Source organism: Leptonotus elevatus, chromosome 14 (genome assembly GCF_054856555.1).
Source record: "Leptonotus elevatus isolate MCC_2025b chromosome 14, RoL_Lele_1.0, whole genome shotgun sequence".
Lineage (NCBI taxonomy): Eukaryota > Metazoa > Chordata > Actinopteri > Syngnathiformes > Syngnathidae > Leptonotus > Leptonotus elevatus.
The window spans coordinates 9,385,699-9,529,877 of NC_141252.1; the positions used below are offsets into that span (position 1 = coordinate 9,385,699).

Genomic DNA, 144,179 nt, shown 5'->3' on the forward strand with positions numbered 1-144,179 from the left:
AGATATAAAAAAATATATAGTTCAAAAATGTGTTCCCACGATTTTAACATCTCACACTGTGATTTATTTTTAAAGGCTATGTATCGATTCAGATTTCCAAAATTAATTTGATTCAATACAGAAGGGCTTGATTCGATTCACGATTCACATTGATTTTCAATTCAGTTAAGGATTTAATGCAGTCCCAATTTTACTTTTATTTGGAAGACTTGCAAATAGTAGAAACTTCTTTCTCTTGGTGCATTAGTGTTTATAATAGAATCCAATGCAGTTACATTAATCATTTAACATGACCTGATCAAAACAATAAATAATAATTGAAATAAATTCCAATTACAGTGCTATGTAAATAAAGTGGTAAAAACACTAACCTTAACCCAAATCACGACATTCCCATTCCTGTGATGGTTTTTATGCTAAGGTTCCAGTGGTTAATAAAAAAAATAATAATAATTGACATAAAAAACACAGTCATAGTGCATTATTATGCATCCACATTTGGTATTTTTATGTCCAATTTCTTACCTTACTTCTTTTGGGGGGTATTTGTGTTCAGTCTTTCGCTTTTTCTTTCATTTAATGTCTAATTACTGCCACATGCATGCACTCCGTTTAATAGGGGTGGCGGTAATGCACTAAACGCACATGCCAACCGCGATAAGAAAGAAGAAGAAGAAGTCATGCATTACCGCCATTGGCCTTCTTCATAGCCATAGGTTTCTATGCTAAAGAAGGGGGCGCTAGTGAACCAAACGTATTTGACAACCATTAAATGGAAGTAGGAGAAGTAGTCCGAAGTCTTGTGTAAGTTGTAGTGCAGTATGACTTATTTACTATTTAGAGTATCAAAATGCGCAGTAAACGATCAGGATTCTACTTTTGGCTCCAATGTGACGCAGAATTTCAGTTAAGGTAAGCCATTTAAAACTTCTTCTAAAAGAAAAGCTTTTCCTTAGTGCATCTGTCTAACCAGTGTGTGTTTGCATGTGTGTATTTTTTGTGAGAGAGACCCGCGATGCGATCCGCTTGCATTCAAACTCAGCCCATTTTTAAAGTTATATAGCAATCAGCAGCTCTGAGCAGCTCATGCTTGAGCTGTTTTCTTTCTTTGTAAGCACCTTTTGGGGTACTCTGGATGACAGAAGGGCTCATTTGAACAACGCTCACATCAGGTTTTGAAGTAGTACCCGCTCTCCTTAGGCACATTAATTGATCAGGAAAAAAAGCCCAATTAAAAGAAAAATACATGGTTTTATGAATCGATATTGGGCTATGAAAAGCAGTATCGATTCGATATCGATATATCGATATTTTAAACCCAGCCCTAGTGATTTTGTGTCCAGTGTGACCTTATGATATGCTCTCACGCGAAAAAAAAAAAAATGACCGCAATGCTGAGGGTCTCGCCACAGAAGCAGCCCCCACAAAATGAAACCAAGGCCGAACTTCTTCTTTGAAAGAATGAAGGCCGAATGTGTCTTGTCTGTGACTGACATATGCTCAGTGTGTGTGAGAGAAGAACTGAGATCAACACTCTGCACATAGGGAGAGGTACAGCTGCTCGCTAGCATTGCTTAGTTGCTGTGTGTGAAGTGAGCGAGAGTGCGCGTGCTTGCACACGCGCCTAAGAGGAGGCGATTGACTTCACGCAGGCGTAGCAGCAATGTGGCAAGTCGAGTGTCACCCTGGCGAAGAAGGACGGAGGAATCTGCAACATTTGGTTATGTCACATTCCCACCACATTTCATTTTAATCACCTTTTCGGTGCCAAAATGCTGAGAATGACAGCTCAATCTTTGTTTACAGAAACTGACCAACATGGCTGCTTTTAATATTTGGACAGCGGATGAGCAACTCTTAAAAGAACACTTGAATATTCAGATGCCCTCCCACACGTGTCGAGCACACTTTAAGTCCCACACGCAGTTCCATGCCACTGGCAACCACGTTATTCCCACCAGCTGTCTGAATGAATAAAACCCAGGCTTGTTGTTAAGTCCGGGGCTTAAAAGCGCTGCCAAAATGAAAGCTGGGCAGGAATAACGGCATTAATTCTGTGATTTGAGCCTCCGCTCCGACTCAGCATTTAAAAGTGCTTAAAAGTAGCAGCTGGTGTCAACAAGGTAATAAAAGCGAGACTCGAGGGATGACTCTGCCTGACTGGAGAGAGATGGTGATACCACAGTGCCAGGAAAACAGAGGGGAAGTTATAGCAGTGCACGGTGGTAGTTGTAGTTTATATAATGCCAAAGGACTACGTTTGGTTTTGGTCACACCCCGTCTATAAAGATTTGTAGCCAGGATTTCCAACGCTTAACTGGTCTTCAAACTTTCATGATTTGTTGTTAAACGTAATTTGTCTGAGGCTGTAGAAGTATGAAGTTAAATTTCAGGGGATTCCCATTTATAGTCTTCGAACTTCAAATGAACAAATATAGTCGATAGAATCTCCTTGCCGGCTCTACCTTGGGTGCAAAGCAAATTTCTCGATTGATGCTAGCTCATTTCATAGTTTTTTTTTTCTTTTTTTTTTGCTGCATTGTGCTTGTGATATCACTTTCACTGTAAAATCTTGTCCTTCCTTCTAATAAGAAATGTATCAATTGCCTTGGTGCAGCTACGTCAGTATATTCATTTATATTGGGGGTGTCAAAATTACTGTGTTAATTTTGAGTTAATTTAAAGTTCATTTAACGCTTCTAATTTTTAACCCATAATTAACTCATTCACTTCCATTGATGGCTAAAAACGTCAAAAATTCATTTAATTCATTCATTCATTCATTTATTTCTATTAGTCTAACATTTTCCCCCCTCTTTTGCCAAAAAGAGTATGAAAGCTAGAATTTTTTAATATTTTTTTTTAGTACATTTAGAACAGATATAAAATTTTATCATGTGATTAATTACGATTAAAATTTTAATCACCTGACGTCCCAAATTTTTAATCTTTTCTTATTTTTAAAATTATTTTACTGCTATTGACGGCTATAAACGTCGAAAATTCATTTGAACTATTTCTATTAGTTTAACATTTTTTTTCCACTTTTGTAAAAAATTTTCATTGTACATTTAGAACAGATATAAAATTTGCGATTAATCGTGAGTTAACTAGTGAAGTCATACGATTAATTACAATTAAAAGTTTTAATTGCCTGTCGCCCCTAATTTTGTATTTATTTTTAAATGAATTTATGGCAGTGAATGAGTTAATGACCACCCCTTACTTGGAAAGCCTTACTGGGGGAATTCCAGTCACAACGCAGCAGACACGTCCACGTCAAAATTGAGCAATAGTAAATTTAATAATAATGCATATATTTGTGGCGACTGCGGACAGGTTCTATTTTACAATTTTAAAAATGTGCAGAGTTTCACAAGTTAATTCATGTTAAAGATTAGATCGCTCTTAATATGAAAAGAAAAATGCACTGAGGTGTCAGCAATGTCTTACAAATGCAATTATGCCATCTCGTGGCAAAAAAATGACCGACACAAATCAATATCGCACTTGTTTTTTTACAGTACATTACATATTTTTAATTTTAACTCAATTTTATGAGTTATTATGTATCAATGACTAAAATATGCAGCCATATTTCTTAGGGGTGGGAATCTTTGAATGTCTCATGATTTGATTTGATTCAGATTTTTGGGCCTGCGATTCGATTTTCGATTAAGAAAATTTTTGATTTAAAATGATTTGATTGACAATGATTTTTGCTTCAATCTATAGACGTGCAAGGAATTGTAATGATCTACTCCAGTCTGACTCGCGGCACTTTTATCACTCAAAAGAACGGCTCCACGCTTGATTGTGACTTTTTCCTTCTACTCTCTAATGTGGCTACAACTTAACAGTGTATTAGACCGCGTGGAACCACACTGCCCCTCAGTGGCCAAACTGGGTACAACATGAACAGCGCTCCAAATAAAGGCACACACAGACAAAGGCAAAACAGTATAAAATAATTTAAATAAAATCGATTTTGGGACATTTGAAATCGATTCTGATTCATACTAAATGAGGATCGCAATTCTTATGAGAACCGATTTTTTTTGCCACACCCATAATATTTCTATTAGTTTAACATTTTTTTCCCACATTTGTTAACAAGAGTATTAAAACATTTTAGTGTACATTTAGAACAGATATAAAATGTGTGATTAATTGTGAACTATTGAAGTCATGCGCTTAATTCCGATAAAAAAATTTAATCGCCCGACACCCTTCATTTATATATTAATTTCCCTCTATCCGATGACAGTGCCAGAGAATGGAAGTTCATGTTTCATGCTTTAATACGAGTGTCGTTCCGCCGAGCTCCCTGCAACATTAGCAAGTCCCTAAACCTCTGCGTCATCGTTCTTGCAACCTTTTTTGCCAAGTCATTCCTTTTCCACTTTCCTGCCCTTGTTCTCTGTCCTCTCTGATGGTATCGTGATCATCTGACAACGTAAAACAGTCTGCTGGAGCCATGCCACCAAGTGCATTATGATCCGCCGCCTCTCTTCCAGCCATTAACTTGTCCTTCATGACGTAGCTTGTAAACGCTTCAGTACTCGCACTCCTCAACGCTTGAGTCCGCTGTAAAAACATTTTGACCGTCCTCACCATTTGCAGGGGATTGACAATTGTGTAGAATATCTCATTTGTGAACTTGAATTCCTTACCAAATAATTGTGTTTATTTTAGGATGTACAACGAAAAACGGAGAGAAAATATCAGATAGCCGTGTTTCAGAAAGTGGATGAAATCAACTCCGCTTGCTATGGTAAGGTTTGGACCAGAAACTCTGATTTTCGTTTTCTTCAAACTTAATGTGTGTAGGAGGATAGCCAGTATTTCAGGTTGTGTACTTTATGTCAGAAGTAGAGAAGCAAATGTTCTCTGTCGACCAATCGATGTTATCAATGTGTCTCACTTCTTAGGTACTGTACTGCTTGGTTTTGTTCGTCAATGGAATGCAGCCTAAAATTATTTTTAGTACTGTTAATTTTTTTTAAATTAATTAATGATTAATGTGACACATCTCCATCAAACTTCAGAGGTTGTGGATTCGAATTTGAATATAAGATAAACCAATTAAAAAGGAATTGAACTGTTAAGTTGCTTGCAGGCGTCTTTTCGTCACACCAGAAATACAACTACTTCCTGCTTCCGTAAGAATCATGGGAAACGTAGTCTTACTAGCCTAATTCTGCAGTCGCCAGTCAGACCTAAGGCAAGCTGAGTTTTTCTGGTGCCGTATTTCCAATGCTAGAATGTGAGGCAAGCCAATATCCGACCCAAAAAAGGTAGGAAAATGGCGAATGCATTGCATGTTCACGTCTGTTGAACTGCCTATAAAGATAGCATTTAGCATTAGCTAAAGTAATACATTGCAACCAGATCAAGAAACGATTTCATGGTGTATTTAATTTTCGGTGAAATTGTCTTATCCCGCTTTTTATTATTGAAAAACTTGCCACCCTACCTTTTTAAATAAACAACAATACAACTCTTGAGTCAAGTAACTGATGTCGATTCAGTGTCTACGTCTGTGTTTGCGCCAAAAAGTGTACCCAGTCCAGAGACAGTTTCATGATATCTAAGCAGAGCTGTCAGTCAAAGTGTAGGAACAGTACAAGGTGTCCTGAAGGTTAATGGCTCAGGAAAGGCTGAGCGATTTAAACACCATATGGATAGGCTCATCATCTACAAGCTGTTCAAGGTTGAACCCAGCCGCAACACTGTAGGATTGCGATAATAGCCTCCTTCACCCAAATGTTGTAAAGCTACCAATCTCTTGTCAGCTGCAGAGGAACTGATTAGGACCAAGACCTAATGCCTATGGAGCAACTTTCTCCCTCTCGTGGCTCAATCTTTGACTAATTCAGCCTCTTTTGTCAGTCTGTCAGGTGCACGGCGCCCGGGCGGCGATAACGCGTCTCCTCACCCTCAGACCGCACTTTTCTTCTTTTCTTCAACGTTCCAAATCCTCCTCCCACTCTACTATTTTACTCCCTAGCCTTACACATCCGTCGGAGAGAGCGGATCGTCCTCGCCGCCATCTGTTTCCAGGCAGCCTGTGAGCAGCGTTGAAATATGTAAGGCCTAATTAATTCAACCAAATTGTTTTAGAATAGATTAATACAATAATGGCAGCGCATGAAAGGTTATTTCAAGTACACCACTCAGCTAATCTCATCAAAAGTGTAGTCTTTGCTGCTTGGTACTCAACAAACACACCTAGAACTCAATATACAATCACACTGTGTTGGAAAGCAATTCATATTTCTAATAACAGACATTCAGGCTGTGGTAACATTACATGGTCGACGACACATGAAACTGGATAGCCTCTGAATAGTTCTGCCTATTTCGCTTTACAAAAGAAAATACAATTTCATCCGAGAACATGTTATGTGCCCCATCCATTCATATGTTAGTAGGGGTGTTGGAAAAAATCTATTTGGCAAAATATCGCGATATTACAGCGCGCAATTCTCGAATCAATTCGATATGCGGCCAAATTGATTTTTAAACATAATTTTTTTTTATGGGATTATTCAACAAAACATCTTACTTAGGGTTAGGATTCACACATTAAGCATGGAAGAATGTTATATTAATGGAACATTAAGCCGTAATATTTTATTTCAGTGCTGTTCAAACATGAAACAGACAAACTGTTTGTTAAATGCAGTGGCTCAGTTATAAGCCTGAATTTTCAGATAAATAAATACATTTTCATACAAATCTTACAGTGTACATGTACAAGTTTACTGATTTGTATTTTCTAAATGTGAGTTTTAATTTAATTAAAATTGCAAAAATCAATTTATAGATTCGTATCGGGATTAATCGGTTTAGAATCGAATTGTGACCTATGAATCGTGATACGAATCGAATCGCCAGGTACTAGGCAATTCACACCCCTACGAGTTAGGGTGACCAGATTTTCATTTCATTTAGCTGAGAATGAAATAGACAATAAATTTCACCAGAATTCCATCCGCCGGAAAAATACCGCTAGAAAGCTCAGCTTGCATTGTCTGACCGGCGAGTAGCGACTGTAGCGGACAGTAGGACTACATTTCCAATGATTCTTAGATGCGAAAGTAGGAAGTAGTTCAACGTCTGCTAACGATTAAATGTGGATCCGAATGAGAACAGAAACGGGAATTTGGAATTAAATCGGAAGGAATTAAACAGGTAAAGGCCCTTTTAATGGGTTTATCATATAAATCGCTATGACAACTGTGTGGTTGACATAAACATGTCAAAAAAAAAAAACGGACACCGGGATGGAACCTGCTTAAAATCGAGACTTAACTGAGCTTGGCCATATCCACCAGGATGCTTGACCCAAGGCTCAAACGGGATTGTCCCGGTCAAAACGAGACATCTGGTCACTGTATCCTAGCTGGCAGATAGCATAAAGCTAGCAGTGACTTATAGTTAACAAACCAACCAAGTGTGAGCTTGCTACCGTATACATTAAAGTTTTAAAGGGGAAGTCAACCCCCCAAAACATTCTTGACAATAATATGTTCTATGCAGCCCCACTAGTCTAAATAAGGTATTCTGGGTAATTAATATTGCGTTAGTGGAATATGAGTCAAGCAGCAAAATCCAGCAGTTTTTATCAATATTAGAAGGCGGCCATTTTGCCACTTGTTGTCAACTTGCTCATGTCTCAGGTAACAACCAATCACAGCTCAGCTTCAGAAAACAGGTGAGCTCTGATTGGTTGTTGCCTGAGCCCTGAGCAACTGTGATGTCATCTTAAATTGACAGCAAGTGGCAAAATGGCCGCCCCCTGGCTGGATTTTGCCGCATAGCTCATATTCCACAAATGTAATATTAATCAGAATGTCATGTTTAGACTAGTGCGGCCATATTATTGACATATTATTGTCAAGAAATGTTTACGGTTGACTTCTACTTTTAAAATTATTTATATTAACATATTGTAAAAGTTGCATTGATGATAATAAAGCCATCTTCTCAGTTGTATGCAGGAAACATGGATCTTAATAAAATATGAACCAGTCTCGGGCAAAGAGATTATTTTATGAATCAAAAAGTGCATCCTCATGAATTATGGATGCAGCGTTGCCTGGTCTAGACAGGCTGCTCTTGACCTCCACTCAGCGCGTGCATGCCTGTGCGCTGGTCTTTTCTTTTCTTTTTTTTTTGGTTTGGTTTGTCTCGAAACAAAATTATGCTGTAACTGTCATGACGAGAAAAACACATTTGATGATGAACTTTGATGTAGACGGGAATGTAGGATTTCTTGAAGAACAATGTTATTTGCAAAATTCTATGTCCGTTCATTGATTTTTATTAAAAACGAATGAATAAATAAATCGGCTTTTTGGGGATCATTTTAGAGCAACAGATTTAAGAATGCTTTCAAGGTTACTTTTAGCAACCAATTTCAACGGACAACACCGTCTCATGCTGCTTCACTGCCATTGTAGCTCAGACTTTAAATTATGAAGCAGGTATGGATGGTTTATTGATTCCATTCAAGAAAATGGTTGGTTTTGTACTCTACTATGCTTTAATTTCTTGACTCCATAATGCACACCATCCATCATTGCAAGTCTGCTTCAAAGTATTGTACAGCGTCGAGGTCGAAGCTTTTCGAGCAAGCGACTCTATTACTTTTAAATAGCTTCCCTGATCCTGCCAACCCTTCTGGCTGGTGCGTTTCAGAAGATGAATCTCCGATTATTGTTCGTCTTCTCGTCGCTGTTTAGTACAACAGCTGGCGTTGCTTTAAATCCCATGACCTCTAGGAACACAACAATAGTCACTTTAAGGCATTTTAAATGATGACAACAAATTAATTATGGAATCTTCAAGTACTTTGTATGCATACTGAGAGAGGCAATCTTTTGTTGATGATTGTTTTTATGGTATTGTATACTGATCCCTGAAGGAGAAAGCCGACCCTGTGGGTGACAAATGGCTTCTCATTTGCTACGCATCATATAGTGGAGATCTCTGTTTTTTCCCCAAAAAGTCTGCCAGCACTAAACTTTTTGTGTAGTGCTACCTCAAAACTCAAACACTCCTGAGGTTGTACGATTCTGAAATTGAACATAAATTTCAGGACGGGCAGCAACTCTCATGAAAGCTCAGAATAATTGAGCTTGCTTTAGATAGCGTCAGTTAACAAACACTTCACTTTGTGTTTTGCTGAATTTTTTTTTAGGCTTTTTGTCACACTTTTTACAGCAGGTTGAGATGGGATTGTAACGATATCCAAACATCACGATCCGATATTATCACGATATGAAGCTCACGATATGATAATTATCACGGTATTGTGAGGAGGTTGGTGATAGAAGGAAAAAAGCTCACGATAATATATAAAAACTAGAGCTGTCAAACGATTATTTTTTTTTAATCAGATTAATCACATTTTAGAATGTTGATTAATCACAATTAATCGCTTAATTAAATAGGCATTTTTTAATCAACATTTTTTGTCTGCCAAATTTAAAGAGCACCTGTTATGTGTTATTTTTTTCAACATTTAATATTATGAGGACGTCTTCAACATTTTTTATCCACTGCACACGCTCATCCTCTTCTTTTTCTAATCGGTTAATTACTTGCATAATTTAAAACGGGGTAAAATGAAGTGCTGTTTCCATGAGGGAAAATAGAATCCACGCTCCCTTGTAGCGGCTTGCTTGGGCTTCACAATTCAGTGTCATTGTTTTGGATTTGAGTCATCTGGAACCCATTGGTGGCTAGCTCATTTGCATGAGCAAGACAAAAATCGAGGTTTGTAATGTATGCTGTAATTCTTGATCCTTGGGGTATTTTGAGAAAAGCCCGTTGCCGACATGTTATCAAGATGCCTGGGAACTGCTTTAAATTGTGAAAAAGAGCTGGTGTCTGATTTCGTTCATGACATCATATTCCCATCTGAGTGAGGGTGTGCCATCAGTCACCTGAAAAACGTCAGCGAGGAATGACACCGACGGGGAGAAGTCACAGGGTTGCTGTTCATTGAGATCAAAGCCAGCTTCTCGTTCTCCCGAGAGAAACAAAGTAACACATCCATTCCTTGACTCTCAGACACCACTCTTATGGACCGCTGTGGTTCATTAATGCGAGTATAATAGCTCAACCACTTTGCAATTAGTAATGCGTTTAAGGCACGCATACACATCAGAGAGTGCAGGCTACACACTTACACCTATGCACACGCACACTGACACGCGCAGTCACAAAAGTGTCGGGTGCATTTTTTAAGAGGAGGAATATGATAATGAACCTGGCTTGATAGAGTAATTAACTGGGCTAAATGGAAATCCCATGAGGTTCAGTGATAGTTAGCAGATGTTCTCTGAAATACATTAAAGACCAGACATCTTGTGAAAGGAGAGGAAGTGAGGGGGAAAAAAGAAGCTGAAATAAGTTCGCTTTTCCTAATTGGAAGTGAATGGTCCTCTTCTGTTTGACCCGCTGAGGGAGGTACATCAGCTGACCAGTCATGTGCCTCATGAAATTAGGACAACCTTGAGCGATTTTTCTATGCAAATTGATTTTTATGAGCGTGACAAATTTCTAGCGACATGGTTTGTTAAATTTGCTTTTTGAGTGTGTCAGCAAAGCAGCAGGGACGGAACACGACTTTGATTGAGATTTCAGACTGGCAAATGGTGATTTTGTTTGTTTGTCAACATTACCTTGAATTATCCTGTACTGAATGTAATACGTGCAGTTTTTTTTTCACATAGCATATTTGTGGTCTTTTCTCCATACATTGACATCAGTGGCAACCACCGGAGGCGATAGTTAGATGCTAACGCTAACTAGCTTGCTGAGTCACACTGACAATTACCATCTGCTTCCCTGTCTGAACTTTAGAACAAAGACAGCAGGCTGTCAAAGTTTTCCATCCAATGCCCGACATTTGAGGTAAAAGAAGTTCAAACTCAACCACAAGATGACAAAAAGACGTCGATGAATACATAAATGCAAAACCGAACTCTAATCCTAATTTGGGATTTGAATTCAACTGAACCATCTCGTAGAGAGGAACTCATTTTAAACATTTCTTGACAATAATACATTATATGTGACCTCACTAGTCTACACATGACATTCTGGTTATTATTACATTTGTGGAATATGAGTTATACAGCAAAATCTAGCCGTTTTTATCCATCTCAGGGGGGCGGCCATTTTACCACTTGCTGTCGACTAAAGATGACATCACAGTTGCTCAGGCAACGGCCAATCACAGCTCACCTGTTTTCTGAAGCTGAGCTGTGATAGGTTATTAAAACTCATTCACTGCCATTGACAGCTATCGACGTAAAAAAAACATTTGAACATTTTTTTTCCATTTTTGTTAACAAGAGTATGAAAACCTAGAATTTTTAGAATGTAAATTTTTAACATAAAATTTGTGATTAATCGTGAGTTTACTAGTGAAGTCATGCGCGATTAATTATGATTGCAAATTTTAATCGCTTGATGCCCCTAATTTTTAATAAGCTTTTCTTTAAAAAATAACACATTTATTTACTTTTATTTTTTAATCATGTTTTTTTTTTTTAAGAAAAGGGGCGTCGGCCGATAATTTTTTTTTAAACGTAATTAACCGCATGACTTCACTACAACTCCCTCCAAATCTGTTCTAATACAAAAACAAATTCTATGTTTTCATACTTTTGTTAACAAAAGTGGGAATTTTTTTTAAACTAATAGTAATAGTTCAAATGATTTTTTTTTACGTCTATAGCCGTCAATGGCAGTGAATGAGTTAACTGAGACCTGAGCAACTCTGATGGCCGCCTTCTAAAATTGATAAAAACGGATGGATTTTGCTGCTTAACTCATATTTCACTAATGCAATATTAACTAGCAGAGATGGGGAAAGTACTGACATTCTCTACTTGAGTAAAAGTACAATTACTTGTGTAAAAAACAACTTTGGTAAAAGTACTCACTCAAATAATTACTCAAGTAAAAGTAAAAAAAAGTAGAGGCTCTGAAATGTACGTGACGAGTAGAAGTGAAAAGTATTTTTACCAGATGTTTCCTCCTACATCAATTTGAAAGATATTAGCTAATGGAGCAAAAAAGTGTATACATCGGCGAATTTAATATTGAGCTTCTTGGTGAGCAACTTTATGTCCTCGTTCCATGTGGTCATGTAGGTGTTAAAGCAGCTGCAGGAAGTTGGCTACAAAATGACTTCCTGTGTCCTCTGCCTCCTGCCTCCCACGCATCGGGTCAAAGCTGCCGTATATGTAGAGCAGCGTCGTCAAAAATAAAACATCCCAAATGCCACTAGGTCATAAGTAATCACACTTGCGTACAATCCCATCAAACGCGCTCCTCGTTCATCAAGATACTTTGCGTTCTGTAGCTTGAACTTTGGGCGACCTCGCCTTAAAATGTATTGATCACTCCCATTAACTCTCCCCGCCTCTTTAATCTAATCTTTTGTTTCTCTCCGCAACTCTTGCAGGCACATCCACACTATCGCGTATCCGCGCAGAGCAACTGCGCTGGAAAAGCCTTTTAGCGGGGCCTTATTTTGACATGCCTCATGTATTGCAGGAGTACACTTGGATCCTCTACCGAGCTAATCTGTTTACGTTAAGTGTGAAGAATGCCTGAGCATGAACTCTGTAATGAGAGGACAGCTGATATCAAGCCACAAGACAACGACGCGGGCTTTCACTTTGACACACAATGAGTTATTACTCCTGATACTCATGTTCATAACATGGAGATATATTGCTGACATGTTGATATTTGCTATTTATAACACCTCAGATGAGAACCAGAAGGCAATGAATTACAGCTGCAAAATATATAGCATCCTTGTATTGCCACTGTATAACTTTTTCACATGATGGGCTTGGTCTGTGTTCTTTGGCATGTCCAATATGTAGCCAAGCAACCCAAGAAAACACATTTTAAAATGCTGCTTACTTAAACAAACAAATACATATAAAACGATTTTGTCTCTTCAGACCGCATCTCCTCCTTTCAATTTGTATTGGAGATGAGCATCATTCAATTGGTGTCACTTAGATTTGATAAACCCTTGGATTAGGAATATAATATTGTGAGCATGTGATTTGCAATAATGATGTTATTTATGAATCCATCCCATATAGGACTGAACTGAACTTAGCAAATGCAGCGTTAAACGTCAACAATAACACAACTTAACAGCTCTTGTCATCTGGTCTTCCTCTTTGCAGATATAAGGGTTGATAGTCACTTGTGAGTTTGGCGTTTGCACCTCTATATTGTTGCTATTTAGGCCGTCACTGGAAAACAGAACTTGCTTAACCGGCGCTCGCTAAAAAAAAAAAAAAGGTTGAAAGGAAGTAAACACAGAAATCTATTACTGTTCATGAAAACCGGATAGACAATAGATGTCAACCAAAGAACATATACAAAGGTTCCCCTTATGTGAACTGATGCACTGCCAGTAGCCATGACCTTGACACAGAAGTCAAATTACATTTGCCCCCCCCCATCATTTGCAATAAAAAAAAAAAAAGAATATGTCCCAATAAAGTTTTTTCCCCTGATTTCTGTGAAGTTGTTAGCTTTTTCCTATTTAGCCTAACTGGCGAGCCGCCCCTGCCTTGATATACGTTAACATTTTATCTGCATCAATTCATTATTCTGAAATGGATTTGCCTTGACTTGGTGAGCAGGGTGACCAATCAGGTGTTAGGACCTGCCTACCAAACTACAGATACAATTAATTCATGAAACACCGCAACACAGTGACCATGAAATAATTAATTAAATAGAGAAATAATTATATATATATATGTAAATAATCATAGGTAATTTCATTCATTAATGACACATTTAAATAATTAATGACACATTTATTTAATTATTTAATGGTGTATTCATTTATTTAATTTTGGTTATTTTGATCCTCCATAGACGGATCCCTCTGCAGAGTTTGATTTTCAGTCGGGAAATACAAACCTAATATGTTGTTTCACTGTTAAGTGTATTATTTATGTTTCAAATGGCAGCTACTTTATATTTTATTATGCAGGTATTTATTTTCACTTGATTAAAATAAACCTAAAGTTAAAGCCAAAACTGAAACTGTAATATATATATATATATATATATATATATATATATATATATATATATATATATTTTTTTTTTATACTTATCTGTGTGCTGTATTTGTTTGAATAGGCAGCAACTTAAAAAAATATAATTAAAATAATTTTTACGTCTATAAGAATCACTGTCAAACCTTGTTTTTTGTTTTAGGGATGCAACATCTGAAACTGTTGCACCCCTATTCTGTTTGACACTTCCGAAAGCTTTTGTTGTTCACTCTTTGTAGCTCAGCCGTGATGTCACGTTATGGACAAATACGGCACCATCCAGCCGAGGCACCCTACAGTGAAAAAAACACAAACCAGACCAGGGTTTACTGACTCTCCACCTTTCACTGAGCACAAGGGTCAACTGAGTCAAGCACTTCTGTCAATCAGTGCAATCTTCCCAACAAGACCAAATCGCTCCATGCTGGTTAACCATTACAATGCTCAGTAAATCATTCCCTTGGCCTGTATCGGAATTTAATGACGCCTTAGGCGTACAATGAATGGTACCTTGAGTTTAATCGCACATATCTCAAATTACCTTTCCTCATATATTTTTTTTATTTTTTTATTTTTTTATTTTTATTTATTTTTTATTTTATTTATTTTTTAAGAAAAAAACAATCATATAAATATCATATAAATGAAGGTAGATGTGTACTTGAAAGACAAGGTATAAAAGTTCAAAAAATAAATAAAATAAAAAATAAATAAAAAAAAGTCTGCCATTTGGAAACGCTTGTGCCACCAGTCACCCGACTTTGTGGAAATTGGCAGCTCTATCAGGGTAGTATATCTGTGCTAGATTAGTAATAATCAGATTTTTGCTTTAAATGCATTTCCCTAGCACTTTAACCGCAAGCAAATCTGCGATGATGGTTTTAGCCTCCAACTCAAACAAGCCAACGTGTCTAATGGACTCATCAGGCCGTTCAGATAATCATCTTTTATTTTAGGCTAGCTACTTAAGTGCTACACTCTCGCGCTCTCGCTCTCTCTTTTTCTTTCTCTCTCTCTCTCTCTCTCTCTCTCTCTCTTGCTCCCATTTCTCTCAGATTCCCTACTACAAGGAGCAAAGAAGCGTCAGGAGATGTTTAATTAAGACAACAGATCAATTAACAGCTCAATTAGCCCGACTAATTAAGGGCTCAGTTGGAACCAAACCTCGCTCTCCTCCCTGCTCTCTGTGTTCGTCAATGTCTCTTGTCCCATCGCTTTCTTGCACCTCCCCCCCTCCCCTCTTGCCCTGTCTCCCTCACCGTAGCGTGGGACACGGTTGTCGCTCTAGACCATATTATAATCCTACTTAATCGTTAGTGCAGATTTGGGTGAAAATTGTGAAGGGAAGTCTGACTGTACATTTAAATTCTGATCACTCGTCATTTAAGGGCTAATTGCTGTTGCAGCAGCCGGGAGGTGAGAATATTTTTTTGTCAGTGGGCATTGCATCATTTGAAGTGCTGGGAATTTATTTGAATGAACAAAACCCAGCATCCTCTATATATTACCGTATAAGTTCCATGAATAACACACACTCCTCAAAACCACCCTTAAAATTATTTTTTTCCTGCTATACTTGCATATAATACGATCCCCTGAATTACTGGTATCCTTTATGATCAGAGTGGAAGACTAACGATTAGCAGTATGAACACTTCTAAATCCAGGTTTAAAACTATGCTCTTTGATTAAGGTCTTTAAAGCATTTTTAAAATCATGTTTTCGAAAATTTTGTTCTTGCACTGTATGCTCCTTTAGTCATTTTAGTCAGCTATTTTTTTTACATTTTTATTTGCTTTGCTTTTAAACCTCTTTAACTCTGTTCATAACTGCTTTCAAATGTATGCTTTAAAAAAAAAAACCCTAGGTCTGACCTAAATGTCTTTTTTTGTTGTTTCTTATTAAGCCCCCCTGTATAATTTGGGATCTTTTTTTGAATCTATAGTGTATTATATACTCCCATTTTCTGTATTACTGTTAACTTATTTTAGAGTTTTAAATATTTTAACGATTTCTTCACAGCGACTCTAGTGGTTACTCCTAGTGGTTAGAATGGCTGCCTCACGGCTCTGAGATTTTGGGTTCGAGTAAGCTCTGTGTGCAATTTGCATGTTCTCTTTGTGCTTTTGTGGGTTATGTCAAAGGACTTTGACTTCCTCCCAATTTCCAAAACATGCCTGGTTTATTGAATACTAAATTGTCTAAAGGTGTGAATGCAGAATGTGCTCTGCAATTGACTGGTGACCATGTCAGGGTGGTCCCCACCTTTTGCCTTAAGTCCGGTGGGATAGGTTCCAGTTCAAGACTCGACTTTTCATAGATGTTGCCATGGCGATACTGTCTACCTTCATACTTACCTTACTGTTTCATATTTTGAAAGGAATCAAACCAGGCCTGATTATATTTGTGATACTGGTCGAGCATTGAAATTATGAAGCGCTACCGTTTCCTCTTTGTGGCCTACAAGGCTGTCAAACGCAACACATTGTGCATTTGGAGAGTCTGAGCCAGTTGCCTTGTGTGAATCAAGACAAATTTTCATTGCGTATGATGAATTAAATTTGCCTCTGTGAGGACGCAAAGACGGAAACTTCTGGGAAACATACTCACCCGAGTAATTATGTCGTAATGATTGTTATTGATTGCCCATGGATGAGGCACAAGATGGTGGCGAGCTGTTTATTCTTTGGTTTACACACGCTGTGCAGTCTTTTAAGCTTTTTTTTTGTATTTTATAACATGACTTGGAATAGCTTGTTCGGACATGTAATTTGTGTTTTGTGGGTGTCAACAAGAGTTCAGTTGCTGGATTCTCACATAAATCTCAAAAGGAGTAGACCAGTCCGGGGTTCTGTTGCCCATTCACTGTCTGTTCTTATTACTGTGCAGGACCAGGAGCAGGTCCAGGCCACACACACATACACAACAAAACTACATACTCAAAGATGCTCGCATAAAAGGTCTTGCTCTGGGACAATCAGTTTCTATAGGAAAATCTGCCTCAAATGAAGTAAGTTTCTGGTTGATGCGCACACACACACACACACGTACAACCACAAAGGGACACACTGTGAAAGTCTTGTGACAGGATGAGTGACAGCGGGACAGGCTGTTGCCACATGACTTCCCCTCTCTCTCTGTGTTTCTCCACACACGCACACACGTTCCAGTGTTAATAAATTGTGTCCCAGCAGCTGTTTGCTTCGACTGCAGCCTCCGTCTGCCGTGTGATCTGATGCGACAATGACGTCCAGTAAGCCGTTGATTCTCCTCCTTCCTGTTTCTCTTCCACTTCCTGTCCATGTGCGAACCTGACATCCAAGTGACACTGCTCATGCTTAGTGTGCATGCCCTGTGATGTACCAACTGGTTACTGGAATAGAAGTCGAGAGATACAGTTTGCCATCCATTAGGGGTGTGCCAAAAATTCGATTCTCAAAATAATCGCGATTATCTTTCAGTATGATTCAGAATCGATTTTAAATGTCCCAAAATCGATTTTATTTAAATTATTTTATACTGTCTTGCCTTCGTTTGTGTGTGCCTTCACTGGGAGCGCTGTTCATGTTGTACCCGATTTGGCCACTTAGGGGCAGTGTGGTTCCACGTGGTCTGATACACTGTTAAGTTGTAGCTACATTAGAGAGTAGAAGGAAAAAGTCACAATCAAGTTATTCCAATAAAAGTTTTTTTTTTTCAGCGTGGAGCCGTTCGTTTGAGTGATAAAAGTGCCGTGAGTAGCGCGCTAATTAGCAGTAGCGAGTCAGGCTGGAGTAGATCATTACGATTCTTTGCACATCTATAAATTGAAGCAAAAATCGATTCCGAATCAAATCGCAGGCCCAAAAATCGGAATCGAACCATGAGACATTCAAAGATTCCCACCCATACCATACATTGTAACACTCCTGGTTGGATGTGCAGACTGAATATACATACAGCATATTCTATGTAATTAGTGTAAGGAGAATGGAAGTTCTAGCATGGTAAAAACTAAACCAACCGACCTCTATTATTATTATTCCCATTCTATTCCCATTTTAGCAAAAATACACTGTTTACACATGTGAGTGAAGTAACTAACTTCTGTGGAATAATGTGAAAACACATTGGAGAAATCATTGTATTCAGGCTCGTAACTCATACTATCATGTAAAAGAAAAAAAAAGAAAAAAAAGAAGGATATCATGGTAGTAAATAGAAATACTTTCGAACAACTATTGAATTGTTAAATGGATACTTGACTCATTGAGCCATTTTCAGCAGTAAAAAAGTAAATATTTTGTCCAGAATTAATTTGATAATATCATTATTTTTCATGAACAATTACTACCTTTTAAAGAGTAATTTTGCCACTTGATGTCGATTGATTATGACATCACCTGTGCTGAGAAAATAGGCAACGACCAATCAGGGCTCACCTGTTTTCTGGGTTTGGTCAGCAAGCTCAAGCCCTGATTAGTCGTTACCTGTTTCCTCAGCACAGGTGATGTCATAATCAATCAACAGCAAGTGGTAAAATTACTCTTTAAAGGTATTAATTTTTCATGAAAAATAATGAAGTTATTACATTAACATAAACAAAATATTATCTTCTCACTGCTGAAAATGGCGCAATCAGCCAAGTATCTCTTTAAACACTATTTCTTTGTTTGTTTAACACAAAGTAAAGATTTTCTTAGAGCAGGAATGCATTATTCATTATGGCAGACTTCTACTTTCCTCTCGTCCGTGTGTCCAGTTGGACTGAGAAAAATGATGATTAGAAGTTGCCGTCACCAGAAATGGGTGACTTATTAAGACCGAGAGGCTACCCTTCCAAACCGGTTAATAATTCATTACGTTTGATATTTTCCCCCCATTCTTTCCTTTTAATATATATGAATATTGACTGCAGAAAGGGAAGTGAGGCCAAGCAGCCAGCCAGAGGAAGATTCCAGTAGTGCGTAATTGGCCTTAAGCCATTCTTCTGGCCTGCTGCCCTTTGAATAATGCATGCTCTTTTTAATGAAGACCCCTTTATGTTGTCTTTTTTTCCCTACTTCTTCAGGATCTAGGGTGAAATTAGCATTCCGTGCCTGTTTGCATTTTAATGAGGTTTTGGCTAAGAACTCCAGATCACGCTTATTGTTTCGAATCTTGGTCCAAAGGTAAGATTTGGGTGAGCTTCAGAACATAGCATGGCTAAGAATGTGCTTTCCTTTTTGCAAATGCCATGTGTCTTTGTCTTGTGACACTTTAACATGACTATGATAGCAGTTACATGCTAAAGGTTCTAATTTAGTAGAGTGTGGGATTAGAGTCAAAACCAGATAAAAAAAAATAAAAATAAAATGTTATCACTTTTAACACCAGCATCACCTCTAAACGCTGCAGCATTAAGTTCCAAAGCACGTGAACATTTTTACATGCGGCTTAAAGTAACACCCTTGCAGTTGTTTCTGGACCTTTTTTTGGATTCTGGAGTGCATGAGCATGTCCTTGGTTGAGACAGGAGATCACTTCTAAATCCTGCTCTACACTCTTTTCATCATCAAACTAATTCCTTGTGAATCTTGATAAAGCTTGGTAAAATGGGAGTTGGTCCAATATGGAGGGGGCAGAAAGCTTGGGGATACATATGATACCAGACACCATGAAGATTAGTTTACGCATGCAAGCATGCATAAGCTAAAGAGAGTCCAATAAACAATGGACGATACAACAGCGGTTTGATGCCAGTGTGACGGGCAGCGTGGGATGGAGTCGGTTGCGAATAATGGAGCCATCAGAGCAGACTGTGTGTGGAAGTGGATTTATGACTCATAAAATGCTCATTTCTTGGGCTCTTCTGTTTGCAGTACTTTCTTTAAAAGGAAGATGACACATTGCATTATCCATGCAATCCATTTTTGGATGGATTGTCCCTTGTTTGATTGTTGGATTATAGTTTTATAAGATGCTGCTGATTGATTTTCACAATACAAATGAAGCATGTCTTTATTGACATTTGTCTGAGACAGAAAACTGAGAACATCTCTGACAAATTGCACTTGGCTCCAATTGTAATTTCTTCGAATGCAGTTACCTGGATAATTAACCTGTTCATTAACTTCTATGCTGATTGGAGACGGCTGGTGGACACGAGCATGCCGTGTTTCGTGAGGATTGATCTGAAGTTTGATGGGATGGCGGAAACGAGAAAATTCAATATTTGGCAGGCTCGGTCATATCTGTCAAGTCACACAACTTCTGTTCCGTGTTCTGGGTTGAGAGAGAGACTCATTTTCCAGTTTGGCTCAGGAGGGAATTTGGCAGTGGAACAGAATAAGAAGCAAAGGTACAAGATGCTACCTCTGTGGGACTATGTTACCTGCAGACTCTCTGACAGCTTGAGCAACTGATTGGTGCACTTGAATAGGCTGAAGTGGCTCGGATTTCACCTCGCAGCGCGGGTCATTATCATTATGCATTCACTGGCCACTTCATTTGACCTCCATTAAAGATATGTGTGAGAAATGTCATGGTTTTATTTTCAGTTGGTGTTTAGCTTCATGTGACTGTAAGGAGAAATTGATTTGGGCTGGTCTGGATCTGAGCATTGCTGATGCGCATTAGAATCGTTTTTTGAGAGGCCCCCTCCCAAAAGCACCTAAGCATAATTATTTAGTAATTTGTAACATTTTGAATTGTTGTTATTATATTATTTTTTTATTGTTTGTTTGTGTATAATCTGTAGAACTGTAAAGGTATTTTCTTATGCTCTCTTTCTTATCGTCTTATCTAAGAAACCCTGATTGAAAAGGTCCCTGATTTTTTTAGTAATTAGTAGAGTAATTGTATTTCTCTTATTTCACAAGTGCTAAACACGTGAAAAGTGTTGAAAGAAATATGCTCACACTCATGGAGGCGATGGGGTGACATTTGTATGTGAATGATGCATGTTAAGCCTAGAGTTGGGCAGTTTTCTGCCGTCAATCAAAATTAAACATGTCTTTAAATGTGTAGAATTATAAACTGAAGATATATCACCGTACTCTCTTAATTGAAAGTGTACAAAAGTATGTATTATTAAAGTAGTAGATATCATAAAAAAATGCCCGTGAAATCCTGGAGGGACTGGCTAGGACTGTCTATCAATTACCTATAGATGACGTGTGCCACAAATCACCATATATCCAGTATTTATTTTATTTTTTATTATTATTATTATTGCTGTAGTAACTGGTAAAATTTATTGAATGAATGATATTATTATTAGTAGTAGTATTATTATCATTTTTATTTTTATATGTATATGTCATATTATGGAGTGAGGCATTTGCGTGACATAAATACTCACAAAATTGAATGAAAACACCCTATATAGATAGCTTGGACGTAATTTGAATTCCTTGTATAATAATAATAATAATATATAAAAATCCAAATTGTTTGATATAAAAAAAAAAATTTTAAGTAGTGAAAATAGTTACTTTGCCTTGTAACGAGTTACTTTTATTATGAAATAATTCAATTACTAACTCAGTTACTTTTTTTTTTTTTTAAGCAAGTAATGAGTAACTATAACTAATTACTTTTTTTTAAAGTAATATTCCCAACACTGGTTATGTCACAAGAACTAGGAAGTGCCCAGCTGATGGAATGGATTTTTTTTGTTATTGTACATGCACAAGTAGAGAACAACGAAATTAACCATGGACAACAGGCTCAACCCATCCAAGAGGCGACAATCAGCTGAGGGAGACAGGATGGAAAAAGGGTTAGGGTTAGGGTTAGGGTACTCTCTTATCAGCGCCCCAGAGATCTTAGATAAGAAGGCAAGGTGCTAGAAAGAGGGAGGAAAAAAGGGGTGCATAATGTGGAAAAAAATAAATTTTAGAGTACCTTAACCAGGTCTAACTTGTGGTGTAAGGTGATTTTGGTGGATTTAAACGAGGTGCAGGCAGACAGAGTCTGAGCTTGTGTGTGGTGGATGTCATCATATTTCAATCACAAATAAACAGCATTATTATCTTAAAAAAATATTTAATAACCCCCTCATGCACTGACCTCATCAAGTCCATTTCTGCTTGTCAATCCCTAGCACTGTGTACGCCTCAAACGCCCTGATTTTAAAGCGAATGAGGGGAGCCACTTCCATTGGCCGAGAGTTGGCGGTGTTCCATCCTGCAACAGCTCACAATGGCGCAAACGAACCTCTTCTCTCTGCGCTAGTCTACGAAAATGCCAAAAGCAAGAAAACTTCACCCATGTGCACAGTTAGACTGCGCTTGGCGCTAGACTTCCACTGGGCACGAAAATAGGGCCCTACATTTTTAAACATTCACTGGCTGCTCATGAAGCAAGTACTGCATGATCAGCCCAGGTGTTCTGTCCAGCTTTTAACCAGTTCATTTAGTTTCCCTTGTTTGGTGAAGACCCGTTCGCCAATCGCTGCTGGCTGCAGCTGTGCACATCTCTGTTAATGTGAAGTTGATGACCACTTCATTCAGTTGATGGTGCACACCACCACACATCTTTAACCATTGGCTCAAACATTGCCGCTGTACTGGGCGGAAGCCTGCAGCGCTGCTGGGCTGGGCGCTGGGCAACCACTTATGTGCTTGTGGCAGCAGACACTGGGTGGTGTATTGGGACACAAAAGTGTAAGTCCAATCCAGACCACAATCAGGCCAAGTCGATGCAATCATTGGTGCGTGAGGTGATCTGGCACGGGATCTTGTGTCCTCACTGGTGAACTGCGGGGATGACAACCAGGATCAGCTTCTCTCTGTTTTGTCTCAATTAGGGCTGCTCTCTATGGGATTCCATAGAAAACGTTCAAGAATTGGCAGTGAAATTATAACGTTCTTGTTCTAACGTTCTTGTTATTCCGGTGTCACCTATCAATGACATCACGCTACAGGATAGGCGGCCAGATCGCATTGGAGTCGCCGACCGATGACGTCACGCTACAGGATTGGAAAGAAAATATTAAAGATGCCATTTAAATAACAAAATGTATGGACTGAAATTGTAAAAACTTAAATAAACCTAAGAATAATTAAATAATAAATGAGATTTAAAAAAAATAATATATATATATATATATATATATATATATATATATATATATATATATATATATAAAAGAATGGAGATAAAATGGCACATAATTATATCTTTAATATTTTCTTTCCAATGTTTCGACGTCAACGGGATAATGTCGAGCCAATCCTGTAGCGTGACGTCATCGGTAGGCAAACCCGATACAATCTGGCAGCCTGATCACATCTGGTACCGACACCGGTCCACATTATCCACTCAAATTAGAACAATTCTGAGTTATTTTGTATTATAACTCCATCATAATTGAGATTAGACTGAAACATCAACAATAATTTTTTGTCTTAAAAAAGAAAAACCACAGGAGGATATAGATTTGTAAACAAGATGAATTTGCGTACATTCTTGAACGATTTATTGAAGTAAAATCTTTAATGTTATACAAATTGATCGAAAGGGCTTCAAACGTCTCCAAACCCTGCAGACACCCCGCATGGACTATTGAAAGTCCGTCTATTGCTTGGTTGCATTTTTAAGTGCCCAGATGTGTTTTGATCTGATTTCAGATGCGTTGGGCAAATTTCACCACCATGTATTTTTAATAAGCACGGCCTGTACTACAGTGGCAATGGATAGGGCACCTCTGATTAGTCGGCGTGGCTTAGTGCCCGATGTTGAATTAACTATGGGAGGGCATCTGCTCTTTGAGCGCCAACATTTTTGTTGTTGTGTGAAAAGAATGAATAATTCTCTTTACACCCCACATGTGGGCGCTCAGTCGCTGGGCAGCGAGCTGCGCCCGTTCACCTGTGGCGAAGATCAAAAGCTAGGTGGGGAAAGTTTGGAAAGAACGGTCGGGGATGCTCTGGAACGTATGTGTGAAGAACAAAACCAAATTGTTTGTAGATTTATTAGACTGCTAGATTATTGTTGTAATCATATCGTTGAGATTTCCTCTAAAGGTTGGCTTAACAAAGGTAAACCAATGACACTCAATAGAGCACAATTCTGTGTAATTGTTAAAAAAAAAAGGATACAGTTTCTGTTCATTTGTCTGTATGCTACCATACTTCATGATGAAAGTCAACGATATATTTCAATTCTGGGCAAAACAGTTTCATCATCAGACAGAATTCATTTAGTGCAGCATTTTATGTTAGTTTTTTCGTTGTGTTCCGTGCTTTTATTTAGAAGGCAACCTTCTGATTGACAGAGAATGACGTAATCCTTAATTATCAGAGAGATGGAATTCTTTAACTTTCTAAGGAGCAAAGGTAATTCCATAGTGACTTAAAACCAATGGAGGGTAGTCTGTCAGTACCGGTGTGTTACTGACAGACTGCCGTTTCATTGGCGGACTGACAACTGACGGAAACTTTGAAACACTGACAGAATTAGCAATTTTCGAACATCATCGAACTGTCACCAACACCAAAAGCAAAGATGTGGGACAGTTTGTGAAGTAGAAGCAGGAGGAGGAGCAGTAATAGTATAATAATTTATATATTTTTTGTTTAAATTGGTCTAAAATGTTTCTAAATGAATTAAAAAGGTGTGCTATTTCCCTTGTAAACCGTTTATTTATTTATTTATTTATTACTGGTGATCCTAAAGCCGTTCATTGGCACCATCTTTGTAGTCTTCAGATTAGGCTGAGGATTGAACCCACAACCTCCCAGTCTCAGGGTGGACACGCCGCCTCCAGCCGCTGCCATATGAAGATCTGAGATACGAACCCCGAGTTATGTGCTCTACTGTGCTACAGTGTAGGAGTCTAGCAAAGTGAGCTCAGTGTCTTGGATTGAATCTTTTCGTTATTAAACATTCCAAAGTGACATATTAATCATACAGTGGAAATTATGTCATCAAACTACACCACAATTGGTGCCAGTTGGTTCAAATAATTAAATACAGGTGATTATTTGTCCTTTAGGCGGCAACCTGGAATGTGGCTTTGGATTCATTTCAGCAGTCTATTTGTACAGTGCCATAAATAAAAGCATCCAAAATGGATTTTTTTTTGCCCTGACAAGAAAAAAGTCAAACCGGAGGGAATGTTGTATCTCAGCAGCTTGTGGTAAAAGTAGCCTGCAAACGGTTCAGCGCGTAGCCACAACCTGGCCGTCTCCCTCAGATCTTTTCTGGGTTTTTTTTTCTTTCCCTTCAGCCAGTCTACCTGTGAAGCTCATGCCAATTCCAAAACACCTTCAGACAATACAGTCGGCCAGTTACCGCATTGTCTTCAGGGCATTCACCTGCTTGACGGCCACGCAGGGAGTGGAATGGTAACTGGGCGGGAGGAGCAATGGAGCTACTGATTCCTCAACATTGATCAAGGCAGTATACTGGGGGGGTTGAGCTGATCACAGCAGGACGATCGGCCACATAAGTCGGTCAGAAACCCCCTTAGACATGAGTTTATCATTCGCTAATAATTCCAGCAGCCACATTCAACATATATGTGAAAATATGGCACAATCATGCAGTGCGTGTTTACCATGGTTTGCTTTGAAGAAGGAATCCAATAAAGATGATGAAGAAGCCTTAGCGCGCCGCACCTCACAGGACTGGGTGGGGCCCCGCACAGTTATTGAGTGTGGTGTACGGGAAGTGATTACTGCCATTAAGTCAACAGGAAATGTTGCATCTCCTCCATCGCAGCAGCTGGGAACAATAACGCTCGCGACGTCGTGCCATTATTGACTGCACGAGTTGCATTGGATAAAAGTAATAACGCTCGCTATTCCCACAGTCACACTTTAACGTCTCACCGGCGAGCACAGGCAGCAAATGAGATTTAGAATGCAGGAAAAAAGCGTAGGCTTGTGATTGACTGGAGGATGACTTGATGGAGTCTGCATGATGTGGATCTCTCACCCTGTCAGATCTTCCATTTATTTTTACTCATCTTTTTTTTTCTGTAGGGTGAGGGACAGGACAGGGTAGGTATTTGAATTTAAATTAAATAAACTACTAACTTGTTTTTCCCATTTGGATAGCATTAAAAATCAATGGAGCAGGAGCCCAATTAATCTGACTATTTGAGCTGAGCTACCTCAAATAGTTTTGGGATTTAATTCCTACAAACAATGGGGGGTCTCCTTTTGGTGAAACACAACAATCTAGTGAACAACCTTGCATCCAATTGATAGAACACCTGGGTTTGCCTTACTTGTTGGCTTACTAGTATTTATTCCACAAATGACATTTTTTATTTAATCATTCAGTCATCAGAAGTGCAGTTCAACAATATGTCCGTCTTTCATATTTAATGAAGGGTTAAGGTTTGGCTGTTGGCTCGTTTTGACCTTCTAAATCAGTGGTGCCAATCCTACGGCCCGTGGGCTAGAACCGTACAATCCAGGGTCCAAACTGGCCCGTGAGGAAAGAACACAAACTGCAGTTTTTCACTCAAATTAATTGTTGTTGTTAATTTTGTTCACTGGACGGCTCAATGACAGCCACTTAAATTACATTCTAAAAATGCGGCAATTACTTTGGATTTGATGCAATAATTTAGTGCCTATTTTTGTTAAGCAATTTCAATTTACTCTGCAATAAGATAATAACAAATGGCAAGAGTTTCAAAATGTACTTGTAATTATTCACACCAACTTGAAACTTGAAATGGCCCCTTGATTAAAATGAGCGAGCCACTCCTAGTTTAGATGTTTATATGTTAGGAAATAAACAAATTCTAAAAAAAAATGAAGTAGGTTTGAATAATTCACTGATGAAATCTATACGATTCCTCCTAATGACGACCGCATTGTCCTTTGAAAAGATTCCACTGAACGTTTGAACTAAGAGGGACGTCTCTGAATTAATATTAATAAAATACATCCATACCAGACTTGCAATTTGTTGATCTTTGGAGGCTACAAGATTACTGTAAATTAAAGAAAATAAGTGAAAGAGATTACAGGATTCTTTATTTTCATTGTTTTGAGGAACTAGAACAATATTTCAGTGCTCTTCTTTTTTTAGACTCTGTTTTAAGAAAAAGTATGGACTGCCTGCTCGGTGTCTCTGCAGACCGGATGCTATTGGGATTCTTTTACCTTTTGTAGCATCTTGGAAGGGAGCCTTGAGCTTCACTTCTTTAGTGCCCTCTGTTTCTGCTCCTCTATGTAGGTAGCTTCCCTTAATTCTTTTCTGGCGCAATACCCTCACCCCAGGTAAAAACACACAAAAAAAACCCCACCCCTGATACATTTTTAGGATTACACCCTAGGTGAGTATCTTTTCCTAGGAAGTTGTTGCCTGAAGTCGGTGTTTGGCAGCAATGATGATGTTATTTAGATTACCTGCACCAAAAAGGTCAATGGTTGCTTGTGTGCAACTTCCTGCCTACACATTTTGATGCAGTATATCAATCTGGATTAAAAAAAAAAAAAAAAAAAGAAGATTCAAGGGTACACTTTAAGGGATTACAAAAAAATATATATAGTTTGATAAATCCAGGAAAATCCACACGTTTTTATCCATTTTAGGGGGCGGCCATTTTGTCACTTGCTCTCAGCAGAAATTGACATCACAGTTGGTCAGGGCTCAGATAACGACTAATCATGGCTCAGCTTGTGAACATCACATGACCATATACAGAAAACAGGTGAGCTGTGATTGGTCGTTATATGAGCTCTGAGCAAATGTCATTTCCAGTCAACAGCAAGTGGCAAAATGGCCGCCTCGTGAGATGGATAAAAAGAGGTGGATTTTGCTGCTAAATTAATTATTCCATAAATGCAATATTAATCAGAATGCCGTGTTTAGTGCAAAGAACACATTATTATAAATAATTTTTTTGGGCACTAAATGTAAAGACTCCCACAGAAAATTACTGTCATACACCGCAAAACTAATCAAGTCATAATATGACTGAATAAGAAGGTTTTTATAGGTCCCACTACTGTGGGAATCAAAATGACAGAAAATATAAGAAAATATATGTTGTTTTGTTGTGTGTAGGCAGAGACAAGTCACATGATGTGTGGTATGCAGTTTGACATTAATGAGCACGGTTATTTCTTCCAAAATATTTTAGACCCCGTCGTACTTGCTGTGTCGTGTTGATATGTAAAAGTGTTTGTGAGATGATTTCTTAACGCCATAAAGAGAAATGGCTTTCTTTTCCAGGCATACTTGTATGGTGTGATTCTGTTGTTTCAGGACAGATAATGCTGGTTCTGCATGATTGGGGAAAAGATGGCAAGATGTCAAGATGGCAAAATGCCACAGTTGTCTTATGAAAAAAAAACATACTAATCAGTATGGATCATTGTTTTTGCTTTGTGTTTTACCAGTCAGTCAGACACAAGCAAAGACGCTCTAGAAACTAAAAAAAAAAAAAAAAAAACATGTCTCGATGTCTGTTTGTCTCACCCCTCTCTTCCAAAGTTTTCCTCTCTCTGGCTGGGCGGGCACAGGTTTCCAAACAAACTCACTGAAACATGTTGTCTGTCAGTCCGTCCGTCCAGCCCTCCTGCTGGGCTCCAAAGCTGCCATCCACCATGGAAGCAGGTGGCGCCGGCGTCCCAGGGAGAGCGGGCCGAGCGCGTGGGCGTCACACAGGCGACGCCAATCCAAAATTCCCAGCTGACCTCCCCGAAACCAAGGCTACGGGCTGCGCTTGCCATCGCCTCTCTTTGGAAGTCCTATCTTGCTCTTTGTGTCGCCAGCTGCGCTTCCTTACCCTCTTAAATTCATTTTTTTGCTACCTTTTGTTTCTCGTCGGCATCTGTGTCTTTCTCCACGTGTTTGCTTTGTCCCGTTTATCCGAGTGGGACTGACGTTAGGCTGCGGGCCAGCCGGCCTTCGATTGGACGGGCCCATCTGATGGAGCTGGCGAGGCTATCGCCGGATTGTATCTCTTCGTGTATATGTGTGTGAGACAACAGGTGCAGTGGAAAAGCATAATGTCTCCTGTGCCATCACAGGTGATTTTCCACACTGCACACAGAAATGACACTATGATGACATCGATCAAAATCCATCCTCGCTTACTGACTGGTCACCCTCAATGTTAAGATAGTAAAACGTCGTTTCGTAAATCGTACGTACGTAAAACCAGTCCGAGAGGCAAACAAGGAAACACCTGTGTCATACAGCCCTCAGTCAAACGACACACACTCTCAGTGGAAGTGCCTAACGACAACATCCTGTTCTTTGCTGCCTGTCAACAGACCCTGAGCAACTGTAGTAAGGTCTGAGAACACTTTCATGAGGTTCGAATGGACTCTGTTTTGGAGTGTCTATCCACCTGGATTTTACGCAGAAATCGTTTTTTTCTTTAAAAATATGAATACAATATGATCCAAAACAAACATTGTGATATTCTTATACATTTCCATATTTACCTCAACAATAAAAGTTGTGGGAAGGATTATGCAAAAAAATACTCAACTGATAACCACCAAACCTCATCGAGTGGTGTGGCATTGGCTAATGAAGGACCTATTTTGGTGTGGATCTGGGATTTCCATCCTTCCATTTTCTGTAGCGTACCTCATTGCAGGTAAACTGGAACCTTTCCCATCTGACATGCTGACGAGTGACAGGGTACACCGAGGACTACCATTCACACTCACACTCACATTCACACCTACGGACAATTCACTATAGGTCTTAAATTAACCTAACATGCATGATTTTGAAATGTGGGAGGAAACTGGAGTACCTGGGGAAAAGCAATGCAAGCGCAGGGGAGGACATGGCATGGCCGCCAGAGATATTCAAACCAAGTCACTGTTGAAGGTGAGGCAGATGTGCGAGTCACTAGTCACCGAGCTGTAAGGTCTGCGATTTCAATGCAGCTGTTTCAAAATAGCTGTTTAGAATGGCCTTTGTAGTGGTTAGCGCTAACGTTAACGCTAACAGACAATTCGATAAGAGATGCAAAAACATGTAAATCCCAGCTACCGGTTATGTCGCTTTGAACTGCAATAGTAAAATAAAATCCTGAATCCCGATGAACCATATTGCAATGGCACTGGCAAATGTCACACCTATGTGACTTATTTATTTACTACTTTATTACTGCGAAGTTGTCTAAGCGTTTTGATACAGTCGTTTGGACGTGCAACAAAGTCATTGGAACATATTGATAAAGTGGTTCGTATGTTTTGATGAATTTGTTCAATGTATTGGTGAAACGTTGGCTAAATGCTAAAAACATGACATTTTTTGCCATAACGCCACACGTGCCACCATTAGTGAAAATTATGTTTGTAAACATTGTTTATAGAAAATAAGGTTTAAGCTTTCAGAAATTCTGAACCAAATGTTTACTTTACGTACTTCATCAGTATGTTCGAATCACTTTAACAACAGTATGTAGTACGGCACTGCGCCACACGGTGGCGCCTCATTGTTTTGTTGTTCCGATTCGTCACTTCTTCTCAGTAAGCCTCTCGTCATGGACTTGAACAGTCATGTGTGCAAGACCGCTCCACTTTCTCATCGATTTAATAAAGTGAGTACAAGTGGAACTTCACATGTCCTTGCTCTCTGCTTTGGGGATCCAGCAACACCCTGTCCATAGTTGTCCTTTGCTGAAAATGGCCACGCGTTACAGTTTGAACGACTTTGCAGCACATTTGACTGTTTCCTCCCCATTTTGGCAGTTCTATGCTTCAAATACGACTCGCAGTGTAACATCAAGGTATCCTACTATCAACTCGACTCCACTGCTGTCTGCCATTATTACTCAGCCTTGGTGGAGGTTTTGGCTCTCCTGAGTGCCGTTCTACTTGTGAAATGCAATATTCTGCATGGACTGAGTACATTTTTGGGTCCAAAAATAACCAAAAGAACAAAGGCAGATAAACAAGGGAGGTTTCCAGCGCAGGCGAGTGGGCTTTGGCAGGACCAAATATGTGAGGAAGGGGGTAGAGTAGATAGTGGTCCGTCCACACATCTGTCCACACAGCACGGGGCGGGTTCCAGTGACACCCACAGAAACAGGCTTAACCTTCTCTTCCTTCCACCACCTGTTCATTACTATGCCCCCCCCCCACTGAGATTCCCCCCACCATCCTCATCAGAGCTAGTCTCGTCCTCACTCTGTCTGTCTCCGCTCGTTCCAGTTCTGTCTTTGTTACGCTGGCATTACAGCCCTCATCTCGCTCTTCCTCTTACTTTTGATTTTTTGAGCTGTGCAGTGAAAACTCACTCATCTTTTTTAGTTGTGCCTTTTTATTGAAAAGTCGATAAAACAGTTAATGTTAATTCATGTGAAGAGATATAAGTCGGTAGTCGTAATGGGCACAACAATCGTTTACATTGTGTCAATTGCATGGAACGGATCGATATAATTGTAGCCATTTCTCAGTTTCTTACGTCTTTGTGACCTCATGAAACATCATCAGCCGTGGCACAGGTACTGTTCCAAATAAAAGTACCAATAAACCAAGGATGCATCAGTTGGTTACTTGCCAAGGTTCGGCTAGGAAAATAACCTAAAATGCGAGACAGTCCTCCAATAAACACGACCACATAGGTCGTTTTGAAAAAGTGCCATATTACGACTAGGTGTTAGGCTACATATTTTAGTTTAGCGACCTCTAGCGGCCATGTTAAATAGCACAACAATCCAAAAGCAAGTCTCGAACCCGGTACGTCTGGTCGGAAAACAAGAGCTTATCTGACTGTTTTAGTGTTGACTCCATATTTTGTAACCTCACTTTGCCTTTTCCTAATCTCAAACATTAGTGTCCCATGTAAAGACGTAAAGTGTACAACCTCACTGAAAGCCTCATTCTAACCCCAACCGGTAGTCCATGACGGCGAATTGACATACATGTCAACATTAAGATTATTACTGGACTGTTAGCGCAGTAAGATAGATGTTAGTCTTTTGACCAGACGATCTGGATTCAAGTCTCAGTTTTCGATTATTTTCTCAATTTTACATGGCCGATTAGAGATCGCTAAACTACAATATGTAACACTTGTATTTTGTTGTATGGTAAAACGACCAATATGGTCGTAATTGTTGGAGGACTTGCTGACAAATGCATTTCGTGCTGCTATCACAGAAACACGTCGTTCCAATTTACAAAGAGGTTTGCGTTCTTGCATACGTTCTTGGAGTACTTGGAGAGTTCTTCTTTAACTTTGCCATCACTCTGAAAATAGTTTTTTCAAGCCTCACACAGCCTCTTGTCTGAATTCCCACTTCACGTTGTCAGTAATGTGATTGTTCTCGCCTATGGGATCAATTGTAGTTGTACCATTCGAATCCCATTAGAAATTCAATTAGGAGAAAAGGCATAAAGGGAAAAAAGTGATCTTATAAAAGCATGGCTTCTCTTTGTTGCCAACAAGAGCTGAGTAATCCCTGCTAGAACTTGATCATTTGTTTAGCCAATTTGAAACATGATCTACAACATCCAGGCACTTTCTATGTGGCCGTTACCTTGGTATACGCTGTCATTGTATACTTAACAAAAATATAAACGCAACACTTTTGTTTTTGCTCCCACAAACCAGTCTAAGTTTGTGATAGTGAGCACTTCTCCTTTGCCGAGATATTCCATCCCACCTCACGGGTGTGCCATATCAAGATGCTGATTAGACACCATGATGAGTGCACAGGCGTGCCTTAGACTGCCCGCAATAAAAGGCCACTCAGAAAAGTACAGTTTTGTTTTATTGGGGGGGTTTGGGGACCCAGAAAACCAATACGTTTGGTTTTCTGAGTCCCCACCACACCCCCGTTTAGAGTGGCCTTTTATTGTGGCCAGTCTAAGGCACACCTGTGCACTAATCATGGTGCCTAATCAGCATCTTGATATTGCACACCTATGAGGTGTGATGTATTAGCTCGGCAAAGGAGAAGTGCTCACTATCAAACATTTAGACAGGTTTGTGAACAACATTTGAGAGATATTGTGTACGTGGAAGAAGTTTTAGATCTTTGAGTTCATCTCATAAATAATGTGAGCAACAACAAAAGTGTTGCGTACTGTATGTATAGTACAGCATAAACCGCATTTTTAATCAGCAAACTGCTATTTTTAAACGCTTGGGCTTTGCTATGCAAATATCTTTCACTGTTTTTTTTCTTCTAAACATTTCACACGCATGCCAGAAAAGACTTTTAATGATCAACTGATGGTCCCGCTCTTTCCAATGTGTATGTGTGTGCGTGTGTGGGTGTCGCAATAGGCAGGGGGCACCTTTAGTTGACTTGCGTTCTGCTCTCTTGCGCCCCACACAAGCGCGGATATTCTTTTTGACTCTTTAATTGCTTTTGCAAAGTGGCCCCGATGATGATAAGGAGGACGCGGTGACAACATCTCAATTCCTCTCCCCAACTGAACGCTCCCCGTTTCAATTATCCTCGCCGCCCTCGCCCGCTGCCTCCAAATAAATTTCATTTCCCTTAAGCCCGCCGGTTCCAGTATCTGATGGCGTCTCACTCGGTTATCCATGCATGGTATTATCGGGAAGACGGGCCCTTGCTGCTCACTGAGAGGGAAAGGCTCCAGGCCTCTTATTACATACCAAATATCAGGCGGCGTATTCAAATCCAGAGTATCTGGCTGGGAGGGATATGCCTAAACTGGTCAAGCCTGTTAAGAGCAGCAGTGTATACAGATAAATGTCCACGGGGAATTTGCTTTGAATGGTAATTTTTGGATGCATTTCCATATGTACGCAATTCCATTCTGCTAATTTCCTTATCCGTGCGTTTAATCTTCGCATCTCGTGTATAATGTTTTTCATCGCAGAACAGAGGGTTGCTGTCATTTGTTGAGACTACGTGTGATAGCATGAAAACGGAGAATGCTAAAAGGTCACTTGATAGCACTTCTCACTATGTTATTGTATTGGGAGCTGTCATGACATCACTGCTTTTCAAAGGAGAGAATCGGGCCGGTCTCTCCAAACAATGAGATCATTCCAAGCAGCCTTTCCAGGTCTGATTTCCTTCTAAAGAAAAATACGACAGGAAAACAAATAAGACAATGAAAAAGTCATATCATCTCGTTTTACTGCCTCCGGAAGCTCAGAGTAATATTCTTTTTCGACATAAAAATCAGACAGTTTTCCCACAGAGACAAAGCTCAGAGTAATATAACAATTAGAGAGTGATGAATACATAACAATAAATGTGTAAGCTATTCAAGCCGGTGGAGATAAGTTGATGTTTAAACATATTTTACTGCACATGGTTCCCACAGCTCAGGGTGTTCAAAGGTCTGACGTCCATAAAAATCAGCACCTCTTGATCATAAGCAGCGAGTATAATAAAAATGCGTCATAGATGAACTACCGCTCATTAAGTTCCTGCTCAAACATTTTTCAATTGTAACGATAAAAGTTGACATTTCTGTTGGTTTTTACGCTGGATAGAAAGCAAAAACACGTGGCCACGGTTTTGACACAATCTTCCTCTAAATTTGGAGTATTTCAATTTAGCACTCAAAAGCTTTTCTAAGAATAATGAATGAATGATAACAGGAATAGTGTGGTCAAAGATGGGGGTTGAAGTAAGCGTTTTGGCAATCAACAGAGCTTTGAATGACACAACTAGAATATATATTAAAAAAATCTATAATTTGCCGTTGTGCCACCCAGATGTCCAAAATCAAAACTGGCCACAGGTGCTATTTCCAATTTTATAAATTGTTCAGATTAAAAATAGAAAATTCATAGACTAGTATAGTGTCAGATTTGGCATTATTTTCAAGATTGTTGAGTTTGTCCCCCCCCCCCCCCCAACACCCCCATTAACTCTTTGACTGCCATAAACGTTATAAAACGTTTAGCATAAACCTAGGGAAGGGCGCCGAGGACGTTAAAAGACGTCCCCTATGTTTTTTTTTTTTTTTTTCAAAAACGGGTGCAGGAAAGCCTTGGGCAGCTGTGCTGAAAGTATCAGGCAGATATGATTAGTCAAAGACTCGTTTTGGCCCCTAGAGGGCAGCGATGACTCTCTTTGCACAAGGTTGGATGGGCCGCCCACCGTGGGCGTCAGTAGAAGACGTGAGGCGGAGCTAGAGTGTTGAGGAGACAATGGCTGATCCAAGCCACAATGGCTTGACCAAGCAACCGGTTACAAGCAGCTCAGCTTGAGCATTTTTTTCAAAGACGGAAAGCATCAATCAATACTAAAAAGCGCATTGATGTCAACGATGATGATGACAACGAGCTCTACGCCAAAGTTGGAAGCTTTGGCGTGACTGTTATGAACACGTAGTAAGCCTCACGGCTAAGCGCGGCTAGCGCGGCTAGCGCTGCTAAGGCCGGAAAACGCGCACAATAGCCGGCCGGGTACTTCTACACAATCGGACATTCGATCGGGCGATGGAGAGTTGGCATCGACCAATGCAGATTGATGATGATGATGAAGATGACTCCGAGCTCTACGCCAAAGTTGGAAGCTTTGGCGTGACTGTTATGAACAAGTAGTAAGCCTCGCCGGCAAAGCGCGGCTAGCGCGGCTAGCGCTGCTAAGGCCGGAAAACGCGGAGCTGCACAAGCGGACATTCGATCGGACAATGAAGAGTACCCCGAGTCCAATGCATATTCATCGGAGGAGCGGGTACAGTCTGATCACGGAGAAGACACTGTTTCTGGACTACGATGCCACCATGAATGGAGTGGATAAAATGGATCTCCTACCACCCGGTATAGCAACTGAAGGACACGGGGAAGCGAGACGTAACACCACCGTAACGTAACCGTAGCATGATCCTGATATTAGACTTGATGACACACTGCAGTATATACTTGCTATTCCCCGGAAAAAAACGGCCGGCAAGAAAGTGGCGCACGCGAAGAGGCAATCTGTTGTGCAAATGCTGTTGCGTCTCTTTGCACGCAGGAGAGTGTTACAAAAAGAAAAACTGTCGTTGAAACATCCACATATTTGTAAATAGCACCACAGTTGCACACATTTGTAAATAGTTTGCCAAATTGTTGTCAAATTGTTACACTGTTGAATGTAAATAAACGTATTTTGCTATCAAAAAACACTTTTTCATTCTTGGTGGTAGTGTTTTATAGAAGTAAAGCACTATTTAGGTGTTTGTGGCATCATTCATGGACAAAAAGAAGTGTCAAATTCACTAGAATGCATGAAATAATATCGTTTCACTAAAAGCTTGATTTCTCCGTATTTTGGTCCAACACAGGCGAAATTGGGTCAAACTAACCATTTTCTATTGTTGATTACTAAAGAACGGAATAAGGTAGAAACAAACTCTTTTTTTCTGATGAAAGATGAAAGTCCAATCTTTCATTTGGTAGTACGTGTGTTTCCATAGTCCAAACAGAACATTTTCTGTGGACCTTGAAAATCAGTCAAAATGCTTAAATCGGCTGGCACTGGCGGCATCCCTTTTCTGAAAACGTCTGGCAGTCAAAGAGTTAAAAAGTCATTTTCCTTGAAAATCTAAGACCAACTTTACCATTAAATGCAGTTTCAAAAAAATCTTAATCTACACAAATTTAGCAAATGATGCAATAAATAAGTCCGTTTAAAAGGTGTAAATCCCTCTCGCACATCACCCGTAAAATGAACTGAACCTGCTGTTCATCTACTTTATTCAATCATAATTAAGGAAAATATAGTTGTAGTTAATTTCGCCTGCAAATTAAAAGTAAGTCAACTGAAACTTGCTTGATTCAGACAGGGTATGATTTAAAAAAAAATCCTTTCAGCTTTTATGGTTTTGATACCATGGACGGAAGGGTTTGTCTGTTGTGAAATGTTCGGGAAAAGCTTTCAAGTAAAGACTTTACGCAGCTTTGCAACTCTATCAATGTGTTTGTTCACTGTGTTACTGCAGTTATCTGGAGGACAAGATGTCAACATCAGAGGAGATAATGATGCAATACAAGGAAGAGGAGAGCTTTTTCTTGCTTTATATTTCATTGTAGTGCTGTGACAAAGTCTCATCAAGATCAATGGATTGGAAAAAAATTAACTAATATTTCTTTAAAAGCAGACACTGCTTTACTTTTGAGCATTTGAGTTAGCCTACGTACATTTGAATGTATTATGTCTGCCTGTACCTCCAATGAAATCCAGTAAAATGACGTCACACCACCTGCGCCACAACTTAGACGTGCTTATAGCTTGTCTAATTGGCTAATAATAAACATGCTAAATTAGACTTGCTGATGCGCCCATTTTTGCACCGAGCGCGTGTGCCTGTCTGCCCAATGAGGCTAAAATCTGATTGGACAAAAAAAAAAACATTCAGGAGAAAAAATGAAGGACATAATGTACCTTCAAAAGTATTTCATGTGGCAAAAACAAAGTGTGACAGGTCGCATAATGCAAGTTGCCTGAATCTCCTCCCCTCTCTTATTTTGGGCCTAATTCAATTTGTGTCAGGCTGAGTCTCCCTCGCACGCTTATGCCGCTTCCATTACAACGCACTGCCAAACATAAGCATTCATTAATTAGCGGCCTCGTTGTCTTTTAATTATGCATGTGGCTTATTAGTCACCTCCGCCATTCACCCAAGTCTTCCTTGCTCCGCTCCCCTCCACTTCCTTCCAGTGCTGCCGTTCGCACGGGACCTTTAAACCTCCACCTGCACATTATGGCGCTAATAAAGCTGCTATCAGCCCATGAAGAAGACAGCAAACAGGCGTGAGAGCGGGGGGAATGGGAGGGACTGCCAAAAAAGGGCCTGCAAAGGCTTCTGATATGTCAGCAGCAGAAATTAGCTAACTGCACTCCCAACTGCGACACGGTGAGGCGGAATGATAAAGGGGGGGAAAAAAAACACATCTTCTCCTCTTGTGCCTTTCCTCTGTTTTCCTCCTTTTCTGCAAAGCTCAGGCGAGGAGACCAACGAGAGGCAGACGGGCGTCAGCCGATGAATTTTTACAGCTCTCCAAAATCATTATTGGCAATTAGCGTTTCGTCAGGGAAGACAGCAGCTGCTTGTAATTACAGGTAGCCCCTCATTACTTCTCAGTGTAGGGGCCAGGAGGGAGGCGAAGGGGGAGGGAGAAAACATGCTACGGAGCCAGTGTTTGTATTTATTAATATATATTTTTTTCCTTCCGCCGCCGTCATGTTGAGCCTCAGAATGTATACAGGCTATAGAGGGAAGAGGCTTCAGCAGGTGCAGCTCCTGAATGGAGAGAAGGAAACTTGTAGTAAACAACCAGCACCTTTTTATATAAACATCGTATCGTTATGTATATCATCGCCGTCCTATGAAAACTGTGTCACCCCCCCCTTCAAGAGCAATAAGAACCAGTTTTGCAGGATATTTCATCATAACACAGCAGAGACGACTGCCATTAGGTGCATTTAGCACAAGCATAAATCTGGGTTGTACTCATAACTTTTTGTGTCTTGCAAAAATAATGGCTCACTATTACTAACCAATTTTGGTTTTAATGAGCCGTTTTACTTCCTCCCAGCTTGTAACATGTGTATCGAGATAAATCGCCGGGTTTCCAAAAAACTCAAGGCAGTGCATTTAGGCAAAGCAAGGCAACTTTATTTATATCGCAGATTTCATACACAAGGCACCTCAATGGGCTTCACACAAGCAAAGACACAGCACCTATAAAAGCTTTTACAAACACAACAGCTAACAATGATATTCAAAAGCAAAGAAAATAAAAAGTAACTTACCAAATTACTAGAAGAACTCATTGACGACATTTAAAAACATAAAGAGAACACTTTAAAAATATGCAAATAATTTAAAAATAAATAAATAAATGTAGTTTTCAAAAAATACAGACTTGGGGGGAAAAAAGCAAAGATTTTTAACCTGGATTTAAAAGCATTTACACTCGGGGTTGATTTCACTCCTGCTGGCAGTTTATTCAATTTGCGAGCAGCATAACAGCTAAATGCTGCTTCACCATGTTTTCTTTCTTTTTGAATATCTTGGCTCCACTAACTGACCTGAGACTGCAGACTTCTGGGTTTATATTCAATCAGCATCAACCCAGCGCAGCCCCCCCCACCCCCACCATCCCCTTCCCCTCCCCGCGAGAACGAGAGTTATATGATCTGATCTCTTTACATCTTGTATTGAATTCAGAAAGAATAAATAATAAGAAAACCTCGTAAAACATTAGGTGAACGTTGCGACCTTAAATGGACCCTGACAGGAAATCAACACTCGCTAGCTTTGCAAACATTCAGTGCTTTAGCTGTTTAGTAGCCTTCCCGTCTAACTGAACTAAACTTAGTTAACAAATACATTTGTAACATTGTTTTGTACTTAAGCTCACGCTTAGTGAATAAAAATGAGTCCTTACTGTTTCTTTGAACTTCTAAGTCTGACAGATCCCAAGTTAATATGACCTGGCATTTCAGTGTGCACCTTGCTGTTATCTACAGATCAGCACTGCATGGCACAGCAGCAAGTTTATCTGGCCTTGGCTGCTGATATGCTTTGGCCTTGTTTTACACTTCAACTAGCCGCTGAAGGATACATTTGATGGAGGGCACCTTCACCTTTTATTGGCTGCTGCCTAGTAGACCAGAAACTTGTGTGATTTAAGACAAGTCACTCCTTTTTTGTACATGAGGAATTTCTTACTGATCAGCACGCACTGGGTTTAGCTGGCCCAGGTCAAACTGTACTTAATATTCTTTTTTTTTTAATCTCAAGGTGAAGCATCTCATTAAATGATAGTCGCGGCAATTTTCCCACTGAAGGGCTGAACTTGTACACCTTTTTTCTTTTATTTTCTTCCCTCAATTTTCATTGTTTCCTCGGGTCAAGTGAGATCCGCCAAGTTCCTTGGCAAAAAATCCTACAAATATTCCAATACCTGGCAAGGCTGCCATGACTTCATAGCTTTAACCTCTACTCGCGAAGGTAGAAAGGTTCAGCTTGAACTAACTATAAAAGGAAATATTTGTGGGGGTGATGAAGATGAGGTAAACCACTGGCAGCAGCTATACTCCTATGAATAGTTAATTAATACCATCTGAATGCTTTATATGCCCTCACCATCACACAACTTGAAGTCCCCCACCGCATTAGTCCGAGCCCGGGGCAACAATCAAACCAATTAACCCAGGGCCGAAAGCGGTGTGTGTGTGTGTGTGTGGGGGGGGGGGGGGGGGGGGGGGGTGTTTGCGGTCCTACTAATTCTGTGCCTCACGAGTGCACGGTTGGGTTCAGGGGAGATGGCACCCGACTCTGTGCCGCAGTGTTTTCCAACATCGAGGTCAAGCCTGCAACAAGCCAGGCCTCTTTGCAGTACTAACTGAGGGCACACTAATAGCAGCCAAACATTAGCCTCTTATCCCCCCCCATGGAGCTGCTGACCTCTTCTCACAAGAAAGGAATGTCTCTGGGAATATTGTTTTTGAGCCTGTTCTAACAAGAATTTAGTGGGATCTTCTGCAAAATGTTGAGCAATAAGTAGACAGCTGGCATTTTGGTGGCGTTACTTGAGAACGTTTTTTTTTTTTACGCTATTATTATTTAACATATGTAATTTAAAGTAGGAATAGTAGTAACTCGCAATGGGATATTGTCACGATGTGTCGTCAAAAATAAAAGCAGTGTTTGTTCGCACACAGTGTGTTGGTAGGACAAGGTGAGGATATATTGCTTGATATCGTATGAGAACCTTGTAACATTGCTATTTTGCCATGCCCCTTATTTATTTATAGTATAATATGCAGTAGGTGCTTAACTTTTACTTAATTTCACATTTGTACCGCAAGGTTCAATTTTTGTTTCTTCCCTTTGAGGAGCAATTTTGCGAATCAATGACTTCATTTGAGGACCAGCTTTCTAACTTTCTGGAGCATGCCCCCCCCCCCCCCCCCCCATGTTAATCGCAGAGAACTAAACTGGTTTTATTTAACAATTAAAATATGATAATATAATTAATGAACAATTGGTTTTCTTTGTTAGAGAATCAACCATTTTTTTATTTCTTGAATTTACATTGTGTATAGCAGGAAACTTTTTTTGTTTTCTTGTCTAGAAGCAAAGCTAAATTGATTATATTGGGTCTATTGAATACAATGTAAATTTGAGTTCAATTTATGCATAGACCACAACAATCGAAGTGAAAAGTCAATATTGTGAAAATGAGCAAATATTATAAAATAGAATAAATTAGAAATATTTCATACATTTTTACATTACCCTTTTCAGCAATGTTTACTATACAATGTTCACATAGCGTAGCTTGGACATCGATTTCTAATTTCCCTATACAACACCGTGGAAATAAAGATGGTAAGTAAAAAAACTTCTAAAGTGGATAAGCGATGCTTTCTGCCAACACCATAAAGCCCTAACCATGTTCTTGCTAATTCATAAAGTATTGCAATTTTTTGTCTCTTGCAATAAACATATAATTGTCTACAAATAAAAAAAAAAAAGAGAATCTCTTCAGACCTCGAGGATATGTGCAAAGATTTATTCAATGCAAGGCTGCCGGTGTTTATTTTCCGCACGCATACACACACAAAACACACGCACACACACACACACACACACACAGGCAGGCTCCTGCTCGGTTACAGTAGAACAAGCGGCGTGCTGGCAGCAGAAACACGCACATTTGCAGGGTATCGCTCCATTCCACTGTAGAGGGTCCAACGCAAATACAAAGAACAACTGTCACATTCAAAACTCGAGCTGAAATGACTGGCTGGGTTTCCATTCATCTTGTCTGTCAGGGTCCTTCTTTTTTATTTGCTGCCATGAAAAGTTGGAACTGTATGAGAACCCCCACGCTAGAGGGAGAAGATCAAGTGCGTAAGGATTTAACAGATGGAATTGTGACTAAATGGAACGCTAACGCATGGATAGTATGAATCCACTTTGCATACTCGACGTTACTGACAGTCAGACTCTCGTGACCAGAATGCGGAAGTTAGCTGTCGCATTTATCCTTAAGTGAAGTTGTCAAAAAATGCCTGGAGAATATGGCAAGGTTATTTTGGGCGGAGTTTGATTTTGAATAATAACTGGATTATACCTGTAAGTCTGAATAATTTTCCCTGATTCAACATTGTTGTTATTGTTTGTTATTGTCCGTTCTGCCTGCACCTCGATCAAATTCACCCAAATTCTGTTACACCGCCTGTGCCACAATTTGTCTTAAGTTTAATCTACTTTCATGCACCAAATTGTCAAGTGGGCTGGGGAGGAGTAAAGAAAATGGTCTTGGGCCACAAGAACACTTAGCATGGCACAGCACAATCTGCCGAATTCTCACACACGACGCTAAACTAGGCTTACAAAAACTGAATCCATTGTTCTAAAGGCCAATAATATGAGAGTGATTGAACAGATTTTCATTTATTTATAAGGCTTTGATTTATGTGACGAAAAGGAAGATTTAAATGAATGACGATATTTGCGAAATTACCAACACCAGCTCTAACCTGCCTCTACATAGTTACATCATGTGCCGCTCAGGATTTACACCGTTCACGAAAAGAGTCCAATATTGTCACAACAGAGTACTTCGCAGTACTCGGTCTTTGCGCACGGTTTTCAACAATTATCTTCAAACATTTGTAACGTATTTCGAAACAAATCTCTGAATTCACTTGACAAGGTCTTGACAGTGCTGTGGCAGCTCTCAGCTTCATTTACATTTGATTAGCATGCATGTTTTCCATCTAATTCCGTATGACGTTCCGCAGCGATCTGCAGTCAAAAGAGAAACGCAATCCTTCACCAAAGCCTTGTGGATATCCTCGCTCTGGTGTTTACTCTGGTACCTTTTGAAAAATACTGTTGTTTTGTTCTTCTGATGCTCGTGAGGTGCTGCATTGTAAACTGTTGAGTCACATCTACTTTAGCAGCTATTCTATCTGCTTTAACTCAGTCAGATGAGCAGTGTGTGTGTGTGAAGATGTGCATAAATTGGCCTGCTGGAATTTATTTTGTTAGTGCCCATGTTGTGTGTGTCTGTGTACGTGCACTGGCCCCCAACCCGGAGCTATTATGCGGGGACAGCAGGTATAATATCGGCAAACCTTTTCCGCTGTGCTGGATAAGTAATGGCCTCAAGACGTCACCTTTATCTTTCGCCACACTCCTGCAGCTGAGGCTGTGTGTTTCCAGCCACACACTCCCTCCATGATGCACAGGTGTGGTATTGTATATGTATGTGCGTGTGTGTGTGCTATTTATCCTCCTCCACCTCCCCCTTATGTCTTTCACAAAAGTGGCCATGAGGAAGGCAGATAGGGCCGAGACTGACACATTCATTTCCTTAACAGGCACCGATGCAGCGCTGCCTCCTTTTTAAGCAGCTTTAGTTATTTATCCCCTAACAAATTTGGACGTTGGGTGAATACAGAGCAAGGCGCCTCTGGGAGCATCCCATCATGCCCTGCAAACAAAAAGGGAAAGGACCGCGATATGGAGCGATTAGGGTGAGGTGAAAAAAGACGGAGGAGGGTGAAACCGTTGAAGCAGAGTGACGGCTTGCGAGGGAGATAGCGAGAGAATATTGAAATGAGACAGAGGGAAGGAGAAACAAAGGAAGAGTCTGAAGCGGAATGAGTGAGCTTTGTGGTCCCGGGCTTCATGGGAGGTGCAGCCCAATCATTTATAAAAGGTAAATGCTGTCAGGACACAGGGCGTTTAAAGGCGCCGCGCTGCAGGTGTGATTTATGCTCTCAGCGCGGGGCTATAAATCACCCTACCTTTGTTTCCACAGGCAGCGGCTGTGGCTGCTGCTGTGTGGAGGCATAACCACGCCTGACGCATACACACACACTCGCACAACGGACTGCGCAAAGATGTATGATGATGGAACCGGGTGGATGGATGGAGAGTGAACTCGTTGGAGTCTATCAGTGTGAGGTGTTGAGTTGTGGACACACGCACATGCACACATAAACATTCACTCAGCGCTTTCAGTGCCACGAAGGAAGAATCTCCTTTTACTAACAATTCATTTTTGCCCATTGTTAGTCTACAAAATGGAAGACGGTTGACCTGTATTTGAATATCCTACTGAAAAGACTATAGAATAATTTAGTATTCACATAAAATAAATAATATATCATTTTAACAAAGAATATACAAAATAAAATAACACTAAATAAAGAACAACATATTACTTTTCATTTTTTAGATAATCTAATTCCCCCGCTAAATTTAAACTGCACAGCAGCAAACTATTTACTTCTAAGACATCAGAACCCACAGGCGCATTTGAGTAAGCCTGGTTTGTTAAAACTGGATAATTTAGGAAGTAAGACTGTGTCAGACTGTCAGCATCAAAGTGTGTACAGACTAGACATTTTTGCCTATTAAACGACGGATCTTACCAGCCTATATGAAGCACTCGCTTGGCAGCTAGCTGCTAGCCAATAGCCACTAAGGCTAACAGGCGCCAAACTCTACAGTGTCAGCGTAATTACTAGGTTTTTTTTTTTAGTGTCCTTAATTAGCTATGGAATATAATGACTTTCTGTTGATGTTGGTGGCAACAGTGTGTGATGACAATTTTAATTTAAACTGGGCTCCAGCTACCTAACTTCCAGTAGATGAGTTAAGTCAGCCGCCACGCCACCACGTGCTGCTTCAACTTCAAAATAAAAGCATACCAAGGCACTAATGTCTGTGTATTAATGGATTTGATTTTAAAGTTGATCTTCTCACTACATTAGCGGCGTGTTAGCATCATGCATAGCAATATGCTACGGCTAGCTTGACTGTTTCCCGAATCCCAAGGCAGAATAAAATCCTAAAACATTTTGTTAATTCAAGATACTTGAATTAATTGAGGACTCCTATTAAAATTTGTCATGACATTTGATCACCCCTCAAGTCATATACTTTGTGAAATGATCAAAGTGCTTGTTGAAAAATACTAAAAATACTAAATGCTACAAAACAGAAGTCGACTTGCATCATGGGACGGATTCAGTTCGACCTTCGCGACTTCACTGTTAGTAAGAAGTCAATTATGAAAACACTTAAAACTCTATTTGTCCTCATGGTCTCATTCCATGACATCAAATAATGACTGTATCAATTTGACTTTTGACTTCAGCACGAATTGGAACAAAATACTCGGTGTCTGAGAAAGCTGGGAGATTAACCACAAAGTTGGACCGTTGCCACTCAAAGTGATAACATGCTGTGTCCTATACAGAGACAAAAGGATGCATTGTGTCAGAAAAAAGCGGCAGCAAAGCACTGGTATTCGACAACCTCAAATTTGAAGGGCCTTCTAATGGTTTAGATAAAATGCTAATATAGTTATTGACTGTTGTTTCGCCGCTGTGTGGAAGATTCCTGATCAAGCATTTCTTCACCAATTGGCTTATCTTTGGTCACATCAAGCACTTGAGCAATGAGGACACAGGCGGTATTGATAAGATGTTTTTGGGGGAGGCAGCGGCACTTCAGCAAGGTCACATGTTCTGCTAATGACGCTCGCATTGTTAGCATTCTTGAACAAGCTCAGATAAAGACGATTGTTCTTCAGTAAAGTGGCCATTACTTCTGATAAAGGTCGACGTGGATTATGTTTTTTGTTAGATTTGGGTTGTCTTTGTTCTCTCCATGCTTGCGTGGGTTTTCTCTGAATACTCCAGCCTCCCCCACATTCCAAAACATGCATGTTAGAGGACTGAAGACTAAAGAGTGTATATTACGTCTCACTCAAGGTCAGCTCTGATAGGCTCCAAATATCCACAACTAAATGCACGAATGACGCACGACTTCAGGCAAGGGCAGCGGAGTGCTTCTTCTGATGGTGCCATTTTCTTTTCTTACTTTCACATATTTACAGTTGTGGGCTAAATTTTCATTTTTGCCTAATTATAAACGCCCGCTCACTTAAGATTGTATATTTTATTATTTTGTAATTATTACATGTTGCCAAATTTGTGATGGACATGTAGAAGTCGCGTAAACAGTTTTAGTCAGGAACCCATGCAGACAGGTAAGAGCAGCTCAGGGGGTCCTCACGGGTCCTAGTCAGAAAAATCCTTTAGTGAAAATGGCGGGGTTATGTTGTGTCTCGTCTTTGGCAGTTGAGCGATAATTATTTACTTAAGGGCTTTCTGTGCATTTGTTTTTATACTTTGTGAGCGACTTTTGTTTAAACTCGCCAGGCATTGCCTTCAATTGAAATGACGTGGTCATGGCGCGGCTCATGTTTCGCAGTACATGTGAACCATTAAATTAAAGACAGCAAAATTTCACTCTCAAGCGTCTTCATCCAACACATAGAGAACTACACAGTAATTGGATGAATGTTTATAGATTATTTTGTCTAATAGTCCTTAGCGCTGTTTTGGGGGTAATGTGTCTCTGGCTATCTAAACTCTGCTTAAATAAAAGTAATGGATTTTAATTGTGAGGTTTAATAAAGAGTCCACAATGATTAGAATGACTTGTTCATATCAAAATTCCCAAAAATTGTTGAAGTATGACTGGAAGTACAACTCCCCCCACCCACCCATTGGACAAGATGTCTTATACTTCAGCATCTGGTGTTGGTCTAAAAAAAAGAAAAAATAATTAGTCACAATTTTTACCTCACAAAAGGTGAATGAAGTGAAAATAGTAATAAAAAAAGTTTGAAATATACACTTGGTGTAGGGGCCCCTACTAAGTCTGAAAGCATCACATTTTCAAAAATGACTGATCAATGAACGGTAATTTGGATTTGCTAAAAACTGAAAACTACCTTCTCTATACCAAAAAACTTGGCCTAGTTAGATGAATTTGATTTTGTTTTTGGCACTTCTTAACACACGTTTCACATCATTTTCAGTGGACTAAAGTGACGAACAAACTCCCTCGCTCTTCCAAATTAATGCACAGGCGCACCTCTCTCAAACATCATCAATCCTTTCAGCCAAACTGCATTTCACTCTTGCACAAAAAGCCAATTGTGTTGCTGAGATTCTCTCTACTCAATACATAATACAAGTGTATAAATCAGGTCGCAGACGGGGCCGGGAAATGGAGACGTTAACGTGCAGGGGACACGAACAAGCTGACCTGAATGCTCGCTGCTCTTCTGATTTCCCCCAGGAGCTCCTCTCTGGCCTGTGCCACTGGTTTTTGGATTCCTGAGGGAGGCCATTACTGCTCCCGATCCATATGTATGTATGGCTGGCTGCTGCCTCTGACTGCCAAGATGCTCGCTCACGGAGGACAAGCCCAATGGTTTTACAAGGTGATTATTTGCACTGTGCATCTGGATGTGGAGCTGCAGCTAATAGGCTTTATTTGGAACTTTCAGAGCAGTTGGTGGCCTTTATCAGTACATGGCTGATTAGCATGCCGTCCTGTCAAACAGGCTGCTTAGCCCTTCTGAAACGATCGGGCTCCAAAAAGTCCAACACGGGCTTCAACCAAATTTCCCTGCATAAAATAGGCTTCAAATGTCAAATGAATCCTGGAGGTTACAGTGAGTTATCGTAAACTAAAGGTTGATTCTGCTTGACCATTAGCTTAGTAAAGCGCTTTGAAAAACATTTGTTGATAAAGCGCTCTGAAAGTGGATTTCATTTACTATTTACTAGTGGTGCAACGAATCATCATTGATCCGTGGTCGGTTTGGATCAGGCCCCACGGTTCAGCTGGGCCACGATCCGCTGATTGTTTGGTGGAAAAAAACAAAAAAAACCTAAGTGCATATTCACAGTCGATACCATCAAGGAAGCCGAAACACTCAACGTTAGGGTGACCAAATTCCCATTTTCACAAAAAGAGGACACTTGAAATTGTGGTACCAGTCGCAGTTACACAGTGTACTTCAACTCCTATTAGTCACGACATTTTCATGAATTTATAAAACGCCCGAACAGGATGTAAAAAAATGGTCTGTCCTCCCAGAAGACGACACGTTTGGTCACCCTACTCAACGTAACACACTAAGCCTAACTTCACAATAACGTTGACCAAATACAATGCAAATAGTCTTAGTGGACTTTTTCTTTGAAGTTGAACAGTTTTACGATGCCAAGATTTTGAGCAATCAAAATCTATATTGTAATCCAAAGGTATAATATGAAACTCCAACAACTACCAGCCGATTGTGCTCACTGCTCAACTTGGAAGGTTCCCGTATAGAAGGAAATTGGCATAAAAAGTTTCCCAATTATCCCAGCCTTGTGATGTGAACATAGTAGTTCCACTTCAATGGATGGCTTATGTTTTTATTCCTCAACGCTTGCTCACTGTCCAGTACATCAGGAGCTGACTTTCTCCCGTCTGATGGGCTTGATAACCTTTTGATAGCCACGTGCACTCATTCTCTACAATCTCCAATTGGCCAGCTGGACCAAGCAAAGTTGTCTCGCCAATCTAATTAACAAAATAAATCTGCTCGGCTGCTTGGTGCTGGAATAAAGGGGACGATAAAAGTGGGCCATAGACTCACTTCGTAATGTCTGTCCGCCACAATAGATCCAAGCATTCGTGCTCGAATGTGTTCATTTCTCTCTGCCGAGTTAAAAATAGTGTGATTAGGAGGTTAAATGGATACAAATTTAACTTCCTGATAGTCTCTTTGTCTTTCTACAGCTGGAAGGAATCGGGGCCTATTTCAATATTAAAAATTCATAAAGCAAAACCATGAATTGGACATTCTGTCCCCATATAGCTGGCCAGTGTCCATGAAGCAAAAAGTAAGTAAGAAGTCAGGGACGCCGCTCTCTGCCTCATCCTGTCACTTGTACTGTGATCACATGATGCTGTGTGGCACACAGCTGGTCACTGCAGGATTGAGGAAGAGCCAGAGGGCAGCCTTTGGAAATCAAGCAGAAAATTTCATTAGTAAGGGCTTTCTTCGGAAGGGTCGTTTATTTTTATTTTTTATTTTTATTCTTGATCATACCAGAAACAAGAGGTTGTATGTTTTTAAATGAGTCTAAGAATCTTCAGCAGAAGTTTCAACATCGCCGTAACTGGCAACGCTGCTTAGTGTCTAAAATGGAACAATATTTCTTTATGTATTCCTTGTAGGATGTTACTCGATGAGCCGTTATCAGGTACATAAATGCTTTAATTGATGTAATTGTAATTAATCCAAAACAGTCAACATTTTTTTTTTGTCTCTGTCAAGAGAAAAAATAAGTCGTGATGATTGGCATACAAAATGATCCAGGAACAGTTTGCCCATCACTTGTAGTTGGCTCGCATTGTTGGCAGTCGAGAAGGAGCTGACTGCCTTCCAGTCTCGGGGAAATAAATGTCCCTTTATAAAAAAAAGAAGAAGAAGAAGAAAAAGACGAGGCAAAAAAAAAAAAATCCTCATTTTGTCATACTGTCAAATCTAATTGTTTCTCTCACATTAAAGGTTAGCTCATAAAAAAAGTAAAAGATGTGCGACTGTTACATTTACTGCGCTCGACGCGTCTCCCTCTTTTAGATATGACAGATAGAAGAGAAGAGTGATGATTCCTTGCCGGAGGTGTTGAGTTTTCCTGCATTTGTGTCTCCGGTGGATTTTGCTGCCAGACTGGCACTAATAACTGCTATGAGCCACAACATGAACAACACGTGCATAGCGGGGACACGGAAACTCTCTTACCGTTTTCCCTCTCGTCTCACCCAGCCGCCTTCTTCCACTCGAGTGTTTAGTAGTCATCTCTGCTGCCACAACTCTGAGCAGGTATGCACAAATCACTCTTTGTTTGGCAGATGAAGTTGCTGTCAATCATTTGTACTACATTGACTATAGAAAACACACGGACGACACAAAAAGTACATTACTGAAATATAGTGGATGAGGAGGTTTGAATTTATCAGGAGTGTCTTCCTCCGATGGGTTCGGGGGCGACCATATTACAGCCCCAGTGTCTGCTCGGGGAAGGCGGAGGAGGAAATAGATGGTTCGAGATATAATAGCAATGGCCCCTGGGTAGTGCTCCTGTGAGGAAGAGAGAGGAGATGAGAGTGGAGGTGTGAGTTTGCAGTAAGATTACATTTTCCCTCATTTTTAATGGATACGCGCGCATCTATCTTCTCTTTTCCCCCTTGTGTCACTCCCACTATTGCACTTCTGTTTAGCCGTGTTCCATTTTTCTCACTGCCCTCCATCAACACACACGTGCACATACTTGAAATGCTCACATTCAAAATCATGCGCACACGCACACTTCTCCCGGCGTCCTCCCTCACTTGATCCTTACACCTACGTGCTACAGATGGTTTCATTTTATAAGAGATAAAACCACATTTGGTGGAACTGATTAAACAGAGGGAACAACATCCCCATCTGCCATTTATTCCAATCTGAAATTGCTTGGGCAGATGCTGACATCTTTGGAGATGATTGATTCACCCCGTCTGGCCAGAGAGGGATAGAGAGGGGTTGCGTCCTCCCAAGGGCCGCGGCTTCCCGGAGCTTCCCACTGCCCCGACATGGCTTCGCCGGTGATAGAGCTGGCACCCCCCTCCCCCACTCTTCTTGCCGCCTCACCACCGGCAAAAGTCCCCCCATTTCTCCTCTCCGGCAAGCTGTCGCAATCAGCAGAGCTGCTGATTGGACTTGGGCAGGTGATCTCTACGCACTCGAATCACAGGGCCAGTACATGCCAGATCATTCTCTCTCTGTACTGGTGTGTGACTATGATGGTGACAGCATGGGTGGGCGATCAAGGATGTGCTTGTGATTCCACTAAATGTCACACAAATCATAGTCGGTTCTTTTTTTGTTGTTGTCGCCCACCTGTTGTAGTCAGACTGCTTTTTTTGGGCGGGGCCTAGATTACAAGCAGAACCGATGTAACATTGCAGAATAATATAAGTTTTATATATGTATATATATATATATATAGTATTCCTAAAAATAAATAGCTTACTCATAAAATAAACAGTCAGAGGATCATACACTGTAGCTAGTTAGTAGCTACTTAGCTAGCTCTCTAACACAACGAGCCACAAGTCAACTACTGAGCGCACAGATAGGCCAAGCAATGTAGCGTTACCACCTGCAGCCAATGATGGCAGAGCGCGGGCATTTCATAAGTAAACATTTGAGTCAGGTGTGTGTCTTGACCTCTGCCGAACCCCTGAGACTCACTGAACCGCTGGGGTTCGATCGAACCAGGTTAAGAACCACTGATGTGAATTGTCTAGTGGTGTGGATGTAAAGGGTTGTTTCGATCCAATCCTATCCACTTTATTTCTGATTCCCTTTTTCTTTTTTGTCTACTCAGACAAAACTTTTCCGTTGTTTTGTAGCTTCTGCCATAAACGCAGTAATCGTGCGTCCACATTCAAATTGACTTCCGTCTTTGTAACGAATGGGTAAAGGGGAAAGTGACGTATGCCATAAAGCAGTCAGCACATTTGTAGTTTTGCTAGTGGCAGTGTTCCTACCATCCTCCTCAAAGTTGCTTAATGCCAGGGAAAATGGTACACACCCCTTTAGGCCATGGCAACGGTACCATTGAACTAGTTTTAAGTCGATGTTTAATCAGAGGAGTTAGGAAAATAGATATTTTATTAGGGTTGAAAAGTTCCTTAGTGCTACTTTAAAAGTCGTGCTGCAGAGTTCTAAACTAACCGCTTATATGTGCCCGGAATTGTCTGACGGCCAGTCCAGGTTGTTTGCCACCTCTCATCTAAAATCAGCCGGATCTCCATTTCAATGAGGAAAATTGATTTGATATACAAAATGAGTAAATTAAGGATGAATTCACAAGTCAAAGTACCACTGTACTTATATAACACCTGCGTGGATTCAGTGGAGTCGCTAGTTCAATTCAAAGCTTTGGCTCGTTCACTGTGCTTTGGCCTTCGTTTTCCTCTCGTCGTCATCCAGCATGTGATCGCATAACTGCGGACTGAGGTCTGTGTTGTCATCGCTCCGTGTGAACCGGTGCCGTTGCCGTGATCTCGACCCCCACCGGAGGTAACGTGATGAAAGAGTGAAGAGAATACCAAATGGGCCCGGGGTGATTAAATATTCCACTCAACCTTCATCTAATCAACATTTATAGTATCCTGCCAGTGGAATTACGCTGCCCTCCACTAAATCGCCTCTGCATCATCACTTGTAAACACTCAAGCATTTTAAGATGGAGATCTCCTGTAAATGCCATCAAGGCCAACCGCGCGCGCGCGTGTGTGTGTGTGTCTTATACGTGTGTGTGTATGTGAGCATGGTCTCATAAAAACTGCTGAGCTGGGCTCCTCGATGCAATCAAGCTGTGGTCTCAGCTCATATACTTGTTTGATGATAAGCGAAGATGGAGGGAGAGTGATGGAACTCTCCGAGAGACGGCGGACATCATTTAGCTCGGGGAGTGGGCCTGAATCGTGGCGGAGAAGGACGGGATGCCGCAGGCGACGGATGAATCATTAGAACGGTGCTAAAGGGGGGGGGGGGGGAGAAGGACACGTGCCCCCCGGTGACTTAGATCCATCGACTGCAGCATCGACCCTCAGGATTTCAACGCTAGCCCGTCCATCTTTTTTCATTTTGCCTCTGTCGCTATCTTTCTACTCTCCTGCTTTCATCAGGCGTGTCATTCCATCAGAGGCCTCCTCTCTCTCCTCTCTTCTCCGCGCCGCCGCTAAGCCCCTTGAAGTATGACTCGACGCGGGAATGGCAAATGAATTCTCAGTCTGAGTGCGTACTTCGAGCCTCTCTGCCGCCCTCCTTCTCTCGCCTCGGGCAACCATTTCTACCTCTCTTCCTTGTCCTCCATTCTTTCCCCCGTTACAACAGTCCCGACACCCACGGTGAGCTCGCAAATACTCCGGGTGAACTGCTCACCTGCGGTAAAATGACACGGAACAACAAAAAAGGAAGAAACATGAATTGTTTCAGCGCGATGGCGAACTTGGCCCCTTACGGTCCCACTTCTCCCAGTACAATAATCAATTAGCAGCGACATCCACGCGAGAGTTGCAACTCCCGAAGGCTTTGACTTTGGACTGGCAGAGGTTAGAGGAAAACAATGTGGAAGCTGCCTTATCGCCTAACACACGAATGTTTGTTAAGGCTCCCCATTAAGTTCCACCCTCGAATTTGCATATTAATTGCATTTTGGCTCTACTTTCCCGCTTTAAGGCTTGTGTTTATAGGTGCTTCATTTCTTTGAGAAGACACTCGTGTCCGCGGGGAGCTCACCTGCAACAGAGGACAAGAAGTGAATTTCCACAGGAAATTGCTTTAACATGAGTGTAATCGAATTTTCACCCACACACACCTTGAGTTGAGGGCCTCGAGGGCTCGGCCGCATGTGGATCCGCTCTATTCACGCAGCGTAACACCACATATGCGACCATTCTGAGACAAGTACAAAATGCAAATGTTTTGAAGTCATCTGGCAAACCCAGAACGTATCACGTCACAAATTTTCTCCATGCCGTCCTCCTGCCACACGCACGCCGAGCGTGCTTTGGCAGCTTTCTCCAGAAATGTTTGAAAAAGATGTGAAAGTTTTAATGACTGGATTGAGTGGGTGGGGGGGGGGGGGGTAAAGGAACAGCTGGAGATTCTGTAATGTAATGGCTGTTCTTATATGGGAGAGGTACATGCAAGCTGTCTGGTTTTGAAAAAGCCGTACTGCAGTTTTATCCTCGCGCACAAAGAACAGGTGATGGAGCGTTCTCTTGTCCCGGTCTCCAAAACAATGTGGCCATATGGAGCACATTTGAATATGAAGCAGCAAATGGCACTTATATATGTGCGATATCCCATCATACAGAGGCAGGCTATTTATTATCATCATGGTAATAATTTCTGTTCACAGATTATGATTTACATGTATTTAATTGAGATGCGTGTATGCGATCTCATAGAAAGAAAGTTAGTCTGTATTTTTTGTCATTAGTCCAGGGAGAAACAATTGCAATGAAACCTGATGAAGTCATTTCCCAAATATAAAATATTACTATCAGAGAGGGTTATTTAACTGGATTTCCTCGATTGACAATGGGAGAAAAGTCAAATTCCAGTTGTGGAGAGTTGAATTGATTTATAATGCAAAAAAAAACAACATATTGTTGTCAGACAGGAATGTTTGGATGACATGTCCCGTATCTCTACGCATGTCCTATCTATAAGTAGCTATGTGGGGAGTGGACATGCGTGAAGGCTACATACGCGCTACATTCGACCCGTAAGTACCGGTAGTTTTGGTCATGGGAACATTTGGCCAGTTAAAGCAACGTGAATATTTGACCGGCTAACTAATGAAAGGGAGTTTTCAAACTTGGACGTTAGACCTCAGAGACAAATTATCTTAGCGCTAGCTAGGATAATGCTAGTAGCAATGTTGATAGATTTAAAATGGGATCAAAGAGAAAGAAAAAAAACATCCTCAGTTCTGCCATTGGTTAGTATTCGGCGTGGTAGCCGTTATTTTAAACAAAATAGGTTAACCTTTCCGTGTTTTTCATGCTGTGTCAACGTGCCGCTGTGTGCTCACCTTCAACACTTTTGAATGAGATCATTGAATATGGCTTTGTAAATATATCAAGATAAACTGTTATATACTGTAAGTCCGTGGTAGAGTGGTCGTCTTCCAACCCAGAGGTTGTGGGTTCGATCCAATGCCATGGTGAAGTATCCTTGAGCAAGATGCTAAACCCCCAGTTGCTTTGTCAAAATATGTATCTTAACAGGATTTATTTATGAGCTATTTTATATAGATATATATATATATATATATATACTATGGTCTTGTGTAGAATAAGGCTATGTAATGTTTGGTTGAGCTAGATTCCACCACATGAGATTTTTCTTTATTCTTCTTTTTAAGTCAGAATCTAATATCTGCACTCAGAGGGGGAGTAACTCAGTTCTAGGACATTGATTTTCTTTTGTGCTGCTGATTGATCTGTGGCCTGGTAACGCTCAGTATGCCACTGTCTGCAAGAAGACCTTGATACAAAGCAGCTGCAAAACAAAAATATAACATGTACGTCATATACATCCATATTTCTAATTCCCCAAATTTGTTTGTTCATACTTCGATGCAAGCCGAGCTTTATTTAGGCGACCGCATGATGATTAGTTGCCGCTACGCCACTGGCCTCCATGTGCAATGCCCTTTCCAGTCGAGTGTGAATAAAATGTGAGCTGTAGCCTGGGAGTGTCATTACGACCTCAATCGCAGCGAACCACTCCCCAGGCCTCCCCGTGGCGGCACCCACTGCATCACAGCCCCCCCTCGGAAAGGGTGCATGCGCACACACAATCACGCACATGCACAAATTACACCCCTCAGCCTTTCCATTAGGCCATTTGCCGCAGCACGCTTCTCTTAACATGGTTGTCTGACTGCTCTGTCTCATCTGTGCTAATGCAGACTTGGGTGTAGCCGCCCCCCTTACATTCACTCTCACCCCCACCAATGCGTGCATGGAAGGGGGTGTTACTTTTGGGAGGCAGACAAAAGAAATGCACTGGGACTTTGCAGTGCAGTGCATATGGTACACAACAACATGCGCTGCTGCTTTTTAGGGAGCTTCCTATGTGCCGTGGGTGTACATATAAATGTCTTCTGAGGGGGTTTGGTCGGCACGCGGTGGGACACACAGGGCTGCTCTCCCGCAGATGCAATTAGACTAAATGGGATTATGCCTATCACATTTCAGACAGGCCGGGCCTCACAGCCACCTGGGGAAGAGGGTGATGGGTGGAAGAGGAAGAGGAGGAGGAGGAGGAGGGGATGGTGAAGAGAAAAAGAGGCGGAGCGGATGCAGGGAGAGGAATGCTGTCTCTTAGATACCGCATCCCATGTAACGCCTCTTCCTGTGTGCTGGCGCATATCTTAAAAAGATCTGCGATTTTACCGGATGTCACATCAGCATTAGATGTATTTCTGACCTGACATTATAACGGCATAGTGTGTTGCTGTTGATATGATGCACTTTAGAAGTACACCTCCTGTGGTCTAAGGCTAAATGTCAGAAGGACGGGTTGACATTTTCACACCAGGTGATTGGACCACAATATTTTCCCCATTGGGGGTGTACTCTTCAGGATTGTGTTGGACAAATGGACAAAGAGAGCCCATGAGTACCGATACATTAAGTCACCAGTAAAAGCATATAGTAGTTTAAATATGAATAAATAAAATCATAAATATTTACATAATATCCTACAGATGCTGTTAGGTGAGAGGCCTTCGTTTGTATTGTATTGTAACTAGGGGTGTCAGGTAATTCAAAATTTTTATCGTAATTAATCGCATGACTTCAATAGTTAACTCATGATTAATCGGAAATTTTTATAGCTGATCGAAATTGTACAATAAAATGTTTTCATACTCTTGTTAACATATTAGTGGAAAAAGGCTTAACTAAGAAATATGGCTGCATCTTTTAGTCATACAGTAATTCACACAGTAATTTCATGAGAATTCATAAAATTTTGTTAAAATAAAAAAAATGTAGTTGTAAAAAAACAAGTGTGATATTGATTTGTGTTGAGGTCATTCATCTGCCACTAGATGGCATAATTGCATTTGTAAGACGTTGGTGACAGCTCAGTGCATTTTCTTTTCATATTAAGAGCTATTTTATCTTATTGCGTGTTAAAAATTTTTGGGGTGGCGTTAAAGGAAGTTGAAATTAACTCTAAATTAACACACTCATTTTGACACCCCTAATTGTAACACATTTTTTAAATGTTTTAAAAAAATATCACTTATATTATTAAATAAGCTACAATATAATCTAATAAACTTGAAAACTAAATTAATTACCATTATTATGTAGAACTGCAATACTAATAAATGCATGGCACAATCTTTAATCTGTGTAAATAACTTGTTTTCCATGCTTTAATTCATCTCGAGGCCGTGTACATCCATATGTGCTGCTGTTTTGGTTAACAATATAATTTGACTGTGCTCAGCAGTTTGCCTTCAAACAATAGTGTTTTTCCTGGTGGATAAAAAAACCAAGTCTGTTAAAGAGAGGTATTTGTCTTCACTGGAAGATGCGCATGGGACTAATTGGGGCATGGCGTCTGGTCGAGGGTCCACCACCATTTGTTGCAAATACTGTAATTACTACTTTGATTGTGGCAATGTTATTCCAACATTTAGCATTTGCTAAAATGACTATACATGTGACAAATGTGACAAGTAACTTGAATGATCTATATTCGTAGATGGAATAGCTGCGCAAGAGCATAATAACTACAGCGTCTTGATTTTTGTGTCGCCGTAAGTCTTTGTTTGGGAATCTGGCAGACAACTTGCGGGCATTTGTTTTGACATGTGCCTGGTGCACCTGACAATTTGGTGGCTGAAAGTTAACTCAACTTTACGCCTGCTTGAACCATGTCTAATGATTGGCGCAGGTAGTCAAATTCTGCGGACACGTGTAGTTGATGTCAATATATTTCTATCAGAAATATGACACCTGTGTGCAGCGAAATCTCTTAATTTATTTACCACGTTATCATTATCATCATTCAATAAACATCTGAAAGTGCATCGGAAACCGTGAGTTTGTAAATTCCCTTTTAAATGTCTTCCTCTGTCAGGAATGAAATGTCACAGCACTAATGAAACACAAACAACTTCCCCCTCCATTGTTTGCTGTATCGCAACTTGCACTGCTCGTACAAATATTTCGGCGAGCCCTTTCACATCCACGTTTTCCTCTTTTTGGTAGTACGCGGGGGCAGGACTGGCAGTCTCTCATAGACGCGCTCTCACATTAATCAAAAAGGAGCGAGCGTGGTTCCCGAGCATAATTGCGAGCCCACTGGTGCCAGCTGTGTTTGGGACAGGCCCGTATTGGCCGGACTGACCCTGATCACACACTGTCATTGTTCCCTGGGCCTTGTAAATACTGAGCGAGCTACAGCTAATCCGATTTGCACATTTACATGGATATATGCAAACACTCTCTTGTATGGATATTGTACCATTTTATATGAAATATAATTCCTTTTTGTCAATGTGTAGCTTGTCTGTAGATGCGCTAATGGGAGGTGTTAACTTTTAGATCGAAGCTTATGGGGTTCCACAGAGGGAACATTTGTCACTCCAAGCAAATAACTGTCTTAATGATGAGGGATTAAACATTTATGGAGGACCTAACCCTCCTCCTACACTTCCAGAGCACAGGGGACAGAAAACGGATTTGGTAGCATAAACGGGGGAGCTGTGCTAGGCTACGGACCATTAATTACTGAATTTGTTGACGTTATGACAAATAGTGTTGCCGTGGCCCTCACCAGTGTCCGTGACTTGTACAAGGCCAGCTGGACAACGCTACACATGTGCAGGTTGACTTTAATCTATCTTGATCTTTTTCAGCCCCACTGCATTATGACAGAAGTTCGATTCAAGCACCAAAAAAAAGGTAAGCAGTTTTTAGGAACAATTTCTTTACTGTCTGTGCTTAGTTTCTCTCTTCACACTATTTCTGTTGTTGGTTCTGTCACTGTGTCAACTGGTGAGGTGACACCGCAAGTGTGAACATAAACAGCAGTGCTTATTTCAACCCGGACCAGGATCTTTCCCAAAGCTTAAGCATGGCCTATTTTTCCATTCAAGGAATTTGCCTTTTAATTCTGCTAATGAATTTAAATTAGCTCAAAAATGGCTCCACCTCAGCTCACTGTAAGGCAGCGGAACCATATGATTTCTCCCCCTCTGTCCTCCAATACTGTCCAATTAGATACAACTGAAAGTCAGATGCCTCCAAAGGCTGCCCATTTAGGGGTTTCAACCAATACCAAATCTCATTCTGGTTTGTTGCAAACCCTGTCATTGGAGTCTTGTGCACAACTACGTTGTTGTCATTTTTCCTTCTCAACTTGAGGTCAGTAGTGAAAGAAAGGAAACAGTGTGATGCGTTTGCACTGTGCGGGGAGCAACCCCACCTCCCGGCCGCCCCTCATCCTGACGCGCATGTGGTCAACAGTGCCCCTTAGGGCCATCCACTATAAATGCTGGCCTAAAATCTTGGAGGCAATTTGTACATTCCCCCAGTGGGATAGCCAAACACAGCGGAACCTCTGAAGTTGATGGTGCAATTCAGACTAAGACCAAATTTGTGGTAAAAATATACCAAAAGGCAACATACTCAAGGGAGCACACACTGTACTCTTCTCTTGTTTGTTTTGCCCTAAAGCAAGTTCCATGATGGTTATTAACCTTTAACAACACCAATGTATCACCTGGTGAGCACAACCACCATTCATCACTGATTTTAACAATTTGTCCGAATGAGTCTCGGGTGAACTGCGAAGGTCTAAAAGACTGCCTCATTTATAGCGCTAAATGACTTGGGCACCGCATTCTGAATAATGACTCCTTTTTATAGGAGACACTTAAGATTGACCGGGCGGGTGCAAGAATAATAGCTGCATTTATGAGTCAAACGTATGGCGAGGAGTCACAGAGGGCATTGTGGGCCTATCTGTCTCCTGCTGGATCTCAGAATAGAGCAAGTCACTGCTATGAGCAAGATGGGTTTTTGCTTGTTCCATTTTTTTTCTTCCTTTCCTGTGTTCCTTGTTATCAGCCTTCACAGTAGACGCATCCCGCTGCCAGCTGCTGGAAGCTGGCAATTAGGCTTTGCACTTGAAACAAGGTGAGTCAGGACCTTTTAATGGTGCAGCACAGAAGTTCCGCCGCACCGAGGTGCGGTTGTCCAATTATGTTCAATGGTGCTGCAGGATTGCATGTGCCATTGTAAATGCTGTATATGACAGTTGTAAGGTTACATATGTAATTGCGTGCTGCTTCTCATCCTAGACCTTGATGGTGGGGGCGCTTCTGTTTAGTCTACTTCACCTTGTTTCCTTGGCCCCCTTTACTTAGGCAACCTTGAATGTGCGTGTTGGTGAGCGTGAGCCAGTGAACACAGTGCCACGTTTGCTCCGTCTTACACACACACACACACGCGCATGTGCTCAGTACGAATAGCGAGATAAATGCACATTATAAAGCGGTTCTTAAATAGAACATAGCGTGGGCTGAAATAACAAAAGGATATCTTCGTTATTTTCTGCTACGGTTAAATGCAATTATAATAATTTTGAGCTATTTATGCGTCTATTTTCATCGAGCTTCCCTTAATATTCTTAATAGTGCGTGACAGAAAAGGCATTTACATAAAAATATTTCTGAAATTCAAAGATTGAAACCCTCCAGGGAGTGTGTTTTTTTTTTTTAAACTGCTACCGCATAACAAGAAAGCCGATAATCCTTTACGGATTGGTTTTGTCCGTTGTAAGATTGTGTTCTACCTGAAGTCTACATTTTTGTCATATAATGCTGTATTCTTTAATAATTATAAGTGGATTGTAACTGACACAAAACATTCTAAAATAGAATCAACAAATACTACACTATTGCAGAATAGGTAGTCGTTCACTTGGCATCTTACATCCGATATTTGGCAGATTTTTTAAATTTTTTTTTTATCTCAAATATTCTTCCTGATGCAACCCTCCCATCTCTCTGGTTTAAAGACAAAATGAGTTTAAAGACACATAAAAGTATGGTCTAAGGATTTGTTTTGGCCTGTCCGGGACATTTCTGGGCGCAGAGACTCAACGCTACTATCAGTGGCATATGCAAATTTCGCTGTACGAACGCCCGCTCCTGATTGGTGAACTGTTTCCGCAGACGGGTTTGGCGTTTAAGTCCTGTGTCTTGTCTGCATATCGTCACCCTCTTAAAAGGAACCCCGACTGTAATGACAAGTTTGCTCTATATTATTATTTGCAGGGCAAAGACGGAGACCTTGATTGCTTTATTGGCGTTTCACATTGCTCGGCAGAGAGCCAGCCGCCATTCTACGTCACTACGCACTTTTGCCAAAATCATCTCTTCATGATGCAAATAGAGAAAACCCACGCAGGCACGGGGAGAACATGCAAACTGCACCCAGGAAGGCCAAAGCCCGGACTCGATCTCACGTCCTCTGCACTGGGAGGCGGACATGCTAACTAGTCATTCGCCGTGCCGCTGTGTTTTCCCCGTGCTTGCGTGGGTTTCCTCCGGGTACTCCGGTTTCTTCCCACATTCCAAAGAGATGCATGGCAGGTTAATTGAACACTCCAAATTGTCCATAGATGTGATTGTGAGTGTGGAGGGTTGTTCGTCTCTGTGGGCCCTGCGATTGGCTGGCAACCAGTTCAGGGTGTACCCCGTCTACTGCCCGAAGCCAGCTGGGATAGGCTCCAGCACCCCCGCGCCAGCACCCTTGTGAGGAAGAAGCGATTCAGGAAACGGATGATGCAAATGGTTCAATTTTTTGTGTTTCTTGAAAAATCTGAAAAAAATGACAGGCGATTCTTTTAAGAAGGCGTCGATATGCTAATTTGACTGTGCGAGAATGCCCACACCTGATTGGTGAGCTGGTTTCACGCTCATTTCTGGTTGGCTGCTTCCTCGAGCGTCAGTTTTAGAAAAACCTAGGGATGTTTCATACCTCTTTTTTTCCAGACCGATACCAGTGCGAGTATTCAACTCTTGAGCAGTCACTGTACTAGTACTTTTGGTGTATTTTTAAAAACACTTGCATTCTTGGTTTGGACTAAAGATTTAAAATCTTGAATATTTAAAAAAAATGGCATTTAAATCTTCCGAGTCAAAATAGTGTATATTCATATTCTCGGTGTTGGAAATCACATTCAAACAAACCTTGAGGGAATCATCAAGCATGTGTGGATGTCTTGCAAGGAGCTGTCGTTCTTTCAGTCTTTTGTTCTCCAGCAGATAAAGAGCTGGTTGACAAACACATAAATATGCATTCATCTGTTCTGCTTGAGCGATTGTGAAGAACTGTCAAGCGTCAAATGTAAAGGTCATGCTCTTCTTGCTGTAAGGGAAAAATCATGGAGACTATGGTTAGGGCACTATTTGAATAAACTATGCAAGGAATTACAAGTAACCTTCAGGGATAAATGCACCCCCCAGCAGCCCCCACATTTGGCCCTCTCTGGATTCCATAATAAAATACATCCAAAATGTCATCATTCCAGATGAGACTATAGATTTATTCTCATCTTTCATAATTTCAGATGTCAAGTTTTTGTGTGCAAGTACTAAAAAAAATCCAATAGATACAACAAACGGGGAGGCCTCGTTCCGTCCCCCCACCTTTCTGGGTGGAGGCGTGACAGCCGAGCAGAATGTGGCAGGTGGGGGTCTTTCAAGCCGAGTGCAGGGTGACCTTGCCATTTCCTGTTCAGAAAGCACATTGGTAGGTAACACTCGAAATGTGCCATAGACAAGTCCGGCAAACAGCCCCGCCGGCCTCCCGGCAGCAGGTGCCACATGGCGGGCCGCAGCGTTCAGCCGCCCAGGAGACGCAGGCGAGCAACCGCCCGGGTCACCGGCGCCCATGTTCATGTCATGCACAGAAAAGGCCTTCTCAGCAGGCAGGCGGGCACAGTGCCGTCCTCTTCTTTTTTCCCGGTGACAGAGTCGAACAGCTCGTTTGCATGTGCTTTGTGTCGACTCAAGCAAGTGGCTGTCGGGGATAATTAAAAGTAATAGTGCTTAGCGCTTTTTGGATTAGTGCACTAGACAACAACAACATTACTGTCTGGGTTAGTGTCTTTGTTTATGTTGCTTATACGAGGTGTGACAATAAAGATACAAGACTATCAAACTCAAATGGACGCTTTGCCCGGTGTTTGGGCCAACTCCAGTTGCGTGACAACAGTGTGCTACGCAAAAGTCTGAAAAAGAGCTAATCTATTTTTCTGCTACAAAACATTTGACTGTAAAAATCCTGTGAAGAACTCATTTCTCTGTAAAATACTAAAATTATGCAGGGGGATTAACAAGGGATGAAAAATGTTCACGTTGTTTACACAATACAACTTAAATATACTGTTGAACACTAGTTACTTACGATTTCAAATTCAATTTGCGGTTACAAATATACATTATAATGATATGCAGGGGCATGTGTATGATTATAATATAGCCATATGATTCATAACTGCCTTTTAAGAGAAACAATAATGTGGCTCACAATGAAAATTTGAAAACGAACAACCTGTACTGTGCCTTCCTACACGTAGTCTATGCCAGTCCCAGTTGCATGTTCAGTGGCATGAGTACATAAGAGTCTAAACTAAAATGGCTGTAGTGTAGTTGTAGTGAGCTTTTTGCGTCTCGAGCAGTCTCATTCCATGCATATGGCAAATTTTACACAAACACCAATAAAAGGGTGACCGTTATTTTATATGTGTATAGTGTTTATTTACCAAATGATATTGCTAATTACTGGCAAAAACATCCCATCTTTCAGGCATTGTTATTGGTCTCTATGAACAGGGATTGCTTGGAGAACATGTTTCTGGTTCCATTTTTACCAGGCTCTGTTGCGCATGTTCTTAAATCAAGGCTAAATTGACCCCATTGAGGATAAGCGCTATAGTTGGCCGGTTCTACTTTAACTTGGAAATCCACGAGACACAAAGTAGCAGGTACTTCTTTGACAAGTCACCTGAAATAAAATGAAAAGAAACAAACCTTACGCCCGTGCTGTGCAAAGAGGGCAATAAAAGTTTATTCGCCTTCAAATGAAAATGATCTCTTGGATTCACAGGAGTGAATTTTACTTAATGTTAAACGCTGTGTAATAATATATGCAGTCAAACTTTGAAACATCAAACGTAAATAAACGCCTGCTTGGCAAGGAACCAAAGCAGGATTTTAAATACCTTTTGAACAGATGAAAGCGAATGGTCTCAAATGATGCAATGAAAAAAAACAGTTTGATTGAACCTACATAGAAAACCAATCAGATATCAAATAAAACTGACTGTGATATGCACTTGAATGATGTATATCGTAATTACTTTTTTATGTGCCACTGGGCTTGGATTCAGACCTTCATTTGATGATACTGCACCTATTTTCTTTTTATTAAGGAGGCAAAATAATAATTGAGTACCACAGTGGAGTGATAAATAAGCATTTTTTTGAGGGGGCACATTGCTTTAAGAAAAACATCTTTACAGCCATTGGATGGATGAGGCAGTCATCCATCAAATACTGTACAGTGGGTCAGGGACTGGGCTATGTTTGGTGGGCGGCTCCGAGTAATCTAAATGGTGACGCTGAGCTTCAAGGCCCCCCAAGGGGTTGCCCTCTCTCTCGCCTGCACTGCAAACAGATCAAGGTTTACTTCTTGGCTATTTCTAGGTCGTTATTTATTATGTAAAACATCAACGTCCTTGGCCACCGCCGCACAGGATCTTCTCCCCCCCCCCCCCCCCCCCCCCAATTGACAGATCTCATTATGCGATAAAGGTGTCAAAGATAGCTCATAATGCTACAGAGAAATGTAACACCATTAGCGGGTCATTGTCACTGTTCTAATGTGTCCTTTTAAGCCGCTTAGTGAACTGGTGTTGAAGTGTGATACAGGGATTAACCTATCAGAGAGTTGCTGCGGAGGAGTTGAGCCGCCACTGATGAGGAATTTCTTTTTGGGAGGGGGGGGGGGACATGTGGCGATATCTTCCCAGGCGCCGCGCGGAGTTATTCCTAAACACACATACTGTAGCTTCCTTGGATATGGTGGATGATGTCTGCAGGCATGAAATAAGGTTTCTCTTCTTCTTCTTTTTTTACCTCCTATTGTGCACTTTCGTCATTTATTTCTACCCACACCAACTGGTATCTTCATTACTTGGCTGTACATCGGCTGTGCATGAATGTCACAAATGTTAAAAACGCCTCAATTTACATCCAGGCTGTGATGAATTATTGGGCAGATTTCGTGTTTGAGTTGTGAAATCGCTTTAAGAGGCAGCAAATGCTGGATTAATTGAAGACTATAAATGGTCCATAGGTGTGAATATGTGTTTGTATTTACAGTATGTGCCCTGTGAATAACTTTGAACCAGTACAAGGGTGTGCCTTACCCAAAGTCAGCTGGGTTAAGCTTCAGCTCACCCACGATCCTAATGAGGAAATGTGCTATAGAAAATGATTGGCTGGAAAATACACTCTAAAAACTACAGGCCAATAATGGACCGATCCTCTTTTTGGGTCTATTTGACCCAACTTTGAATCAAGAAATGAGTCTTTTAGTGTAAAACAAATCATTAATATTGGTCAGACCCTTTACTTGGGTCACAAAATTGGGTATTTTTTATCCATAATTGTGTCACTTTTGACTGTTTTTTGAGTGTATAATTGTTGAAAAAAAACTTGTATCGGAAACATTGCGACCTTGAACGAACCCCTGAAGTGATATCAACATTTGCTAGCATCGCAAGCGTTCACCCCTCAGTGGGATACGGACTTAAAGCGTTAGCAAATGTTGATTTCACGTCAGGGTTCGTTCAAGGTCCTAAATACTCTTTCTTAATGGTTCTTTTAAAGGGGAAGTCAACACATCTTTTTCTTTACAATATGTTGTATGTCTAAACAGAGCGTTCTGATTAATATTGTGTTTGTGGAATATTAATTAAGTAGCAAAATCCACCCGTTTTTAATCCATCTCAGGGGCGGCCATTTTGCCACTTGCTGTCGATCGAAAATGACATCACAGTTGCTCAGGGCTCAGGTAATGACCAATCACAGTGCAGCTTAGGGAAAAAGGTGAGCCATGATTGGTTGTTACCTGAGCCCTCAGCAACTGTGATGTCTGAATTTTTTTTCTTTGAAATATCTTTACTTTGGGGGACAATTAGTTCTGTAAACTCATTTATTTGTAGAAAAATGCGAGAAAGCCAATCTTCTCAACCACAAAACAGAAAATATGTATGAAATGAATATTTCTTTAACTGACTAGAACATATATTGAATGTTTTGGCTCCTGTTATGTCCCTTATAGCCAATTATTTCTACCTAAAGCAACTAATATCTACACTTGTTAGCCACTGGCTCCACAGCATCACAAATCTTAAATACACCTCAATTCGATGTCAAGAATGTGGTTATAGCTCTCCCGCCTGAATGAATTATTGAGCAAATTTTGCATTTGAGTTGTGGAAATCGCTTTGAGTGACAGCAAATGCTCGCTGTGGGAAGTGGTTATTTATGATGCTGATGATGTTTGATTCCAACCAGCTCATCATTGAGCCATTAATCGCGCTCCCGCTGACTCAATTCCACCGATCAATTAGCCAACCTCACCATCAGTCACTCAATTAGCGCTCTGCGTCGCAACAACATCTTATTAAAGATTGCGAAACACAATAGATGTGCAATAGTGATGACGTGATGAATAATTACGTCAACGCATGTGAGGACAAGAATAAAAAGTGTGTAACTCTAATATGTTACGTTTTTTTGCAGGCAGCATGAGTTCAGTACATATTCAGTGACCATTTGAATGTACATGTAAATGGTTGTCTATGTTTGTATAAACTTGTGAAATTTGCACTTTTTATTGGACGACGATGATACTTGAATGCAAAGACAGAAAACTTCAAACTACCTTGGCTCTGTAATAAAAACATATATATATATATATATATATATATATATATATGCAGCAGCATAATGTAAATTGTCTCTCTCCCCTTGAGGGATTAAAATTAGTATGTTGGGGAAAAAAACTAACCCCCCCCCCGAATAAATACAATTAAAAATATATATATTCTAATCATTCGGGACTGCCAGCAGACATTTAAGCCCGAGTTCCTGATTTACTTTTTTAATTTTATGGCTCAGCAGGAATTATCAAAGCTTTTTGATTACACTTTAATATGAGCTTGATCTAAATACGCCGAGCAATCAATACCATAGCCATTAGCATCCTGCTAATTGTATGTGAAATAATAATAATAATTTGTCAGGCCCTCTCATCTCTTTGAGCTTTTTATTTATTTATTGGACATATGGAGGGAAAATGGCGCCGCTAGCCAAGATGGATGTGATGAGGAGAGCCCCGAGATGCAAATTAAACCATTTTTAATTAAATCTACTGCTCATAATGGCCCCCTTTTTCAGCAGTCCTCCTGACACGATTTGAATAGAAATATACATTTTGTTAACTCTTGAAGAAATACGTTTTTGCATTTTTGGGTGGATATTTTCCGTCTTTTTTTTTTCTTTCTTTTAGCATATTGGCTCTGTCAAAGTAGCACAACTTTATTGTCCTATGTAGAAACACAAGACATTGTGTAAAACCACAATGCACTCGTCAGTATAATGGGACGATTTTTCAGCTTTGTTAGGAGAAGAGGTCATGTGATTGGCTGCCATAATTATAGCTTGTGCTTAATTACATTAGCAACCCTTCTGTCTTTTCATATTATCTTTGACACACAAAAAAATCCACTGAGAGACATTTGATTATGTTAATCAGCAACATTTTATCCATGGTAATGGAGGCCTAGTTCAAAGCCATTAGTGCTATGAGGAACATTTAAGTGTCTGTGCTCTCCAACGCGGCTCGCTTGAAAATGCACATTGTTTAATGGTATTGATCAACGGTCGAGAGAGCTGCGGGGCTTTTTGCTCATTACTCTGGTTCATTCAGGCCTTGTGGGGTAATGGTGCCTGCACGCTGATAACTGCCACGGTCGCTCTGGTGATCGAAGAGAGAATCATAATCGTAAAAATATGGAGGGGAAACAAGAAAAGTGTCATTATCTGCGGGAAAAAATGTTTAGTGGATGGACCTTATGTCAGGAGAAATCTGTTTGCATATTTGTTTATTCCAACCATTTGTCATTGAATGTTGAAAGCATTTCTTACCCAACTGGGGTTATATAGCTTCATTTGGATGGAAACTGTATTATTGTTTTTTTTTTTTTTTTTTTACTGTTTACTTATTTTGTGCTTTTACAGTATCTCTTCTTGATAAGAACGAGGACTTTGTCTTTTGCTGATTTGAGGTATTGGGATTTGATGTCTGACACAGAAATGAGAAAAAACTATGCATTTAAATTCTCTCAACTGCTTAATAACTAGATAAAAAAATATACTTTTTTTTTTTTAAATACCTTTTTATATGGATTTAAGTTTAGCGTAGCAGTGCTTCAAACCAAGTAAAGAAACATTTTTTATATCGGCAGTGGTTTTGCACAAAATAATGATAATTAAAGCTAAAAAAGCTGCTCTAAATAAAATCTAACAAATAAAATATCACAAATTTCGCGTACTAGCAAAATAAGCACCTTCTTAAGTGAAGCAATTAGAAAAAGTGCAACATTGTAGCAGTAAAACAAAAGTACATAACTCCACATTGAGTCATTAAAAAACTAACTAAAACATCCTGTCATGGAAGCTATGATAAACTGTGTAAACTTGTTATAACTTTTTTTTTTTCTCGATTGGGGAGCTTTCAGGTTCTTTTTGAAATTACGTTGCAGTTTATGTTTAACATTATTATCAATGATGGTTAATGTTGCAGTAGTCGTCAAATATGCATCGTGCTTGGTGACTTGACTCACCGTCGTATTGTACTTTTTTCCGTGTGGTCAAGGGAGGCAGTACCTCACTACTGCCCCCTGGTGCTCTTTCCATTACAACTCATGATAACGTTGCATTGTGCTCCATTTTTATCGTTAAAATAGATGAATTTACATATTTATGTACGTGTTGTCACATATGTACCGCACATGCTGACATTCAATAGTCTGTCTAATATATTCAATGAACGTGTGTGACAATTTTAGTCACTCTTACGGCCAGAGAAGCGAGAAGTGCACGGTGGAGCCCAGTATTTACAAAGCCGCTGGCAGCATATGTCAGTGTTGCGTTGTGTAGAAGAAGCCCATAGAACCACTGGAGAAAGCCTTCACTGGTTTTTGACGTACACACTCAGCCGCCATCTTGAACCGCGAGTACCCCACGATATCTTCCATTCATCATAACTTGTCCAATTCTGTACCGTTTTTGACACGGTCTGATAGATGAACTTTGTTGAGTTGAATGTTACGTCTTAATGTTAGCAGTAGCAATTGTTAGCTAAGTTTGAAAGATTTTATAACCATTCAGAATGATTCTGACATTTTTTCCTGTGGGGTGCAAAAGCATTTTTTTTGTCTACACCTTATAATGACCTTTGAACAAAATCTTAAATCCTCACGACATTGGGTAATGATGCACTATTGTGAACACCTTCAGCCGTTACAACTTGTCCTCTATACCAGTGGTCCTCAACCCTGGTCCTCGGGGACCGGTATCCAACCTGTTTTCCATGTCTCCCGCAGCCAACACAGGTGATTCATATCATCAGCTAATTAGCAAGCTCTGGAGAAGCCTGATAACGATTCCCACCTGTGTTGGCTGTAGGAGACATGGAAAACAGGCTGGATACCGGTCCCCGAGGACCACTGCTCTATACTAACTTCCTGTGATATTCCAATATAAATTCTTAAAAGCACCAAATATCAAATCTAAAAATCTACACCCCCCCCCCCCCCCAACACACTTATGCACTTTTACTCCCCCCGTCTCTCATATCAGTGAGGCAGCAGACATGCTCAGTCAACTGCTTCAAGATTTATTCTTTGCAACAAATCTGCAACAGCTGGAGAGCCGGGGAATGCATGTAAACTTTGTGTGTGTAATTTGGTGACAAGTCAGGCTTAATCAAGCCCCTATTGGCTGGATGGATGTGGAGCGGCATATGGGGAGCTGAGTGGCGAACAAGCAGCGGGCAGGCGGGGACACGAAGCATTAACATGCACTACGTACAGTAGCAGCGAGCACTCAGCCAAGTAGATATGCGTGGACAGGTATCTATGCACAATACATATATAAAAATACACTTCATTACCACGCCATGGTCTCATCAGTTAAAACGACCACTCGCTAGATCTCAATTGACTTATTTCAATTAAATTCAAGGGACGGCTAAAGGGATTCCTAGCAAGAGAGATAGAGAGCTAGATGGCTATTGGATGACTTGCCCCAATTAATCATCTGGTGCATCATCCACTTGAACAACTACAGTATGTCACCCCCAAAGAGCTATTATACGCGAGGAACTCAACTTTGCTTAGTTGACCTTGAACTTTTCTCAATGTCGAAATAGTCATACGGAAGTCACTTGGTTTGACCAGGTTATTATAGAAAAAGCATTCAAATAGGCTGACTATTCCATGAGATGCATTTGAAAACATGTCCTTGGCGCAGGGACGGACGCGACACTTAACAGGATTGCAAATTATAGGACGAACCAATGTAAATACAGGTGGCAGAACAGTCGGTCGGCATTTATTGGGCACAAGGGGCCATTGACTGGTTTACAAATAATGAGAATCTCATTGGACGCTGTGGAGAAATGGGCTGATTATTATGCAAGGAGACCGTTTGACATTGACTTTAGAGAAATCCTGAAAGATGAGAATTCATATGAAAAAAAATGCAGTCATGCCATAAAACCAGCTAACTGTGTACAAGATATTAAAAAGTACATTTTCCATAATATGTTGCATTTTTGATCATACCTTGGGAGCTCTAAATGTATATTTCCATAATATTCCCTGGTATCGAATAAGGTGCTGAACTAAATTGGGACTGTTTGACCTTTGTGGAGAATGACAATGATTTTTGAAACTGAGAGCTACTTCTTGGCTATACATTAGTGTGTAATAATCAAATAAATACAGATAAATTGCAAAACAGTTTGTACTTCGACATACAGTGCCCACTTAAATGATTTCATCAAGCAGGCGGTTTTGCTGTAGCATCAGAGTCCTTTGGCCTGAGGCTACTCCTTTCTCCCAGATGAACTTGATGCATTAGGAGAAAAGTGTGTCCGGGCTTTGTGATGAGTTTCAACGAGTGTACTGTTGCTGCAGGGCAGAACGTGACCTTTGCAGGGGGAAACTTTGTCATCGCTGCCAGACTGCCACATCCCCGTTTGGGTGACACCCAGAAGGGTCACCACGGGGGCATAATTTCAGTCATAAATCAACAAGGTAACTTGGGATATAGTGTCCTTTGGTTCAAATTTTCATCTGTTCTCCTTGGGCTTTGTCCTACACATTGAAGAGGAGAAATCATACATTGCAATATTTGAACGCTTTAGTGTTCTCTCGTGCTGGTACTCACAGAACTATTAAAGATGAGGACGATGTATGTGTAAATGTAATGTTAGTTTAAGGTATGTTGTCAGTCTTATGTCATCCTGTAGCAATAAAATTTAACAAAACAACAACAGAAAAACAACACTTCAACTGAGTAAAATCTTAAATGGAGGTACATTTAACTAGCGAGCAAGCACAATAGCTAAAAACATTTGAAAACAATACCTTTCTGTTTAAAGTAATTAAATAGATGTACATTTAGCTAGCTAGCAAGTACTGTCACTGACTTGTGGACTAACATTTCAAAACAATGACTTTCTGTTTAAAGTATTTAAATGGAGGTACATTTAGCTACCTAGCATGTACCGTAGCTGACTTGTTAAAAACATTTCAAAACAATACCGTTCAGTTTTACATACTGTAAATAAATGGAGATGCATTTAGCTAGCTAGCAAGTACTGCCACTGACTTGTGAAAAATATGTATTTTTTTTTTAAACAATACTTTTCTGTTTAAAGTACTGTAAATAAATTGAGGTACATGTAGCTAGCTAGCAAGTAGGCTACTCTCACTGACTTGCAATTATTATTATTTTTAAACAATATCCTTCTGTTTAAAGAGCTCAAATGCAATTATTTACAAAGCTTCTGATTAATTAGAATAGCCTAATTAATCACTTTTTACTTCATGTATGTATTCACATTCTCCTCTGAATTACCAATTGTGTTTTAATGACAATCAAAATAACAATATTGATTCACATTCATGTCATACATAGTGCAAGATCAGAGACTTTGCCATGCCTTTGTACTAAAAATTATCCTTTGTCCTCTACACTCCGTGTCCTGTCCATGATTACTTTGCCTTAAGAGCCGCATCATCTTTCCATTAGTCAAATATTAATATGCATCTATGGGTATAATTGCTCTCGCCGCTGTCATCAAGCAGACACCATGTGAACTTGCAAACAATCGCTCGTGTGTGTCCGCTGCACAACAAAAGAGCAACATCTTCATTTCCCTCACCGAATACATTAAGCCCGTAAGTGGGCTCGCTTATTGCTGATGTGTGCGTTTGCAACGGGCACCTGGGATTCTCCAGACCTGTTTGATGTGGCCCGCTTCAAGCACTCGGATCATCCTGCTAAATTGCGGCTAATGGACGGGCCCACCACTCGGCGAGGCCCGGACAACGTGTGTGGGGGTGCAGGGGGGAGATTTAGGGACGCACACACCTGTCCTTTGTAGTCGGGCGAATGCATTGTGTGCGCGGGCGCATTAGCCCCTGCCGTGCTCACACAGGCACTTTGTGTAGCCAGAGCTGCCATTTAGGCCTGAATAACCCCAGGTGCCATTACTTTGGCTACCTGAGTGTGCACCACCACCACTCTGAACAAACAATACACATCACATTGGAGATGGATGGCCATTGAACAGATGCTCTTGTGTATTATGAATTGTTTGATTTGATGTGTGCACGTGCGAGTTTACACAGTGGATTGTGCCTTTCGCTGGGGGGGTGCATAGCTGCACCTGTCCCTTCAATGGAATCCCCGCAGTAGTGAATTATAGATTGGGAAGGTGGCTGTGAAATGCGAGCAAGGCAGAGACTGACCATGTTGAAATATACGGTATAGTCAGATTATTTTTGTTGCGCAACAGTGTATCCTCACAACATTTTAAGCCATTGATTTTATTTTTTTTTTGTAATGGGTTTTCGGGGCACGAGCAGAGAGAATAATGTCTTTATACCACTTTTTACAAACTCAAGTTCTCAACTCTTGAGTAGTCAACAATAGCGATTACAAGTTTAGATACAACTAGTATTTTTGAGACATCAAAAATATGTCCCCCCCTAAAAAAAAAAACAATGGCCGATAATCTGAAAGAAAGATCTACCGTATATTTCCAAATATAGCGTTTTTCCCCCCTGAAAATTGCGTGATAATAACAGCAATTTTCAATTCTTCTAATATCTCTTCTTTTTTTTTCCCGTTTCCGTTCCCGTTTATTGAGAGCCCCATTAGCTCCTGACACATCTCCGGAGCTAATCTTCCTGGGGTCTTTTCAAATTCATTACAATCGTTTCAAATAAATATTTGCACACATACACTAAACAACCACAAAAAATGAATAAAATAAATGAAAAGTCAATGTCAATGCAGTAAAATAACATAAAATACACACATAATAATTCTAATACAATCCAAATGAATACGCTCCAATTCTTTTACAATTATCCCCAATATAAATTAATTTACAAATCCTACACTTTAGATCATCATTACAATGCTCACATAATATTTATATACCATAGTCTCATATTAGTTAATTATTGCGTAAACAAAAGAAGTTTCAACTTCTTTTTAAAACTTCTTTTGTTATATTCCAATAAAACAAATTCTACCGATACTTGAGTACCGATACTTTGAAATAAGACCAGGCATCGGCCCAATACTGATTCCTGGTATCAGTACTCGCCCATCCCTACCTATTAAATTATAAATGACCATTTGTAACAAAATAAATAGAAAATAATTCAGCATAAAAATGCACCTTAACAGAAATAGATCACATCAAAACAAAATACATTTTCCAGCCCCACGTACATGTCCATGAATGATAAACTACAGTTGCATTTCTCAATGCCTTAATATTATTACTTCGTCTTCTTTTTTCTACAACAAGAACATTATTTAGTGTTAGCCCACAAACTGAGCATATCTCTGATGTTGGGCCAAAATCTTGTACCTCCAAAATCGTCACTTTTCGAGACACCAAAAACGACATGTTTGTTAAACCATCATCAAAGAGAGCAAAGTTAAACTACCACCAATTGTCACACCCACCTAAATGGGGCGAAATTCATGACATTTTTAACACATTAGATCGGTCAACAATTTGCAATAATGACACCCTCACGTGTAATGGTATAGATTTGTGGAAAAATCTGAAATTTGCCAAATTGTGATTTATGAGGTTTCAGCCCGACGCCAGCGATATGCTTATAAAACTATGTTCCGCTCATAAATTAATTGCCTTGTTTATCCATGAACATTTTCTAAAACAATTTTGGCAATACTTTTGCAGGGTTTACCACATTACATTTGACCAAGTCCATGAATTTCAAGGTATGTAACTTTAAAAATAAGAAATTGGACATTTAAATCCTTATTGCTCGTGCAAATAATTTGTGAAGGGCTTTTTTTTGTAAGTATTCCCCCAGACGTTACACCCTTAGGAGGTGTTAAAGCGGAATCTTGAAGGTAGATCATAATTGTTTCACAGGCGTCGAATTACACATTCTTACTTGTCACGCAAGTTTAAAAAGAAGAGTAGTGTGAATGTGGTTCAAGTTCAGAATTATACACACTAATGCAGGGGAATTCAATGTGGCAAATCAGCCAAAAATATTCGCTCCTTGGTAGAGGTAATGAAACGATAAAGTATCCAGCCGTTGTTGTGTTAGCCTGGCGACTTGACAGGTACTTTTGCTGCCATGACATTCACATTAACTGCTTTGAATGGGCCCGTTTGTTGTTTTTTGTTTGTTCCCAATGAGTACCAACCTTTCAAATGAAGCCTAAATTAAACTTTATAATTGTTACTCATTAACACCCAACATTTAGAGTCACATGAAAGGGGCTTCTCGCATTGCTCTGAAGCAGACGAGAACAAAAAAAGAGAGCAGGTAAGTGAGCGGAGAAATGTCCGAAGGGTTGGCAGCCAACCAAGCCCATATTGAATGGCACCTAACAGTTTTAAATCAAGCCTGTGTGCCCAGCATCTGATGTGGGAGGGACTGGGAAAGGCTTTCTGTGAGCGCACCGGGAGATTTTTATATTTGAGAGTTATATGTGTGTGTGTGTGTGGACAATGACAGTATCTGTTGTGCCAGAGGAACTGATGAGCAGGTGGTCTGAGTGGGATTCAGCATACTCTCTCTCCCTCCTATTCACACTAGCACTCATCTTTCTGCTTCTGTGTGTCTGTCTGTCTCTCAGGCAGTCTCACTCTCCTTTTTTACGTATTTTTTTTTCTTTCCCCCCTGTAAAAATAGAATATAATATGACATATATAACAGTGCACCTGCTCTTGATCCCCCCCCCCCCCCTCCTCCAAACAAAAACAAAAAAATCAATGAAAGGTCTTTTCCAAAACAATACAACAGATTAGGGCTGGGTATCAATTCTAGTTTCCTCAATCGATTCGATTTCGAGTCACAAAAGTTCCATTCGATTCAATTTCAATTTTTCCCCCCATTCGATTGGATTCACTTCAATTCAATCTGACATTGATTAAATATGGCACATCAATTCTTCTTAAATGTCAAGGACAGAATTAAAAACTCCACAAATATTAAATTCCAAAGAAAATTACAGTAACTGGTCAAATGATTGAGTTTATTAATGAAAGTAACGTGTTACACAAACATTGACACCGCAAGGATAAAATGAAAATATTTCATAATCAAATTCAATAATTGTCAATTAAAAAGATTCTGAATTGTCTTAAATGTAAGAAATTACTTTTAAATTCATGTAAACTGTAAATTTCAAGAAAACGATATGATTTTTATTTTTTTAAGAATTTATGGGGAAAAGATATATAAAAAATAAAATAATTCATGGTTTTATGAATCGATATCGTGCTTGAAAAGGAAAATCGATTTGGTATTGATTATTTGATTTTTTTAAACGCGGCCCTACAACAGATGCATCTGAAAAATATAAAGCATTATTATTGCCAGGGAACACATTTTTTGTTGAGTTAGGTCTGTTTTTACCTAATTTTTTGGTGCAAAATCCAAAACTGATCTGTTTGTAAGAAAGAAAGATAGAAAGAAAAATATTGTTTTCAACAGGTATTTTTCTTGTTTTATAAAACATTTCAAATATTGACAAACAATTAAATATGACAGAAACGGGCAAGACTGCAATGTTTATTTAACACTGGTATGTTTTTACAAAGGATAACTACTGTAATTGTAAAAAAAATATGTTTATAGCTCTTTCTGGAGTCTTCAATGTGAGGATTGTAGCATATGATGCTAATGACTGGAATTGTGCTTATTTGGATATTTAAAAAACTTGACTTGCTAGAAAGTGCCATTTTGGAATCAGCATACCAATTTTTGATTTAATCATCATACAAATCAAACCCAACAGATTTTTTCTTTTTCAGTCAGTGTTTTTTATATGTGATTTTTTTTTTGGACTAATCAATAGACTATAGTCCCATACACAGAAAATGTTTGACCAAATACAGTCCTTCCATATTAGATCCCTCTTAATTGAATAACTAAATCCCATTATATGTGTGAATACCTCATACCAGTGTACAATAGGTGATGCAAATGTGCACTGTAGACTGTGATGGAAGTTTTATAAAGGGAGTTTAGTGACCATGCTCCGTATGCTAATCAAAACAGAAAACTTTGAGAGAATGTACACGAAATGACATTTTGACTCGCATGCTTGAATGTGTCTTGGATGTTGCCATCAATAAATGAGTACAGGAACTCTCCTCTTCTATTACAAAGGCAGTGCACTGTTACATGACTCAAAGGACAACACGCGCGCGCACGCACACACTTTTGCATACCATCACTGAGCAGATGTCTGAGTCCATCGATCGGCTCGGTGACATGCTTCAGCGGTGTCCCATTTAAGCTGCTGCGCACGCACACGCACATAAAGGCAGCGGTTCTAATGTGACCCGTTTGCTCATGCAGCATTGTTGACCTGTTTGGACATTGACCCATTGAGGAGGATCAGGTTGTCATCTGATGTAGTGTCCTATGTCTTCTTTCCTCACTCTCAAGGTCGTAGAGATGTTTTGTCTTTTGTATATGTGTCGAAGGATGAGAAGTTTAAAATGTATTAATATTCCACATGAAGCATAAAGTCTGAATGTGAGTAAAAAAAAAAAAAAACAACAACATTGTACAAAGACACGAGTGTTATGCACTGTAAATTCTGTAGAGTAAGTTTGACTCTATTTAGAGTAAATCCTGACTTTATTTAGAGTGGGACCAAAATACACTCAGTTTTAGAGCAGGTTAATATTTACACTTGGAAGAGAGTAAAATAAATAATTGAAAAATTATTAAATAAAAGTCACTCAAGGGTCGAGGAACGGACTCACGCTCACCTCGCCCCTCCTACTGTTTCCTTATCTCCGAGAGGAGACCTTAAACCTCGTTTTTAGGAATATTCCAGCTGACACTAGTGATATGCTAACACACAGCAGCAGCTGCGTGGCTTAGGGAGTAGATTGGCTGTCTCCCAAGCTGAAGGCCGTGACTTCGTTCCTAAACCCTTGAGTGAGTTTTATTTAATTTCTTCCCAATTTTTTTATTTTACTCTCTTCCAAGTGTAATTATTATTATTAATAAACTGAGTCTATTTGGTCCCACTCTAAATAGTCAAATTTACTCTACAGAATTTACCGTGTAGCGTTATGAAATAAGGACATTAAAAAAAAGTTTTGTTGGAGTTGGTCAGATTGAGAGAAAAATTCTGACTTTGATTTGAGGCTGTGCTTGTGAAAGAAAAAATCATTCATTTTTCATTCATTAAATCAAACTTTGCAGTAGAACCAGACTCGCCCGAGGGAATTCATCATTGAGCATTTTGATATATGAGCGTAACACTGTAATAAAATTTCCATCAAGGCTGAGGGCTTGTTGATATTCATTGGACATTTTGTGACCTAGTAAATCCGAGATCAATGACTGCTGCACTTAAGGAAATGAATCGCAAGATTTATTTGTACCACCGTCAGAGAGAGCGAGAGAGAAAAAGAAGAAGGTCAAACATGCTGATGTAGTTGTTAACGTACTATCGAAATGTTTGGTGTTTGCATCTGAGCTTGTTTTGCGTGACGGTTTTCAACATAAATATAAATTTAAAAAATTCATACAAAAAAATGCAATGCTAATGCTAATACTGTTTATTATATTAACGTTGCCTTGATTTTGTCGATGGGTGTATTTCTCGTAAATACTATTGGAAGTATTTCCTCCTTTAGCAACAACTCTTCAAAATAAAGTTTTGCACATCCTTTCTCTACAAAGCCTGAAAAAGAAGAAAAGCATCGGCTTTTTTGACAAAAGACGTCATTAACAACGTGTGGAGAGGAGTTAAGTAACTTTGCCTGTGCAGATTTTTTTTTTTTTAAAGACCATTTTCTTCTCCTTCATCATTAGCGTTACTTTAGGCATTAGCATTCAAAGCCCAAGCGCTATATGGTTGGAATGTCTTCTTTGTTTGATTAAATTATGTTTAATAATAGAAAATTACACTTCAGCCTAGTATGAGCAGTAATGCTTATGTTCAAAAGTTCTCATGAGGACATTTTGCCCATCGTCTTTGTCTTTTTCATCACGCACGATTGTGATCCTCATGGCATCATAAAACCCAAACCTCCTCAATTTGTGCATCACGTCGAGTGAGTCGTGATCAGGTGTTGTCCCTTAACCAGTGTGTGCCGCTCTACACCTTTAGCAGGTGTGTCGCAGCATGTGGGCAAAGTGAAGCCCCACGGCCGGCCAGTTAGCCAGCGAGTCATCCACTCGCTCAGTCACTCAGTCAGTCCTCCAGGCTGTCGGGCACGGAAACCGGAGCACAGCTGTCCGAGCAGGCCTCCATTATCCAGCCTCATCTATTGATTCACCCTGTGGGATTTTTTTCTCCCCCCCCCCCATTTTTTTGGCATGGGATCATCTGTGGACACACAGCAGCACGTGCACATGCACATGCATTCACCCAGTATTGTGTACCTATACCACACACATACCCAATACACATTTACACGGACACCGGAATTGCTTCTGATGTAGCTGTTTAGATTTTTTTGTTTATAGTATTTTTTTTTTTTATATTAACCGACCATATTGAACAAACTTATTTATTTTATTTTTTATTTTTAACTGTCCACTGTCGTAGTGATGGACAAATGAAGCTTCATGATAGTTTCATGAATCACTTGTGATATTTTTGGACTCATCTAGATGGCACTCTTGGTTTAAATATGCAGTGGAATTTATATATATATTTAAACCAAGAGCACCACCTAGAGGAGTAAAAAAAATCTCTCTCTATATATAAGTGCTTCATGGAGCTTCATTTTTCCATCACTTGGTCCGTCTTCCGCTAAATGACATTTACACATACACACGAGGCTGCCCAATGCTGTTTAATTATCAGTGGGTCATCATCAGGCCTTCTCTGTTGGCTTAAACGCCGTCAGAAGCGCTGGCCCACATTTACAACCTCAATTCCAATATTTGTTTAACGAAATTGCATTCATACCTATCGGGTTCTATTTTCTTAATTTTGTAGTATTTCACTTGCCTGCACCGCTTCCAGTAAGTGTATGTGGATGATAGTTTATTTTATTTTATTTATTTATTTATTTGCTATGCCAATCCAATTGACTAGCCTCTTTAATTCAAACTATATATATCACCAATAGGACTTTTTATTATTATTATTTTTTTAAAGCAATCAGATTTTATATTTGTCGTTAAGGTCCAACGCGTCAACTTTTTCCCATAAACTAATTGGTTGGTCAACTTGTTACAGTCGACTTCTCCTAGCAAAACCTCTGCAGCATAATAATATAATATAATGTTAATAATCATCATCTGTGTTGAGTATGTTATTTGCATGGTTTATGTTTTTTGTCATAATGTTAGACAAACATAGAGCCTGAATTGCTCCAGATGATGTAAGTGGTTAAATGTGTTTTTAAATAGTATTGGTGGTTTCATTTTACACGATTTTAGTATTAGGAAGTGCATGAAGGTTTTATTTTATTTTACATTTAATTCAAAACACGACTATAAATCATGCATCAAACGGAAACCCCAACCAAATAAAACAAACAATGTTTTCCTTTGCATCCGCCTACATAGAATTTTATGGGCAACCCCAGCAGCAGCGATCAAACAAATAATCAACTAATGTATACAAACAAACCAACAGTTACAGTATGAGCAAGTGTAAACTCCAGATGATCGTATGATTAATGTATCTGCTCTATGTATGCGCCCCTCACTATTATTGCCAATGAATAATGCATGAGCCCCAGCCTTTGTTTATGGTATGATGTAAAGCATGGCCCTGCAAGTGTTGTGCCTTCGCGCCAAGAAACGCCTCAATGTGCTCCTCCATCCTCTCATTCCAGATCTCTGCATGCATACTGTGTCGGGATTGCCTCATTCCTGCGCTCTTACGGCACTGGCGGTGCATGGCTAAACAAAGCTTTGCAATAGATGATGGAGGGACAATTGTGTGTGTGTGTGTGTGTGTGGGAGGGGGGGAATAAAGTTAATGAATAATAACAGCCGTTAATCTCTGATGGAAAACATCTTTTCATATGAAAATCTCCAGGTTGATCTCACAATCCGCCACACTGTCAATCTGGAATATGGAAGCCCTGGAGGAAAAGGCTCTGTAATCTGTTCTAAATCTGTGTGTTACCCCCCCCCCCCTTTTTTTTTTGAACAATATCCTCAACAGCAGCTGTTCAGCGTGTCCGCTTGTTTTCATCACCGTGGATTGCCTTTGAACATCACCTCTAATATTTAAAGTGTCTTCCCCAGCCTCAAAGTAGACGATAGGATGGCCATTTAGGGCTAGCGTACACTTGCATGACTTTTTGAATTGATATTAATGTAATAGAATAATTATAGTCATTAAAAACTTTTTCTTTGCTTTTTTAAATACAAAGAAGAATGAAAACAGAACTACAAAGAAAGCTTACTGTATTATTTGCCAGATGCACACAAACACACACAATGGCCAAGATGTGTGTGCGCAGATCAGCCTCCGTCAGTTCTTCTTGCTTTTGTTCTTTCTTTTAAGTCAGGAACATTTGTGGGGTGACTAGACATCCTCTCCCCTCCGGATTAAAAAAATAAAAACAGCATCTGGCTGTAACTTTCATCCTTGATGATCAGCAAGAATTGTTTCACCTTGCTATATGACCATGTGGGTTTATGGGTGATTTAGGTCTTGTCTTCCTGTTCATGCAATCATTGGGCAGTCTACAAAAGTAAACTCGATTTTAGACTTGCAAAGAGCACGTCTAACTTAGGGTGCAGGTGGTGTAATGCAATTTTGGTGTATTTAAACCAGGCGTAGGCAGATCGATTCTGAGCTCTGCAGTGTGTGGTGGATGTCTTCATATTTCATTCATATATATATGACGGCAGTGTGGGGCTGACTCACTGTATACATCAATTCATTGGACAAATTAATTGTCATTATCATCTCAAAGGGGAAGGCAAACCAAACATGTTATTTACAATAATACGTTCTATTCTAAACACAGTATTCTGATTAATATTGCATTTGTGGAATATAAGTTAAGTAACTAAATCCACCCGTTTTTCCATCTTAGTAGGTGGCCATTTTGCCACTTGCTGTCAACTGAAAATGTCAACACAGATGTTCAGGGGCTCAGGTAACGACCAATAGCGGCTCAGCTTGCAAATATCACATGACCTAACTCAGAAAGCAGGTGAGCTGTAATTGGTCATTACCTGACTTTGGCCATTAATTTAGGAAGATATGCTGTTATGTTATGTTTCCGCTACTGCTATCTCGTTAAAGGTCATAAATGCAAGTGAAAGTCAACATAAAACATTTCTTAACAATAATATGTAATATGTGACCTCCCTAGTCTAAACATGACATTCTGACTAACATTACATTTGTGGAATATGAGTTATGAAGCAAAATCCGGCCATTTTGCCACTTTTGCCATGCTGTCGACTGAAGATGACATCACAGTTGCTCAGGGCTCAGGCAACGACCAATCACAGTTCACCTGTGTTTAAAGCTGCGCTGCGATTGGTTGTTACGTGAGACCTGAGCAACATTGATGTCATCTTCAGTCAACAGCAAGTGGCAAAATGGCCGCCCCCTGGGATGGATGAAAACGGCTGTGTTTTGCTCCTTAACTCATATTCCACTAATGCAATATTAACCAAAATGTGAACATATTATTGCCCCCCCAAAAAAAAATTATTTTGGGTTGAGTTCCAGCAAGCATCCTATTTTTGGCTAACGTGAGGCCATTTTAAATCTTCCGAGCAGGCTTGCTTAAAATCTACCATCAGCCTCCTCGGGCTCTTGTGGAACATGTAGTGGAGCCACACAGCTAGCAGGTGTTAGCCAGATTACACACTCCAGGAGCCGACGCCACCACGGATGCCTGCTTACCTCAAACACACTCGAGGTTCATCCCTCTATCTCCTAGTGGGTGAGGCCTGATGCGGCGGGTTGTGCATACAAGAGGTTATCCGCTCCGAGGCAGATGCATGTCGTTTGCGCATGAGGGCTCGCATTGTTGCTAAAAAGAAGAGCGTGACGAGAGTCTGCCGTGGATATAATTAATAGGCCACATGCGGCTGCACCAAATGTGTCACAGTGAGGGGAAATCAATCGATGGAATCTGTCGGAATAAAGGGAGTGTGTGTCTGGGTGCGAGGGGAAGGGGGGGATGGTCGATTAAAATAGAGAAATAACAGAGATGAATCACAGGAAATGGAACAGGGACTGTGTGTAAGTGTGAAAAAATGTTGCCCAGAAGATGGAGGTAGAAAGTTTGCCCCAACTGAAGTCGTGTCCATACTTTGGCTCGCCACCCGTGTTGAGAGATGCGCCGTCTTCCCAGGGTCCAAACCCTGCAGACGCCCTGTTTGTACCGAGTGCATATCTAAGTTTGAAGGCAGGGGAGGAAATCACTGTAGATAAGAGCTGGATAGAGAGCTTTGTGTTGGACAGACTGGCAGCACACCGAGAGATGCAGCCTGTCACCAGCTGCAGGGTCCTGTGATTGTGTGTGTGTGTGTGTGTGTGTGTGTGTGTGTGTGTGTGTGTGTGTGTGTGTGTGTGTGTGTGTGTGTGTGTGTGTGTGTGTGTGTGTGTGTGTGTGTGTGTGTGTGTGGGCCACATCCAGGCACAGTCGCTGATAGTGCTGCCAGGCGCCAGACACCCATAGATGAGACGGGGAGCGTTATCACAGACCGCTACTGCCGTTGCCCTTGGAAGCATGCATCCATACATATTAATAATAATAACAATAAAAATAATAAGAATAATAATAATGGGTGGCTTTTCTCCCGTGTTCTCCGGTTTCCTCCCACATTCCAAAGACATGCACGGTAGGTTAATTGAACACTCTAAATTGTCCCTAGGTGTGAATGTGAATGCTTGTTCGTCTCTGTGTGCCCCGGATTGGCTGGCAAACAGGTCAGGGTGTAACCCCGCCTACTGCCCCGAAGCCAGCTGGGATAGGCTCCAGCGCCCCCCGCGACCCTTGTGAGGAATAAGCGGTTAAGAAAATGGATGGAGGGATAATAATGATAATGATGATGATTTGTTCATGCACAAGCTCAGCAAGCTTTTTCTTCACTTGCCAATAGTATCTTTGTTTTAATGTGTAGTTTATCAAGTCAAAAGTTCACTGCAACAATATACACACTAATTTAAATATGATGATACAGAAATGAATCCACATTGCGGAATTTTATGTCTACTGTAAAATTACTCATAACGTTTTCTTCACAGCCTCGTTTTTGATTTTGCATGCACTTTCGTACAATTCCATAAATAAATACAGATTTGCTTAAGGGACTTTGAAGATTGATCTTTATTGCAAGGAGAGCAATTTGGTGTGCAACAGTGCCCCACAGTCAAACACAGCAAAAAAATACAACAATAAAAGAATCAAGTTTCACAAATACATTAAAAAACATAAACACATAGTTGTGTTATTTTTATTTTTATTTATTTTTATGTAGCCCTATGTATGAAACTGCAAAGTAAGTATTGAGATTTATACACTTAAAGTGCACCTCTGAAAAAACATTTTGCGGTATTGATGGGGAAATGGATCATATATTGTAAAGTTTGATAAATACCTGGTGTTCCCATTTTTTAATAGTATCATTTGTTTGTAAAATTGTTGAAAGTACACTTATGCAGAGAAATGAATACTCCTTGTACACGCTCTGACAATGAGAGCACTACTGCCACCTACTGTAGGGGATTTGCAAATATACTTTATTTTCGTATTTAAAAAAAAAAACATGATCCCTGGTATCTGCACAAAGCTGAAATCTCACCACGTAGTAGTAGTTCTGAAATGTATATTTTCCTAAAAAAATATATACATATATATAATTCTACAACTCTAACTTTCAGTTTCCCTCCTCCAACGCACCTGATTCAAATAATCAGGATCAGGAAAATTAGCACACAACAACACGTGTCCAAAATGGTGAACTGCAGCTTCAGCTGTCAAATCCAAACTTCAAATCCAGTCTTCAACCCCATATGCTAGACCAGGGGTAGGGAACCCTGGTCCTCGAGAGCCACTGCCTATCTCCCATGTCTCCCTCTACCAACAAAGCTGATTTTAATCAACAGTATCGTGATCTTGCTTCTACAGAGCTTGCTGATGAGCTGATTATATGCGTCAGCTGTGTCGGAGGAGGGATGCATGAAAAACAGGGTCTCGAGGACCAGGGTTCCCTACCCCTGTGCGAGACCAAAATAATTAAAAAGTAAAAGTAACCCTACATGCTCAAAATCCACAGCTAATCCAACGAGTGGGTTAGGGAAACAATCCAGGGCGGAATACCGAGAGTAACTTAACCCCATCATTGGGAATGAAAAAAACGAGAAGCGTTAAGGTGTTATTTGGTCTGAGGAACTTGCACCCGCCACCCCCGGAGCTTGTCTGATCTCTGTAACCGCCCTCGCTGCCTCCCCGTAGTAAACAGTCCATTAGCGTAGCGCTCCAAGGTAAACATATTTACTGGCTGGTGACGACTTGCCAGTGTGGCTCGTCGAGCCCCGTGGCAGAGGGGATTTCATTAAGCGGAGGGCAGGGGGAGAACGGAGGAAATTAATGTGCCATTCAAGATGATTTCTTTGTTTCCCATCAACATGATCACAGACAGGCCGCGGGGAAGAGATGATTTACGCACACAAAGGAAAGAGACAGGCAGAGAGAGGGAGCGAGAGCAAATATCAAAAGGCTCCCAGTGCGTGAAATGTCTTCCTTTTGGTGAAAAAAAACAAAAAAAACTTGTTGGGATTCTTGTTATGGCTTGAAGAGCTGGAATTGTCTTCAATCGGAAAAGCTTTCTTGTTTGTCATAAAGAGAAAAAAGCGTTGCGAAAGCACCAACAGGCACAACATTATAATGCAGTTTTTCTCTCCCACACAGTAATCCAAGCAGTGCAGTGATGTCCTGCAGTCTCATTCAGAAACCTTTTATCAAAATATGTTTTTTGTCTCGTTTTGTTGGCAGCCTGGAGGTTGTCATTCTGTTATTATTGCGCTTCACAAGTTAATTGTCTGATAACTACTTTCGCTTTAATATTGGCAGATCTGTTGTTTTATTCAGAAGCACACGGACATCAGTGGATTGATTTGTTTGCAGAAGAATATAATGGCAAATACATTAGTACAAATATAATACAAAACATGAAGACACGATTCATCAACAATTATGAATTGTTATGCCCATCACGAAAAAAAAAAAAAACCCACTGTGACTCATACTTTCCAGATCTCTGACAACAAAAATAAATCAACTCTACGTCTTAACACAGACGGGACATATCAAGTGACATGGCAACATCAATTTTTATTTGATTTCTTTTTGGTTGCATGGCACTTTGTGAGTGATGCGCTGGGTTAGCCAGCTAGGCTGTGTTTAAATGACCTCCGTACACTTTCTATTCACCCACACACACACACACACACACACAAACGCACTTACACGCAAAACACACACTTATTTTCAGATGGCCGGCTGGTTTGTGTAGTCGGTGACCTTAGACAGTGGAGCAGGTGTTTAGGATATGATAACATCATGACAGAGAGCACAGGTGCGACAATACACAGACAGGAAGGACACACGCACACACACACATACACACACACACGATAAAGCGTTTTGTTCACGTACTAAAAGGCATACAAAATGTTCTGAAATAATGTCATTGGTAGACATTTATCAACAAGGCATTCACAAACAATGTGGCAGTATTTTGACAACTACTACGGGATATTGAATGGGATGTGAGGCTGTAATAATAATAATAATAATCATTCATAGTATTTAAAAATCAAGAGATATCATTATTTAATCTTGTACAACAAATTTTTTTTGATTATTGTCCTTAATATTTTCAACTAATAGGGTTGTACTCAAGTTAACAAACTCATGCAACATTTATCATGTTTTTAGTAACAGAAAGTGATTTTTTTTTTGTAAAAGAATAAATAATTCCTTCTGCAGCATTCACAGTGCAGGTGTCCCTGATCAAAGTGAAAGTTTGACATGGTTGTGGAGTGGACAGAGGTAAAATAAAGGGTTTGCATATACAGGACAAGCTTCTCTATCTGCACCATCAAGTGGAGAAAAGCAGTACAGCAGCGACTCCATTGACATTCCCCTCACAAAGTAATACTTCTTCACGCAGATGTGGGAAGGCAAAAAGATGATATTCCTTTGGGGGGGGGGGAGGGGATGCGCATCTCTTGATTTGTCCACTCACGCCCGCTGTCCAATCCCATATTTAAAGCCACAGGAAGGCATGCATAAATAGTTTCTGTAGGGCATCACACCATGAAAAACAGTTTAGAAATCGCATTTGTATTTATTTGTAGAAGCTCCAGCTCGCAAGCGGGGTGATGGTTTGTTGATAGCACGCAAGGCCCAGGTAGAGCGCTTGATAAGGAGCGATATGCAGAGACAGCCAATGTTTTGTCTTTCTCATCAAGCATGGCAGAGAGGATTTTCAGAGAGGCTGCACTGGCAGATGGGAGATTGTTCCTTCATGGATATTGTCTGCGAAACGCCTCGGAATATGTCAGCTTTATCTGTGTTAGAACATACCGAACATTTTTGCATGCGATACCGAGCTACCGGAGCTTTCGCCGCTCCCATCTGCGCCGTTGCAAACTATATCTCCGTCCTGCAGCATCCCCGCCACACAATACCGAAATAACTCCACCGATCAGGGGGAAGTGGCGCCGCATTGCCAAGTTGAGGCAAAATGTCTGAAATGCTGTGATATTGAGACGTGCTGCTGCAAGATAGATTATGTAGTATCACTGAGCTGTGTTTTATCCTTCCATTCCCCCATTCCTTGCGCTCTATCTCATGCACACACACACACACACACACACACCAGCCGACACACATAATCGTTTGCCCTCGTCCCGTACGAGAGGTGTGAAAGGCAAATATATGCTCGCCTTGGTCGTGGACAAAATAGTGAGGGTCATGAGAGGAATGTTAATGAATGTTAGGCTCACATTATCATAGATCAGCTCAAGTCCATTTCAAATATGAATTCTTTTTTAAAAAAACATGACAGAAAAGTGACTTTTTATTTGTTCGTCTACGCTATTTTTCGGGCTCTCTGGAGCGCCTAACTACAAATCAAGTGTGAACGTATACAGCTAAATAATTTTTGGGTGAACTGCCAATGCTAGGAAGCACGTCTTTAAGCAAGCTGTTCAGACTATGACCCTACTGTAACCTCACTGCGGTGCTAATTTGCATAATATGGTATTATGATGGGTAAATGAAACTTCATGAAACACTTGCGATATTTTTTTACTCCTCTAAATGGCACTCTTGGTTTAAAGTGAAAATATAATCACGTTCGATTGCACAAGCCTTTATATTTAAACCAAGCGCATCATATAAGGAGTAAAACAATATTGCAAGTGCTTCATGAAGCTTCATGAAGCTTCATTTTCCCAACACCCCGCACCTGGACCAACACCATTTGTTTTTTTTCCCTCACAAGAAAAAAACGGAACCACTTATCACTTTTCACATGGAATTTCGATATCACTTTATCAGACCGATACCAGGGCAAGTACAGTATTCACTTTTTGAGAATTCACTAATACGGAGTACTGATTGATAACTGTAGTACTGATGTATGAGATTTCATTGAACACAATGGCAAAATTGTGAACAAAGATCTTCCTTTTTGATGCAGATGATGAATCGTTGATGTATCAAACAGTCACATTTTCTTTCTTTCTTTTTTTCTTTCTTTGCATTCATACTGGTATTGGTCTGAAAACGAACATCTCAAAAAAATAATTATGTTAGTGTTCACAACCTTTGCCCAGTATTTTGCTGATGCCCTTTTGGCAGAAACTACAGCGTCAAGTCTTATTGAACATGATGTCATAAGCTTGAAAACATTTTTTCTTTCGGCAAGTTCGCCCATTGCTCTTTGCAACTTTCTCAAACTCCGTCAGGTTGGATGGGGAGCTCCAGATATGCTCAACCAGATTCAAGTCTGGGCTCTCGCCGGACCATTAAAAGGACATGACTGTACCTTTTTCTCCCATAATTCACACTCCTGCTGTAGAGAAATTTGAGAGCCCTAACCTCACCCTAACAAATGTGGTTCCAGTACAATAAACACTAATCCCCACTGACACATTTCAACATTGCCGAAAAGCTCAACTTTTCTTTGCCTCTCATTGGACCATGTGTCCCAATACTTCTGTCTCTCTTGTGTTGGTTCCAAAGCGTAAACGGACGCGTCCCATGAGGCGGCGAACTTCCAATCCGTGACACGTTAGATTTAAAAAAAGGTTCAGGCAGACGACACTGTGAAGGAGATGCAGCAGCCCGCTGATCAAGCGTCGTCAGTGTTTGAGTATCTTATCGAGGCTGTTGCCAGCTCAACCTGCCTCAATTGACTTTGTGTGTGGGGATTAGAAAAGGACCATGGCGGCTGATTATTTGGGTGAGTGAGTGGCTCTGTGTAAATAAACATAGCGGGGCCTTGCCGTTGTCTCGCTCACAACACGGTTGGCTTGTTCCCGACACAGCATACAGCAACTATATACAGGCCTACATATATTTCTTTTTTTTTTTTTTGTGCAAACCTTTTTTTAATGGGTTTTAATCATTTTAATATTATTGCATTGACAAATATTTAAAGTAGCAGAATGAGATCTAAGTTTTCTGAATATGAACCCTTAGCAAAGAAAAAAATGTTTGGTGCATCGTGGGAACTCCACTGTCAGTCTTGGCCTATAGCGACATAACTAAGGGATTACTCATGATCTCTCGCTGACTGTCAAAAAAAAAAAAAGACGGTCTGCTTTTACTAAAGAAAGGGTGTCTACCACCGTGGACCCAATATAAACATGAAATTGTTTCTCAAGCTAATACAAATGATGCTGTTGGAATGTGTACACTTGTGAAAGCCAAAAGGCATAACTGGATAAAAACAGCACAGTACTGTAATGTCATATACACAAAAGGAAAATCCGGTGAGAGATCTGAAGATGAACACCAGGGGGCATTACAGTTTGTTATTCAAACACAATTTTAGGACAATATGGCGCGAAAGTTGGAGTTGGAAGCAAATGTCATGACCTCAGTTATGCGAATATTAACAGTTTAACTTCTATTTTCGAGCGTCAGTGTAAGTCCAACTGCAAGCATTTGTGGATTTTTTTCTGTCTTTTAGTAGTTTCTCAGTCACGTGCAGTTACAAATGTGCATTTGTGTCGTCGCGCACGTGAACACAACCGATTTGCTTCCTTGCAAATGGATGCTGTTCCTCCCATTCCCTTTAAATTAACCGCAGTCTAAATGGCGGAAACACAAACTTGACTGGCTGGAGTACACGCAGAAGAGAATTTATAAAGAACCACAAGAATGTCTCCATTTGTGGATGATATAAAGTTGGCCAGGGCGAGCACAGAACATCACTGGGCACTTTTTGAAATCCATTGTATGGTATTCATTATTTTGATAAATATCGGCATCAGCCTTTAAAAAAAAAAAAATTATAATAAACTTCAGGGAATTATTAATTAAACATTTCAATTAATTGTATAAGAGAAGATGTTGAACCTGGAAACTCTGCACCTTCTGTTTTTGTTTGAAATTAAAACTATGATAAATAGAAATTTGGGGAAAACTTTGTTTACTGTAAAAAACAATAGGGTGCTTTTTAGTTTTCATTTAACTTTCTGGTGACCCTGGCAGCTCCCTCAACTTTGTGTTATACATTTGGAAAGGAAAATGTCTATGGTCTAAGCTTAAAGGGCAAGTCAACTTCCCCGCCCCCATTTATTTTTTTTGACAATATGTTCTATGCAGCCCCACTAGTCTAAATATGGTTGACATTGTGTTTGTGGAATAGGAGTTATGAAGCAAAATCCACCCGGGGGTGGCCATTTTGCTACTTGCTGTTGACTGAAAATGACATCACAGTTGCTCACATCTCAGGTAACAACCAATCACAGCTCAGCTTCAGAAAACAGGTGAGCTGTGATTGGTCGTTGCTTGAGCCCTGAGCAACATTGATGTCATCTTCAGTCGACAGCAAGTGGCAAAATGGCCGCCCCCTGAGATGGATAAAAATGGCTGGATTTTGCTTCATAACTCATATTCCACAAATATAATATTAATCAGAATTTCATGTTTAGACTAGTGAGGTCACATATAACATATTATTGTCAAGAAATGTTTAAAGGATCTTTGTGCAGTTTGTCACTTTTTTACTCGCGACTGCCACCTCTGGCCCAAAGCGTAACTGCAGCATCTGTGTCAGGCTCGTTCATGGTGCGCCTATGTGTACGTGCACGATCTTAAAGCGACAGCCACAGTTAAGAAAAAAAACGAAGACACGGCTTAAAATGAGGTAAGAAAAACTACGCCCCTCCCCAAGGAAACTGTGGTGTGTGAGGGTCCGCACACTCTACTATAAAGGGAAGATAAAAGCTGATAGGTGCAGTCTTTGTACTCATCTGGGCATTGTTGGAGCATGCGTGATGTAGAAAAAGCTTTAATATTACCTTTTGCACAATGCACCTTTAAGGTTGACTTCCACTTTAAAAACATTTTTGAGAAGTTGTTCAATAAATATATGCTTAAATGTATGTTATTAATATTATTATTATAATTTGTTTTGTTTTTTTGTTTTTTGAATGTCCATGTTTTCCCCTTTAGTGAAAGTGAGTATCGGATATCGGTCTCCTTGACAACTCATAATCGCTCAAACATATCTGCTAAAACGCCAAACAAATAATCCCCTTCTTTTATCACAGCTTTCCAGTTTGCATTGAGTGCCAGCATATGGAGTGAGAGCGAGGAGTTCCCATGCAGGAGCTGTGAAGTTTGCAGCATCTCCACATATCCATTCCAGATGCCGGCTAGACTGGCTGGAGCCGAGGGCCGTCGTACTGGGGGCTGGATGGAGTTGTCTTTTCCTCCAGGTGTGATGCCTCACACCGAGTCCCCCCCCCCACACATGTTCTCGTGCCCTTGTACAAACACACAAGGGGAGGTGACAGCGCCGCTAGGGCTGCCTCCCCGCGTTCCACACATCTCATGGCTGCCTCTCACGCGGCCCACCCGACCGAGCAGCCACCCACCCAAGCGGCGGCCGTCTCCTCGGGATGCATTGCGCACACAAGACGGCTTCTTCCTTTGAGCGCTAATCTCTTATTTCATGTGTTTCCCCACTCGTGTCAGAACTCGGGTCCCCTTCTGCGCTTGAACCCTTTGACGAGGGGTTACGTTCACACTGCTGCGGGCCCGGACAGGACAGTTGTTGCTCTAGTAACCAGACCGTGTTCCACACTAATGGAGGACGTATTGAGCTTGTCGTATTTCAAGCCTGGTCAGCTTTAGGACAATACACCGTCAGGGAGTGTCGGGTGGAGAAAGAAAACAGAAGCGGTGCTGTTTTGTGTTTGTTTTCCAGATGAATGTATTTTTCCAATAAAAGTGAGCAAAATGGAGTCCAGTAAGCTCGCCTGGCTGCATTTTTACTTTCAAGTTAATTCTTCCATGGCAAATCAATCTATTTTTTTTCTTCCTTTTTTACATGAATTCCACCTACACTTTTAAGACTTTTCCATGGCTGGAACAGATAGATGCGGTCGGGGCAAACATTATTTGCAAGCCCACACAAAATATGTTGCCTCATGGCTCGAGCTGGACGACATCCAGCTTCGGCATAACTCGTATTTATGGGAACAAGGCACCAATGTTCTTTATTTTTTTGACTGAAGACTGTCTGTTCTCATTAATGTTCTAGCAGAAAGAAACAATCACCTTTCACTTCCTAAACATATCAAAATGAAGGAAATCTGTTCACTATGAATCAATTTAGGACTTTTGACATGGAATAAAAATGCTCAAGCTTCTTTTTTTTTGTTTTTGCAGAAAGTACGCTTTTGTTCAAAAAGGCTTCACAGACTCTAACAAACAAGCCACATTATGCAAATACAGTAACAAAACAAAGATGTTGTTGACAAGAACATCATATAAATATGAATTAGTGAGGCTAAAATGAATATCAGCAAAGATTGCCGAATGAAACCAAAACAAGAAGGTCAGGAGCAAAATGAAACAGTAAATAATCAAATAAATCCAAAAGTCGTAGTTATAGTCTCAAATATCAACATGGTAAGTTCCCGTACAGACTTGTGTGTGTTTGTGTAGTCCTCTGTTATGATAACTTTGCTGAGATTCTTTCAAACTTCCCACGGGCCAAAGTCACTAAATGATTTCCTCATGTTCGAACCTTTATTTTTATGATTAGACAGACAATTACAATTTTTGCCGTTAAACGGTCTGAATAAGCCATCAAATTAAACTAAAAAGAATGCAAAGTTCGGATTTACTGGAGGAAATGCAAACTGATTATTACACATGAGAGGTTCTATTTATTTATTTATTTATTTTTTTAGAAATAACGTTCCAAAGTCTTTCCAAGGGTTTTGACTCATTAATAGGAAACTCTTCGCATGTCCAAAAATCCATGCCCGGACAAAAAGTCAAACCCCAGTCAGGTCGCTGTTACTTGTTATTATCAAGCCACTTATGTGAGTCAACAAGTCTAACCCCCTGCGACCTTGCGTCTATGTGATGACGCATTCAATCCAACCTTCCTCGCCAAGAAAGTCGGTTGTTTGTTCCTCACTTGCTAATTGAAACTGACACGGCTAATCTGCTTCATATTTCACCTTCATGGTCTCTTAGTTGTCATGGTGGCACACCTTCATGCACTAAATGGCTTGGTATGGATGCTAAAAGCCGCTGGCGTTTATAACTCGGCCTCATCTGTTGTTACCCAGTCACATTATTTTCTTATCTTTTGTGACAACTTTCAACATAAACTAAATTTTTAGTTGTAGTTGTCTTTGCCCGTTTTACTTTTTTTTTTTTGCCCATATCTAATATCTTACTCGTACTGGGAATTTACAAGAGAGCCAGAATGTAGAACATGATCAGAAAACACCGCTTTTGTCTGTAGGCAAGGTGAAGCAGCATGTGACTCGTTTTTAATGGTTATTTTAGAAAACCCTGTTCTAGATAGCTGTAAACAATTAAATGTTAGTGATTATGAGGTTGCTGAAGGGTCACTATAAGGTCAACAGCTGCTGCTGTTAGTTTTTGTTTTTTAAACAAACCTTTTATACTGCACTTCATGTGTTTGCTCTGCTCAATTTCACCTCTTCATCAATAATAAAACACATTTTATTTTATTTTAAGTGTAGCCCATTTACTTTAGCAAATTAGATTGAATTGGGATAAAGTGCTTTTACTTTTTACTTGGAGTACATTTCAAATTGAGTACTTTGACTTAAATAGATTTTTTTCCACCAGTTTCTACTTTTATTTTTTTTTTTTCTCAAGTTGGCCTCCTTCATCTATCACTGCCTGAGCCCTGAGCAACTATGATGTCAGCAAATGGCAAAATGGCCGCCCCCTGAGGTGGATTTTGCTACTTACCTTATATTTAATGCAATATTAATCGTAATAATGTGTTTACTTTGAACACATTTTGGCACCAAAAAAAAAAAAACGGCGGACGTCTTTCAACCCAGAGGTTGTGGGTTCAATCCCATGCCATTGTGAGCATGTCGAAGTAACCTTGAGCAAGATACTGTGTCATCAGCAGGTGAATGAGTAGTGTAAGGTGGAAAAGCGCTATATAAATGAAGTACCATTTACCATTCCTCATCGTATTTTATGTGACACACCGGATGCTTTTAATCAGCTGATTCTGTGCAAAAAAACGCAAACAATTTTAGTAATATCCTCGTAGAAGGCAAGGCAGCAACTACTTTGTGGGATATGCGGTGTGACGAGCTCTCGTGTCCTTGTATCTCTTTCATGCTGGACCCAGAGAGGTTCCCGCAAAGAGCCGTTGTCCTTTCTGTAAACACATGCAGATGTGTGTACGGGGTTATCCAAAAGCTGTCCCTCTTGGATCTTCAACGCCTCATTACCCCTGCTGCCTACTTCCATTGCCCCAAAGTGGGGGCGGACTCTCGCCAAGGTGACCCAACATGCCCCGGGATTGCAGCGAAGCCCAATAGGAGAGCATTGTTCACTATTATTGCACCTTGGCCACTATATGCTATAAGTGGCGCATGAGGCTGTGGGCCTTCTGCGTGCTGGTCTCATTTCTCAGCTCAAGGGCTGCCCTAACATCAGGCCCGGGTGAAGGTGACCTCCCTCCTACCCAAAAGTCCAAACTGCGCCAAGATGACTTAAATCCTTGGTGATGCATGCGGCGGAACATTTTTGAACAGACTGTTGTTGTTGTGGTATATAGCAATTAAAGGCATGATTAAAGTGGTGCTTTAACATCTACAGTGTTCAGACATATGCAGACGCAAATGTAACAGTTGTTGCTGAGTAATTGTAGCAGACTGCATGCTGTTTGAGCCTCTGTGCTCTCGCAACAACAGACTGACCAGAAACAGACCATTAACTGTACAGCTCATCTTTTTTATCCTTGCGGACATCCATCTCTATTTCTTGCTCATTCGCACTTCGTCCGTGCGTCCATCCATCTCTCAATTCATCCCATTTGTCTCCCCCTCCCTCCGCATGGCTTCCTGTCACCCCCCCCCCCCCTCCCAACCCACTCCCCACTCTCACACAGGACAGATTGGGGAGTCGTGATGGCGATGCGCAGAAGATGAGCGAGGAGCTATTTATCCCAGACGGATCAGGAGGTGTGTGACGGAGGTGTGGACGGTTGCTGCAGGTCAGTGACGTTGGCAGGCGCCAGGCAGGCCGGCCCACATGGCTCGGGGACTGTGGGACTACAGACAGATGGCACCTGGTGGGTGACAAACAATTAACAAACCAACAAGAATAGCTGGATCGGCAGCATACCCACGAGCGCGGCACATAGCGAGAGAACGGGTGCATCTGTGCTCAGAACACTTTTTCACTCTTTACTTTTTCCCTCTCCCCGACTCTTGTTTTTGTACATTTGCAACTTACCCCTACGTTTTCTCGACACAATCACACACACACACAAACACACACTACCCCTCTTGTTGTCACGTCGCTATAGAACCGTCTAAATAAAGCCGCACGGAGCATATGCAGCTAGCATATGTTTGTGTTTATTTCGGTGCACTTTGGAGAGCCCATCATTTCAACGTTACATTTGATATCTGCTTAGATGTGGAAAGTTTTGAACTGACGAAACCGCAAAATATTTACATCCATCCATATGTATACGCACAGGATTTTGATTCAGCGCCATCCAATATCCGCAGTGATATAGATTAATTAGGCCTCCAGTGTCATTCACATGCAAGAAAACCTTTTTAGGGTATGTTCACACAAAAACAAATGAGTCCAAATGTTTGCGGTCTGAAAAGTTTACTTTATAGATAGACAACAGTTAAAAACAACTCGGAACGCTGCAGTGTGTAGGTTAGACTACTAATAGGGGATTTTTAGCTTTTGAATAGCCTCTTCTTGCTTTAATGCTAATGGAGATTTATAAGTAATGTACACTTTGCTGGAGAAACATAAAACACGAACAATAGTGAGTCCTGAAACAATTCATTGTGATCAGCCCGCTTGAGCATGTCTACTGAACACTGACGCATTCCCATATTTTTTTTCTTTTAACAAAAATGTTAATAATGAACATGCAACATGTGTATGTGAGATGAATTGTAGATGGCATTTTGTTGACTTAAAATGCTAATCGCGGGTGCGTTACATGCTAATCGCGATCGCTAATTGTTAGCATAGTCTAATTTTGTTGGTGTTTACGATAATTCACATGACACGCATATATTGAATGATGATATATTCTGTTTGTTTTTACACTTTCACAATAGCATACCGTAAACAGACAACTTCACTGCACACCTTGACTTTGTGAAGTTTTTTTATGAATGTTTAGCTGTTTGGATTAGCTAGCTCCCTCAAGAAGCAAGTTTTTTTTTTCATTTTTATTTTATTTTAAACTTCTATTATGAAACTTTATTTTTTATTTATTTATTTTTACACATTTGATCAAATTTTAGGAGATTGTCTGGTGAGATAAAGTAAAAAATAAAATAAAAATAATAAGACAAAGCATGCATCTCATTAGAAAATGCCAATACTACTACTACTACTTATAATAATAATAATAATAATAATAATAATAATAATAACAAAAATATCCCATGAACTCAGAAAAATGTAACGTCTATGTTCAAGAACTACACCGTTTGTATCTGTTTTCATTTTGTGAAAACAAACTCAGTAACATCTCTTTCAAGGGTTGCGGGCAGCTGTCGGGAGGAACCATATTTCTAATGGCAAACTGTGCAAATGAACGTCCATCAGAGTGTGTGTCATGTAGAAATTATGACTTTGGACTCGCACTGGTCTGAGAGTGTGTGAACACATCTGGAGTCTAGACTTAGTGGCTCTGTGGGCAGGGTCCTATCTACGAGCAGCATCGGGTCCGGAGACCGGCCATGTTGACATAGGTGGCACATGCATCTGTTTCAACAGTCAGCGCACACATACACACATGCTGTTGGACACATTAATCGTCCACAGAGAGCTGGAAGAGAGTGAGAGACAGTATGGATGGAGAGAGGGAGGGCAGCACCGATAACCAAAAGCAAATGATGCTTCGCCGTAAATCCTCCATTTTAGTTGTTGCATCAGGATATTAACAACATGTGTGTATGTTATTGTCTTTATCCTCAAGTGGTTAACTTAACATTGGCAGCCTTATGTTTGTGTGTGCGTTTGTGTGCCTGCCAGGCAAGATGTAATGAATTTTCTCTTAAGGAGTTATGGTTAATCATGAAAGTGGCCCAGTCGTAGTCATGAGGGGAACGTATGAGGATATGAGTGCTGCATTACTGAGAATGCATGCTGAAGGAGCTTTTAGTGACCCGAGATAGGTGGATTTTATATCACAACACTGACTCACCAACTATATGGAATGTCAGCATGAACACGTTGTAGTAGACATATATGCATATACACCAATTTGTTCCCATGAGAAATTAGCCGTAAATGGCATGCAAAATAGGCCACTGTAACACAAAATGAGGATCACAGTGGCTGCACTAATGCAGCAACACACTGAAAATCATTTCTTTATATATATATATATATATATATATATATATATATATATATATATATATATATATATATATATATATGATTTGTCATTTTCTTGTAGTTTATAGATGGATTCATCGTCATCTTTCCACCATTTCTGACAAATTTAGTTACGTTTTTTTTTTTTTTTTGAGCACGTAAAAGATCTCGTGTGATTAGAACAATTCTACTTATTTATAACAGGATTGGAGATTTTTAACTGGCCTGCAAAAGCGCTTAAACGAGTACCCCAAAGAAGACAACATAAAACAACAATGACACATGAGCGACTTAAAAACATCTCCTAAAACAACAACTTAAAACAGTAGACGGAGCTCCAGCAGAAGGAAGGGAGTAGGGACGGGCGAGTACCGATACCAGGTAGCAGTATCGTGCCGATACTGGCCTTACTTCTTCTGGCCGCTGGATTTTTTATTTCATTCGTTCGTTCATTCATATTGTGTGTTCTATACAGCATATGTATTTTCTGAATAAATAGAAAAAAGATGATAGAAATTGCAATTTTAAAGGGTTACCCATCACCATTTTTTTGTGTGCTTATAAACAGGCGTCTAGCAAATTTTGTCTACGTGTCCTGATCATTATTTAAACTTTTTAGTGCATATTTGTTGAAAGCTTCAATTTGGGGCAAAAAAAAACTCTGTCTGTGTGGCGCCATCTTCAGGTTAAACACTGGGATAAACACAATATGGCTGTTTGCCCTCTCATTGGACGAGCAGAGATTAGCAACGTCACTTTTTTAAATCTGATGTAGTCGCTCTACCACCTATATACAAGCCCAACGATCCTCCGGGCAACACCCTCTTTGAGCACCGCTTTCAAATATTAGTTAAATTTGTTTATTAAAAATACTGGTACTAGGTATCAAGATTTAAGTACTTGTACAGGTCTCGGTCCCAAAAAATTGGTATCAAGCATCCATAGAAGGGATCAAACTAAAACTACACTCAACCACTGAGGTATTTACTTTATAGCAGCTATGTGTAATGGCATGCAACGAATGCCAGTGCAAAAAAAAACACTGATAAGACTGTGGGAATGGTGACAAAGTGAGCAGAATACATATCGTCCTCATATTCTTCAGCAAACGACTGTAAATGACCTCTTATTTGAAAAGAAATGCTCTTGTAGAGAGTAAAAACAAAAATCAATGTTTCTATATAAGTGTGGGCAGTGCAAATGCGCAGTCAAAGTGTCTTCAAAAACAAGAGGCCTCTCCTCTCTGCAAATGCATCCAGCAAATAGAAATCCCCTAATAGAAGCTGCAATATAAATGTTCCTGTCACCTCCTCCACCTCCAAGGAGCTCCTTGGTCGATAAGGCAGAGATTGGGTCTGAAATTGATTTTTCGCAATAATTGCTATTCTCTTCGTCAGGGGAGACTGGAGTGTCTCCCAGGCTTTTTCTTATTACATCTGCAGGCTCTCCAAATGACCTGCCTGCAGGAGAAAATACACGAGAGACGGCAGCCTCTTGGCCTCGCCAATCATCAAGGCTGCGAAGCGTCGCCTAGATAAGATTCATGATGTTTTGTGCGTCGGTCGCCACGCCGCTCACTTGATTGATACCGTTTGACCTTTACAACAGCAAACCTGAAGAAATAAATGACACATTAACTTTATAGTGTCCCGTAAATACCGTTTGAACGCGTTTACTTTGCAGGTGAAGGTTGGAGTGTTGCGCCATGCAGAATGTATAATCTGCATCATAAACTCCCCACCTTTCTTTCAAGTTACAATGACAGTTATTGACCCAGACCCCCCCGCGGCTGCTGGCACGCCGCACGTTTTTTAATGCCGCTTGTGTCGTCACCTCTTTGATCTCTTACACAACTGCGAGCAGCAGCATTTGTAATGCAAGCAGTTAGCAGATCTTACTCAGGCACGCTTAATGTCTGGCGGAGGTGGGTTGTAACAAGCTCCGTTTACTCCTTTAACTGCTTGGATAAGCTGTACTCGGCAATTGAATGCAATGTACTTTTTTTTACTTTTACTTGAGTATTTCTGTGAAGAAGGAAAGCTACATTTCCCCCTTTACTTGTATTTGTATATGGAGGTATTTATTTTTGCTTGCTCAATCTATTTTAGTTTGTCAGCACTTATTTATGTAAAACACAGAGAGAAAAAAGAAAAGAAATATCTATATATTTACCCCACATATATGCTCCAGTTTGCATATAACAACATATTTATTTATGAAGTTATTTTTTTATTAAATTTAATCCACTAAAAAAATATATATAATTACTGTATATAATCAATCTCTGCCTGGTGAGCTAATTGTGCTGTTTGACAAGGTAAACACATGAAGTTAATTTAAGAGCATTTGTTGTGCCGGAATTTGCCTTAATATCGGAATTTTCATTTTCCTGTATTCCAATGCCAGATCAGAGAGCTGCTGCAGGTGTAAAAAGTCAACACACCCCTCTTCAAACACCATTTTTGTGGTGTAGGAAGTGAGACCAAGATAAATAATCTCAAAATGTTTTCCATTGTTAATATGAATACATTTCAATTGATAAGAAAAATCCTCTGATTAATAAACACTGTATTGGTTATACTGTATATACCGTATATGTTGACAACTCAGGTATAGTGTATGGTTTTGTATGGTATGATGTTAACATAATCATTGCCAACATGGTCAACCTTGGTTTCGTTGGACCATAATAAATGGTCCTACCTGTGTTGAGGAGACATGATTATTTATTTTTTAAATAGTCAGATATAGTCCACAATAAAGGTTAAAAAAAGTTTTTAATAATTTATTCTGCTTTTTTTTTTAAATATAAATAGTCAAATATAGTCCACAATAAAGGTTAAAAAAAGTTTTAAATAATTTATTCTGCTTTTATTTTTTTTATATTACAAAAATCTAGCATTTGATCAGGGGCGTGTAGACTTGATGTTGCCAGTGACAAACACATATTCACATTCAAATTCACACTTTGGGGCAATTTAGAGTGTTGGTAAATTTTCCATAGCATATTCCAATGTAATGTAATAAAGTGACAACGTGTATAGTGACGCTCAAATTATAATGCTTTCATGTTAGCCAGAACGTCTGGTGTATTTTTATCCCCCCCCCCCCACATCTTCCCGCCTTATATTCTTTACATTCCTTGATGAGGCTGCTGCTGCTGCTGCTTCTGTGCTGCAGTTGAAATTTGTGGTCATAGCAAACTAGACAAACATAAATCAGCCCTTCTTTGGGACAGAAAAAAGTAGCAACACTGCAAAAACATGAAACCTTAAAAATGAATTATGGTGCGCTACTTAATGCCCAAAATTCCAGCGAGAACATTTTATGTGTCATGATTGGTGTGCGCTTCATGGCATTGCTCGGAGCAGAAAAAGTGATTTTGCAAATTATGAAGCCTCTTTTCTTCCTCTCTTCTCGCCTTAAGTGGCTTCCATTCAATACAAGCAGTAGAGTGAAAAAAAAGGCTGTAAGGCGTGAGACTTCTTTTGGAGGCGCCTGGCCTATCTCCTCCATCTCCCCCTGGGAACGTGTCGGCATTCCCGATGACAGGGAGAGCCTGGTTGCCCCTGCAGCCCACCTACTGCACACACAGGAGGATGAGATGTGGAGATTTATGCCACAGTAACCAAATCTCTCTGACTGAACACCAGCGTCTCTCCTGAGTGCCTGTGAGAGCTGGTGAGGATTAAGGTGTGTAGTGTAAGACTGTTGTTTTTGTAGGGAGATACAATGTTCTGTTTCTGGTGAGGGCTTCTGTGATTTGTGATGTTACGTTGTATGCGCTGCATGTACTGTACATGCAGAAAAAAAACGTTTGAAGGAGGGCGATAACCGACATTTGGAGCCGATATTCTTTTTCACTTCACTGGGAAATATTGGTGTCAATATTTTAGAAAATACAAATTCTAATCCTAATTTGGTTGAATTGTTTATAAGAGTATGATTATTGAACAACTTGTTTGTTTGTTTGTTATACATCTTAGACAATAGACTTTTTTGTTTTAAAATTCTAATAAGTTCAGGGAGCTTCCAGGGTAATCAGAATGTCTTAAAAGGTCAAATACAAACTTAATAGCTCCCTATTGTGTTCTACATTAAATAAAGGTTTCAAAAATTAAAAAAATATATATTTAAACCCAAGGAACTTTCAGTTTTCATTGCTTATGTCGGCGCCATATGGACAAAAGTGGAAGTGTTTTGCCTGAAGCAAGACCACATTTCCCATGAGGGACCAGCATTTTCAGCAGTAAAAGTCTATAATTAATGTGATAACTTCATTATTTTTTATGTACAATTAATACCGTTAAAAACAATTTTTTCACCAGTGCAGAGGAAATAGGTAAAGACCAATTAGGGCTCACCTGTTTTCTGGATTTGGTCAGCAAACTGAGCCATGATTGGTTGTTACATTCAGTCGACAGTCAGTGGCGAAATTGTTTTTTTAAGGTATTAATTGTTCATAAAAAAATAATGAAGTTATCACTTTAATTATAGACAAACTATTATCTTCTTACTGTTCAAAACGGTATCTCTTTAAAACTTGCTTCGTGCCAGTAAAACTGATACAGATCCCCTCAAGCCATGACAACGGTGCCATTCAACTAGTTGCAAGTCAGCAGAAGAGTAATGCCAATATTTTATGGAGGTTGAAAATTTACTTAGTGTTGCTTTAATGTTAAATTTTCACTTCCCTTTGTTTTGAACAAAAACAAACGGTGGAAAGAGTTTCCAGGGTTGACAGAATCTCTCACAGTATAAAGTTAACTGAAAATTAAATAAACAGTTCCCTTAAGTTAACACAACTTTACACTGCTCTATTATCGGCCATCAGATTCTTATAAAAAGCTGATGCCGTTATTCGTCAAAAATGATAAAAAATCTATAAACGGCCCGGCCGACAATCAGTCCATCCCAAGTTCTGACCAAGAAAAACAATAACAATGTTGGGCGTTTAGAATCCAAAGAGTCAACAATGTGTGTTGCCGACGTCAATATTGAATGCAGCCGAATGTGACATCTCCTTGAATTCACAGGTTGAATATTTCATCGTCTGCAGGCACACCTGAGAGCCAAACATACGACTCAATCAAAAGTTAATGTGGAACACGCAATATGCTGAAATTGTGAAGTCACAGTGGGAGGAGGATGAATTAATGCAGCATGGATGACAGAGTTGGTTAAGAAACACCGAAGCGCAGTCACTTGTTATTTGAAAAAAAAGTCTCTTGTGTAAATGCTAAATTAGTCGAACGCGCGCACATTCAAAGTCATGCTTGCTTTCTGTCACATCATCGCGATAACGCTAAAATATCCTCGGCTGCGTTCGGTGTCCAAATGCTGCAGCGCAGATGTTTTCTCTTCCTGCGCAAACTCACTCAAACGAGACCCCACACATTTACCCTCGACTCTGCAGCATCTTGCAAACATTTGAGGAACCCACCAGGAGTCAGCCTTATGGAGATGTGCATGTGTTGTAGCGCGTGCAATTAGGCCGGCCCGTATGTAGCGATTCGGCAGCGACCCCCTGCCCTGTTCAAACGCCACGCGGGCGGCCGCCAGTCGCCAGGCTCGGCGTGCCAGTTGTACACGCTGTGCCTGGCACCCCGCAGAGGGGGAAAGAAGGAGCGCAGCGGGGCCAGGCTGCCTCCGACACCTCTCCCACCGAGCCAAAGGCCCCTCTGGTGGGCTTCGGAACCCCACAACAGCCGCAGTGAGAAAATGGTAATGAGGAGCAAGACTGTGAAGCACAGGATGGCACACTAGGGACGCCGTCACAGGTTCTAAAGCACGCACACACACAATGCAAATATATAAACATATGCGTGCAAGCAGCTTGCTCATAATCAGGCTGGCATGGATGCAGACAATCAAACACATCCAAACTCACCAGGTTGTTAGGAAGAAGACTTTGTGAGCGTTGACAACTTCTGCCTGACTGCTGTTTAATATTTGTGATTTTTTTTTTAGATTTTTTTTTTTTAATCCATCCTTCCATTTTCTATGCTGCTTATAAACTTTGCGCGGGAAGGCTAGAGCCCAGATTTAAACCTAAAACCTTAAAACAATGCGGGCTTTAATCTTTACAATCATTCAACAAATCGAAAAACACTTATGTCCATTTTTTTTCATTCATTCCAAAAACATACACTCTAAAAAAACAGTTGACTAATTCTCTCTACTAATTTGAGTCAAGAAATGGGTCTTTCAGCGTAAAACAACTTAACTCAAATTGCCCCATAAAGTGGATCGGCCCATTTTTGATCCATATTTAGGTTACTTTGGACCCAACTGTTTTTAGAGTGTATGTTTTGGGGATGAAACTGAATGCAGACATCCCAAAAACGTAAAACACATAGCAGCGACGAAATGTAAATACTGTATCAGACAAAAACAAACAATGCAGAGATGCTAACTCGTAAGCTATTAAACTAAGATTAAAACAACATTGAACAAAGGAACGTAATCTCATCCTTTTGCCAGAATCTGTCAAAGTAATATAGTTCAATGGTAAAAATGATAGTTCAATTTGTGTTTTGGTTTGATATAAAATAAACAAAAGAAATGTAGTCAGCCACCTGCTAATTAAATAATAGCTTTGTCAGAGATAAGGCAGAGCCTCGTTGACATGTTTTATTTTTTGCTCCAGGGATCCCCATAAATTTGTAAATGGCAATTGACTTTTAAGGTGCTGCCGTTAACACCGTTCACCGAGCGGAGTAAGAACTTTCATTCTTCCGCGCTGGTCCTTCAACATTACCGACCACTAAAGCAGATGATCCAAGGTTGCCATCGCAATCACGGAGAGGCGTGTTGACGGTGCAGTATTTGCAAATGTAACGTAAAACCAACCAAGCTACAGGTCTGGTGTTTAAAATGCGATGGTAGAACTGGTAGGGAAAAAAAGGGCTTGCCAGGATAAAGCACTGAAAGCATGTGTTTTTTTGTGCGATGTTCAAGATGAGAGAGGTTGAAAATGAGATGAAATGGCGTGTGGCAGCTCACTGTGGGGAGGTAATTAGGGACAAACATTGAGACGCAGAGCCTGATCTCTCCTGCTGGAGGTTAAGTGAAATCGGAGCTGCGAGTCCCAGCGTCCCGGTGGCGCAGTGATTAGAATTTCCTAATGTGGGGCTAATGGAATGTCAGCCGGGAGCAGAACCCCTACACAGAAGCACTCATAACAACAAGTGGTCAAAGATCAAGACTGATTAAAGAGACGCCGAAGAGACGCACGGGCGCATCGCAAGTGATGAAGCACAAACTGAGACACGGGAATTTGTTGATTCCAAACACAATGCTCTCCTGCAGGGCATGAGTCAACTTTTCATTGTTAGATAGGATTATAGTGTAAAATAACCTGGAACCTTATCTTATAACAGGGGTGTCCTAACATTTTTTTGTTTTAAGGTCACATACAGTCACTGCCCACTGTTATTGGCAGCCCTTCATTTTTTTTTTGCATGAGGTCTACAATATCTTTGGAAATAAATGGAAATGTACCAAATTTATATCATGAGAACCTTTTAATTGGATGTCCAACATAATTCCACAAAATAAATTGTTTTTCAACTTGCATAATGTCATTCCAAAGAAGAAATAGAAAATACAGCATGTGCATCATTAATGGGACCCGTCTTTGATATTTGCTTGCACACCCTTTGGCAGTGATGACAGCTTTCAAACGCTTCTTGGAGCTATCTCCAACTTCTTGCACTTCTCCGCTGGTATTTTCCCCCACTCTTCCTTTGCAAATGGTTCAAGCTCTCGAATGTTTGCAGATTTATTTTCCCAATGGCGCATTTCAGCTCATATCGAAGATTTCCAATCAGATTGAGAGTACAGTATTTTTTTCCTTTTTAACCGTTACTATGTGCTTTTGGACGTGTGCTTTGGGTCTTTGTCCTGCACGACCTTCAACTTCTGTCATCAATTTCTCTCTCCCCCCCCTCCCTACGTCCTCGGAGATTCTTGGCAGTTCCATGCTCGTCAAGCTTCTTAATAACATTACGCACTACTAAAACAATCGTTTTTCAGAAGATAATCTAGATGATGTACTTTACCTTGATGGGTACCAATAATGGTGAGCAGGACTGTACAGATAAATGAAAGGATGCATGGGCCACTTTAAAATTTCTTAACTTTACTTTATTAATTTGATGAACTAAAAAGATTTTGGGGTGGTCCACGGCCCTGTATCCCACTAGACTAAATCCACCCCTGCACTAACGGCAGCCAAATCCCTTCTCAACATTCAGAACAAAACTATGGGCAGGAAATAGGAGAAATTATTTCTGCTTTACAAAAAATTATTAGCTTTATTCACGACAATATTCTAAAGAGTAAATAAGTTTTTTAAAATTATGTTATTTTATTTTAGTTGTATTTTTTTTGTAACAGTGGCACCTATTTTTTGACACCCACCCTAGTCAATCCGCGTACCTCCCTTTATTTATTTATTCATTCATCCATCTATTTATTTATTTTTAAGAAGCCTTGCAGGCTCTGTCAAATGTCAGTTTTTATATGTTGTGGGCCGCTGGAAAATGCATGGCGGGCCGCAAATGGCCCCCGGACAGTAGGTTGGATACATTGCATACCTTTAGGAATTCGACTCAACTTTTTGGGGAAAAAAACAGTCTTTGGTCCCTTTTTGGGGGTGTGGGGTATGGGTGTAGTACAAGAGTCATGTGTAGTTGCACATCCACCACAGTAGGTGGTAGTGGCGCTGTCATTGCCAGAATGTGTGCAGATTCTGAAGAAGCTGTAGTAAATTTTAAAAAAAGTGTATGTTTTTTTTGTGTTGCCATTTTCTAGCCCTGTTTGAAAAAAAAAAGAAAGAAAGAAAAAGAAAAGTGGTCCCTAATGATGAAACAACCGGGAAAACAAAAGCAGGCCCCACAGCTGCACACGTTGATGCTGGAAGCTGTTTGTTGTGTGGAGATGTTTGCAAGACAGAGGTGGCGCGCTTCTTTGTGTGTGAGCTTTGTGTGTATTTGAATACACGTGGGCGCGCTAACACGTGTGTACTGTGTACCTGTCCGTGTGAATGCGTGTCAATGCGGTGGCCTTTTGGCAGCGGGGAAGCCAACCGGGAGGGTGAGCGAGCGCATTCATGGCGGCTCTCGGGAGCCGGGGGCCACGCAGGTACCCGGCGAGGGGATGAAAGGCTGCTCTGCAGATGTCACCCGCTGGGGTTCAGTGGCCGAGCCAGCAAATGTCATGTTTGGCTGCAGTCCCACCAGTTGTTGGCAGGGGCATCTTCTGGAGGATGCTCGAGTGGGATGCGAGCACTGGGAGCGCCCTAATGGGAGCAACATTAAAGAGAGTTGCTGGCTTCTGTCTGTCAGAACATTAACCTTGTTTCCTGCTTTTCTCAGTTCGCTCAGCCGTACACTCACTTGCCCTTATCCATGTGCTTGCATTTTTCCCATACAGGAATGTTCTTCGCCCCGTTTATGGCCTGAGAAGCAAGGGAAAAGTTAAAGCGCACCAAAAAAAAAGAAAAGAAAAAAAACGCTTCAATTTTTTTATTCTGAATTAATAATAATAATCTATTGTTTTATTCTGGTTTCAGGTTTAAACAAATGTATTTTATTTAGTGCACATGTGTCAAACTCGAGGCTCAGGGGCCAGATCCGGCCCATCACATCCTTTTATGTGGCCCTGGAAAGCAAATCATAAGTGTCAACTTCCATGATCCTTGCCAAAATGTGTACCACATTTTCTAATTGTTATGTGTAATAAATAATAACCTTGAGGTTTGCATGAATTTTTGTTACCCTATTTACGGTAACGTGAACTATTATCTTTGACTTTTATATGTCATAATATGATCCTATGATTAAACATTTGTTTGGTCTCATACAACAAATCAAATCACAACACAACGGGCTTCTGAGGGAAGTCGTAACTACAATCTGACACAAAAATGAGTTGGGGCATTCTAATTCAATTTTAATGAAGCAATTCATTAATTATGAAAAACCAGACAACTCCAAAAAATAATTTAGTTAAAAACAGACAAGTCTAAAATGTTCACAAAACTATAAAATGACACTCAAGTGGTCAGTATTATGGTTTGTGGATCAAAATTGGTAACAGGCGAGTATACTAGTACTTCAATCTCTTCAACTAACCTTTGACCTTAATCTAAATTAACCCTTAATCTAAACCCCTCTACAAGAAAGACAAGTCACATTAATTGCAGGTTTGTTTATCTTCTTTGCGACTCTACCCTAAAAATACAAAAAACACTAAAAGATTCAAGTTGAAAAATTGCAAGAATTAAGTTTGCTTCAAAAAATGCTGCTTTTGCATACGCAACGCCATCACGACAGAAGGCACTTATGTGTTATTGTATGTTATGAAACCAAATGTTTAATCATATTATATACATATAAAAGTCAAGGATAATAGTCAAATTACTGTAAAAGGGTAACCAAATAATAATAATGCAAAATCTCAATTTTAGCATTTATTACACATTACAGATTTAGAAAAGGATCACGGAAGCTTTGATGAGCCACAGAAGAGAGAACGTGGAGGGCTGGATCTGGCCCACGGGCCTTGAGTTTGACATCAGTGCTCTGTTATGCCGAACCATCCAACAAAACGCACAGCAAACCCCTTTTTGATCTTAATCAATATGGTAGGTCATTATTATCCAGCTAGTGGCTGAATAGAGAGTACAACTTCACTCGGTGCACATTCTCGTCAAACATTACAAACAAATGCACAACACCAGTCACAGAAGATCCAAATCCTGATTCAACTTTCTTCACAATAAGCTGTCTGGATAGCAGAGTTTGCTACGTCATCCACTTGCGTAATGGAACGCATGAGGCAATCTTGATTGATGTGTTGTGGTGGTCTGCGACAGTGCATTCCTAGTTTGAGGAATTGTTTCCCACCGGGGTGATACATTGGGTGCCCAGTGTTAATGCAGTTATGATATTTTTCTCTTGAGATTAAATATTTTTCAAAAGACAGTTGACAGTTTCATTTGAGCTGACCCTGTTACTGGGCCCGATTGTTTTGTTCAGATGAATTGTGGTTTTCAATGACAAAACATTTCTCGTTCGTACCAGTGTCTCACATTTCAATGACCGCAACACTGAAGCGATAATGCACTGTAGGCTTCACATCTCAGACATTTTACTTTTCCAGTTATTTGTAACATTGGAAAAAATATATATAACTAAGCAGAATCTAAAATTACTCACACACAAATCCAAGCTAGGCTGTAATTGCACGGACTGACGCACTGTTCCGCTTTGTTTCAATACATGCCAGGGCCTGGAAATGCTAAAACAACGAAATAAATGTCAGTTTCTCACAGCATAATTGTTATTTAATGACGCATAAATTCCACCTTTATGCAAAGAAACGCACACAGGGGGAAAAACTGTGTGGTTATATTTTGCAACATCTGCGATTAATCACTTACCTACGTAAATGCAATCACATGTGACCACATATTTCTGTTAATCTTGGATAAAGAGTTTACATCTCATGGTTGGCATTTAAGTAAGCTTTAACAAAAGTACAATCAATTCATGTGACAAGGACAGTTATCTATATTGTATAATTGGTTTCCTGTTATTTATTTACATAAAATAACAAAATATGTCCGTTTATTTTCTCATCCTTTGGGTTGTGGGTGAGCTCGTGTCAACCTGGATGTAGACATAGACGGACAACAAATCACACATTGACAAAATTGTCAAGACTTCTTAAAGCCAACTTGCATGTTGTGTGGCATTGTGGGATGGAACACAGCCAACTCCCGGCCAGCGAAGCGGCTCCCCTCAGTCTTTTTTTTAAATCAGAGCAGATGAAGCGCACGCATTGCTTTAATTGACTCACCCAAATTGCGCTACACGAATTGCACCACAAGTGTAAAATCTAGTCTACTTTTTGTCACCTTATTGCAAGATGCGCTGGAGGTGTGCAGTAGAATAGAGTTGTAGCACGTCTACCAGACTTGCCAAGGCAAAAAAATGACAAGGCGCCCGTTTTTACGCACGCACAACCATATATCTCTCATCATTATAATAAAGACAAAATATGTTTTCTGGCTGTGCATATGCACAGCATTGCAGGAAGCTTGTCTGATTCTGCCCTTAAACGTGCACTGTATGCTTACACATTACCAATACACACCCTTGTAGGCACGCACGCACACGCACATTAACGCGCACGTGCCAAGTGGACAAATCGCACCCCGGGGATTTAGATGCCTGCAATTAAGATTATGATCAATGACAAGTCAATCATGAGAGCCTGCTCTCCTCTCCCTTCCCCAACTCAGCAATTATTCTCCAGCTGGTGGGGTCGGCCCCTGAATCATTGCAGGAGACATTACACTCCTCTTTTTTTACCATCACTTCTTCCAAACACCTCCACCCCGCAACCTCGCTCACGTCTACCGTCTCTCATTGCTCCCCATTTGGGGCTGTTCCCTTCGTCCCGTTCGTGTCTCCCTCTGTCTGTCGCTTGTGACAGCTTGGGGTTCTCCACCATTAGCTCTTAGACCCCCGGCCTGCAGCCTCCATGTTAGGTCACAGAATACTCAACGCCATATAGACAGATGAGTTCCCCTCGGCTTTGCAATGAATGATAAAAGTACGTTGCAAAAGTCTGAGGCCACCACTAGTTTTGTTGTTTTAATGATCGTTTCCCCGCACGAAACAGTTGGTTTACTACTAGTGTGACAGATGGATGGAATGGGACAGACCACCCCAAAAGAATCATAATGGCACTGTCCATCTGTTTGTCATCCTCCATAAACCAGGAAGTAGCCTGCTAGCTAAGAAATAGACTGGCTATAAGTATTTCTTATGCCCATGCATGTGGGCAAGGAGAGCACTGCTAATGCCCTTTAACTGTTGAGTGAAGACAGGGGAACAGTAAAATACTAAATACAATGGGCCTTAAATGTTATCGCTGCCAGAATGATGACACGTGCGTACCAGTCAATTTACTTTGCCCCACAATGCGTATGTTAATAAATCAGAAAGACAAACAAAAACTATGACAATTGAAACTGTAGGCGAACATCTTTGGAACGTTTGCGACCTTGAACGAACACCGGCGAAAAATCTTCATCCGCTATCCTCCCAAACTTTCGCCACTGATGCGATGCAGGCTTGAAGTTCACATTGTGTAAAACAAAATGTATTTCCATGTCGAGAAGCAAAGCAAAAATGGTTAAACAAAATAATAATCAAATATGTTTATTGTGCAGACCTCAAAATCAAAGCTGATATTATACTATGTTAATATACTTTTAACCGGGCTCAAGTAGGGCATAGCGTACAGTAATTCACTTCTAGTTTCCAAATCAGTTTACAGAGTATAATTTTCTCCAGATACTTATTAACTTTGCCTGCTATTTTGCTGTTCAAACGTGTGTGTTCTCTGCTTTAATGCACTTCCATGAATGAATGAATTCTATGAAGAATGTACTCATTCACCCAAGCACTTAATTCCTGGTGTTAAGCACGCTAGCTGTGTCAATTTTAGGTTAGCTAAGCAATTATCATAGCTTGTAGCTTGAGACGATGATTTATGTAGGAGCGACTCCGCGACGCGTTAATCCGCACCAGTAACTTAACCACTTAATTTCGGTATTAAATATCACGACGCTAGCCACTAGTCTTCGGTTATCTTAGCAATTAGCATGGCTTCCCCGTCTTTCATGGTCAATCTTTCGTGAGAACGATACTTATCAGATGTGTAGCTTGAAGTAAAGGTGATGAATACTGACTCAGGAACGTGTTTAGCCACACTAGCTAGCGGTAGCACTGAGCATGGTCGAAGTAGGTGGGCCAACCTTAACATGCATGCGTCCAGCCCAGTGTAGCTTTTTGGAAAAACGTCCAAATCTGTGATTCTCAGTTACGCTTATTCAAATATATTTTTGGGATGACGCTAAATGCTAATTTTGCCTTGCAAACCAATACAAACCCGCTTCTTTCGATATCTGTATTTTATGGTCTTCTTCTTGTAATTTTAAGTCAATATTTGTCAAAATGGGCCATCATATTTCAATGCCGCCTAAAAAGCAGCTTGTGTTTCTGAGTCATCCGCGCTCTCAAAACACACAACAGCAGGAGGGAAGCTGCACCTGTCCTCTTGCCTGTTTTGTTCTCCTTCGCATTGGCAGCCCCGGACATGCTGGATTTCACAGTTTCTCAGGTACATTTTCTACCGCGCCACCAACTGCACTGAATAATAGCGCGTGGCTGTGTAGGTTGAGAGAGGCGTGCGCTCGGCGTGCCCATTATTCATCACAGAAAAGGCTGGCACATTGGCCGGCAGAAGCGCCGCCGCCGCTGCTGTGCTATCTGAGAGCAGATAAAGGAGGCAGGTGTGAGAAGGAAATTAATGTGGATCCATCAGTTGTGAATTGAAGCTCTGCTAAAGACTCCAGCCAATAGGACCCAATTTAGCCTGCGCGGCCACAACAGCAGCATCCCCGGCGTGTAAACTCTCGGAAGCTATATAATGGAATATTTAGTGTGCAACGTGTGCAGGTGCTATCCAGCAGCCGCGTGGCATACAGGCGTGTCCATTCAAGCTCCCAGTGTGGGGCAGGGCTAATTCTGCCTGGGAGCACGGGCGAAGGGAGCTCTCCATGGACAGCGGGCTGGGGGGAGAACTGGAGTTTAACCTAATTTGGTTCTAATTACAAAGACAGGAAGTCCACCTGCCACATATACTGCCAGGCTCCCTCCCCTCCCTTGCGAGGGTGGGCGCGGGGGGGATGGAGGAGGAGGAGGGGTAGCAGAGTGCGAAACAGCTTGCATGATTTTTGTTGTGGTGGCCTTCGGTGTGGTTTTAGACACGTTCTTGTCAGTACACATTGAGCGCTCTCGCAAAACTGCACGGAGAAACAAATATTTAAAAAGTGACGTAGCCTCGGTCGAGCTAGGCACATCTGATGAGAACGAAAAACGGCATTATCTCGATAGTGGCATCACCGATGCCGAACATTGCTACTAGCCTTGAGAAATACTCTTGCTACATTAAATATGCTTGCGCAATCTATTTGAACTTTGCCAAAAAATTCTGGATGTGTTGAGATAACATTTAACAATATCTTAGTTAATGTTAGTTTGCTGCTGACTGCATAACAAAGAACAGACAGGTGTTCCCAATATTTTGTCCCTTTGACATGTATCACTACGAGTACTCAACTATTAGTCACCAAAACTAAGCACCGATACCATTAGTACTATATAAAATGTCACCCAATAAAACAATGATGGATCATTTTAAATAAAGACCTATATATCCCAATATAGCATTTTCCTTAAAATTGCAAGAAATTAATGGCAATTTTCTTTTCTTCTTATTTCAAATTTTTAGTTCCGTATCGTAAAACAGCTGTTGTGAGTACTGATAACTTGAAATAAGAGCGTGTATCAACCCGAAAGAATACCTGGTATCGATTCTCGCTCATCCCTCGTTAGGCCAAATAAGTGAGTGAACTCTTTGAAACCTGTTGTTTAATTAATAATTCCTTGTCTTTGTCAGGTCTTGGTCAAGTTCGGGTCTTGTATGGGCTCTTTGCACAGCTCGACTACTTCCTCAACCTAATACCACTCCTTTGTTTCCTGTCTTTCATGTGTGGACAAATTGATTAATCCAGGTGTGTCTGGCCATTGTCGTCGTGGTTACTGAGGTCAGGCAAACCTGGATTAATCAACTCGTCCACTCATGAAAGAAACAAAATGAAGGGGTGGTATTGAGTTCAGGACGTTGTGGATTTGTGCAAAGAGCTCATTGGCTCTCATTAGATGCTGCAGGTGAGCTTAATATTTTTGACTGCTTATATTTGTGAATATTTTCGTGTATATATTTTTTACATACAGCCTTTAACCACTCACATAATATTTACCGTAGATTCATCCAACCTAACTGCAACATCACATACCATCATCATCATCATCATCATCATCACCATCTTAAGTTAAATCAATTATTCTTCAGACTTGTTTTACAGTATTTCACATGAACACAACATGAACTACAGAATGTGATGTTGAAATTTTTTTTTTTTTAAAGCCACATGCACTATATGCACATTTCTTCCCAACTGTCTGGAACAAATTTTAAGTAATGATTTATTTTTTAGGTTGATTTTCAAAACATTTGCATTTAACTTCTTAACATTGCCCATATCTCTTACTCCAAGCGGCCATTTTTAGTGAATGAGGTCATAAATGTGACCGAAGTCTAAAAAATTCTAAAAGGACTAATATATAATATTCTGTTGAATAAGTTTATTTTTTGTTTTTGAAGCGTGTTTTTTTTTTTTTTTTACACCTACAATCTGCTGTGATGCAATAAACAGGGAATAGCAACAACATGTTGTGATTTAAAAATACATCAAATAAAAAATGAAATAAAACCCTCCCTAATAAAGCAGACAAATAATCTTTGTGGTGGCTCATTTTTGAATTTTCAACTCAATTAAATATAATTAACAAATCTGTCAAATCTCAAACTTGTAGAGAACAAGTGGGAGTTTTGCATTTGCGTCCCCCCTCCCCTTGCCACTGGTGTTAAAGGCATTCTCTGGCCATGTAAAGCTCCCTAACAAGGAACATGATTGTTCTGTTAATGTGTTACTTCCTGTGGGAGTCAATGCACTGGAATGGAGTGGAGCGTCTAGTGCCTGGAGTGACTCCTACATGGTAATGAGCCCAGGCTTTCACTTTCGGCAGGCCAGCGGACATTCACCCCTTTACACTGATATCACTTTTCACTCAAGTAGCCTGTTTGACAAGAAATGATGTGTCCGTGTGAAAAGGCATTTTTTTGCCAAATCACAAGCCTGAAAAGCAAATGCTGGCAAATTGTGATGCCTTCATTCCTTAATATAGTGGGTAGTAGATATTAAAATAGTATCTTTTTTAGAGGTGGCAAAATTACTTGAATAAATGTGCAGATTTTATTATTTATTTTTTTGTAGCAGTGCGTGCTAATTCGACTCATTTTGGCTAAAAGGGGAAAAAATAAGACTGAAATGTAATAAAATATACTGGTATTTTTCCTTTGCATGCAAATTAGTTTCCAACAATTTGAATGAATTCCTAAGTGTCTTAAATAACATCATCAGAATATGCGAGCCCCCACAACGACACCATTTTTCACTTGAAGCTGCAACCTATGCAAATAACTACTTGAACCGCAAAAATGGTTCAAGGTGAACGGCGAGGACACAATAGAAGAGCCAAAAACCAAGATGTTTTTTTTTTGTTCTGCAGAGCTTATGGGCCGCCGGTCAGCACCTTGGCAGAGTTTGTGGTGTGTTGCCGTGGCAACTTGCCTGTTACCCACCCAAGAGTCACGGGGTGCAAGGCGCCATCAGCGGTGTGAGTGTTGTTCAAGAAGCAGTGGAGATCAGGGCCTTAATCAGTCAGCACTGATACTGAAGGGTGAAGAGAGGCAATGGAGCCTGCGGCTATTTGGAAGTGGAGCATCACACACATGCATGTACACACACTCGTAGCTCTGGGACAAAATAGTGTATCAAAGTAAACACAATCGAAGGAATGTTTGGTGTCAAGTGTGATTAGCTGGAATTTGCAACCAGAGTGGTACTTCTCAGGTCAAACACAATCTGTTCCGGGACCTTGGGAACATTTGAATGGGCACCTATTCATCGATAGTGGCTAAGTGGTTAGCATTTTTTCCTCACATTTGTGAGTTTTGGTTTAAATTTTGGGTTTCCTGTGTGAAGCATGTTTGCTTGGGTTTTGTCCAAGTTTTTGACGCTAAATTGTCTACTGTTTTGAATGTAAATGGGAATAGTTCTATTAGTCTATATGTGCCCTGCAATTGGCTGGCAACCAGTCCACGGTTTAGCTACCTGTTGGCCAAAGTTAGCAGGGATAGGCTCCAGCTCACTCATGACTCTTATAATAAGGAAATAGATAGCAGGGTGGCTTGATGGCTATATTCCAATAATCCAATCCAACAGGGGCGTAGCTAGATATTTTACATTGGGGTGGCCAGGGTGTCACACCTTACCCGGGGGGCATAGGTGTGTAAAAAAAAAAAAAAAATCACACGTTTTCATTGATGTTGCTTTGCTTTTGCATACTATCTCATCGTCAACTTCTATCTCATGCACTGATTTGCATTTGGTAGCTAACAGCCAATCAGAGTGAACAATTGTCACCGACAGCTGACGCCATTTTGCGTACTGTGATCGATGGCTCATTAGGCCACATCTTTTCGAAAAGCACAATGACGCAAAAATCTCTTAATACTTCCCAATTATAAAGACTACTTTTTACTTGTATTAGGAATGCATTCAGATCAAGTGTTTATTTATTTATTTATGTATTTATTTATTTAAATATGAACCTATCACTCTGTGGTGCAATATAATCTACTTATTACATTTTTTGGGGGGGGAAGTCCTCTTGGTGATTGCCTCTGTTAAAACACAATTATGACATTTGAGGAATTTACAATTTATGTTTATGTGATTGAATACAATATGCACACCTCAACTTGGCACCACTCAGTATGAAAATGAAGTAAATGAGAAGAAACTTGTCTAAAGAGTAAATCTATCTTGAAGTTGTGCTGGTAAACTTAATAACTGACTGACCATCTGATTCACACCCTCTCGGTCCAAGACGTGTTTATTTCCAGCCTGTGATTGTATCAAATTTGTCCCGTTTTGAACGTCACGCTTGGCGGATACGCGGCACACACTGGTGGCAGAAAGCAGCCAAAAGCACTTTATTTATGTTTGGATGGCAGCGGGCGCTCAGTGCTGCTTGGCACCCGCATGGAGCTGTGGTCTTTGGCACCTCTTTGCATCCCCCCTGTCCCTCAAACATGCACGCTAGCCGGTTCCACCGGGCCTCGCTGCAACTTGTGGATGTATGCATATGCACGCGTCTGGAACGCTGCATGCATGCCATGTCTTCTTGTTTTCATGTGCCGTGCTGTGATATTTTCTACCATGAATATCATACGAAACACGGCGGTCATACTCTGATCTTGACTAGTAGCTTCTGTATTCAAGTTTCACAGCAATTTAAAGTACTCTCGAGTCCACTCAAAGTCGTGGAGGCTCACGTGAAAAAATAATACATGAATTAAGATGGATGTATACACCACTGGATGATCTTTTAAGTTGAGGTTTTTCTATTTGACATTTACTTCAGACATCACATGAAGGGCTTGACTCGTGTAGCATTGTAAGCCAAGTGGTACATTCTTATCTTCCCTTTGCTGTTATGCTGCCAGGTCCTCCACTTAGTGCAGCGACGCAAGGTCAGCTCGAATCTGATGTAGACTGGAGCCACCTTTTTGCAGGTGTTTAAAAAAACAACAACAAAAAACAAGAAAAACAAATATTAGCCAATTTTGGAATGACATAAATCTCTGTCCAAATCAACAAATCGTTCACTGTTAGTAGTCCGTACTAAACCAATATTCACACAACACTGTGATGTCATGTGCCCTGGGGATTTTGTGGCAACAACAATAAAGAAAGAAAACGATCCCAGTACTGAAAGTTAACTCTATGGGATCTAAATAAACTGTGGTCTAACTGTGTGTACGGGTGGAGTTTCCTTCCCTTTGGTATTTTCGCAGACACGCACAGTTATTAATGTGAGCGTGAACACAACTGACTAACGTTGTGGCCAATGGAAGCAGCTCCTCTCATTCCAAATTCAGCAGGCACGCAGTCTTTCATGGCGGAAGCAGAAACTGACTCGAGGGAGTCCATGCAGGATATCGAAACACCCAAAGTAGGTTTATAAACACTAGTCAAGACCACACCGACCGAGACCAAGATATTATCAAGACTCGAGGGTATCAAGACAAGAGCAAGAGCAAGACTTTTTGAGGTTGAGACCAAGACAAGACCAACACTCTATATGTCAAAGAAAAATCGCAAAAAACCAAGACTGAGTAAAAATGCCTTTTGATTCCCAAAGCGGTCTTGAGACCCGTCTGAAGGCCAAGATCAGTCTTGAGAACCACAACACTAATAGGGAAGTGTGGCTCAGTGGTAGAGTGGTCATCTCCCGTCCGTGAGGTTGATGGTGAGTTTGATCGTTCGCTTGTGACCGTGTTTTCCGTTCCTCCGGCGACTATTGCTTTTCGCGCTTGTCTGTTTTATTGAACAATTGTCGCCTTTTGGTGGCGCATAAGATCACGTGAACATGATCTGAGCATCCACATTGCAGCCTCATCAGATAAAAGTCTGATTTAAATCCACATACGAAAGAGGCCTGGGTATGATTTGTGAAAAAAAAATGGAATTGTAAGATTTTTTTGGCGTTTCCATTTTCGGTAATCATTTTTATTTTAGTGCATTCCTATAAATACTTATTTTGAAAATTGTTTTATGATACTTTTTATTTAAAGTACAAGAAGATATCCTTTGTTCAACCACAACAATTAGAAAAACTTGATTTTTGCCTTCCTCTTTTGTCAAGCATTTATTTTCACCTCAGGGAACCTGCCGGCCCCTGCTTGGTATAGAAGTATATAATTTATATCTCTCATATTTACTGTATAAACCAAAGCGAGGCCAGCCGCCTTAAAAGGAAGCACGGCCCTTTTCCTTGCTTCGGACTTCTGAGGGGTCTGCTGAGGCTCAAACCGGGGATCCGCAGCCTGGGTTTCCTCACGCTGCTGCAGTCCTTGCAGCAGAAGGCCCGGGAAGAGGTTGAATCTGGTCATCCACGGACAGATAACGGAAGATAAGGGCGACTAATTTGGACATGTGCTCGGACACCGGATGACGAGAGTCTGATAAAGAAACGAGAGGGATAGACAACTAAGCTGCTGGAGGAGGATGTGAACTCCCCGCAGGATCCTACTGGATCTAAATTGTTAGGACGAAAGACTATTGTGCTGTTAATCACCTTATCACTGCACGTCTATTTTACATGCGTAGCTAGAAATTATAATTAGTAAAAAGTGCAGAGATGGTAAAACTATACTGCAATACCTCCTTAGAGTTGTTGATTTGGATGCTTTGTCGTCAATATTGGGGTTAAGGTCAAAATGATGTTTTGGGAAACATTCAAGATAACCCGTTTACATGCTTGAGCGGAGAGTTACTCCCGTATACATGGTCATTGTGCTGGATTGGATTACCCCATTCGAAAGTGCGACACACAGACGTCGTTACGCAAATAGACGTAATTTCTGCTTTTAACTTTCTACGTTCAAATGTCGGTTTCCTCTTTACTCCAAAAGTGTGGTTCTTTGCTGCGTTGCCGTGTAACGTTATCTCTGCTGTGAGTATTTCCGGTGGATTGCACGTCAGAAACACGGACGTATATATACGGGTACACGTATTTATGTGAGTATAGATTTTTGCCTTAGAGAGAGAAAACGCCGAGGAGAAATCAATGTATTCGAGTGGGACGGGCGCCGCACATAAGTTGTTCCGGTACTACAAAGACCAAGATTCCTTGCGAGTAGAAATAAGAGAAGAAGAAGAAGAAGGCAAACCAATGCCCCCTTCAATCGAGGTATCCCAAATACGTTTATATAAACACGAAGTCTGGTTACGAAACGAGTCTATTGGCTACGTAAAGCAGTCTAACAAAATTGAAATTGGTGACAGTTGTGAACTGGTGCGAAATGGCATAAAACAGGAAATGAATACAGGGGTTCCTCAGCTTCTGGTAAAGTTTATTTGCACTGATCTTAATCACAAAAGAGTCACAAAGGGCTCATAGGGAAAATACAGTAACTCTTTGGCTATTTGTAAAAAAAAAAAAAGAAAAAAAAAAGCATTATTTTTTCCTACAGCAACAGATTTTCCGCACAACTAAGCCATCTGATGTATGGATAACTATCTGCAGTGTACAACGTGTTGTGGTGCAAACAGTAAACAGAAGCGGTTCTTGGCCGGCGCATGTTTGAGAAGCCCTGCTGGGGGTCATATGGTTCCGACAGTTCTGGTCTGCTTGGCCTAACACAGAGCCTACTGCCGACCCAGTGAGGGGAAGGACAGCGCGATAGTGTGTGCTACTGGCACCAAGTGTGTGTGTGTGTGTGTGTGTGTGTGCGTGCGTGCATATAGATTGGCTCCCGGAAGGACAGCGATGGCTCAGGACTGCAAGGAAGCTGCTGGGAAATGTCTGTGTCACCGGTGTCACCCAGTGAAGGCAGATACAGAAAGCAGCAGTCGCAGACACATTCTTGGCCCACGCCCGTCCCCAAACACACACACGCACACGCAAATACTGTACATTTATACACACTCGTGCACAGCACTACTTATGAACAAAAAATCTTTTTTTTTTGCAGCCCGGAAGCCTTATGAACAGTTACAGTTTACCAAACGGCAAATTGGTCTGCTGCCTGGCCGTCCTTTTGTTTCTATTGATGACATCATCTCTAGTAAGATGGCAAATGTTGGAAGATTTTGCTGTTCAACTGTTTATTCACCTTCTGTGGAGAAGGGCTCACGGGTTTTAATAAAATTCTTTGTCACTTATTCTTTGACACTTAAGCAGCAGGCCCCTTTAACGTCCCTGGCCGCCAGAAAGTCGGAGTGGCACCCGGACATCAGAAAGTGTAGACTGGGATCCCCCAAGGCTGTGTTCACAGTACACATTTTTTTACCCGTGACGGCATCTGCTCTTAGGATGTCATCAGTATCTTCAAGTTTGCTGATGACACAACAGATATTAGCCTGATCACCAATGGAGAAGAGACAACATATGAGAACCTCAGCTGGTGTCCTCCACCACTTATCGTCAATGGGACTCCGGTGGAGAGGGCGTGTCATTAAAACTGCACAACACAACACATTTGTGGCATTGCCTTCCCACCACTACACCACATATATGACAGCTGTGCCACAAAAAGGGCTCAGAACATTACCAGACACAGCACACATCCACAACAGACACTTTTCAAACTTCTCCATTCCGGCAGACGCAAGGTAAGCGTCACAGATAGAGTAACAAGACTAAAAAAATGAATGAACAAATTACATCACAATCTGCCAACGGCAGCGATTTTTTTTTTCTTTTGCAGTCCTACTCACTTCATTGTTTACGCTGTGCAATATCTCTGCAACTCTTTAATAGTTGAATGCTAGCACTTTCTACACACTACTGTAGACTATAACTGTCGAAATCATAATATACTGTCCTTGAAAAAAAAAATGTTTTTAAATCTTTCCGTCCGTTAATATATATCTTTATTTAAAATTGTTCTCTTCTGTTCTTTGTATAAGTGGAGGGAGAATTTCATAGCTCCGTGTTGTTGTGTTTTTACTGTGCATAACACAAATGAACATCTTAAATCTTGAATCTCGCATGAGTGTCTTACAATTGCAGATTTCATCATAATTTTTCCTCTAATTAGATTGTCAAATATCAAATCAATATTTAAATAGACCACAATAGGAAAAGAGAATAGAGGAAAAAAATGCGAAAACATTTTTCTGGGAAACATAACCGAATTTATACTTTTCAACATCATCCGTTTCCAATACTCACACACATACACAAACATTTTTTTTTTTTACAAGGTTCAGCAATAAATAAATTAATTAATCAATTAATTAACATTGAAAAAACATGTAGACAGTAATAATAATAATAATCTATCCATTTTCTATACTGCTTATTCTCACTACATTTACACCTAAGAATAAAGTCAGATAAAAAAAGAAAAAAAAAGTAAATTAAATAATATTCTGCAGATTCAAAATGAAACATTAGTGTAAAAGTTTTTGGGGGGGTTTTGCAGTGGAAAAGTCGTTTTTTTATTTGTTATCATTTCCCCATTGTGCTGTTGATGGACTCTACTAATGCTGTTGAACCAAAAGAAGCTAACTAGCACCCCCTTTTGAAAGTGCTCCCAAAAGAGAAAAAACATGTCATCCTTTTACTCATCTGCTCTGATACATTCCTTGTATGGGGAGCAGAATAAAGTGAAGGGCCCATGGATGAATTAGCAAATTAATTGGGATTAAAATGTTTATGGCGAGGGGTTGTGGTGGTTGACCTTTTCGTGTGTAATTTATGCGCCTGAGAAAGGAGGTTTAGTGAAAACAACAGATTGGATTTATATGGATTAACGGGGTTTTACAACTCATTATTCATTCATATACAAAAACATGATTGGAATAATTATAATGCCACCTAAATAAATTTATTTGTTAATTACTCCTGTTTCCTTTGTTTATTTACTCCTGTGTGAACGTCAAGTTAATCGACCATTACATTTCAAAGTAGCTTGTTTTTTTTCTTTCTTCCTGCAGCATATGAAGCTGTAAAAGTTACGAGTTCAATGAAAAGCGCACCTGGCTAAACCATCATTCGCACTCATATTTGGTGGCTTCCATTTCCGACAGCATCCCAGCATTTTGTCATAAAGAGTAAGTCTGACACCATATTTTCGTGAAAAAAATGTCCCAGACTGGAAGTAATTGACTTCCAAGCAATTCTTAAATCTTTTATGCAGTGTTAACTTGGGGAAGCCAAGAGTTTATTGCAGTTCTATTAGAGTGTGGGAATACAACATTTACTTAAACTAGGGAGGATACATTATCAACACGTGTTTGTTAGTTAGCATCTATTTTGTCATCATCCATTTTCTATTGCTTTAGGGTCATAGATGTACTCGATCCTATCCCTATCGAAGTAGAACATTCACATCAAATTCCCGCCTCACAGTTAGGAGGCATTGGAGGTCAAAGAGGAGACGGTGGTCCAGGCTGCAGAGGGGAGGGGGAGGGACGGGCTCTCTCAAGTGAGAAGCAGAGCTGGTTGGTGGGTCGGTCAGGTGCAGCGCCACCAGTGATCATTAGGGTTACAGCTGCCCAGGCCAGATTGTGTGCTGCCTGCACCGGGCGAGATGTTTTGCCCAGGGAGAAGAGCGAGCATCTGTCTGTCCCTCCCCGTAGACAGCAACCTCCTACCAGCCTGTCCAAGTCAACCCAACTAGTAACAAGGTCACCCAACTCCTACTTTCTCTTGCTCGCTCATGCCCAGCTGCTCTCTGCTGCCCTCTACGTCACGCCATTTTTATATTTCTGTCTTGAGATGGGCACAGACAGAAGACAAGGACAATACTTCATTTTCAAATTGCAGAAGCTACTTACTTCTTCCTGTATTATCTGAGTCGTGTTAATTGCACAGTTTGATCCCCGTTGATAAAGCACACTTTCATCATTAGAAAATAATTGGCTCCAGCAACTAGAGGGCTTATTTTTTAAGCACCATTGTTCGCTCTTATTGCATCACACAAGTGCAAAATTATAATTATACACTAAGCCTAAAGGGGCACCGCCATACTTCAGCATGTGGTTCCTTTTTGTCAAGTTGCATCTACTTTTGTAAGGCTTTCTGTGTACCTATCAAAAGGAAAAAAAAAAACGGGGGGAAAACGTGTTGAAGTTTGCTTTATGTAGGGAGGAGGGAAAACATATTCAAAGTCTCTTTAAAATGAACAACGTTTATTTAAAGACATCATTTTATTCATCCATATGTTTCCTATACGGCTTATTCTGTTCAGTCAAGTAAATGTTATATACACTAGATCTGTCTTAAAGTGCTAGTGTGTAGGATTTAGTGCCATCTAGTGGTGAACTATAAATTAATAATTAAAAAAAAACACTATTCATTTCAATTATGTGCAAAAATATATATATTCACATCAACATACATTAAAAAAAAAAATTTGTAGGACTAGTAATTGCTAATTAGATTATATAGGTTATGCCACGCCCTACAGGAGGTTGACATGTTTCACTGCCATCTTTCTGTTACAGATGCCCGGAGGAGAAGAACACGTAGTTAGCCTCTGGTGGTAGTTGCTCATGCCGTGATTCCGTCTCCCTTTGCTTTGCTGTCTCTAGCTTTTGCTAGCCGCTCTTGTTAGCCACTCCAACTAGTTCCAGCTAGTTGCTCTTGTTAGCCTCTCTGGAGTGTTCTTGCTAGCTGCTCTGGCTCGCCGCTCCCGCTAGCGCTTGCTAGCTTGGCTGCACGCTCGCTCACTCACTCCCCCAAAAAATTGTTAGTATTTAGTGGTAGGCTTGTGAACTCTCTCTGAGGTACAGAGAGCTTTAAAATTGTTGCATTTTATTAGTTCACCACTAAATGGCACTAAAACCTATACTGTCCCTTTAATACGGTCATTCATTGCATTGCCTTACTGTGCTGGTGACTGTGATGAACTTGCAAATTTATTTTGTAAATGTCTGGCTGATTGACTTTATGTCGCATGCTTAATGGGGGCATAGTTATAATAATATGTTCTTGTCACTAAAATGTGATACTTTAAAAGGCGGCAGTACTTTGTATGTTGTTTCTTGCTTTGCTTTGCTAAATAAGAAAAACAAAAGATTAGATGCAACATTTACATTTATCTGTGATCTGTCTGTCTATCTAGCTGTCGAGCTAGCTATTTATCTGTCTAGCTAGCTAGCTATTACAGTCAAGCTGTCCAGAGAAGTTCTTCCATAGCCTGGCTGTAGCTTAACTTCCCATAGCTGAGACATGTCGAACTTCTTTAGACAGTTAGGACCTAATCTTCTGGTTGTAATGTAGCCACTTAGTGTACATAATTTCGCTTCAAATCTCAAGTAATCAACTCCGTGCAACAGACATAATTTTTGAGGAACAAATAATACAATTATTTTTGCTCGCTTCTCATTTTTGGGTCATCACAATTCCCATATTTTGAATGGCATGTAAGAATACAGGCAAAGTGATATTACTTGTGTCCCTCACTATTTTGGATTATACACTAGGGTGGGGGGGAAAGGGCAATTTGCTTTTCATGCATTCTACCAGATTATTCTCACGGGAGAGATTCTTCCTTGGTGTTGTGCCAAAAGCGTGTATTGTTCAGTTGGTGTTTGGGTGGTGTGCTGATTGGATGCATGAAGTGATGGATGCTAATCTCTGTGATCTGGCTTTGTTTTGAGAGAAGATTCTTACCCAGTAACAAATGACACTTGGCCTCTGTGAATCGTCAATCAAATGTAGTGTTCCCTTGATAACAATAAACACTTAGTGTGAATGTTGAACGTTTAACAAGGTTAAGCAACACAGTTTGGCTCTTGATTGGGTTGTAAATTAAATAAGCATCCGCAGGAACGAGCGACCAAGACCACATATGAGATTTTAAACGCTTGTAAACTAGAATTTAACAGTTATTGATCAAGTTGGACGGCGTCATCCATACTCAACTGTGATGTTACCCCAATTAAACGAGGCAGGCTAGGAGCAGACAGAAGAAAGCTGAAACAGGTGTGACACCAACTTTGCGTCTCGCAGGAGACAATAAAGGCCGTGGTCAAGGGCACAGCACCTGGACCATTGTTTTAGCTCACAAACTGGCTTTTAAGTGCAAATTTCCACTTGGTCCTAAAGGAGACCTCCTGCACACTTGCTTCACTCATCTCAACCAATATGTGATCCCTTCTCATTTGCATAATGGGTAGAATGCAAATTAGGAGGCCAGCTTTGTCGAACCAAGACAAAAAGAAGAAAGAAAAAGGAATAGGGGGGGCAGACTGCTGCCATCCTGCTGAATTGCATCTGTAGCAACACAAAGCTGTAATATATCTTGGCTCTCATTTTAATGGTGATCACAGCTTATATTGAACACTTCAAGGGCCAATAATAGATAATTATACAGTGTAAAGACTCATTTAAACAGTTTACCTCAGGATATTTGTGTTTTCTGTCCTTGTAATAGGACGTATACATTTTCCTCAGGCTACTGTTTGACTCTGACTTAAAGTTATTGAGACATTGACAGCTTTGAGTCTCACAGAGGTTTGCTTTGTGCTGACTCTCTTGCCAGCATGTTGCATCATATGTTTTCTCAATTGTGTCTCGCAGTCTGCTTAGCAAGATATCAAATGATGGTAGGATTAGAAAGCTGAATTGTGGAAGGTGCTCATGTGCAAGCACTCGCACAAACGCATGGCCGCAATGTACCGCAGCGGGCATCCTCCAATTACACTGGGGACCAAATGAAAAACAAAAAATCAGTTCAGTTAGATATTTATGCTGATTGAAACCAAAATTGACATGCTGATACCTAGCATATCAAGATTTCTCTTTTGGCCACAGCTGTAGTAAGACTGTAGTAAGAGGAGCTGATTACGATTAGACTCATCTACAGCTACGTGGCAACTTGTTTGTTTTCAAAATTTTAAACAATTACTAATCTAATTAATTTTAGCGTTTTATTTACATACATACATTTTTTTATTTTTTTTTATTTTTTAAGAAAGTGAGGATCTTATAGCTGGAAAAACAAGACGTGATAAATTAAAACTGAGATCACGGAGGTTTGTCCTCGGGGCACATCGCACACGGTGTGAAGTCGGGCCAAAACAATCCAACATGTTGAATATCCCCAGTTTCAGGTCGGGGAGGCCCAAACGTCCTTCCGAGCGGCCGATATCGGTCTGAGCCGTGTGTGATCAGGATTATCTGTTAAGATTATCGTTTGGATGTCGGCGCGTCCTTAAGATTGTCGGAAGGGGAAATTTGGGGCTAAAACCGGACTAATTCTGCTGCCGTGTAAACCAGGTTTAATGGCAGAAGGTCATCCTTGCCGTGTGTTGCATATGCATATTGGGCTAGTTTAAGAAGCAGTGATGCTCATTTGGTGTTGGATTATAATACCTCGTATAATGTTTATCTTTCTGTTCGACATCCTAATCAGTTGTATATGGTGATATGATGGAGAATACATTTACAATTGTATTTTCAAGAGCCCTGTCATAGATCACAAGTCAAATTCGCAACAAGGAAACAAATCTAGGTCAGAAAGAAAGACTAAATCCTCCTTTGATTTTGAGCTAAAATTCCTGATCTGTTTATCTAGTCCTCCATTTAACGTCACAATACGATAAGTACTACAGTGATATTTCCAATAATCCATTGCTTAGACTCCTCTTGTGCCTTCCCTTTGCCACACTGCCACTCGGGCTCATAGGTATTTACTTTAGATTAATCTGCTTGAGCTTCTTACAATCGGGAAACACGTTTACGTACATTCTTACATGGACAAATACTTGGTGGGACTAAACCCTGTCGCCTTGTTCTTGATGAAGGTAGATTATCTGCGAATGTACGAGCAAATTTCTCCAGGGATGTTTTTTGGCGCTGAGTAATAAAACTCGGAGTGTGTTGCCTTTGCCAAGCTGAGACATCTGGTCACCTTATCACAGATAAGTGGGGGTTAGTCCTGGCATCTGCTAGAATTAATCCATTTTGCAAACACCGTTATCCTAATCTCCTAAATATGTCAGTCCACAACTGTACTGTAAGGCACGAGGCATCATTTATGCTTCTAGGGTGAGCTTGTCGACTTGCGCCGCTCAGTGTAGAAGTGCAGGACAAAAAAGACGTCACAGGGTCCACCTGGCCAATAAATGTGAGTGCCCAGTGTGCTCCGCAGCTCGCTACCTAACATCCCCCGCATAAATATTCATGCAGGCGCATTTCTCTTTTGTTGCATGCCTAGTCAGCAGTCACAGAACACATGGTGAGTGTTGGCAGTGGCCAGCCTAGGTAGAGAGGCCGCGGACGGAGGCAGTGGCAGGAACCAGGACCTGTGAGGCTGACTGACATTTCCATCTGTGGCGAGGCCTGGTAATTATCGGGGAGAGGAGCGCCCGCAGCAGCGCGCCATCTGCTCGGGGAGATGGCTCAATGAGGTATGAGCACGAGCGGCGCTCCGTCGGGCCACTGCCTGTCTCTGACATGAGGGCTCGCATCTGCTACTGAGGAGCCGGGACGCCCAACACAGCCTGCATGCCTGGCCGAGAGAGGGGGCTGACAGGAGGGAGAAGAGCAGCCAACAGCCCCTCTGACCCCCCCCCCCCCCCGCTTTACCTCTATCACCACCCATCGTCGCTCACTACCACGGCTGCTCTGCCTAAGACAAACCCACTATCAAGTTTTGGGTTGCTCCAGTTCTTGCTAAGGGATTCACCTTTGTCGCTATGGCTAGCCGTTCGCATTGCCTTGAAAGCCAGGATTTATCTTCCTTTGTAACAGGTTACTGTTCTGTATAGACGACTGTGACGCGGAATGGAGTCGACAAAGGTGTCCCTCCAACATTTGGCCTTAGGAGATGTTATCAGAGTTGTAAAAGTGCCTCAAGAGGGCTGTCACGTACAGAAGAAGTGTAGTCCTGTAATTAAATATCTTCTGGTTTCTCTTTGGGAGCTACAGTTCATCTCTCACATCCCTGCTATATCGCAGATTTTTAAGAAATGTTTTACTATAGATATTTATAAGAACACTAGATGGCTGAAGGTGGAGTCGGCAGCGACGTCACTTGTCGGCCATCTTAGGACAGGGGAATGCTCTGGTGTTCTGAGCTGTCGTCGGCGGCAAAGTGATTGATTTGTCCACTTAATAACTCGCTGAATTCTTGACTGATTTAAAAACGAATTGTTTCATTGCAATCCTTATTAACGTGGCTATGATTTACGCAGAATTGTCAAATCGCAGTTAGTTTTTTTTTACTCTAAAAATTTGTCTATTTGCTCTCTATCAAAATAGAGTCAATTTATAGTGCAGGATTACAATCACAACATAATAATTTTTTCGATCCAAAATCCTGTTTGAAACATTCCTTTGCACCCGCAACTACACAAGGTCAAAGCAATTGCAAGACAATGAAAGCATCCACATTAGCCTTCAGATTCTTCACATCAAGTAACCTTGGCAGCAGTTAAAGTCATAAGTATTCTTGGAAAAGATGCGTGTTCATTCTTGGAAGTTTATTCTGGTCCTGGCAAATCTTTCAATATCATCAAGGTGGAAGAAGAGCGATAATGCTCCTGACACCCAGACAAACTTGCAAGAGGGCTGTCGGGTACATTAAGTGAGTAAGGCATGCAAGCAAGGCCGGTCTAAGTTACAAGTATAATTGTTGGGCGCTTGTTCTGAGGTGAAGTTCATGCTCGGTCAAATTGGTTGCCACAACCCCACAATGCTGTTCTTGTTCCTCCTCATACACTTTGGTACCTTATTTGCGTTTCTTGTATCCTCCCCCAAACATACACCTCGCTTGCTTTCCACCCTGACATACTCAATTAGGTGTGTGCCGTTCCTAATTATGTTCAATGAGTTTAGTCAGGCACCAGTGAACTCCAACCATGTTGTAGAAGCAGCTGAAGGATCGTTGACAACTGTGGAGGATGCGTCGGTTCAGTGTGAGGTCCCACTGCCCTGCGTGTCGCAGATAATTTGCTGCTCCAAAACTGATCTGATTTAAAGAGTTGGAACAACATTAAACTCCTGCTTGCTACCCATTCAAGCAGGAAGAACGTGTTAATCATGTGATATAAACTAAGACCAGCATTAAGAAGCAACGCACCAAAGCTCAGTAGTGGCTTTTAGAACAAACTGTTTCAATTCTGAAGGAAATGGAAGCTCCTCATAGTCTTTGTTTTACAATAAGATGATGTAAACTGGGTTGCGGACCGGCCTGGAACAAAAAAAGGAATGGATTTTAACCAATTTTATTGTCGCCGCAGAGATGTACTGTGCTCGAGTCCGGACACTCGTCACGTTTTTTTATTGTCTCGGACTGGACTCGGACTCGGCCATTGGACTGGAAAAATATTAACTATGTTTTTATTCCTGAAAATTAATGTCCTCTTTTAAACGAAACTTGAAATATTTTTTTCAAATGATCAAAATAGACCGGAATTGACATAGTCCACCCGGTAACTATGGCTACCGGGCAGCAAGCCATCCGATTGGTTAACCTGTCCAAGAGCGTCAAAGCATGCAGTCTTTTTCTTGAAGTGAATGAAATCTTGTCTCTCCAAATTTTGGTTGTGTTTAAATTCAGTGAAATTGTAAACATTTTCCATGCCTGACTTAATTGTTCACTTTGTTTAAAAACAGACTCGTTTTGTCCTTGTTTTATTCGTTGCATAAGCCAATGTGACATTTGACCCCATATTGTGAGACTACCCGATGGGAGGGCAACATGTGCCCGTTTACACTCTCTAATTACTTATAACTCGGCAATGACACAAAATATATATCTGATACTTTGGTCTTTCATATGGTAAACATTTTGTTTATATATGAAGAATTGATTCCAAGAAATATTTGAGTGTAAAAAGTGTGACATCTCCCCTACTTTTGAATAGTAGCAAACTAGTGGCAGTATTTTTTTGTTTTTTTTACATCTGTCAGGTTGATAACAAGATCTTTCTTCAGCTTTTGTGATTGATCTTTCTTTTTCTTTGCGTGACTTACTATCTTTTGTCAGTCATTTTAAAAAGCGAGAAGCTAGCATCAATACAGAGGTAAGAAATGAGCAAGCTTGGAAAGGAAGAGGGCGGGGCGTGCTGAGTGAAAAGCGCATCGCCTCGTCGCAGGATTTTATCAGACTATTTGGACAGATTGGTAGAATTCAAAATGCAGCAGAGGCCTGTGATGTGGCAATAAAGCGTTTGCCTTTGATCCCGCCTCACAGTTTCTTTTTTTTTTTTCATTCCTGCGCTGCACATGTGCATGTCAAAACGAATTAGATCAACCATGAAGAGGCGAGGCAGCTGTGGCGCCGCACAGCAAACCTTTGCATCACCTCAGTTTACCAACAGTCTGCTTGTTATTGTCATTGTCAAACTCGACGACGTTCAACTCCAGCGGCGGCGTCACCTGCGCACAACAAACTTCAAGGTGTGTGATCAAGATGAAACTGCACGCAAATAGAATATCCGTCTTTACACGTGCTTACATTCCCAGCCGCAGCTGTCAATTACCTACCAGAAGAAGAAAAAAAAAACACTCTTTGATAAGGAAAATGCAAAGCAAGCCAACACCCACACTTGGAGTGGCTTTTTCAGATGTCGTCGCACTTAGGAGAAATTTGCGACGGCACATCAACGCGCCTATTCCCCATTCAGCGGCATTAACTCCGTGCCATGTGTCGAACAAACGGAGGCCATTTTGGAGCCCTTAATGACAAGGCTGCTCTGCTCCTCTCCTCTCCCTCTCGCTCTTTTCAAATTGCTCTCTAAATGAAGTACAGCTGTGTGGACCAGGTGCTGCCTGCCTACCCCCATCCCAACCCGCCGCCGCCCCCATGTTCAGAAAGAACAGGAAATTATGAAATCCCCCAAATCCTTCACAAATGGGCAGGAGGGAAGGTTGGAGAATGTCAAGCTGCACGTCTCTTGTCGATGGATGAGCTTTCATTTGGGTTCATCGCCAACGTTTTCTCCATCCAGCGGCCCGACCCAGGACACGTTTCACCTTTTGAATGTTAGGGCATACGTGTTACGTAGTGAATGTTTTCAGGAGTGGCATCCTTTCGCTTGCAGACACCACTGAGTACATACTGTGTAGGGCAACACTTAATGAGCGCTGACGTTTGGTAGCTTGCAATTACTGAAAATATTTGGCTCATGTTTTGGTTTGTGTGGAAGCAGATTAATCGAGAAATTTTAAACCTTTGTAGGGCACTCATTAAAATACATGGTGGTTCCAATTTTAACCTTCAGAGGATTAGCGTATGTTGCAAAAGTAAGTTAATAATTAATCATATGCAATGGTATAAATTATAATAGTGCTAATAATATAATGATAATAATAATAATTTAGAGACTTAAACAAATCATAACTTTATATTTGTATATCTACATATTTTAAGTGTATAATTTTCTATTTTAATTAAATATTAAAATATTTAAACATTTAAATATATGCTCTCTTTTCATTTATTAAAAAAAAATCTGTCTTAAATTTATACCTATACTTGTTACTGATACCACTAGTGCTTTTGATACATAAAGTTTCTTTAAAAACAATTTTTTTTACGGAAGACTGTATATAGCATTTTTTTTTCTTAAACTTGATTGAAATTAATTTAGTTTTCTATTCTTCTAATTTCTAGTTCTTGATTGTAAAACGGCCACAAGATGGCTACCATCGCGCATACTTTGATTGTATCGGTACCCGCCCATCCCTATTCTATTTTGTAAATGTCGCTTAAATATTTTACATTATGTCTTCCCTTTTTCAGGCCACCGTGGACAAAACGGGCCACGATGAAATGGGCAAACATGACAGGCCATGATTGCTATGGCTGCCTGGGGCATATCAAAACTTTGAACTTTTTTGCCTCAGTTGGTACAGAAAGATGGGGTATAAGGTATGTTTTATCGCCGTTCTACACCGATCTGACGTGGCAGCCTGGCGGGTCCATCGCATGCATATAGACAAGCACCCACATACGGCTCTTGTAAAGCCAAGCCATGAGTTTAATTTACGGTACATTACAATAAGCAGCTGTAGAATAGGCCTACCTGTGTGTAACATTGAATGTGAATATGAGCTTGTGTGTGTGTGTGTCTACGTACGTGTGTGATTGTGTCCATTAGACAGAGCAAGAGAGCGCGAAGAGAGAGAGAGAGAGACGGTGAGAAAGCGCTTGTATTTTCTGGCAATTAAAACGGGCGCACCGTGTGAAAAACGGGCTCTTCTGCATGTTTTGGTACAAGAGCTGGATTAGTAAATTAGTTGTTGATAGAAAACTATCATTATCAAACATTCCTTGAACGGTGCTAAGTGTCCCCCACCATCGCTGCGCTGTCGCCAACTCTTGAGACAGGATAGCTTTATTTGGGTCTGATGAGGCCATAAGTCAAAACTTAGGACTCTATCGTGAAAACAAACAACATTACTTATAATATATATTATAAATATTTTATATTAAAATATAACTTATAGTTCACGCCTGTACGGTGTAGCGTACTGCAATTTATTTCTGGTTCTGTTTTGTGAGTAGATTTTCTCTCCCACATTCCAGACATTTATTAATTGACCTTCTCTTTCGCTGTTCTAAAGTTGGCTGTTCTCTCCTTTAACGTGGTAACAGCCAGATGTATGTGATATGAGTACTCAATCACCCAAACAATTCAATTCCAGTTTTAAAGATGCGAGCCGTGTCAATCTTAGGTTAGCTTAGCAATTAGCATGTCTTCACCCTTTGTCGGAACGACACTTATCAGAAATGTAGCTTATTCACTGCCACAGAGGCATTGATTACTGACCTACTAGCCACAGCAGTAGCCAGCCAAAGCTTGTTGCTAGCTAGCTGGTGCAGTGTTGGCAACGCTGAGTTTTGTGCCACAACCTCCGACTACCTGCAGTGTGTTTTAATGAGGTGCGAAATGCAAATTTTGCCTTGCGAACTGCGATACAAAATGATCATGTTTTATTGGGTACAGCTTGGCGGATACCAGCTGGCCGGGGTCTCGCGAACACTTGCTAAATGCTAAAACACACTGCGCAGAGTTCACCAAATATGTTCTGCTATGAGGGTTAAGGTGACAGTGCCTGTTTGGCCTTGCAGCATGCAGCAGCTCCTGGATAGCATCCAGCCTATAAGTAAAGCGCTGCGTTTGTTCTTTGACAAGAGAAAGTGCACAACTGCTGAACTAGGCCTCTTGCTCAGGAGACCGCCAATGTGCAGCTGTCAATGTCTCCATAAAGCCCCATATCCATAATAGACAAAGCGCTCATCAAGCCTCGGCTTCATCTGGCCTCCCAGATGCCCCATCACCAGGGGCAAATCCCATCCAGGTCTCAGCGCCGCACCATGCAGCCAGATGTGCGCTGGCAACATGGCCGTGGGGTCAACACATGGCGAAGGTAGAGCCGATAAATGAATTATACTCTGATTATCATAAATGTGGCATCTAAGCATTGACGTTGTGCAGAATTGAAATGCCGGGACGTGCATGTTGAATCATGCGCGCAGAGGCTCATGCAAGTGCAATGTTGTGTTCATATGCGACACAAAATAAATAAAGAAATCAAGCATGTGCCGCCGTGTTTTGGCATTGGTTTACAAATTGCTCAAAGTTTCTGCAGGAAAATGACATGTTTGAGCCAAAGCGCATTTAGGATTCTCAGAATGGTTCGCTGCCATATGCCCTGTATTTGTACATAATTCCGCAATGTTCTAGGTCGCTCTCCCGAACATATTCTGTTTCGTCACATGCCAAAAAGACCTTTTTTCCCCTCCGCCTCCATCCCGCCGTTCCTCGCCTCGACACGTTTGCGCGCGGCCTTGGCTCCCCGTACTTCCCCCCTTTAAGACGCCATGCCAACTTCAGAGGACCCAGGTGTATGGGTGCCTTATCAATTCCACTAACAAGCGTGCTTACTGGGATCACAGGACACGTTGCGGCTCGCTTTAAAGTCCCCGTCTGTAGCCAAGAGTGACCTGAATTGGAGACACGGGGCCCCTTGCTGATAGCAGCCAACCTCTGATGGGCAGTCCCTCTTCCAGACTTGGCCAGCACTCCTCGTGGGAAGGAGGAGGGGAGCGCAGAAGAACTCTTTGAAATGTTGGGAGTTCCATGAAGAATTGAGAAGCAGGACAGAATCAAAGCCTTCTGCCATAGGAAAGGAGGGAAATACAGAAACAAAAACTTGAGCAAAACTGACTGCACATACTGTAATCAAAGAGCATGTGCGCGGTTACATGTATGTATCTCGCAGTTGCCTTCGTTTGATAGATCGACATGATCATCACTTTGACAGTTCTTAATTATGCTCATTTGAAGAAGAAAAAAAACACTCCCCAACAGTGCATTAAATTCACTTACAATTAACATAAACACCTATCAACTTAACACTAGCAGTTATCCATCAATTGATTCCAATGCAGTGGTTCTTAACCTGTGTTCGATTGAACCACAGAGGTTCGGTTTGGTGAGTCAGTCTCAAGGATTCGGCAGAGGTCAAAACGCTCACCTGACTCATGATCCATGATGATGCGTTTGGCCATCATTAGCTGTTGGTGATCACACTACATTGCTTAAGCGTATCTGTGCTGCAGGGAATTTGGTGCACTCAGTAGTCGACTTGGGACTGATGTGATGGTGCATCATTCGATTTCTTTATTATTGTAATCCCTTCATACTATGTTGAGCAAAAGAATGAAAGTGGTCGGACAAATATGTGCAATATGAATTCACATGTATAACGGAGCGTATGGTGTTCCACAGGGTTCTATTGTGGGACCTTTGCTGTTTTCATTGAATCTGCTGCCCCTGGGTTCCATCTCAAGAAAACAGCGGTGATTGTTTTAAAGGGATTACATCACGGAATTTTAAGCCCTTCCACAGTGTAGGCATATATTGATTCAATTTTACCTTTGACACCACCATTAGGTATTTTGCTGGCTATTTTTCTAATGAAATAAAACACCCGGTTCAGTAAAACCCCGCCTCACCCCGTGTGGTTGCCGCGCCACCTCTCGCCAAGAAGAGCTGCGTGGCACGTAGTAGAACCGCATCTTCTTTACATGTGGAAATTGGATGGATGTTCATTTCTTCAATAAACATTTGAAACAAAACGGCTCCTTGCCGCAAGAAATCGTAGTGGACGAGGAGGGGAGAAAAGGGAAGAAAAAAAAGAAAAGACGACCCTGAGTGGGTTGCAAACCGCAGACCTGTTACTTACAGGGCGAAAAGAAAAGTAAAAAAATATATATATATATAATAAAAATAACTATAGTGGGAAGATGGCAGCTTTGCGTCTCAATGGAATGCAGAAACCCATGAAGGTGGATCTCTGTAAATTTCATCGTTACAAGCACCTTGTGATTAATCAGTGTAATTATTAAATCTTGTAAATCTTCCGTAGTATAATGAATCTCTCAGAAGAGAGAAAAGACAGGAAAAAAAGCTTATTTTCTGCTTTTTTTTGGTCCAAAATAGGTGATTTTGGTTATACCAACCCATGTTCTACTGTTGATTACTAAAAAAAAAAAAAATCTTTCAGTTGGTAGTTTCTGTACACAGTCATAGAACAAAAATATTCCTTTAGATTAGTAAGAATTGGCTGGCACTCGATTGGTTAAATTTTCTTATGGCTGGCATTGAAAGAGTTGATAACATTAGGTTTAAGCAGCACATAAATGCACCGACAAATGTCGGAAGGATGCCTAATAAGTTATCACCTCAGTTCTCTCAGTATCTCCACTTTCCTAGTGCGGTGCACAAAACCTGGCAAACCAGGAAGTACAAAGAAAGAACTTCCCTCTCATCCTGACATCATATGATGTCCAACCTGCCCTCTCAGTGCTTGGCAAACCATAAAAACAAACTTTTGATCATGACAATGCACTAGTTTATGTTGTTAGGGCCTCATTTTTGTCATTCTTAGATGTTTGTTCATCAGTGGATCAATGCAGAACCAATTCCGTCGCTAATAGGCACGTTGTCAATGTTATTGTATTAGGTGTTCTGATTTTATTTTTATTTTTTTGTCTCTTTGTGAACTACTAAATCAAAGTAATAGTAAATGACTTTGCGTGTTTAAAAAGACAAATCTGATAGAAATGGGTTTGATGTTCGTGCGTCCGCCTGTATTAGCAGCAATGGTGGCAGCTGAAGACCATTATATCCAGGTGGCCTCGAGAATGTGACGACTTTACAGAGTGCTGTACAGTTTCTCTCCTTGCACACACACACACACACACGATGCAGAAAGCCTCACAGCTGCTAGGCCCTGCTGCATGTCAATTAGGATGGTAGAGGATGTACAGGGACACATGGACGCTCACACAGCACATGTATAATTCATGATAGGTTGGTCGGACTGTGTTGAGTTCGAATAGTAGACTTTGTTCAGCATTGGTGCTGCTTTATTTAAAAAAAATAAAAAATAAAAAATCCTGCTAGAGAATAAAACATAATTGCGACAACTGGTTGGAACAATTATGTAACAATAATAACAAGCTTGGTATCTGTCTGCCTGTGTTTCGACATCCCTGTGCCAGCACTTAGACATAGTCTGACCAGGTTTAAATTTAGATCTTTTTTTTTTTTGCCACCAAATTGTCACTGCGCTTGACGAATCCCCAATGCTAACACGGCCATCTTGGTGGAGACGGGCCTCCAAAATTGTCAAACAAGTGCAACGAGCCTTGCAACCGACATTTGTGCCCCACCTCTGATAGAATCTACAATTAATTAAAAACAAAGGTTTGTAATGAATTTACATGTTGAGCAGAAAAGTTGCAAATTCCATATCAGTTCTGAATATGCGTCTATGTTCACCCTTGTTTTGTCTTAGGATCAATCAAACTCCTTCTTTGTAACTTTTGTTGCAAACCAGTGGTAGTTAATCCTTGATAATTTAATCAGAGCTCCTGAATTACAAGGATATATATATATATATATATTATCGATTCAGCAATATATCGCGATATTACAGCGCGCAATTCTTGAATCGATTCAATATGCGGCCTCATCGATTTTAAACATCAATTTTTTATGGGAATATTCAACAAAACGTCTTACTTAGGGTTAGGATTCACACATTAAGCATGGAAGAATGTTATATTAATGAAACGTTAAGCCTTAATATTTTATTTCAGTGCTGTTCAAACATGAAACAGACTGCAACCTGTTTGTTAAATGCAGTGGCTCAGTTATAAGCCTGAATTTTCAGATAAATAAATAAATGTTCATACAAATCTTACAGTGTACATGTACTAGTTTACTGATTAGTATTTTCTAAATGAGAGTAAAAAAAAAAAAATCGCAACCATCAATTTATAGAGTGGATTAATCGGTATTGAATTGTGACCTATGAATCGTGATACGAATCGAATCGCCAGGTACTAGGTAATTCACACCCTATATATATATATATATATATATATATATATATTACTCCTCTACATGGTGCTCTTAGTTAAAAGATAAAAGCGAGTGCAATGGAAATTGACAAAATTTCCACTGCATCTTTAAACCAGGAGTGCCATCTAGAGGAGTAAAAAAATAATCACAAGTGCTTCGTGAAGCTTCATTTGTCCATCTACGCACAAGTACATTGCAAATGATTGACACTTGAGGGATTTATTTATTTATTTCATTTCAATTATTTCATTTCACTAATGTACCGCTATCACGTTGGTAATGACCGTTTTGAAAAATATGACGAAAAGTGAAAATCATTGCATATCTTATGGTGGAGCTAGACACAAAGGAGGGGAATTGCTACTTTTGTGGCCCCACGCTAAGTGTTTCTAAGATCCTTGATAGAAGTGCAGTGCAGTTGGAGGCAGAACTAATTGTTCCCTTCTTCAATTTCCACGCTGTCACTGATAATAGACACAACTGCTTGAGCAGCATGGCTTAAAAATTCACAAAAAAATGTGTTTTAAGGTCAAGGGAAGTGAGAAGAAGGGGGTGGCCCCCATTATGCTGATTCCCCTTATGAAAATTAGATGTGGTGGGGTCAGGGGTCAGCCGAGCTTAATTCAGTTTTCATGTTTTGTTACATACCAGCTGTATGTGTGTGTGTGTCTGAATGTGTCAACACACAATGTAATTGGCTGAGTGACACTTTCCTTGGCAAATTCTGACACTGGAGGTGAACGAGGATGTGGTGCCAGGGGAGCTAACCTTGTAGAAAAATGATATTGCACAGCAGGGGGGAGTGTAGACGGGACCCGCCCCAATGCATTTGCATCATGTAATGAACGTTACAGTATTTTTCATCTAATTGATAATCAAGCATTTAAATAATCCTGGTTATATTCATAGCCATCCAATGTCATGATGGAAACTCATTTTCAGAGCCCAAAGTCATTCCTCCCTTTCTCTTCTCACCTTCACCCTCTTCGTTTTCATCACCCCTTCTTCCTTCCTTCTCCCGTTCGCTCCTGGCGTAGCTTGTGGAGGCGGAGCAGCAGCCAGCGCTGTGCTGTTCCTCAGGACTGTCCTCCTCCATGCACAACACAGATGGTTATTATGGAGCTGCACATAAATTGATTATGTTGGAAATTAACTGTTGCTGTCAAAGGCAGCCGCCAACCTGTCCCAGTGTGTCCCTGTGCCCGCTGATGCATAGGATCCAGCTGATGGACCAGATGTTTGCACAGTGCGCCGCTCCTTTTAAGGTCGCTGCAAAAAGTGGAGCGGAGGCTCTCTAATCTTTGCGTCTTTGTACTTTCAGTCGGAGCCCTCTTGACATTTTCGGAGAGCACGTTGGGAATTTCTCAACTGGAGGACTGGATATTTGGATGTCGGACTGAAAAAGTTGGATTTGACATCATATTGTTACGGACGCCAAGAACTATGTTTTGATCAGTTCATAATAGCAGATAGAACTGCATTTGAAAACCTTGCAGTTTTGTGCAGAGGTCAGTTTCAGTACTGGACTGTACTAACACAATGGCCTTTGTTTTTATTTTGTTTTTTTGCATTACAACTTGCCCCCTCCAAACTATGGTTTGTTTTGGTGATGATAGTTAGTTCATTGTATTAAGCAACATTTTGGAAGAATCCCTTAGATGAAAGTGGATAGTAACCATTTCCAAACTTTTCACCGCTTTAGTGTGCCAATGTTAGCTAGCTAGCTAAGTGAGTCATCAGATCCAGCAGTAGCAGCAGTGCCGCCGCTACACCCCTTTGGGTGCCCTAAGCTTAAAAGTGTGATGGTGCCCCCAAATTGTATGTTGCTCCACTAGCTTGTTCTAATGATTCAACAAGATTGTTGTTGGACGATGGTGCCCTACGCACTATGCGCACTCTGCGTATAGGGTGCGGCGTCCCTGTGCAGATGAAGCTTCAGTGGCAGTTAGCATCCATTGTTCTGCTCATTACTGCCACCTACATAATTGGAATTGAAATGTTTTTGTCTCACAAAGTTTGCTTTTGTGTGGTAATACCTCCACCAGATGTAAGAAATACAGCAGTTTGTTAGTTAGTTAGTTAGTCCAACATATGCAACATAGTTCCATGACATTTTGTAGTGGTTCAAAGAACAATCACATATAGCAAATTTTGGGGACGTGATCCACAAAGAAAAAAGTGGAAAAGCTCACTATGCTGACATTTAGCATCCCCGAGTAAACTTACTGCCACCCGCAGGACCGGAGTGGAACAGTACTAGGCATGCACTCGATTTTCACTTTTCGCAGACTTAAAGCAAAATTCAAATTGGCCTAACTTAAAAAACGGATCTTGATAACTTCTCAACTTCTCAAAAGTGTGGTTTATTAATAAATATATACATATTTTACCATAAAAAAATATGTTTTATAATGTGTTTTAAAAAAACAACTAATGCAGGCTTATGATGATTATACTCTCTTGTCATAACATTTAACTAATTTTTCTGTATGTATCTAATCTAAGTGGATGTACTATTTTCTATGGCATTTTTGAGCTGGTCACGCTCATACATAGAGGAATTTCAAACGCTAGTCACAGAGGAGCAGCTGAAATGTGACTTTTTTTCTTTGCTTCTCTCTCTCTCTCTCTCTCTCTCTCTTTCTCTCTCTCCTGTGTTTGACATGTGATTGACATGTGATCAGTCCACATTCAGTTAAGACTCCAGCTTCCCTGTCACCTGTCAAATAGATCAACTCATTAGAAGTCGGATGAATACTTGTGTATTGAATGTTGACAGAGAGAGAGAAAAAAAAAAGCTGCAGCTAAGTAACTTTTAATGTACCTGGTGAATGTGGCTTTGCATTTGTGCCAGAAGGCCATGTATTCGTTTTATGTGAACCGGCATGCCAAGAGCCTTCAAACATTGTCCCTAAACAGGACTGTCCTCCAGCAGCTCATTACAGGTTGCTCGGGATAAGCAGTGATGGGTGATTCCTGGCTGCATTCTCAGGGGACAGCTTGTGCGCACAAATGCCAAACTCAGCAGAAAGTCAAGTCCTGGGAGCGTCGCTACATCGTTTTCCAGGCCTGACCTTGATTCCAGGCCCGCTCCTGCATGTTTCCGTATGCATGGCAGAGTTTCGAGGGCTGCCAAAATCTGAGCCAAACAGCGGATAGGAGCCCCCTGTGATTTCCACAAATTCAACATTCTGATGCACGGGGGTAAACATTCACCAACGTGGGCCAAGTCACATCATGAAGGTTAACTTGCATGAGAGCGGATGGATGGACGGACTGATGTTCTTTCTAAATGTGAAAAATATCTTCAAGACAGTAATACACCTTTGATATTTAGAGCATTTATGTGGTCTCTCCTTTTTAAAAAAAATTATATAATTTAAACATACCTCCACTGTTGTGTTAAATGTGCTAATGCGCTCTGGGAGCATTTTGATTTGCACCGCTCAGAAGATCAAGATGACTTTGACAAGCTTTTGAGCAAAAAGCTGCTGGATGCTTTTTATAGTAGCTTTTCGGCGGAAGAAAACCCCGCTGATCGGTGAATTATAACCAAAATCACGTCTTAGCCCAAAAGAGGCGTCGTGATTAATATGACTGTCAGCAGATGAAAAACAGAGTGGATTTGTGGATTTCTGTACACGAGATGGAGGAGAGCTGTTTGTGGCCACCATTCAACTTCAAAACAATACAAAGGAATCGTTTTGGAAACACAGAATACACAATAGCATTTCTCTGCCTGTCTTCTTGTATCCCTCCTGTGTCTGTTCAGCCTTGCCTAACCTAATTTCTGTGTGTTCAAGATCAGCTCACTGACTTCCCTTGTGATTCCTAACTCTTTTTTCCTTTACCTTGCGTGAGTCAGCTTGAGTACACCACAAAATATAGGAGCAGTAAGCAGACATGTTTTATGGTGATTTATTTATTTATTTACCTTGTCTAGGGGCGTCAGACGATTAAGATTTTTTAATTGTAATTAATCGCGTGACTTAATTAATCACAAATGTTATACCTGTTCTAAATGCACAATAAAATGTGTTTTTTTCCCAAAGTTGTCATACTCTTGTTAACATAAAAGTGGGAGAAAATGTTAAACTAATATAAATATGGCTGCATCTTTTAGTCATTGATACATTCATTTCATAATAATTCATAAAATTGAGTGTAAAAAAAAAAGTACTGTACTGTAAAAAATTTTTTTGATGTTGATTGGTGTTGAAGTCATTTTTCCGCCACTAGATGGCATAATTGCATTAGTAAGACGTTGGTGACAGCTCAGTGCATTTTTCTTTTCATATTAAGATCTTATTATCTAATCCTTAACATGAAGTAACTTGTGAAATTCTGCACATTTTTAAAATTGTAAAATACAGTTTGACCCCAGTCGCCACAAATATATGCATTATGAAATGTATTACTGCAAAATTTTGACGTGGACGTGTTTGCTGCGTTGCGACTGGAATTCCCCAAGTACAGGAGGAACTCGAAATCAACTCAAAATTAACACACAACATTTTAAGATGCTAAAAAGTGTGTGTGTGCTTTATCTGTTTACCATGTGTGAACCTTTACACCATTTACAAGTTTTCCAACTTTATCTTCTGTACATTATTGGACATTATTCTCCCCCCCCCCCCCTCCATGAGATTAAATACATTTTTGTTATGTTTACTTTGTCTGCTATAAAACAATATGCACATACAGCTTTGCAAAGTATGTGCCATATTGCTTTAGTGGTGAACCCGTTGCAAATGTTTCAACAGTAAATATCTTTTCCAAAGTATAGTATCTTCTAAAACCCAGATGGAATTTGGAAAAAAGGTAAAGAGAAAAAAAAAATCCGGATTCCAAAGCAATGTGCGTTCATTGTACAAAACTTAGATTATGAGAGAAAAGGCTGAGGGATTTCTGGCGATTTATACTCGTCTGAATATAAAAAAAAGGAATAAATCTTCTATTCTTCTCATGTCTATCAGCCTGGAACACCTTGAGTTGAGAGCTCAATTACAATGTTCCACATTTATGTATGTGTGAGTGTATTAACATCAGTGAATGTGTGCTTGTGGCAGGAGATATTTTCCAATCACTGCACTGCCGCTTCCTCATTGTTCAGCAGCCGCTATTTGCCACTGCGCGATTAACAACGTTATCTGTAGCTAACCCAGTCAGCCAGCCAGCCGGCCCTTGGGCCATTGTGTTTCCGTCAGGGGTGGGTGCCCTCAGAACTGTGTGTCAAACTAGACCCCCCCGCCCACCCAACACCATCACCACCTTACTGTCGGGACAAGCTTGGCTAGGCCCAGGTGGGATGTGCTGGCATTTGGGCACTTTCCTCTACAGGGGGGAAGGGGTACATCGGAGGACTTGAGGCAGGGAACAAGTGGCTTTTACCCGCAACCCCATTTGAGGGGTGAGGAGTGGCGAGTGAGTGAGGATGGGAGGCCCTCAGGGGGGCATCTTTGTGTGCTCTGTGCGTCAGGCTCCATCTGGTCACTCTGCAGAGAGGACAGCATCTGTGACAAGCTTACGCTTCAGAAGCAGCCACTTCAATGTCTTGGCTTCTCTTGTATTCACTCAAGTGCAATCTTCAGGGCTTTATCCATATCACCTCTTTTTTGTGGCACTCCTTTAAAATAGGACAATGTTCTTCATTCCACATATTCCCAAACGTGGCCTAGATTGAGGTAACAACAACACATTTTTTTAAGTGAACAAACTTAATGTTCTTCACAGTATGCCCCATCACTAGTACTAAACTGGATTGACGTGTCCGCTCAGTGTTTGTTAAAACCTCTCCAGCTAACCTAGCTTAGCATAGCTTCCTACCTGTGTCATCGCCAAGCGCTGGCCATGAGGACGTTACTTTTGAAATATAACAAAAGTGTTTTGTGGTGTATAGGCTACTTGTCAAAATACAGCTAACCTAGCTTAGGATAGCTTCCTCCCTGTGTCATCGCAAAGTGCTGAGCATGACGACATTACTCTTAATATATAACAAAAGTGTTTTGTGGTGTATAGGTTACTTGTCAAAATACAGCTAACCTAGCTTAGCATAGCTCCCTGCTTTTGTCATCGCTTAGTACTGAGCGTGACGACATTACTCTTGAAATAAAACAAAAGTGTTTTGTGGTGTATACTTGTGAAAATACAGCTAACCTAGCTTAGCATAGCTCCCTCCCTATGTCATCGCAAAGCGCTTGAGCATGATGACGTTACTCTTGAAATATAACAAAAGTGTTTTGTGGTGTAAACTTGTCAAAATACAGCACATCGCTCATGTTTTAATTTAATGCATGATTGTAGTCTCTGTTGTAAATATCACATTAGCATAATTATTGACAAGACTGAAGAGCTCCATCTCTCATTTTTTCCTCCCACAGCCTCCCTTGCTCGTGGCCTCCTCCTTTCACCGCTGACCTGTGTGCCCTTTCCTTTGAAGGACTCATGCATTCATTGCCCCTTCTCTTCCTCCCCTGATCTTTCCCCCCCTCACCCCCCTTGCGCAGTATAATTGACTCAGCTGCAGCCTTTGTGATATAATAGCTAGTTTACCTGGCAGAATGACATTTCACAGGCTCAGAGCCACCATAAAGCTAATTGTTCAAGAGCGGAAGGGAGAGCGTGTGCGTGTGTGTGCGCATGTGCGTGTGTACGCAGCTGATAAGAGGAGTGCGGCTGCTCAATTTGTGCCGTATAGGCCTATGGAGAGTTCGAAGTGACATTTATCTCCATAGTGAGCCTCAAACGAAGCCATGGCCTGCTGTATTCTCTCTGCGCTCTCATTCCCTCACAGTTTCTCTCTATCATCCTGTTGGCTTTTTTTTCTTTATTTCTTCTTTCCATATATATATATATATATACACATGCAAATAATTAGTGATGTTGTCCCCTAGTCCTCGAACCAGGCAACCTGTGCAAGGAAGATAGGGTCTTCAATTAAGGCCAGGGACTGTAGCACTATTTAGGTAATATACTGTTGAGGGGATCAGAAAGCGCTGTTGGTGAAAATTCAGT

General features: G+C 40.6%; 1 protein-coding gene across 1 annotated transcript; it reads left to right on the top strand.

The window, feature by feature from the left end:
• Positions 1–781: 781 nt before the first annotated feature.
• LOC147162895 (uncharacterized) lies at positions 782–106,947 on the top strand. Its single transcript, XM_086095156.1, has 8 exons — positions 782–912; positions 47,141–47,285; positions 58,354–58,399; positions 91,147–91,314; positions 91,574–91,780; positions 102,990–103,193; positions 106,560–106,759; positions 106,861–106,947. The coding sequence occupies exons 1-8, from the start codon at positions 851–853 to the stop codon at positions 106,945–106,947; spliced, it is 1,119 nt and encodes a 372-aa protein (XP_085951282.1). The 5' UTR covers positions 782–850.
• The last annotated feature ends 37,232 nt before the right edge of the window (positions 106,948–144,179 follow it).

Coding starts and splice junctions, on each gene's coding strand:
- LOC147162895 (XM_086095156.1), top strand. CDS start 851: ATGCGCAGTAAACGATCAGGATTCTACTTTTGGCTCCAATGTGACGCA. Junction 91,315..91,573: donor GGAGTTGTCTTTTCCTCCAG/GTGTGATGCCTC, acceptor CACTCGTGTCAG/AACTCGGGTCCCCTTCTGCG. Junction 103,194..106,559: donor GGAACCCCACAACAGCCGCA/GTGAGAAAATGG, acceptor GCCTTTTGGCAG/CGGGGAAGCCAACCGGGAGG.